Source organism: Phocoena phocoena, chromosome 2 (genome assembly GCF_963924675.1).
Source record: "Phocoena phocoena chromosome 2, mPhoPho1.1, whole genome shotgun sequence".
Classification (NCBI taxonomy): Eukaryota; Metazoa; Chordata; class Mammalia; order Artiodactyla; family Phocoenidae; genus Phocoena; species Phocoena phocoena.
This window is the reverse complement of record NC_089220.1, coordinates 126,271,430-126,415,608: the sequence shown is the minus strand read 5'-3', so window position 1 is coordinate 126,415,608 and position 144,179 is coordinate 126,271,430. Positions and strand designations below refer to the sequence as shown.

Sequence of the window (144,179 nt, the reverse complement as noted above, 5' to 3'; positions counted from 1 at the left end):
AATTTCAGTTATAATGTCTTTTTAGTCAGTAGATTGGATTATTTATCATGATTAATAATTTGTATCATTTAAAAATGTGTGTCTTTAAGGAAACACAATTAAAAAACAATCTTCAAACTCCCTGTACCATTAAATGAAAGGAATGATAGTGACCTTAAAAAGATTACTTCTAGTTTCCGTCAAATTTAGTTAATACATAATTTTTCACACTATATATGTTGTGTAAAATAAGTTGTATATTTCTCTATTAGGAATAGGTTCTTAACAATATACCCCTAAGCTCTCCTCTAATTTTTTAGCATTCAGCTTTAAAATTTCTCTAATCTGAATATATAACCAGTTATTAATCAGAGAAATCCAAATGAACTAGAAGGATACAATTTTAGAAGTTTAGATGATTTCTCCCCTCCCCGAACCTATTTATGTTTTGCTATATTAACGATTTTACCTAAAACATTCAAAATAAACTCACAGTGAGAAGTGATATTTTGGAGTTAATGATTTTAGGAAGGGTACCAATATTTAGTATTTCAATTGTCCTAATTTTTCTAAGAACTAGTTGTTTGGATGTGTTACAGCCAAGTCACAGCTAGCCCTTGCAAAGTTAGAAAAAGGCTCTTCTCCCAATTTTAGGTGGATGCTGCCCTCTGCTAGGGTTCAGGGTTTAGAGAGTGGAGAACAAACTGGATTCAGTCCCCACTTGCCTTCTCTTGGCCCTATGCCCATGTGCAGGGTACAACCTCCACCATTGTTCAAAGTGCCTTGAGTCGTAATGATTTCTTGCCTTTCTTTTGATAGACTTATATCATTTAAATTGTTTTTCAGGCCAGAATATCTATCATGATACCCATGAATTTGTTAAGCAGTCCCTTTTGTAGTTAGTATGGGATTATTTTCTCAGTGATATCTATGTTTCATACTTTTATTGATCATATGTTAATGTTTTTGAATTTTATCTAAAATTTATAACCAAATATAAGTCAGAGCTTTATAAAATTAAGTGTAATTGTTTGTAGGGCATGTTCTGCCTTTATGAAAGTTATATAATACAGAAAAACTTTTCAAGTAATAGCTATAAGTTCAAAGTAAAGTTTGTTTTCCTTATTGAATCATACCTTTAAATACTGAGTAGTAGCCATCATTAAGTTCATACAACATATTGTATTTTAAAAATGTGTAATTAGATATAGCATGTGCAATTCTGGCTGAAGTGGAATGCTTTGCTCATTTTCCATAAAACAATAGATAAATGATAGTCTTAAATTAATTTAGAATTTGAATTTCTGGCTGGATTTAATTGTTTGTAAACAGTAATAAAAATATCCTAAATGTTCTTGTATTAAAAGTAACTGAAAGATAAATCTGTAAGAGCAAAGAATCTCTAATCACATTGAAAATTACAGTAAGATAGTCTCCCTCAAGTTCGTGCGACTAAGAGAATAGCGGTTATTTTGTTTATATAGTTAATAAGGGAACGCAAGACATCATTTGTGACTGTGTGTATGTGTGTGCACATATGCTTGTGCATAAGGTAGTTGCATTGCCCAGTACTGAAATTGGGATTAAAATTGTTTGGCATTGCTTGATTCTGAGTTTTTAAGATCTTTTAGCAAAGTGGATGGCTATTAGGGTTTCTTGCTTATTTAGATCAATTTTTTCCCCCTTGTAGTAGATAAAAATTAGAGGACCCAAGGCAATTCGTGTTTAACTGCAATAAAAAAAATTAACAACATGTTACTAAAAAACCAATGGGTCAACAGTGAAATCAAAGAGGAAATCAGAAAATACCTTGAGACAAATGACAGTGAAAACAGAACATTACAAAATCCATGGGATGCAGCAAAAGTAGTTCAAGGAGGGAAGTTAACAGTGATATAGACCTTCCTCAAGAAACAAGAAAAATCTCAAACAACCCAACCTACCACCTAAAAGAATTAGAAAAAGAAGAAACAAAACCCAGAGTCAGTAGAAGGAAGGAAATATGAGAGAGGAAATAAATAAAATAGAGATCCAAAAGCAGTAGAAAAGATCAATAAAACCACGAGCTGGTGTTTTGAAAGGGTAAACAAAATTGACAAGCATCTAGCTAGGGTCACCAAGAAAAGAGAGAGAACCCAAAGAAACAAAATAAGAAATGAAAGAAGAGAAATAACAACCAATACTGCAGAAATACAAAAAACCGTAAGAGAATACTGTGAACAATTATATGCCAGCAAATTGGACAACCTGGAAGAAATGAACAATTTTCTGGAAACATACAGCCTACCAAAACTGAATCAAGAAGAAATAGATCATTTGAATGGACTGAATACTGGAAGTGAAATATAATATGTAATTTTAAAAAACTCCCGGCAAGCAGAAGTCCAGGACCAGATGGCTTCACTGGGAAGTTCTACCAAACATACAAAGAAGGACTTACACCAATCTTTCTTCCAAAAGATTGAATATGAGGGAACACTCCCAGAGTCATCCTATGAAGCCACCATCACCCTGATATCAAAACCAAAGAAACTACCAAAAAAGAAAATTACAGGCCAGGGTCTTTGATGAATGTAGATGCAAAAATTCTCAACAAGATATTAGCAACTTGAAACCAACAATACATAAAAAAGATCATATACCACAATGAAGTTGGATTCGTCCCAGGGTCACAAGGATGGTTCAGCATACACAAATCAATCAATGTGATACACCACATTAACAAAAGACAAAAACCACATGATTATCTCAATAGATGCAGAAAAATTATTTGATAAAACTCAGCATCCATTCACGATAAAAACTCTCACCAAAGTGAGTATAGAGGGAACATATCTCAACATAATAAAAGCTGTTTATGACAAACCCACAGCCAACATAATACTCAGTGGTGAAAAGCTGAAAGCCTTCTTCCTAAATTCTGGAGCAAGACAAGGATGCCCACCCTCACCACTTCTTTTCAGCATAGTATGGGGAGTCCTAGCCACAGCAATCAGACAAGAAAAGGCAATAAAAAGTATGCAAATTGGAAGGGAAGAGGTAAAATTGTCATTATATGCAGATAACATGATACTCTATATAGCAAACCCTAAAGACTCCACATAAAAACTAATATATGAAATCAGCAGGGTAACAGGATACAAGATTAATATACAGAAATCTGTTGCATTTCTTTACACTAACAATGCAATATCAGAAAGAAAGTTAAAAAAAATCCCATTTAAAATCACGTCAAAAATACCTAGGCACATATCTAACCAAGGAGGTGAAAGACCTATATGCTAAAAACTATAAAACATTGATAAAGAAAATTGAAGACAATTCACAGAGATGGAAAGATATCCCATGTTCTTGGATTGGAAGAATGAATATCGTTAAAATGGCCATACTACCCAAAGTAATCTACAGATTTAATACAATCCCCATCAAAATACCCATGACATTTTTTCACAGAACTAGAACAAATAATCCCCAAATTTGTATGGAACTATAAAAGACAAAGAATTGCCAAAGCAATCCTGAGGCAAAAGAACAAAGCTGGAGACATAACCCTCACAGACTTCAGAAAGTACTTCGTAGCTATGGTAATCAAAATAGCATGGTATTGGCACAAAAATAGACATATAGATCAATGGAACAGAATAGGGAGCCTAGAAATAAACCCACACACCTATAGTCAATCTTTGACAGAGAAGGCAAGAATATACAATGGAGAAAAAAGTCTCTTCAATCAGTGGTGTTGGGAAAGCTGGACAGCCGCCTGTAAGTCAATGAAGTTAGAACACACCCTTACACCATGCACAAAAATAAACTCAAAATGGGTTAGAGACGTAAATATAAGACATGTCACCATAAGACTCCTAGAAGAGAACATAGGCAAAACATTCTCTGACATAAATCATAGCAATATTTTCTTAGATCAGTCTCCCAAAGTAAAAGAAATAATAACAAAAATAAACAAATGAGACCTAATCAAACTTAAAAGCTTTTGTGCAGCAAAGGAAACCATCATCAAAACAAAAAAAAAACAACGTACAGAAGGGGAGAAAATATTTTTAAGTGATGTGACCGACGGGCTTAATTTCCAAAATATGCAAACAGCTTATAAAATACAGTATCCAAAAAGAAAACCAACTCAAATCAAAAATAGAAGACCTAAGTAGACATTTCACCAAAGGAGATATACAGATGTCCAACAGGCACATGAAAAGATGCTCAACTTTGCTAATTATTAGAGAAATGCAAATCAAAACCACAGTAAGGTATCACCTCACACTGGTTATAATGGCTATCATCAAAAAGTCTACAAATAATAAATGCTGGAGAGGGTATAGAGGAAAGGGAACCTTGCTACACTGTTGATGGGAATGTAATTGGTACAGCCACTATGGAGAACAGTATGGGTGTTCCTTAAAAAAACAAAAATAGAGCTACCATAGGATCTAGCAATCCCATTCCTGGGTGTATATCTGGAAAAGATAAAAACTCGTAATTCGAAAAGATACATGGACCCCAGTGTTCATAGTAGCACTATTCACAATAGCCAAGACATGGAAGCAACCTAAGTGTTGAATGGATAAAGAAGATGGGTGTGTGTGTGTGTGTATATACACACACACACACACACACACACAATGGAATATTTCTCACCCATAAAAAAGAATGAAGTATTGCCATTTGCAACAGCATGGATGGACCTAGAGAATATCATACTAAGTGAGGTATGTCAGACAGAGAAAGACAAATATTTATATATGCAATCTAAAAAATAGTACAAATGAATTTATTTACAAAACAGAAACAGATTCACAGACATAGAAAACAAACTTATGGTTACCAAAGGGGAAAGGGGTAGGGAGGGATAAATTAGGAGTCTGGGATTAACAGATGCACGCTACTGTATATAAAATAGGTAAACAGTAAGGATTTACTTTATAGTACAGGGGACGATATTCAGTGTCTTAAAATAACGTATAATGGAAAATAATATGAAAATCGTGTGTATATATATATGTATGTGTAGATATATAACTGAACCACTTTTCTGTACACCTGAAACTAATACAATATTGTAAATCAACTATACTTCAATAAAAAAACTTAAAAAATAAATATAATAAACTTCTGATTACTCTTTTTAAAATGTCATTCTACATTTTTGAAGTCAAGAATCATAGAGTGAAAGCAGTGATATCCATAAGTGAAATTAAGAAAACAGTTCTATTTATAATAGCATCAAAAGAATAAAGTACTTAGGAATAAATTTAACAAAAGAAGTGCAATACCTGTACTCTGAAATCTAGAAAACATTGTTGAAAGAATCTAAAGGCAACCTAAGTAAATGGAAGACATACAGTGTTTATGAATTAGAAGACTTACTACTATTAAGATTGCAGTACTCCCCAAACAAATTCAGGGCAATCCATATCAAAATGTTAGCTGGCTGTTTTTGCAGAAATTGACAAGCTGATCTTAAAATTCACGTGGAAATTCAAGATACCTTGAATAGCCAAAAACCAGTCTTTAAAAATAATAAAGTTGGAGGATTCCCATTTCCTGATCTCAGAACTTAACTACAAAGCTATGGTAATCAAGACATTTTGCTACTGGTGTAGGGATATACATAGAGATTAATGGAGTAGAATTGAGAGTCTAGAAATAATCCATACAATTTATGGTGAATTGGTTTTTTTGATGGGGGCGTCTGGAGATTTTTATTTCATAAGTTTTTTTAGTTACAAAATCAATTTCTTTAATAGATACAAAGTTACTCAAATAATCTCTTTGATCTGTTTTGAGTTTTGTTTTTGAAGAATGGATCACTTTGCTCCAAAGGTGTAGAATTTATGTGTGAAGCATTGTTTCTAGTAATCCCTTATTTTCCCTTTAATGTCTTAGGGGTCTGTAGTGATATTTTCTCCTTCATTTCTGATATTGTATTTTCTCCCTTAGTTTGTCAGTCTTATAAGAGATTTATCAATTTATTGGTCTTTTCAGAGAAACCATTTTTCATTTCATTGATTTTCTCTATTTTTTTCCCTTTTCAATTTCATTTACTTCTACTCTTATATCTTCTTTCTTTCTTTGCATTGGGTTTATTTTGCTCTTATTTTTCTAGTTTCTTAGATTGGCAGCTATGATTGTTAATTTGAGACATTTTTACTTTCTAGTATAAGCCTTTGAAGTTGTACATTTCCTTCTAAGCACTGCTTTAGCTGCATCCCACATATTTTGCTATGTTCTACTTCATTTTTGACTAGGTAAAAATGTTTTCTAATTTCCCTTCATTCATGAATTATTCTGACTTGTATGGTTTATTTCCCAAGTATTTGGAGATTTTTTTGTTACAGATTTTAGTTTTAGTGGGACACCTAGATATACACATGTAAATGAACAAAGTTGTTTCCTAGCTTTACGTCATATACAAAAATTGGCTCAAAGTGGATCAAAGACTTAAATGTAAGAGCTAAAACCATGTAAACTTAAGTTTTCAAGACCTTGAATGAGGCAGTGGTTTCTTAGATATGACACCCAAAACGCAAGCAACCAAAGAAGAAATAAGACATACTGAACTTTGTCAAAATTAAAAACTTTATCCTTCTGGGGACACTGTCAAGATAGTGAAAAAACAGCCTGCTGAATGGGAGAATATATTTGCAAATCATATTTCTGATAAGGGTCTAGTATCCAGAGTATATAAAGAACTCTTACAAGGTAACAGTGACAAGCCAAATAATCCAATTTACGAAAGGATTTGAAATATATGTTTCTCCAAAGAAGATATACAAATGGCCAATAGGCTCATGAAAAGATGCTTTATATCATTAGTCATTAGAGAAATGCAAATGAAAACTACATTGAGATACCACTTCACATCTACTAGGATAGTTGTAATAAAAAAGACAATAACAAGTGTTGATGAGGGTGTGTAGAAATTGGAACCGTTGTACATTACTGGTAGGATGGCAAAATGGTTCAGACCCCTTGGAGCACAGCCTGGTGGTTCCTCAAAAAGTTAAAGATAAAGTTACCACGTGACCCAGCAATTCTTCTCTTAGACATACACCCAAGAGAACTGAAAACATATCCACACAAAAATCTGCATACCACTGTTTATAGCAGTTAATAGTTAACGAATGGAAGCAACCACATATCTGTCAACTATTGAATGAATAAATAAAATGTGGTATATCCATAAAATACAACATTATTCAGCCAAAAAAAGAATGAGGTACTGATAATACTTAACATAGATGAGCCTTGAAAACATTATGCTAAGTGAAAGAAGCCAGACACAAAGGGCTGCATATTGTCTGATTTCGTTTTATGAGATGCCTCAAATAGGCAAATCTGTAGAGTCAGAAAGTAGATAAGTAATTTTCAGGAGTTGGGGAGAGGAAGGAATGGGGATTGATAGCTAATGGGCATTGGGCTTCTTTTTAGGATGATAAAAATGTTCTGGAATTATATTAGGGATGGTTGCAAAAAAAAAACCAACAATGAACTCTGAATTGTACACTTCTAAAAAGGTGATCTTAATGGCACACATGAATTATAACTCAATTAAAAATCACATAGAAATGAAAACAGTGGCCTACTTCTGATATAAGTTATCATCAAACCAGGATATCCTTGAGAGTGAGGAGTCTCGCTTAATAATTATACCCATACAATAAACATAAAGCTGGCTGTCCCAGGTACACCAGAGTGTATGTTCTCCTTGCTTCTTGGTGTGTTTAAGCTATTTTCTTTCTCACATAGAAGACATATGAGAGAGAGAAAATTTTTCTTGTCCTTCATTATTGGATGTGGAAAAAGAAAAAGACTAAGACAGCCATATTATTCAAGGAAATAGAGAAGGTATTTCTGTATGGAAATGAATGTAAATGTGTGTATGAAGTGCAATGTGTAGCTATAATACAATTAGATCTTTATTCATTTATATGATTTTGTCACTTAACTGTCACACATAACCAACCAGTGTTTGAATGAATAAGAAGTTTAGTGCTGTAACATAATAAAACAGTTGCTCTGAGCTAGGGATGTGCATCATAATAATATGTGGAGCTTTTAAAAATTACTCTTGCTTGGACATCAGTCTCAATTATGATTTGATAGTTTTGTTGTGGGGCCAGGGTAAGTTCATGCATGCAAAATATATGTTATAGCTGCTCAGTTGAATTTAGTATCCATTTAATTTGAGAGCCACTGCATTAAATCAGTTTTATTGATTCATTTATTGAAATATATAGTTATTACTGTTTGGTGGATAAATAGTAAACAGCTGTAGGACCTGAGAGAACCTTAGTCTAAACAATACCCACCTACCTTTTTCCCACCCAGGGCTACTAGCCCTGTTGGTAATCCAGAAATTGTGATTCCTCTACTCCTCCAAGAACAGAGATTGGGAGGGATCTTATTTATTTATTTATTTAGGTTACATTGAAGCAGGAGCAGTAGTGGGAAGTAGGTAGAGGCTCAAGTTCCTTTGCAAATGCTTGAAACTTATATCCTTGGCAGACAGGGAAGGGTATTTTCATCACTGTGTGGAATAGGAGGGATTGGAAGATGGAGACCTTGTAAGAGGTCAGAACTCTTTGATTTAGCTGATAACTGCCTACGGCCTTTGTTTTTTGACAGCCCATTTTAGTGCCAGATAAATTGCCCTCTGATGGTGGAATCGGGGGAGGACATAGTGCAATGTTGTGATTTCTCCTGTACAGCCACACATAGTTTAGAAGACATTATCTTAATGCTAGACTCATGAAATTGGAGTTGCGTTGCTCCTTGAAGATTTTGCAGTTTAGCTTATTTAGTGATGGATCATATATGTACAAAAATGTCCCCATGACATTTTTAATTGATAGCCTTTCTTCAGCCACTGCTTAAATTGTCCTACTGGTGATGCTATACTGTTATACTACACATGGCATTAGAGCCAAAATTTTAACTCTGCCTCCTTGTGCTGACTTTGGATGAGAGCTAACTATTTTGGCCTCAGTTGCTTCACCCTAGAAATGGAGCAAATGCTAACTACCTCACAGGATGATTGTGACTACTAAATGAGATACTGTACATTAATTTCTGACACAGCTGTTGGTACATGTAGACATTGGATAAATGTTAGTGACCTGTAAGTAGTTCAGTGAAGAACAGCTGACTGCCTTCAAAAGGTTGGCTTTTAGAGAGTTTTCACAGCCTGGGGCGTGAAATCTTTCTTACACTTTGATTTACTGCTTCCATTCGTTAACTAAGCAATTGTTTGTTAACCATCTGTTTTTGGGCTAGGCACTTCGATAGCTTCTGAGGTTTTAAGGGCAAATGCAGCAGACGTAATCCTCTCCCTCCCTGAGCTTGCAGTCTGGCAGGGGGAAAAAGAAATTAAACATACATTTGTACAAGTAATTTATTTGTGGTAAATGCAGAAGTAAACAAAACAGAAGTAAAGAGAGCTACGGAGGAGAGCGCAGCAACAGGGGTGCAGAGGGAAAAGCGGAGAGATTCCTGCACAGAGGATCGGTGCCGACCAGCACTCACCAGCCCAAGAGGCTTGTCTGCTCGCCCTCCGGGACAGGCCGGGGCTGGGAGCTGAGGCTCAGGCTTCGGTCCGATGCAGGGAGAGGACTGGGGTTGGCAGCGTGAAAACAGCCTGAAGGGGTTAGTGCACCATGGCTAGCCAGGAGGGAGTCCGGGGAAAAAGTATGGACCTGCCAAAGAGATAAGAGACTTTTCCTTGCCTCTTTGTTTCCTGGTGCGCGAGGAGAGGGGATTAAGAGCCCTGCTTAAAGCAGCTCCAGAGACAGGCAGAAACCGCAGCTATTGTGGCAGACCCCAGAGAGGGGCACAAGTTTCTAAGGCTGCTGCTGCCGCCACCAACAAGACTGTGTATGAGCACAGGTCACTATCCACACTTCCCTTCCCTATCCACACCTCCCCTCCCAGGAGCCTGTGCAGCCCGCCACTGCCAGGGTCCCGTGATCCAGGGACAACTTCCCCAGGAGAACGCATGGCGTGCCTCAGGCTGGTGCAATGTCCCGCTGGCCGCTGCCGCCGCAGGCTCGCCCCGCATCCGTAACCCTCCCTCCACCTGGGCTGAGTGAGCCAGAGCCCCAGAATCAGCTGCTTCTTTAACCCTGTCCTGTCTGAGCAAAGAACAGACGCCCTCAGATGACCTACACGCAGAGGCGGGTCCACTTCCAAAGCTGAGCCACAGGAGCTGTGGGAACAAAGAAGACAAAGGGAAATTTCTCCCAGCAGCCTCAGAAGCAGCGGATTAAAGCTCCACAATCAACTTGATGTACCCTGCATCTGTGGAATACCTGAATAGACAACGAATCATACCAAATTGAGGAGGTGGATTTTGGGAGCAAGATATATTATTTCTTCCCCTTTTCCTCTTTTTGTGAGTGTGTATGTGTATGCTTCTGTGTGAGATTTTGTCTGTATAGCTTTGCTTTCACCATTTGTCCTAGGGTGCTGTCCGTCTGTCTTTTTTTTTTTACCTTTAAAAATTCTTAATAATTATTTTTAATTTTAATAACTTTTATCATACTTTATTTTATCCTCTTTCTTTCTTTCTTTCTCCTTCCTTCCTTCCTCCCTTCCTTCCTTCCTTCCTTCCTTCCTTCCTTCCTTCCTTCCCTCCATCCCTCCCTCCCTCCCTCCCTCCCTCTCCCTTTTATTCTGAGCCGTGTGGAGGACAGTCTCTTGGTGCTCCAGCCAGGCGTCAGGGGTGTGCCACTGAGGTGGGAGAGCCAACTTCAGGACATTGGTCCACAAGAGACCTCCCAGCTCCACGTAATATCAAACAGTGAAAATCTCCCAGAGATCTCCATCTCAATGCCAAGACCCAGCTTCACTCAACAACCAGCAAGCTACAGGGCTGGACACCCTGTGCCACGCAACTAGCAAGACAGGAACACAGCCCCATCCATTAGCAGAGAGGCTGCCTAAAATCATAAGGCCACAGACACCCCAAAACACACCATCAGACGGAGACCGGCCCACCAGAAAGACAAGATCAGCCTTATCCACCAGAACACAGGCACTAGTCCCATCCACCAGGAAGCCTACACAACCCACTGAAACAACCTTAGCCACTGGGGATAGATACTAAAAACAATTGGAACTATGAACATGCAGCCTGCAAAATGGAGACACCAAACACAGTAAGATAAGCAAAATGAGAAGACAGGAAAACACACAGCAGATGAAGGAGCAAGGTAAAAACCCACCAGACCTAACAAATGAAGAGGAAATAGGCAGTCTACCTGAAAAAGAATTCAGAATAATGATAGGAAAGATGATCCAAAATCTTGGAAATAGAATACAGAAAATGCAAGAAACATTTAACAAGGACCTAGAAGAACTAAAGATAAAACAAGCAACAATGAACAACACAATAAATGCAATTAAAAATATTCTAGAAGGGATAAGTAGCAGAATAACTGAGGCAGAAGAAAAGGTAAGTGATGTGGAAGATAAAATAGTGGAAATAACTACTGCAGAGCAGAATAAAGAAAAAAGAATGAAAAGAACTGAGGACAGTCTCAGAGACCTCTGGGACAACATAAAACGCACCAACATTCGAATTATAGGGGTCCCAGGAGAAGAAGAGAAAAAGAAAGGGAGTGAGAAAATATTTGAAGAGATTTTAGTTGAAAACTTTCCTACTATGGGAAAGGAAATAGTTAATCAAGTCCAGGAAGCACAGAGAGTCCAATACAGGATAAATCCAAGGAGAAACACGCCTAGACACATATTAATCAAACTATCAAAAATTAAATACAAAGCAAATATATTAAAAGCAGCAAGGGAGGGCTTCCCTGGTGGCGCAGTGGTTGAGAGTCCGCCTGCTGATGCAGGGGATTTGGGTTTCTGCCCCGGTCCAGGAAGATCCCACATGCCGTGCAGTGGCTGGGCCCATGAGCCATGGCCGCTGAGCCTGCGCGTCCGGAGCCTGTGCTCCACAACGGGAGAGGCCACAACAGTGAGAGGCCCGTGTACCACAAAAAAAAAAAGAAAAAAAGCAGCAAGGGAAATACAACAAATAACACACAAGGGAATCCCCATAAGGTTAACAGCTGATCTTTCAGCAGAAACTCTGCAAGCCAGAAGGGAGTGGCAGAACATATTGAAAGTGATGAAGGAGAAAAACCTGCAACCAAGATTACTCTACCCAGCAAGGATCTCATTCAGATTTGATGGAGAAATTAAGACCTTTACAGACAAACAAAAGCTGAGAGAGTTCAGCACAACCAAGCCTGCTTTACAACAAATGCTAAAGGAACTTCTCTAGGCAAGAAATACAAGAGAAGGAAAAGACCTACAATAACAAACCCAAAACAATTAAGAAAATGGGAATAGGAACATACATATCAATAATCACCTTAAATGTAAATGGGTTAAATGTTCCCACCAAAAGACACAGACTGGCTGAATGGATACAAAAACAAGACCCATATATATGCTGTCCACAAGAGAGCCACTTCAGACCTAGGGACACATACAGACTGAAAGTGAGGGGATAGGAAAAGATAATCCATGCAAATGGAAACCAAAAGAAAGCTAGAGTAGCAATTCTCATATCAGACATAATAGACTTTAAAATAAAGACTGTTACAAGAGACAAAGAAAGACACTACATGATGATCAAGGGATTGATCCAAGAAGAAGATATAACAGTTTTAAATATTTATGCACCCAACATAGGAGCACCTCAATGCATAAGGCAAATACTAACAGCCATAAAAGGGGAAATCAACAGTAACACAATCATAGTAGGGTACATTAACACCCCACTTTCACCAATGGACAGATCATCCAAAATGAAAATAAATAAGGAAACACAAGCTTTAAATGATACATTAAACAAGATGGACTTAATTGATATTTATAGGACATTCCATCCAAAAACAACAGAATACACATTTTTCTCAAGTGCTCATGGAACATTCTTCAGGACAGATCATATCTTGGGTCACAAATCTAGCCTTGGTAAATTTAAGAAAATTGAAATCGTATCAGGTATCTTTTCCGACCACAACACTATGAGACTGGATATGAATTACAGGAAAAGATCTGTAAAAAATACAAACACATGGAGGCTAAACAATACACTACTTAATAACGAAGTGATCACTGAAGAAATCAAAGAGGAGGTAAAAGAATACCTAGAAACAAATGACAATGGAGACACGACGACCCACAACCCATGGGATGCAGCAAGGGCAGTTCTACGAGGGAAGTTTATAGCAATACATTCCTACCTTAAGAAACAGGAAATATCTCAAATAAACCACCAAACCTTACACTTAAAGCAATTAGAGAAAGGGGAACAAAAACACCCCGAAGTTAGCAGAAGGAAAGAAATTATAAAGATCATATCAGAAATAAATGAAAAAGAAATGAAGGAAACGTTAGCAAAGATGAATAAAACTAAAAGCTGGTTCTTTGAAAAGATAAACAAAATTGATAAGCCATTAGGCAGACTCATCAAGAAAAAAAAGAAGACTCAAATCAGTAGAATTAGAAATGGAAAAGTCGAAGTAACAACTGACACTGCAGAAATAAAAGGATCATGATGGATTACTACAAGCGACTACATGCCAATAAAATGGACAACCTAGAAGAAATGGACAAATTCTTAGAAACGCACAACGTGCTGAGACTGAACTAGGAAGAAATAGAAAATATGAACAGACCAGTCACAAGCACTGAAATGGAAACTGTGATTAAAAATCTTCCAACAGGGGCTTCCCTGGTGGCGCAGTGGTTGAGAGTCCGCCTGTCGATGCAGGGGACACGGGTTCGTGCCCTGGTCTGGGAAGATCCCACATGCCGCGGAGCGGCTTGGCCCATGAACCATGGCCGCTGAGCCTGCGCGTCGAGAGTCCGTGCTCCCCAACGGGAGAGGCCACAACAGTGAGAGGACCGGGTACCGAAAAAAAAAAAAAAATCTTCCAACACACAAAAGCCCAGGACCAGATGGCTTCACAGGCGAATTCTATCAAACATTTAGAGAAGAGCTAACAGCTATCCTTCTCAAACTCTTCAAAAATATAGCAGAGGGAGGAACACTCCCAAACTTATTCTACAAGGCCACCATCACTCTGATACCAAAACCAGACAAAGATGTCAAAAAGAAAGAAAACCCCAGGCCAGTATCACTGATGAACATAGGTGCAAAAATCCTCAACAAAATACTAGCAAACAGAATCCAATGGCACATTTAAAGAATCATACAGTATGATCAAGTGGGGTTTATCCCAGGAATGCAAGGATTCTTCAATATATGCAAATCAGTCAACATGATACACCATATTAACAAACTGAAGGAGAAAAACCATATGATCATCTCAGTAGATGCAGAGAAAGCTTTCGACAAATTCACGCATTTATGATAAAAACCCTGCAGAAAGTAGGCTTAGGGGGAACTTTCCTCAACATAATAAAGGCCATATATGACAAACCCACAGCCAACATCGTCCTCAATGGTGAAAAACTGAAAGCATTTCCACTAAGATCAGGAACAAGACAAGGTTGCCTACTCTCACCACTATTATTCAACATAGTTTTGGAAGTTTTAGCCACAGCAGTCAGAGAAGAAAAAGAAATAAAAGGAATCCAAATCGGAAAGAAGTAAAGCTGTCAGTGTTTGCAGATGCCATGATACTATACATAGAGAATCCTAAAGATACTACCAGAAAACTACTAGAGCTAATCAATGAATTTGGTAAAGTAGCAGGATACGAAATTAATGCACAGAAATCTCTGCCATTCTTATACACTAATGTTGAAAAATCTGAAAGTGAAACTAAGAAGACACTCCCATTTACCATTTCAATAAAAAGAATAAAATATCTAGGAATAAACCGACCTAAGGAAACAAAAGACCTGTATACAGAAAATTATAAGACGCTGATGAAAGAAATTAAAGATGATACAAATAGTTGGAGAGATATACCATGTTCTTGGATTGGAAGAATCAACATTGTGAAAATTACTACCCAAAGTAATTTACAGATTCAGTCCAATCCCTATCAAACTACCACTGGCATTTTTCACAGAAGTAGAAGAGAAAGTTTCACAATTTGTATGGAAACACAGAAGACCCCGAATAGCCAAAGCAGTCTTGAGAATGAAAAACGGAACTGGAGGAATCAGGTTCCCTAATTTCAGACTATACTACAAAGCTACAGTAATCAAGATAGTATGGTACTGGTACAAAAGCAGAAATATAGATCAATGGAACAGGGTAGAAAGCCCAGAGTTAAACCCACGCACATATGATCACTTTATCTTTGATAAAGGAGGCAAGAGTATACAGTGGAGAAAAGACAGCCTCTTCAATAAGTGGTGCTGGGAAAACTGGACAGGTACATGTAAAAGTATGAGATTAGAACACTCCCTAACACCATACACAAAAGTAAGCTCAAAATGGATTAAAGACCTAAATGTAAGGCCAGACACTATCAAACTCTTAGAGGAAAACATAGGCAGAACACTCTATGACATATATCATAGCAAGATCCTTTTTGACCCACCTCCTAGAGAAATGGAAGTAAAAACAAAAATAAACGGGACCTAATGAAACTTCAAACCTTTTGCACAGCAAAAGAAACCATAAACAAGACCAAAAGACAACCCTCAGAATGGGAGAAAATATTTGCAAATGAAGCAAGTGACAAAGGATTAATCTCCAGAATTTACGAGCATCTCATGCAGCTCAATAACAAAAAAAAAACAACCCAATCCAAAAATGGGCAGAAGAGCTAAATAGACATTTCTCCAAAGAACATATACAGATTGCCAACAAGCACATGAAAGAATGCTCAACATCATTAATCATTAGAGAAATGCAAATCAAAACTACAATGAGATATCATCTCACACCAGTCAGAGTGGCCATCATCAAAAAATCTAGAAACAGTAAATGCTGGAGAGGGTGTGGAGAAAAGGGACCACTCTTGCACTGTTGGTGGGAATTTAAATTGATACAGCCAGTATAGAGAACAGTATGGAGGTTCCTTAAAAATCTACGAATACAAGTACCATACAACCCAGCAGTCCCACTACTGGGCATATACCTTGAGAAATCCGTAATTCAAAAAGAGTCATGTACCAAAATGTTCATTGCAGCTGTATTTACAACAGCCGGGACATGGAAGCAACCTAAGTTTCCATCAACAGATGAATGGATAAAGAAGATGTGTCACATATATACAATGGAATATTACTCAGCCTTAAAAAGAAATGAAATTGCGTTATTTGTAGTGAGGTGGATGGACCTAGAGTCTGTCATACAGAGTAAAGTAAGTCAGAAAGAGAAAAACAAATACAGTATGCTAACACATATGTATGGAATCTAAGACCAAAAAAAATTCATGAAGAACCTAGGTGTAAAACGGCAATAAAGACACAGACCTACTAGAGAATGGGCTTGAGGATATGGGGAGTGGGAAGGGTAAGCTGTGACAAAGTGAGAGAGTGGCATGGACATATATACACTACCAAGTGTAAAATAGATAGCTAGTGGGAAGTAGCCGCATAGCACAGGGAGATCAGCTAGGTGGTTTGTGACCACCTAGAGGGGTGGGATGGGGAGGGTGGGAGGGAAGGAGACGCAAGAGGGAAGAGATAGGGGAACATATGTGTATGTATAACTGATTGACTTTGTTATAAAACAGAAAGTGACACACCATTGTAAAGCAATTATACTCCAATAAAGATGTTAAAAAAATTTTGTTTTTAAAACCAAAAATACAAGTGAATGTTGTATAAGTAAATGATTCAAGCTCTATGTTCCCAGAATTCTGTGGGAATGGGACTTTGAATAGGATAACTGAGCAGTCCCTGTTACTATTTAATTTTCAAAAATTCCTTAGTGTTGGAAGTCATTTACATGTTCGTTTCATCTTTTTGTGCTTAGTAAAGAGCTGTTTAGTTTTCATGTTGTACTTTTAGAACTAATAAAAAAAAAAAAAGAGAGAAGTACAGTGTGCTTTGAAAGTGTGTTCCAACATAGTTTGGAACATTTCTTGGAGGAAATAATGGTAATACTGAGACATAAATGATGTGTAGGACTCTTAGTAAGAGGAGTTGTTTGGGATGAGACCTAGCAAGAGAGAGCAAGCTGGTAGTATGTATAAAGGCCCTGTAGCAGAAAGGAGTCAGTTAGCTTTCTAAGCATGGATAGGCCTGTGCTCAGAAGTTTACTGGGCAAGAGAAAGAGTGGGAGGGGAAGAGGGTGGTGGGTAGAGACAGGGCGAAGATTAGCTAGGGCTTTCTAGGCCATGTTACAGGCTTAGACTTTAAGAACAGTGGCAAATGACATTACTGCATTTTAAAATCGATCTAATGAAAATGGGGAAGTTGGACTGGAGAGAAATAAGAATGCCTGCTGAGACCAGGTAGTGGGCTATTGCACGGCCTAGGCTAGAGTGGTTAGTGGCTGTTCCTGGAAATGGAGTACTGTGCTGTGACTGGAGACATGAGTTGGAACCAGATGGCTTTAATCTTGTAGGCAGTGTGGAGTCAGTGGAGATTTTATAAATGGGAATGATTTGGCTAGATAAGATTTTTAAAAAACATTACAGGTAGCAGTGTAACCATTGGATTGGAGCACAGCAGGAATGATGTGAATACAGAAAAGAAATAGACTTGATGTGTTTGGTTTTAAAAAACGTTGGATTTCAAGATACCTGTAGGACATCCAGGTTGAGTAGTTGAGAATGTGGTTGGGAATAGAGGGCCCTTAGGACAGCCACGTGGTTCTGGTGTTCAGGTGGTGGCTGAGGCCTTTGTAGTAGGTTGATAACCTGAGTTCCTGGTATTTGTCTTCTATGCATATTTCACAACAGTTTAAATGCATTTGTTATGATTTTCTTAACATTTGTAAACTTGTTTGTACTGCATGCTAAGGTAGGTACTTTATATATGTTATCTCTTAATTCTTACACGTGTATGAGCATTATTATTATTATAATATTTTAAAGATGTGGCTGTTGAAGCTTAGAGAAGTTGAATAACTTCCTCGAGGTTACACACGTAGTAAGTGGTGGAGCTGAGGTTTGAATCCAGGCGGGCTCACTGCAGAACCTGTCCTCTTAACCACTACCATAAGCTACTCTGTGATTGTTGAACCAAACGAATAAACAAAACTGAGAATGACTGAATGAGAAAGCATTTATTGAACTTTTATGGAAGACCTGTGTATACTATACATTGATTGTGCTATAGATGCTTTAATATACTTCCTCATTTACGTTAACATTCACATGCTCTGTGAAGTATTTGGTATCTGTTCCATTTTAAAAATGAACAAACTGTGGCCCAGAGAGATTAAGTGACTTGCTCAAGATCATTGGTTAATGGCAGGGCCGGGGTTTAAAATTGGCTCTTTTGACTCCAAGGCTAGTATATTTGCTATTTTACTATTTAAAAATAAGAACTGTGTTGACTTAAAAATGAGAATTTTTCCCTTGGGGAACATGATTGAATTTAATGGTTATGTATCAAACTACAGTCTTGTTCTTACAAATAAATTATAGATCTTCTATGTTTAAAATTATGCGTTGAACTTAGAGGATAAACAGCTGAGAAAATTAAAATACTTAAAAATAATAACTTTTACTTGAAAGTGAAGTAAAGCCTTTTACTTCATTAAAATTATTTTAGAAGAGATAGAATGGGAAAATACTATCTAGCAAATTCATGTCCATTTTATAATATCTCTGAAGAAATCAGACAAAATTACAATACTGATATCTTGACTAGCTTTTCATAGTCAGTAGATAATTGTTAGCATTTGTAAAGGCCTACATCTTGATCTTAATTCAGTCATTTAATTTCATTCTTTTTGTTTTTCCCTTAGTTTTGAGAGGACAAATGAACATTGAGGTAATGAGGTGACACAGTATAAATGCATCTTAAATATTGGCTTCTCTTAACACCAGAGTTCAAGACTTTTATTTTACTAGTACTTGTTACTGTCTACTAAAAATCAGTGAAAGGCAATTAAAATAAGTATTAACTGTTTCACTGCTGCTTCAGGATCTCGGTTTGGAATAAATATTCTTTTTCAGTAAGCCCTTTTCAGAAAAGCTTAGTCTGAGGCACATTCTAAAAAAAAAAAAAAAAAAAAAATCACCTGTCAGCTGCCTCCCTTTTATGCTGTCAGTTGATGTAGAATGTCTTTTGGGTACTGAAGGCCAGTAAAATAATGCTATATTCATGTTTCTTTTGGTTCATGGATACTCTAATGAGAGCTGTAGCCATGGGGTTTCTTACTACAGTGAAGAACAAACCTATCTCACTATGCTGGCAGAACCGTTCTGAAACAGATACTGAATTTTGATTGGTTGGCTGGATGTGAGAGAATTTTGAAGCAGTCTTTTAAGGTACTTTGGAATTTTAGAAAGCAACGAGTAGCTAAATCAACAAGCTTACTGTTCCACTATCTCTATCTTTGTTACAGTCATTTATTAATTTGCCTTTAAATTTGCATATGATTATGATCTATGTATACTACAAGAGTTGGTTGCTCATCTTGTTTTTTAATAAATTTATTTTTTTAATTTATTTTTGGTTGCATTGGGTCTTCATTGCTGTGCACAGGCTTTCCCTAGTTGCGGCCAGTGGGAGCTACTCTTCCTTGCAGTGTGCGGCCTTCTCATTATGGTGGCTTCTCTTGTTGCAGAGCGTGGCTCTAGGTGCCTGGGCCTCAGTAGTTGTGGCTCGTGGGCTCTAGAGCGCAGGCTCAGTAGTTGTGGTGCACGGGCTTAGTTGCTCCGCGGCATGTGGGATCCTCCCGGACCAGGGCTCGAACCTGTGTCCCCTGCATTGTCAGGCGTATTCTTAACCACTGCGCCACCAGGGAAGTCCCTGATTGCTCATCTTTGAATGCTGCCTTCTGTCACCCAATACTATTGTTGTTTAGCAGTCTTTAATTGTGTGCTCAACTCACATCATTTCTTGTAAAGACTGCTATACTGGGTGCTTGTAGATACCAGAAACGGTGAGCTTTCTTTAGACTGCATAGGAAAATCTTTCATTTTTTTAAGCTATATATGTGTTTTGTTGCATGGTCTATATTTATTTACAAGGTATTTTTGTTTTCTATTTTTAGCTTTCTGTATTATCTGGTATTTTGACTTAGAAGGTTTTGGCCTTATGAGCATTTGCACATCTTTTTTATGTCTAGAATAAAAATTACAAAATGAAGCGATGGATCAAAAGAATATTTATGATTTGATGTGAAAATAACCTAACTGAAATATTTTTAAGTGATCTATAATTTACTTGTCTTTTTGGGAGCAGATTATAATCAGCTCTTAAATTGTCAGCATTTATGCATCAGGTAGGATGCTTTCTGTTCCAAGTAACAGAGAGGCTAATCAAAACAGTAAGGATTTTATCATCTCATCTAACAAGAAGTTCAGAGTTAGGGTGGTTCCAGGATTGGTTAACCTAGATCCCTCTTCTGTCTTTTCTGTGCAGTTTTCATGTTCTACTGTTTCATTCTGAATTTCTTGATTTAGTTGTCCTTCCCTACTAGTATAGTCCCTAGGCAGTGTGTGGTTGACCTAGACTGTGTTTATGCCCATGAGGAGAAAAAAATGCTCTGGATTGCTTCTAAATATCCTAGTTTATTTTTGCTTTCATCTTTTATTTTCATCATTGAAACTAAAAGAATATGAATTTTCTTCTAAATACCTAATGGTGTTTATTTTTCAATTACATATATAATTAAGGAAAATGAACATTTAAAAAAACATAGAGAATAACAAGTGTTTCTCTGTAGTCAGAAGCCCCTCAGACAATAAAGAATCCTGTCAGTAAATCCAGTTCACTCATTGTGATGTCTGTGGTATAAAATTAAAATGCGTTAAAGAGAGTAAATGCTCATGATGAAAATACAGTGTATGTAAATCATGAACTTTCAATCCAGGTAAATTAAAAGATAATTCTTCCTTTCATAAAAGAGAATCACCATTTTCTTCCAGATAACTACCTTTTCCTCTCATTGTAAGTTTTTTATAGGTTTACAATATCTGACGTATTTCTCTAAATAGTAAGTTAGCAGAATTTAAAATTGATCTTTTGTTTGTTTATGTACTTCTGTTTTGGGGCTTCGCTGTTTAGATGTTCCCTAGGTGGCAGCCAAGCCTAAGCTGCCCTCATTAATTTTATGATCAACAAATGGGTACTTGGAGTTGGAATATTGAATAATGACTATAAATTTTTAAGCACCTGATATTTGCCAAGTGCTAAACAGGTACTTTATCTCGATGAATCCTCACAAAACCCTATGTGAAATATATTATTCCCATTTTACAAATTTGAAAACGAAGGGTAAGAGAAATTTACTTGACTTTAGTCCAGAGTCATGTATCTAGTAGACAACTATGATATCTGGTAAGTAGACAGGAATTTGTATTTGGGTGTCACCAGGGGGGCCTCGCTCACATGTTTTCTACTGTCCCCCAATCTTTCTTGTGGGCACATAGAAAAGAATACTAACACCCCTTTGTTTGGGGTTTCCAGAGATTCTAAACTGTCACACTAGCCCACTTAGCCTTTAAGGAAACATTAAAATGTCAGCAGAATTCTTTTTTATTGGCATATAGTTGCTTGTAGTAATCTCTCATGATCCTTTGTATTTCTGCAGTGTCAGCTGATTTCTCCTTTTGTTTTTCAGCTCAGCACCTGATTCATCAAGTAGTTTATTTAATTAATATTTAATAAATAGGTGCCAAGTCCCTAGGGTGTGTCAGACTCTGTTCTGGGAATACAGTGATGACTAAAATCAGACATGGCCTCTGCCCTCCTGAAGATCACATTATAGTGGGGTAGGGGGGAGAGGGGATCTATATATATATATATATATATATATATATATATATATATATATATATATATATATATTTTTTTTTTTTGATCATTTAAAAAAATTTATTGGCATATATTTGATATACAATATTGTATTAGTTTCAGATATACAGCAAAGTGAATCAGTTACACATACACACACATCCACTCCGTTTTTTTTTTTTTAGATTCTTTTCCCATATAGGTCATCACAGAGTATTGGGTAGTGTTCCCTGTGCTATACAACAGGTTCTTATTAATTATTTATTTTATATATAAAGTAGATATATATTTTATATTTGTAATGGCCTATATGGGAAAAGAATATACAAAAAGAGTGGATGTATGTGTATGCACAACCGACCCACGAACCCCTATAGCTCTTCTTTGCTTTTTTTTAACATCTTTATTGGAGTATAATTGCTTTACAGTGGTGTGTTACTTTCTGCTTTATAACAAAGTGAATCAGTTATACATATACATATGTTCCCATATCTCTTCCCTCTTGCGTCTCCCTCCCTGCCACCTTCCCTATCCCACCCCGATAGGTGGTCACAAAGCACCGAGCTGAGTGCTCTGTGGCTGCTTCCCACTAGCTCTCTACTTTATGTTTGGTAGTGTATGCCATTACCAAAGAGAGTCCATGCCACTCTCTCACTTTGTCACAGCTTACCCTTCCCACTCCCCATATCCTCAAGTCCGTTCTCTAGTAGGTCTGTGTCTTTATTTCCGTCTTACCCCTAGGTTCTTCATGACATTTTTTTTTTCTTAGATTCCATATATATGTGTTAGCATACGGTATTTGTTTTCTCTTTCTGACTTACTTCACTCTGTATGACAGACTCTAGGTCCATCTACCTCACTACAAATAACGTAATTTCGTTTCTTTTTATGGCTGGGTAATATTCCATTGTATATATGTGCTACATCTTCATCCATTCATCCGATGATGGACACTTAGGTTGCTTCCATGTCCTGGCTATTGTAAATAGAGCTGCAATGAACAATTTGGTACATGACTCTTTTTGAATTATGGTTTCCTCAGGGTATATGCCCAGTAGTGGGATTGCTGGGTCATATGGTAGTTCTATTTTTAGTTTTTTAAGGAACCTCCATACTGTTCTCCATAGTGGCTAAACCAATTCACATTTCCACCAGCAGTGCAAGAGTGTTCCCTTTTCTCCACACCCTCTCCAGCATTTATTGTTTCTAGAGTTTTTGATGATGGCCATTCTGACCGGTGTGAGATGATATCTCATTGTAGTTTTAATTTGCATTTCTCTGATGATAAATGATGTTGAGCATTCTTTCATGTGTTTGTTGGCAGTTTGTATATCTTCTTTGGAGAAATGTCTATTTAGCTCTTCTGCCCATTTTTGGATTAGGTTGTTTGTTGTTTTGTTATTGAGCTGCATGAGCTGCTTGTAAATTTTGGAGATTAATCCTTTGTCACTTGCTTCATTTGCAAATATTTTGTCCCATTCTGAGGGTTGTCTTTTGGTCTTGTTTATGGTTTCTTTTGCTGTGCAAAAGGTTTGAAGTTTCATTAGGTCCCATTTGTTTATTTTTGGTTTTATTTCCATTACTCTGGGAGGTGGGTCAAAAAGGATCTTGCTGTGATTTATGTCATAGAGTGTTCGGCCTATGTTTTCCTCTAAGAGTATGATAGTTTCTAGCCTTACATTTAGGTCTTTAATCCATTTTGAGTTTATTGTTCTGTATGGCGTCAGGGAGTGATCTAATCTCACACTTTTACCTGTAGCTGTCCAGTTTTCCCAGCACCACTTATTGAAGAGGCTGTCCTGTCTCCACTGTACATTCCTGCCTCTTTTATCAAAGATAAGGTGACACTATGTGCGTGGGTTTATCTCTGGGCCTTCTATCCTGTTCCATTGATCTATCTTTCTGTTTTTGTGCCAGTACCATACTGTCTTGATTACTGTAGCTTTGTAGTATAGTCTGAAGTCAGGGAGCCTGATTCCTCCAGCTCCATTTTTCGTTCTGAAGATTGCTTTGGCTATTCGGGATCTTTTGTGTTTCCATACAAATTGTGAAATTTTTTGTTCTAGTTCTGTGAAAAATGCCAGTGGTAGTTTGATAGGGATTGCATTGAATCTGTAGATTGCTTTGGGTAGTAGAGTCATTTTCACAATGTTGATTCTTCCAATCCAAGAACATGGTATATCTCTCCACCTATTTGTATCATCTTTAATTTCTTTCATCAGTGTCTTATGATTTTCTGCATACTGGTCTTTTGTCTCCTTAGGTAGGTTTATTCCTAAATATTTTATTCTCTTTGTTGCAGTGGTAAATGGGAGTGTTTTCTTAATTTCACTTTAAGATTTTTCATCATTAGTGTATAGGAATGCAAGAGATTTCTGTGCATTAATTTTGTATCCTGCTACTTTACCAAATTCACTGATTAGCTCTAGTAGTTTTCTGGTAGTATCTTTGGAATTCTCTGTGTATAGTATCATGTCATCTGCAAACAGTGACAGCTTTACTTCTTTTCCAATATGGATTCCTTTAATTTCTTTTTCTTCTCTGATTGCTGTGGCTAAAAATTCCAAAAGTATGTTGAATAATAGTGGTGAGCGTGGGCAACCTTGTATTGTTCCTGATTGTAGTGGAAATGCTTCCAGTTTTTCACCATTGAGGACGATGTTGGCTGTGGGTTTGTTACATATATGGCCTTTATTATGTTGAGGAAAGTTCCCTCTGTACCTACTTTCTGCAGGGTTTTTTTTTTTTTTATCATAAATGGGTGTTGAATTTTGTCGAAAGCTTTCTCTGCATCTATTGAGATGATCATATGGTTTTTCTTCAATTTATTAATATGGGGTATCATGTTGATTGATTTGCATATATTCAAGAATCCTTGCATTCCTGGAATAAACCCCACTTGATCATGGTGTATGATCCTTTTAATGTGCTGTTGGATTCTGTTTCCTAGTATTTTGTTGAGGATTTTTGCATCCATGTTCATCAGTGATACTGGCCTGGGGTTTTCTTTCTTTGTGACATCCTTGTCTGGTTTTGGTATCAAGGTGATGGTGGCGTTGTAGAATGAGTTTGGGAGTGTTCCTCTCTCTGCTATATTTTTGAAGAGTTTGAGAAGGATAGGTGTTAGCTCTTCTCTGAATGTTTGATAGAATTTGCCTGTGAAGCCATCTGGTCCTGGGCTTTTGTGTGTTGGAAGATTTTTAATCACAGTTTCAATTTCAGTGCTTGTGATTGGTCTTTTCATATTTTCTATTTCTTCCTGATTCAGTCTTGGCAGGTTGTGCTTTTGTAAAAATTTGTCCATTTCTTCCAGGTTGTCCATTTTATTGGCATGTAGTTGCTTGTAGTAATCTCTCATGATCTTTTGTATTTCTGCAGTGTCAGTTGTTACTTCTCCTTTTTCATTTGTAATACTATTGATTTGAGTCTTCTCTCTTATTTTTCTTGATGAGTCTGGCTAATGGTTTATCAATTTTGTTTATCTTTTCAAAGAACCAGCTTTTAATTTTATTCATCTTTGCTATCGTTTCCTTCATTTCTTTATATCTGATCTGATTTTTATGATTTCTTTCCTTCTGCTAACTTTGGGGTTCTTTTGCTCTTCTTTCTCTAATTGCTTAAGGTGCACAGTTAGGTTGTTTATTTGAGATGTTTCCTGTTTCTTAAGGTAGGATTGTATTGCTATAAACTTCCCTCTTAGAACTGCTTTTGCTGCATCCCATAGATTTTGGGTCGTTGTGTCTCCATTGTCATTTGTTTCTAGGTATTTTTTTATTTCCTCTTTGATTTCTTCAGTGATCGCTTCGTTGTTAAGTAGTGTATTGTTTAGCCTCCATGTGTTTGTATTTTTTACAGATCTTTTCCTGTGATTGATATCTAGTCTCATAGCGTTGTGGTCGGAAAAGGTACTTGATACAATTTCAGTTTTCTTAAATTTACGGAGGCTTCATTTGTGACCCAAGATATGATCTGTCCTGAAGAATGTTCCATGAGCACTTGAGAAAAATGTGTATTCTATTGTTTTTGGATGGAATGTCCTATAAATATCAATTAAGTCCATCTTGTTTAATGTATCATTTAAAGCTTGTGTTTCCTTATTTATTTTCATTTTGGATGATCTGTCCATTGGTGAAAGTGGGGTGTTAAAGTCCCTTAGTATGAATGTGTTACTGTCGATTTCCCCATTTATGGCTGTTAGTATTTGCCTTATGCATTGAGGTGCTCCTATGTTGGGTGCATAAATATTTGCAATTGTTATATCTTCTTCTTGGATTGATCCCTTGATCATTATGTAGTGTCCTTCCTTGTCTGTTCTAATAGTCTTTATTTTAAGGTCTGTTTTGTCTGATATGAGAATTGCTACTCCAGCTTTCTTTTGGTTTCCATTTGCATGTGATATCTTTTTCCATCCCCTTACTTTCAGTCTGTATGTGTCTCTAGGTCTGAAGTGGGTCTCTTGTAGACAACATATATATGGGTCTTGCTTTTGTATCCATTCAGCCAGTCTGTGTCTTTTAGTGGGAGCATTTAATCCACTTACATTTAAGGTAATTATCGATATGTATGTTCCTCTTCCCATTTTCTTAATTGTTTTGGGTTTGTGATTGTAGGTCTTTTCTTTCTCTTGTGTTTCTTGCCTAGAGAAGTTCCTTTAGCGTTTGTTGTAAAGCCCATTTTGTGGTGCTGAACTCTCTCAGCTTTGCTCGTTTGTAAAGGTTTTAATTTCTCCATCATATCTGAATGAGATCCTTGCTGGGTAGAGTAATCTTGGTTGCAGGTTTTTCCTTTTCATCACTTTAACTGTGTCCTGCCACTTCCTTCTGGCTTGCAGAGTTTCTGCTGAAAGATCAGCTGTTAACCTTATGGGGATTCCCTTGTTTGTTATTTGTTGTTTTTTCCCTTGCTGCTTTCAATATGTTTTCTGTGTATTTAATTTTTGACAGTTTAATTAGTATGTGTCTTGGCGTGTTTCTCCTTGGATTTATCCTGTATGGGACTCTCTGTGCTTCCTGGACTTGATTAACTATTTCCTTTCCCATAGTAGGGAAGTTTTCAACTATAATCTCTTCAAATATTTTCTCACTCCCTTTCTTTTTCTCTTCTTTTTCTGGAACCCCTATAATTCGAATGTTGGTGCGTTTGATGTTGTCCTAGAGGTCTCTGAGACTGTCCTCAGTTCTTTTCGTTCTTTTTTCTTTATTCTGCTCTGCAGTAATTTCCATTTTTTTATCTTCCACGTCACTTATCCGTTCGTCTGCCTCAGTTATTCTGCTACTTATCCCTTCTAGAATATTTTTAATTGCATTTATTGTGTTGTTCATTGTTGCTTGTTTTATCTTTAGTTCTTCTAGGTCCTTGTTAAATGTTTCTTGCATTTTCTGTATTCTATTTCCAAGATTTTGGATCATCTTTCCTATCATTATTCTCAATTCTTTTTCAGGTAGACTACCTATTTCCTCTTCATTTGTTAGGCCTGGTGGGTTTTTACCTTGCTTCTTCATCTGCTGTGTGTTTTTCTGTCTCCTCCTTTTGTATATCTTACTGTGTTTGGGGTCTCCTTTTTCAGGCTGCAGGTTTGTAGTTCCCCTTGTTTTTGGTGTCTGTCCCCAGTGGCTAAGGTTGTTTCAGTGGGTTGTGTAGGCTTCCTGGTGGATGGGACTAATGCCTGTGTTCTGGTGGATGAGGCTATATCTTGTCTTTCTGGTGGGCAGGTTCACATCTGGTGGTGTGTTTTGGGGTGTCTGTGGCCTTATTATGATTATAGGCAGCCTCTCTGCTAACGGATGGGGACGTGTTCCTGTTTTGCTGGTCATTTGGCACAGGGTGTCCAGCACTGTATCTTGCTGGTCGTTGAGTGAAGCTGGGTCTTGGTGTTGAGATGGAGATCTCTGGTAGATTTTCACCGTTTGATATTACGTGGAGCTGGGAGGTCTCTTGTGGACTAGTGTCCTGAATTTGGCTCTCCCACCTCAGAGGCACAGCACTGACTCCTGGCTGGAGCACCAAGAGCCTTTCATCCACATGTTTGAGAACAAAAGGGAGAAAAAGTAGAAAGAAAAAAAGGAAGGAAGGAAGGAAGGAAGGGAATAAAATAATGTAAAAACTATAGTTATTAAAATGCAAAATAATTATTAAGAAAAAAAATTTTTTTCAAAAGTGGACGGAAAAAAAAAAAAAAAAAAAAAAGTGGACGGACAGAACCCTAGGACAAATGGTGAAAGCAAAGCTATGCAGACAAAACCTCACACAGAAGCATACACATACACACTCAGAAAAAGAGGAAAAGGGGAAAAAATAATATATCTTGCTCTCGAAGTCCAGCTCCTCAATTTGGGATGATTTGTTGTCTATTCAGGTATTACGCAGATGCAGGGTCCATCAAGTTGATTGTGGAGATTTAATCCGCTGCCTCTGAGGCTGCTGGGAGAAATTTCCCTTTCTCTTCTTTGTTCCCACAGCTCCCTGGGTTCAGCTTTGGATTTGGCCCCGCCCCTCCATGTAGGTCGCCTTTGGGCGTCTGTTCTTTGCTCAGACAGGACGAGGTTAAACGAGCAGCTGCTTCTGGGACTCTGGGTCACTCAGGCCGGGGTGAGGGAGGGGTGCGGAAGCGGGGCGAGCCTGCGGCGTCAGAGGCCGGCATGACGTTTCACCAGCCTGAGGCGCACCGTGCGTTCTGCTGGGGAAGTTGTCTATGGGTCACGGGACTCTGGCAGCGGCGGGCTGCACATGCTCCCGAGAGGGGAGGTGTGGATAGTGACCTGTGCTCGCACACAGGCTTGATGTTGGCGGCAGCCGCTGCCTTAGCGTCTTATGCCCGTCTCTGGACGCGCCAGTCACTGGAGCTCCTTTAAGCATTGCTTTTAATCCCCTCTCCTTGCGCACCAGGAAACAAATAGAGAAGAAAAAGTTTCTTGCCTCTTCGGCAGGTCCATACTTTTTCCCGGACTCCCTCCTGGCTAGCCGTGGTGCACTAACCCCTTAAGGCTGTGTGTTCATGCTGCCAGTCCTCTCCCTGCTCTCCGACTGAAGCCTGAGCCTCAGCTCTCAGCCCTCACCCGCCCCGGAGGGTGAGCAGACAAGCCTCTCGGTCTGGTGAGTGCCCGTCGGCACCGATCCTCTGTGCGGGAATCTCTTCGCTTTGCCCTCCGCACCCCTGTTGCTGCGCTCTCCTCCGTGGCTCGGAAGCTTCCCCCGCTCTGCCACCTGCAGTCTCTGCCTGCCAAGGGGCTTCCTATTGTGTGGAAATCTTTCCTCCTTCTCAGCTCCCTCCCATGGGTGCAGGTCCCATCCCTATTCTTTTGTCTCAGTTTTTTCTTTTGCCCTACCCAGGTACATGGGGAGTTTTTTGCCTTTTGGGAGGTCTGAGGTCTTCTGCCAGCGTTCCCACATCTTCTTTATCCATTCGTGTGTCGATGGGCATTTAGGTTGCTTCCATGACCTGGCTATTGTAAATAGTGCTGCAATGAACATTGGGGTGCATGTGTCTTTTTTTTTTTTTTTTTAACATCTTTATTGGAGTATATTTGCTTTGCAATGGTTTGTTAGTTTCTGCTTTATAACAAAATGAACCAGTCATACATATATATATATCCCCATATCTCTTCCCTCTTGCATCTCCCTCCCTCCAACTGTCCCTATCCCACCCCTCTAGGTGGTCACAAAGCACTGAGCTGATGCATGTGTCTTTTTGAATTATCATTTTCTCTGGGTATATGCCCAGTAGTGGGATTGCTGGGTCATATGGTAATTCTATTTTTAGTTCTTTAAGGAACCTCCATACTGTTCTCCATAGTGGCTGCATCAATTTACATTCCCACCAGCAGTGCAAGAGGGTTCCCTTTTCTCCACACCCTCTCCAGCATTTGTTGTTTGTAGATTTTCTGATGATGCCCATTCTAACCGGTGTGAGGTGATACCTCATTGTAGTTTTGATTTGGCATTTCTCTAATAATTAGTGATGCTGTGCAGCTTTTCATGTGCCTCTTGGCCATCTGTATGTCTTCTTCGGAGAAATATCTATTTAGGTCTTTCCCCCATTTTTGGATTGGGTTGTTTGTTTTTTTAATATTGAGCTGCATGAGCTGTTTATATATTTTGGAGATTAATCCTTTGTCCAATGATTCATCTGCAAATAATTTCTCCCATTCTGATGGTTGTCTTTTCATCTTGTTTATGGTTTCCTTTGCTGTGCAAAAGCTTTGAAGTTTCATTAGGTCCTGTTTGTTTATTTTTTTTACCATTACTCTAGGAGGTGGATCAAAAAAGATCGTGCTGTGATTTATGTCCTCTGAGAGTTTTATAGTGTCTGGTTTTACATAGGTCTCTAATCCATTTTTAGTTTATTTTAGTGTATGGTGTTAGGGAGTGTTCTAATTTCATTTTTACATGTAGCTGTCCAGTTTTCCCTTATTGAAGAGACTGTCATTTCTCCATTGTATATCCTTGCCTCCTTTGTCATAGATCAGTTGACCATACGTGCATTGGTTTATTTCTGGGCTTTCTGTTCCATAGATCTGTATTTCTGTTTTTGTGCCAGTACCATATTTTCTTGATTACTGTAGCTTTTTTGTATAGTCTGAAGTCAGGGAGTCTGATTCCTCCAGCTCCATTTTTTTCCATCAAGACTGCTTCAGCTATTTGGGATCTTTTGTGTCTCCATACAAATTGTAAGAGGTTTTGTTCTAGTTCTGTAAACAATGCTATTGGTAATTTGATAGGGGTTACATTGAATCTATAGATTGCTTTGGGTAGTATTGTCATTTTCACAATATTGATTCTTCCAGTCTAAGAACATTGTATATCTCTCCATCTGTTAGTATCATCTTTAATTTCTTTCATCAGTGTCTTATAGTTTTCTGCATACAGGTCTTTTGTCTCCCTAGGTAGGTTAATTCCTAGGTATTTTATTCTTTTTGTTGCAGCGGTAAGTGGGAGTTTTTCCTTAATTTCTCTTTCAGGTTTTTCATCATTAGTGTATAGGAATGCCAGAGATTTCTGTGCATTAATTTTGTATCCTGCAACTTTACCAAATTCATTGATTAGCTCTAGTAGCTTTTTGGTGACATCTTTAGGATTCTCTCTGTATAGTATCAGGTTATCTGGAAACAGTGACAGTTTTACTTCTTCTTTTCCAATTTGTATTCCTTTTGTTTCTTTTTCTTCTCTGATTGCCGTGCCTAGGACTTCCAAAAGTATGTTGAATAAAAGTGGTGAGAGTGAACATCCTTGTCTTGTTCCTGATCTTAGAGGAAATGCTTTCAGTTTTTCACCATTTAGAATGATGTTTGCTGTGGGTGTGTCATATATGGCCTTTATTATGTTGAAGTAGGTTCCCTCTGTGCCCATTTCTGGAGAGTTTTTATCATAAATGGGTGTTGAATTTTGTCTGTAGCTTGTTCTGCATCTATTGAGATGATCATATGGTTTTTATTGTTCAATTTGTTCATATGGTGTATCACATTGATTCATTTGTGTATATTGAAGAATCTTTGCATCCCTGGGATAAATCCTACTTGATCAGGGTGTATGATCCTTTTAATATGTTGTTGGATTCTGTTTGCTAGTATTTTGTTGAGGATTTTTGCATCTATGTTCATCAGTGATATTGGTTTGTAATTTTCCTTTTTTGTAGTATCTTTGTCTGGTTTTGGTATCAGGGTGATGGTGACCTCATAGAATGAGTTTGGGAGTGTTCCTTCCTCTGCAATTTTTTGGAATACTGACAAGGATGGGTGTTAGCTTTTCTCTAAATGTTTGATAAAATTCACCTGTGAAGCCATCTGGTCCTAGACTTTTGTTTGTTGGAAGATTTTTAATCACAGGTTCAATTTCATTACTTGTGATTGGTGTGTTCATATTTTCTGTTGCTTCCTGGTTCAGTCTTGGAAGGTTATACCTACCTTGCTAAGAATTTGTCCATTTCTTCCAGGTTTTCCATTGTATTGGCGTAGAATTGCTTGTCGTAGTGTCTTAGGATGCTTTGTATTTCTGCGATGTGTGTTGTAACTTCTTCTTTTTCATTTCTAATGTTATTGATTTGGGTCCTCTCCTTCTTTTTCTTGATGAATCTGGCTAATCAGTTTTGTTTATCTTCTCAAAGAACCAGCCTTTACTTTTATTCATCTTTGCTGTTGCTTTCTTTGTTTCTATTTCATTTGTTTGTGCTCTGATCTTTATGATTTCTTTCCTTCTCCTAACTTTGGGTTTTATTGGTTCTTCTTTCTCTAGTCCCTTTAGGTGTAAGGTTAGATTGTTTATTTGAGATTTTTCTTATTTTTTGAGATACGCTTCTATTGCTATAAGCTTCCCTCTTAGAACTGCTTTTGCTGCATCCCATACGTTTTGGATCATCATATTTTCATTGTCATTTGTCTCTATGTATTTTTTATTTCCTCTTTGATTTCTTCTGTGATCTCTTGGTTATTTAGTAATGTATTGTTTAGCCTCCATGTGTTTGTGTTTTTTATGTATTTTTTTCCTGTAATTGATTTCTAATCTCATAGCATTCTGGTGAGAAAAGATGCTTGATATGATTTCAGTTACCTTAAGTTTACAGAGGCTTCATTTGTGACCCAAGATGTGATCTATCCTGGAGAATGTTCCGTGCGCATTTGCGAGGAAAGTTTAATCTGCTGTTTTTGGATGGAATGTCCTATAAATATCAATTAAATTTGTCTGGTCTGTTTTGTCATTTAAAGCTTCTTTTTCCTTATTTATTTTTATTTTTGATGATCTGTCCATTTGTGTAAGTGAGGTGTTAAAGTCCCGCACTATTATTGTGTTACTGTCGATTGCCTCTTTTATAGCTGTTAGCAGTTGTCCTATGTATTGAGGTGCTCTTGTGTTGGGTGCATATATGTTTATAATTGTTGTATCTTATTCTTGGATTGATCCTTTGATCATTATGTAGTGTCCTTCCTTGTCTCTTGTAATTTTCTTTATTTTAAAGTCTATTTTATCTGATATTAGTATTGCTACTCCAAGCTTTCTTTTGATTTCCATTTGCATAGAATATCTTTTTCCATCTCCTTGCTTTCAGTCTGTATGTGTCCCTAGGTCTGAAGTGGGTCTGTTGTAGACAGCATATATATGGGTCTTGTTTTTGTATCCATTCAGCAAGCCTGTGTCTTTTGGTTGGAGCATTTAATCCATTCACGTTTAAGGTAATTATTGATATGTATGTTCTATGACCTTTTTCTTAATTGTTTTGGGTTTGTTTTTGTAGGTTCCTTTCTTCTCTTGTGTTTCCCACTTAGAGAAGTTCCTAATTTAGCATGTGTTGTAGAGGTGGTTTGATGGTGCTGAATTCTCTTAGCTTTTGCTTGTCTGTAAAGCTTTTGATTTCTCCATCGAATGTAAATGAGATCCTTGCTGGGTAATCTTGGTTGTAGTTTCTTCCCTTTCATCACTTTAAATATGTCATGCCACTCCCTTCTGGCTTTTAGAGTTTCTGCTGAGAAATCAGCTGTTAACCTTGTGGGAGTTCCCTTGTATGTTATTTGTCTTTTTTCCCTTGCTGCTTTCAGTAAGTTTTCTTTGTACTTAATATCTGCCAATTTGATTACTATGTGTCTCAGCTTGTTTCTTCTTGGGTTTATTCTATATGGGATTCTCTGTGCTTCCTGGACTTGGGTGGCTATTTCCTTTCCCATTTTAGGGAAGTTTTCCACTATTATCTCTTCAAATATTATCTCTGGTCCTTTCTCTCTCTCTTGTCCTTCTAAGACTCCTATAATGAGAATGTTGTTGTGTTTAATGTTGTCCCAGAGTTCTCTTAGGCTGTCTTCATTTCTTTTCATTCGTTTTTCTTTATTCTGTTCCACAGCAGTGAACTCCACCATTGTGTCATCCTGGTCACTTATCCATTCTTTTGCCTCAGTTATTCAGCTGTTGAGTCCTTCTAGTATAGTTTTCATTTCAGTTACTGTGTTGTTCATCTCTGTTTGTTCTTTAATTCTTCTACGTCTTTGTTAAACATTTCTTGCGTCGTTTTGATCTTTGCCTCCATTCTTTTTCCGAGGCCCTGGATCATCTTCACTGTCATTATTCTGCATTCTTTTTCTGGAAGGTTGCCAGTCTCCACTTAATTTAGTTGTTTTTCTGTGGCTTTTTCTTGTTCCTTCATCTGGTACATAGCTCTCTGCCTTTTCATTTTGTCTATCTTTCTGTGAATGTGCTTTTTGTTCCACAGGCTGCAGGATTGTAGTTCTTGTTTTTGCTGTCTGCCCTCTGTTGGATGAGGCTATCTGAGAGACTTGTGCAAGTTTCCTGATGGACTTGTGGTGGGTAGAGCTGGCTGTTGTTCTCGTGGGCAGAGCTCAGTAAAACTTTAATCCACTTGTCTGCTGATGGGTGTGGCTGGGTTCCCTTCCTGTTGGTTGTTTGGCCTGAGGTGACCCAACACTGGAGCCTACCTGGGCTCTTTGGTGGGGCTAATGGCGGACTCTGGGAGGGCTCACGCCAAGGAGTATTTCCCAGAACTTCTGCTGCCAGTGTCCTTGTCCTCACGGTGAGAAACAGCCACACCCTGCCTCTGCAGGGGACCCTCCAACACTAGCAGGTAGGTCTGGTTCTGTCTCCTGTGGGGTCACTGCTTCTTTCTCTGGGTCCCAGTGCACACGCAACTTTGTGTGTGCCCTCCAATAGTGGAGTCTCTGTTTCCCCCAGTCCTTTCGAAGTCCTGCAATTAAATCCTGCTAGCCTTAAAAGTCTGATTCTCTAGGAATTCCTCCTCTGTTGCCAGGCCCCCAGATTGGGAAGCCTGACATGGGGCTTAGAACCTTCACTCCAGTGGGTGGACTCCTGTGGTATAAGTGTTCTCCAGTTTGTGAGTCACCCACCCAGCAGTTATGGAATTTGATTGTATTGTGATTGCTCCCCTCCTACCATCTCACTATGGCTTCTCCTTTGTCTTTGAATGTGGGGTATCTTTTTGGGTGAGTTCCAGTGTCTTCCTGTTGATGATTATTCAGCAGTTAGTTGTGATTCCGGTGCTCTCACAAGAGGGAGTGAAAGTACGTCCTTCTACTCCGCCATCTTGAACCAATCTCGGGAGCGTGGTTAATCTGGTCCAGCAGACCACCAGAGAAGTCCCTTAATTTGCTTTTTTATAAGGTGTAATCTTAGATACCAATTTGATATTCAGTTATTGAAAATTAGCTACAAGATAATGTTTTTCATTTAATTTTCTTCTCTTGATTTCTATTGTATATGCAAAAAAGGTATAAATACATTTTAAGGGAATAAATATGTGAAATAGTGGACAGTAAATAAGGTACTCATTTTCTAATCATAAATATTAATGTAACACATTATATCATGCTTAAAAATACATTTGTTAGTAGTAATAATCACTTTTCCTCAAATATTTGTATATATACAGTATTCTAGCCTTGTGTAGTACTTATAGCATGTATAATTTCAATTTTCCTGTTATAAAAAGTCACTTTTCCTTAGAAACTGTCGTGTACCAAAGGTTGTGCCACTACTTTAGTGACATTGGAGCTAGGACCCATATTTTCTCATTTCACTTGTTATAGACCTTCTCAGTCATATAGTGCTTTGAAATTGCAAGCAAGTTATGAAGAAAAAGTAATTGGAAATTGCACAAAATGCTAAAGTAGAAGGAACGTTTCAGTAAGGTTTAAAGTTCATGCCTTCCTTCTTTCAGGATTTTAATTTTCTGACTAATTTTAAAAGTAGCCATTAGTTTTTTGTTGTGTGTAATAACTTTTTTCCTTATCACAATGATGTTTATTTTGGAAAAAATAAAATGAAAATAATTTTTAAAAACTGGCCACAGTTTATTAATTTCGGTAACATGAATATACAGTGCCATCTTGTATCTGTGCATACCATACCTACAAAATTTTAAAAGTAATACTAGAATTATATATTTTCTGCCCACAACATTATATTGTGAACATTGTTATAAAATGTTCGTTTTTAATGGCTGTGGTATTTCATTATATAGACAGGTCATGCCTATATGCTTATAGTCTTTTCCCTGTTCGTTTTCACTGTTTTGGGTGCACTGGGATGAACATCCATAAATGTATATATATCTTTATCATTGTCTTATTATTTCCTTAGAGTAAATTCTTGAAAGTAGAATGGTTTTTTCAAGGGAGGCTGAAAGATTTCTGTTTGAAAATTTTTTTTAATGTTGGCCAAGTTGTTTAAAGCCTTATGTCTTAAGGATAATTTGGGGCTATTCATTTGCAACAATAATAATAAATGTTCCTTGGGGCTTTCACTCTCCCTCTTCATTTTACATTTTATCCATAGGTGAGCACATTGTTTTTCACAAGATGCCCCAAAGTGTATTTTTTTGCTCTAAGGTCTGAGTGTTATATCTAGCTTCCTTTTTGACATTTCCAGCATATGATCCCTGACTATCTCAAGTTTATTATATCCAAAATTGAATTCTTAAGTTCTCCTTTTATTTATTTATAAGTATTTTATTATTTACTTATTTAATTTTTGGCTGTGTTGGGTCTTAGTTGCAGCACGTGGGATCTTTGTTGTGGCATGTGGGCTTCTCTCTAGTTGTGGTATGTGGGCTTCTCTTTACTTGTGGTGTCCGGGTTTTCTCTGTCTAGTTGTGGTACACGGGTTTTCTCTCTCTAGTTGTGGCATGTGGGCTCCAGAGCATATGGGCTCTGTAGTTGCGGCACACGGGCTCAGTAGTTGTGGTGCGTGGGCTCAGTAGTTGTGGTGCGCGGGCTTAGTTGCCCTGTGGTGTGTGGGATCTTAGTTCCCCAACCAGGGATTGAACCTGAGTCCCCTGCAATGGAAGGCAGATTCTTTACCACTGGACCACCGGGGAAGTCGTGTTCCCCCCCCCACCCCCCTCCCGCCTTTTAAAGAGGTAATGAATCATTAAAGATTTTCTCTTAATAGATACCTGTTTATCTGTTAAAAAGGTTCAGTTGTTGATTATACATAGTTACTTTTATTACAAAGTTTATTTTAGTAACTTTTGAAAAAAATTAATAAATAATTGATTTACCAGCATCACCAAAATGGGGTGTTCTGATAAACTCAAAGATTGGTGTTAATAAAGGCCAAGTTTAAAAAGTAAAGATTCACCTTCTGTTTAAAGTCCATGCTCTTAAAATATTTATTTACTTAAGCAACAGAGTTCTTTAAAACAGTAAATATAATTGATTTTAAAAGACTGAACATCTGCAATCAGTGTTAGTGTGGTCTGAGTCTGAGTGCCAGATTCTGTGATATCTCTTAAATTAAGACAGTAGATCCCAAACTGGGAATTTTTCAGAATTTCTTTAAAAAATTTGTTATTGAGGTATAGTTGTTTTACAATATTATATAATTTTCAGGTGTGCAACATAGTGATTCACAGTTTTTAAAGGTTATATTCCATTTATAGTTATTATAGGAAATCTTTTTGAAAATCTAGTTCCTGCTTTTAATAAAATGACATACTAAAATTTTTTTTCAGTTAACTGAAAGTTCAGTTTAAATTAATTTTTTTTACTGTATTAACATTACCTGAATACATTTAATTAGAGATTCCTTTTTCCCCCTCTAGGATATATATTACTTTCTCTGTGGAAAAAATACCCATCTGTGTTTGCTAAAGATAGGTTTTAGTTCTAAAGGTAGGTTTTAAATGTTGCCATTTCTGGCAAAACTCATTGTGCAGAAAAATCAGTACTCATTTGACCTAAAGAGTTAGTGGTTATGTTGAATTAATAAAATCTGAATACTGTAATCATTTTAAAGGTGTGTACATACTTTTCGGGGGAGTATTTGTATTCTTATAAATTGTGGTAAAATATACATAGCATAGTACTTACCATTTTAACCATTTTTAAGTATTCAGTCAAGTGGCATTAAAATAAATTCACATTGCTGATCAGTGATCACCACAGGCCATCTCCAGAACTTTTTCATCATTCCATACTGAAACTCTGTACCCGGTAAACACTAACTCCCCATTCGTTCTTCTTCTCCCTATCCCTCCCCATCTCTGGCAATTCACATTTTACTTTCTGTCTCTGAATTTGACTATTCTAGGAATCTCATATAAGTGGAATTACATAGTATTTGTGTTTCTGCAACTGGCTTATTTCGCTTAGCATGATATTTTCAAAGTTCGTTCTTGTTGTGGTTTGTGATAGGATTTCCTTTTTTAAGGCTGAAAAATATTCCATTGTGTATATATATATATATATATATATATATATATATATATATATATATATACCACATTTTGCTTCTTTGTTCATTTGCCAGTGGACATTTGGGTTGTTTCTATCTTTTGACTATTGTGAATAATGCTTCTATGAACATTGGTGTACAAATATGTTATTCGAGTCCTTGCTTTCAGTTCTTTTGTGTGTATACTTAGAAGTAGAATTGCTGGTTCATGTAGTAATTCTATATTTAATTTTTTAAGTAACCACCATACTTTTTTCCACAGCAGGTGTACCATTTTATATTCCCCAAAACAATGCATAGGGGTTCCAGTTTTTCCACATGTACCTTAACACTAATTTTCTGTTTATTTTTCTTTTTTATTTGTTTCATAAAATAGCTATCCAAATGGGTGTGAAGTGGTATCTCGTGGTTTTGATATGCATTTGCCAAATGATCAGTCATGTTGAGCATCTTTTCATGTGCTTATTGGCCATTTGTATATCTTTAGAGAAGTGTCTATTCAAGTCCTTTGCCTGTTTTTAAAATTGGCTTGTTTATTTTTTGTTGTGGAGTTTTAAGGGCGCTTTATATATTCTGGCTATTAATCTCTTATCAGATATGTAATTTATAATTATTTTCACCCATTCTGTGGGTTGCTGTTTTACTCTTTTGATAGTGTCCATTGACACTTTTTGACATTTGACCATGTATACATGGATTTATTTCTGGGCTCTCTGTTCTGTTCCATTGGTCTGTTATGTCTGTCTTTATGCCAGTACTGTACCATTTTGATTACTGTAGCTTTGTAGAAAAATTTGAGATTAGGGAGTCTGAGTTTTCCAATTTCTTCCTTTTCAGTATTGTTTTGGCTGTTGTTTCTTGATATACTCCATATGAATTTTTGGATGGCTTTTCCTATTTCTGCAAAAAAAAAATTGGAATTTTGATAGGGATTGCTTTGAATTTGTATTGTCAGGTTAACAAAATTGTCTTTCAGTCTATCAACGTGAGATGTCTATTTATTGTGTCTACTTTAATTTCTTTATCCATCTTTTTTAGTTTTCAATGTGCACGTCTTTCACTTCCTTGACTAAAGTTTACTCCTGAGTATTTTATTCTTTTTGATGCTATTGTAAATGGAATTATTTTACTATTTCAGACTATTAGTGAATAGAAATGCAGCTGATTTTTGTGTGTTGATTTGTATCCTAGTATTTTGATGAATTTACTTATTCTAACAATGTTTTTTTGTGGAATCTTTAGGGGATTCTACATATATGATCATGTCATCTTCAGACAGATAATTATACTTCTTCCATTCCAGTTTGGATGCTTTTTGTTTGTTTTAGAAGTAATGAAATCAGTCATCCTTGTTCCTGCTCTTAGAGGAAAAGCTTTCAGTCTTACACCATTGAGTATGGTGTAAGCTGTGGGGTTTTTCTATTATATATTTTCATTAAGTTGAGGTAGTTTCTTTTCCTAGTTGGATGTTTTTATCATAAAAGGGTAGTGTGTTTTGTCAAATCCTTTTTCTGCATCAATTGAGATGGTTATGTGGTTTTTCTCCTTCATTCTCTTAAGGTGGCATATCACATTGATTAACTTTAGTATGTTGAACTGTTCTTGCACTCCAGCAATAAATCCTACTTGGTCATGGTGTACAGTCCTTTTGCTATGCCACTGAATTTAGTTTGCTGGTATTTTGTTCAGGATTTTTGCATCATTGTTCATAGGGATATTGATCTGTACTTTTCTTGTACTGTCTTTGGTTTGTTATCTGGACAAAGCTGACCTTAGGAAGCGTTTCTTCCTCTTCAGGTTTTGGGAAGAGTTTGAGAAGGATTGGTGTTAGTTCTTCTTTAAATCTTTGGTAGAACCCACCAGTGAAGCCATCAGGTTGAGTATTTTTCTTTTTCAGGAGATTTTTGATTACTTATTCAATCTTCTTACTAATTGTAGATCTATTCAGCTTCTCTTCCCTCCCTCCCTCCCAGTATTGGTAGGTTTTGTGTTTCTAGGAATTTGTCCATTTTATCTAGGTTATTCCATTTGTTGGCATACTATTGTTACAGTACTCTGCTACTATCATATTTATTTCTGGTAAGTAATGTCCCCACTTTCAATTCTGATGTAAGTTATTTCAGTCTTCTCTCTTTCTTAATCCATCTAGCTAAAGGTTTGTCAATTTTTTTAACCTTTTTCAAAACCAACTCTGGTTTTATTGATTTTTTTACTCTGTTTTTCTATTTTCTCTCTCTGTTCTGCTGTTTATTATTTCTTTCCTTCTGTTAGCTTTGAGTTTTCTCTTGGGGCACACCATCTTAATTTCTATATAGCTTTATAAGTCGTCTGGTAAATGATGGTATGTGAGTCTTTAAGCTTTACCCTTCAAGGTAGCCTTCACTATTCTTACACCTTTGTATTTCCAAATGGATTTTAGAGTAATACTGTCAGTTTCTGCATATAGTAAAAGAAAACCTGCTGGTATTTTGATTAGGATTGTATTGAATCTCTAGATTAATTTGGGGAGAATTGACATCTTTACAAAATTGAAACTCTGAGAATCTGCAAATGTGAATTTGTTATTTAGTATGTTTTAAATTTCTCTCAGGATCAAGATTTTTTGTTTGTTTTCTGTGTTTTGTTTTAGGTAAGTGAAATAATAGCATTTTTTTTTCTTTTTTGGTGCCACTGGGAACTCTTCAGTATGGAAGAAAAAATTGACATTGAAGGAAAGAAAAGAAGAATTGTTGGAGTCAAGATCTTAAAAGGAAGGAAGGCAGAGTATATGAGACAGATGCTGGTGGGTTGATAGTTGTGATGGCAGGAATTTGAGGAGCTTCTCTTCTGATTGCTTTTTTTTCCTGTCAGTAGAATAGGTAGCAAAGTTATCAGCTGAAAGTGAGGATTAAGGATGGGTATTGCAGATGTGAAGAGATAGAATATGGTATTAAATAATCAACTAGGAAATTGGGAAATGGAAGATTACTGGGCAGTATGAAGGGAATATTTAAGATTTGAGGTTCATGACCTTCATGAATTTTGTCAGATTAATTAGCCTAGTTAGCATGGTTGTTTATTTTTCAGCCATATTCAGCTACATAGGAGCAGGCCCTCCTCAGGGGTGAATTTTCTCCCAGGAAATGTGGCGGAAGGAGGGAGAGTGGGAGCCAAGGGACTAAGGATATATGAAAATTAAACTGGATAAGGAGGCATGTAAGAAACATAGAGTGGGTGAGGGACAGTGAAAACATGGTAGGCTTAATAAATTGTGGAACCTAGTGGGATCAAAAGATTGTTGGAATTAGGTTATTAGAGACTGTAAGCTGGAAATACAGGAGGTGGTGGTTAGAGTCCTACATGCCAATTTAATTTCATGCCAGTAAATAATTTACGGTACTGTCAGATTTTTGTTGGTTATTGTTTTGATATTAATCTTTGTTTGATAAATATATGTATAGGACAGTCCAGATTCCTTTATCTAAGACCTTTTGGGCCAGATATGTTTTGGATTGCTTCTTTTTTTCCTCCGTACTCTTTTCAGGAGTTATCAATTTTTATTTTTCAAAAAACTAACTTTTGGCTTTGTTAATCTCTGTTGTATGTTTGTTTTCTATTTCATTACTTTTTGCTCTTACCTTTATTTCATCATTTGTACTGTTCTGGGGTTTAGTTTGTTCTTTTTGTTACTCTTTCAGATGGTTGCTTAGAACATTGGTTTTTGGCCTTTCAAGTGTATATGTATTTTAAAGCTAAAATTTTTCCTCTTAAGAATAGTTTCAGCTGCATTCTATGTATTTTAATAGGAAGTGTTTTAATGGCATTCCATTAAAATTTTTTTCTAATTTTCACTGTGATTTCTTCTTTGACCCATGGGCTATTTAGAAGTTTATTGCTTAATTTTCACATATATAAGGATTTTCTAGTTATATTGTTGTTATTAATTCATAGCTCAATTTGAGCTCAGAGAAACATGTCTGTCCTTTGAAATTTGTTAACACTTAGTTTTGGTCCAGCGTATGGTCGTTTTTGGTAAATGTTTTTTATGTACTTACAAAGAATGTATTTTCTGCATTTGTTACGTATAATGTTTTGTATGTCAGTTAGGTTGTTAATTGTAAAGTTCAAATCTGTTCCTGTTTCTTCTAGTCCGCTTGTTCCTTGTTTTGGTGTGCTTGTTCCTTTCTCCTTTACTGAGAAAGCTGTGTTAAAATCAACTTGCTAGAATTGTGGACTTCACGTAGTTCCTTTCATGTTGGCTTTATATACCATACTCTAGTTTCTTAGTTTAAGTTTATTTAGAAAAAGTATTTTTTAATCTGTAAAATTCAGTACAATATTTTAGCAAACTGGTCTATGGGGGAAAGTCACAAATTACCTTCCAAATGTAATTTGTTGAATATTAGAAGCACGTGTAGACAGTTTGAAACATCTGCTTAGTGTCAACAAAGGGAATATGCATCTCTGATGTTTCTGTCAATAAGAAAGATATTACAGTATTGTAAGCTTTTGAGCTATTATCTGTCATGAGTGTTTGTTTTGAATAAATTTCTAATTGCCTTTCATATTTGGTCCTTGATTTTGCTTAAATTTGTAGAATGCCCCAAACATGATGAAAAAATGTTAAATCGTGGAGAAGGAAAACAAAGCCAGGGAGAAAGTTATTGCATATGAAGTCATATAGTGTGCATTTTACATCCTAACCATGATAATTTACTATGATAAATGGACATTTTCTATGTTTAGTTAAATTTTAAAAGAGAAGTGATTGGGGGTTATCAGTTGATATGTAACATAATTTTTCCTATTTAAAATATTGGAAAACAAGTTCCTGGTTAGGGTTTTGCACAGAATATCTGCTTTTCAGGAAAAGATACCTGACTTAGGTGTTACCAGGTGCATTCAAGTTTAGAATTGCTGTGCCTTCCTGGTGAATTGAACTTTATTGTAATGAAATATCCCACTATATTCTTATCCATATCTATCTATCTATCTGTTTCATGCATCAAAGTTTTCTATGGTAAAGTATAGCCACACAAGCTTTCTTTTGGTTTGTGTTTTATAAAAGATATCTTTCTCCATGCTTTTATGCTTATTCTTTCTGTATCCCCATGTCAGATATATCCTCTATAATCATCTTATAATTAGGTTTTATTTTTTTTAAATCTTATTTGGATTATTTATTAGTCCATTTTCCCCCTCTGTTAGCTTGTTAGCTGTACAGGTGGCTCTTCATGTCTGCGGGTTTTGTACCCGTGGGTTCATCCAACTGTAGATTGAAAATATCCAGGAAAAAAAATTACAGAAAATCCCAAAAGCAAAGCTTGAATTTACTGCATGCCAACAACTATTTACATAGCATTTATATTTTATTATGTATTATAAGTAATCTAAGGATGATTAAAAGTATATGAGAGGATTTGTGTGGGTTATATGCAAATGCTATGCCATTTTATATAAGGAACTTGCGCATCCTCAGATTTTGGTATCCTCTCAGGGTCCTGGAACCAATCCTCTACAGATACCAAGGAACGACTATATATACTCTTACTGTCTTTCTAGTGGTTATCTCAGAGATTGCCACATGCATCTTTCATGTTTTGAAGTCTAAAGTAAATGAGAACTTTTTCCATTTCCTAATCAATGAAAGTGTTTTAGAACACTTTAACTTCATTTACTACCCTTCCCAATTATGTATTGTTGTGCATTGTAATATTTTAAATTCCACAAAATACTGTCATTATTTTATTTAGTCAGTATTCATTTAGAGTTACATATTTAGCCCATTCATTATATTTCCTTTTTTTGGTGCATATCCAAGCTGTATCTGCAATCCCTCTTTTCCTTCTTGAAGAAGTCTCTTCAGTGTTCCCTGGTGACAAATTTTCTGATTCTGTTTGGCTAAAAATGTCTCTATTTTGCCTTTATTTCTGAAGGGTTTTTTTTTTTTTGCCAGATACAGAGTTCTATCTTGGCATTTCCCCTGTTCCGAGCGCTCTGAGGATATCATTTTGTTGTCTTTTGGCTTCCATTATTTATTCAAAGAAGCCAGCTATATCTTACTGTTACTCTTAAAGTTAATTTTTCTGGCTACTTTTAAGTTCTGTTTGTGGCTGTTTCTGTCTCTTTGTTTCTGTCCCTCCAACCTCCCCCTTTACTTTGATTTGCCTAAGTGTGGTTTTCTTTGTATTTGTTTTGCTTGGGAGTTTGTAGATATTCTTGGATCTGTGGCTTGATGTCATTGATCAGTTTTTTAAAGTTTTAAACTATTAGGTCTTTAAATATCTTTTCTTTCTCATATGTTCTTGCCTTCCTTTCTGGGACTCCAGTTACATGAATTTTGGATCTTTTCTTCATGTTTCATAATATTTTCACACTCTTCTGTATTTCCCATTCTTGTGTCTTTTTGGGCTTCAGTGTATTTTCTTCTTTCCTATCTTCTGGGTCATTGGTTCTTTCGTCAGCTGTATCTAACCTATTGTTAAACTCATCCATCAATTTCTCAATTTCTGTTTTTAAAATTGTATTTTTCAATTCTCTGTTTTCCATGTTTTTAGTGTTGTTTGCTAAAATTCTTCATTTTAAAAAATCCTTTTAACACATTAGATTATTTTAAAACTGTTTTCTGGGATTTCCTGGTTTTGCAGTGGTTAAGAATCTGCCTGCCAATGCAGGGGGACACAGGTTCGAGCCCTGGTCTGGAAAGATCCCACGTGCTGCGGAGCAACCAAGGCCCGTGCACCACAACTACTGAGCCTGAGCTCTAGAGCCTGTGAGCCACAACTACTGAGCCCGCGTGCCTAGAGCCTGTGCTCTACAACAAGAGAAGCCACCACAGTTAGAAGCTCACGCACCACAAAGAGTAGGCCCCGCTTGCCACAACTAGAGAAAGCCCACGTGCAGCAACAAAGACCCAGCACAGCCAATAAATAAATAAATAAATAAAGTTATTAAATCTGGTCAAAAGTATGGATCATTAAAAAAAATAAAAAACTTTTCTGCTAACACCATTATCTGAATCTATTATGGGTCTATTTCTGGTGCCATTTTAAAGTCTTAGTTTTCAGTCAGATCTTGATGGGTTGTTTTATTTTAGACATTTCATATGAAAAATGATAGGATAATTTGAATTTTGGAGTCTTCTTGCTGATAAGATTTACTTTTGCTAAAACCTTTTGGGAAGATTTTACTGGCATGCAGCTAGGCTAATGATACTAGGTAGCCCAGATTACCTCAGTATAGTCAGATTGAGAAGATTTGAAGCTATACTTTCTTTCCTTTTGTGGCCTGGTCTATTTCTGGTTTATCTTTTACCTAGGGTATAGTCCTTTAGATTCCCTCCAGCTTCCCAGTGTGTTTACTGGAGCTATTCCTCCTAGCCAGGCTCTGAATTGAATTTTCGTGTCCCCACCCAAAAAAGTGTGGAAAGCTCTGCTTAGCTTCTCAGCCTCTCAACTAGTGTTTTAAGAATTTATGAATGATTCTAGGGGAAAACGAGTCTAAAGTCTGGCCCCACCTGTTTCTTCTAGGTCCCAGTCCTGCAAATTCTCACTGTCCTGAAAGTTCTTCAGTTGTTTTAAACAGGTTACTTTTTTTTTTTTTTGGCGGTACGCGGACCTCTCACTGCTGTGGCGTCTTCCGTTGTGGAGCACAGGCTCCGGACGCGCAGGCTCAGCGGTCATGGCTCACGGGCCCCGCCGCTCCGCGGCATGTGGGATCTTCCTGGACCGGGGCACGAACCTGCGTCCCTTGCATCGGCAGGTGGACTCTTAACCACTGCGCCACCAGGGAAGCCCAAACAGATTACTTTTTGTTTTGCTTTTCTAGTGGTTCTCAGGGAAAGACAGGTTTGAAGCAACCTACTCCACCATTGTCAAAAGCAAAATGCTCAGATATGTTCAGAATTTTTCAGATTATACAAGTGCATATACCTTATAGGAGTTAACATATTATCTCTGTGGTGAAATGTGTGAATATTTATGTTGCCTGCTACAGTGCAAGTTTTCATAATGGGAATTGGATGTGCTGTGATCTATTATAGAACATGATTTGGAGTAAGCCAACTTCTATTGTTTATATTGCAGTCTGTTGAGAAAACAGAAACACTCCACAGCACAGCTGCTTGTTTAATTGATTCCTACCAGTGACTAGCCATCTTTCAGTTCCTCTCATGTTTCCTGCTCATTCTTGTCATAGGGTTTTTGCACATGCTATTCTGTCTGCCTAGTAAGTATATGTGCATTCTCAGGTTTGAGTATGAAGCAGTTCTCAGTGAAGCCTGCCCTGACCATGAATTTAGGTCAGATAAAAGAACTTTTGTACAAACTCAATTATATGATGGTTTGCCTAATGTCTGTTTTCCCCTACTAGACTCTGGACTGTGAGATCAGAAATTATGCCTTTTTTCCTTGACCATTTTATCATATGTACCTAGTTCAGTGTTTGGAAGTACCTGTTTTGCAAGTAGGTGATCACTGAATAGGTTATCAGTTGTTAATAGTTGAGCAATTAATATTTGTATAAATAAAGAAATAACAGAATGATAAGGGAAGATATGTAAGAAATGCTGTGCTGATGATAATGATGGTTGTGATAAGAATGGGAAACTCACTGCTTTTGAGCAAAAGCCAGATTTATTTAAACACTGGATTTGCATAGTTCAGTTGAAGTTTTATAGAGTTACATGTACAATATTAAAAATACTTCAAAAAATTCCCTTGAGAAATTGTTATTATGTTATAACATTTGTCTCCCATCCCCCATCCCTCTGTAAATATTTTATTATGTAAATTTTGAAAGTACTGGGTTTTTGACACAACTGTCATTCAGAGCATGACAAGTTATATCATTGCCAGTCATTCTACTGTAGAGATAAATGGAATAAAAAATCATTGTTTTTGAAAGATTCACAGTCTCAAAGGGAAATAATCTTGGAATTTATACAGATGTACCCACAAAATAAGGTGGTATGATTTATTCTACCAAGGGGAATTGGTCTTGGCTTCATCAGGGTGGTAACATTCAAAGTGAATCTTGGCTGATAAGGAGGAGATAATTAAATGGCCAAAGGAATAGTGTTTCATTTAGGTGCATATTATTATGAAAGTATATAATGTCTTTGTGGATTGACAAATAGTAATTTTGCTAGTGGCTAGGGCAGTTTGCAAAAAGAATTTGTAAAGGCAGATTGGGGCTACCCAGATTATTAGTTTATCCTTTGACATGGAGGCTATCAAAAGCTTTTAAGGATATTCTGTAATGTTTGAGAGTAGAAATTCTAGAGACTCCCTGAGTTCATATTACAAGCTCTGCCTCTTACTAGCTGAGTGACCTTGGGCACATTACTTAACAGCTCTCTGCCTTAATATCCCTATTTATAAAATGGAGATGATAATTATAACTCAGAAGATTAAAGTTATGATTGAATGAGTTAAGGCATATTAGGTACTTAGAAAAGTGCCTGGCACATAGAAAAATCTCAGTAAGTGTTGCTCTTGTTTTGCTGTTATTATATTCATTGAGGAAAAACTCAAAGGTTATATATAATTGCACTCTTTTAGCCAGAACTAGAGGCATGAAAAGTTTCAGGAGATATTTTAAGGGTAAAATTAACAAGGCTTCAACTTGTTTACTAATTTTATGTAATGAAAAATTTCAATTAATAATGGAGTCTGTATGCACTATAAAGGCAGGTTTGAAATTTGTATAATAACATTTTCATGAGTTGCAAACTTATAGAACTTAAATTTTCTAATTTGTGTTTTCTTTTATATCTTATAGAAAATTTCAGCTGTAGCCCTTGAACTAGAAGCTGAAATAATAGAAGCTGTGTACCATGCATTAGGGTATTGAAGAAAATTAATTTTTGAATTAAATATTTGGAATATAAGGAAGGAAAGGTGACTGAAAATGGGGCGGAAGAAAATACAAATCACACGCATAATGGATGAAAGGAACCGACAGGTAAATGAAATTTTTAATTATCTATTTAATTGGTGTAAATTTTTTTAAAAAGGAGTGTAGGATAGAATGGTTGATTTTTTTTAAAAAAATTGAAGTCTAAATATTTTTATTTTCAGGCTACATTAAAACATTTAGCAATCAAAAGCTTTTGACTTTTCATCATGTGCTTTAAAGAAACTTTTTTTTTTATTATAGAAATCAGTTTTGTTCATTATAGAAAACATAAATAAGCAGAATAGGAAAAGTAAAATCACTGCAATTCCACTACTACCATCCATTGTGTAGGTTTATCATAATATATTTAGTCTTCTGTACACTTGATTATGTTTGTTAGTTTTCCATATATTGATGATTATTTTAAATTACCACCTCTGTTGTCATAATTAGGTAATACCTAAGTTAACTGTGGTTATCAGTGAATGTGTTCTGGTCAGTTAGATTTTCTGATTCACCAACAAATAATGAGAATTTTTTTTACAGCTATTATAAATATTTCTAAATCATTTATGTATATATCTCAGCTTTAATTGATAAAATATTATTGAACTTAATTTTCACTACAATGTCAGTAAACCCTTACAAATTCAGGATAGTTATAATGATACTGGTATATGAAGCCCAGAATTGTAAGAGTTTGAAGCAGGGGGTGGCAAACTATGTTCCATGGGCTGGCTGCCTATTTTTTATTTTTATATATAAATAAAGCATTATTAGGACATTGCCACGCCCATTTGTTTACATATTGTCTTTGGCTGCTTTCACACTAAAACCACAGAGTTGAGTAGTTGCCCCAGAGACTGTATGGCCCATAGACCTGAAATCTTTACTCCCTGGCCCTTTAAGAAAAAGTTTGCCAATCCCGTTATTTAAAGGAAGGAAGGAAAAATAATATCATAGACTATTGTAAAGGAACTACTATTGAAAGCGTATGCAGAAGGGAGGGATACTATCTCCAGAAAGGTTGCATATCAGAAGTTTCAAGAATAGCTGGTTTTTGGAAGCTTACCAGGAATAGAACAGTACTAAAGATGTGTACTGTAAAGTCTGAGTAGTAGTTCATCCAGTAATACAGATGCAATTGGAGACAAAACTCAACTGAGCAGCTGGTAAAGAAGTTAGTGGAAGTGGTTAGGGTTGCTGATAGACCAAACTGAAGAGGTCCCCTTGTTTCAGCTCATGAAGATTCCTTAGCTAAAGTGTTAAGGCTCACACAGTATGATTCGTTATGAAGGTTGATAAAATAGTGAAGACTGATAAAATAATCATACCATCATTCCAAAGGAATGATTCTAGCAAGATTGCAAGTAAATTTCCCTCCACAAGTCTGAGGATTGTGACATGTAGAGGGGGCATGGGGACCTGTTTCATGATCATGTGCAGCATAAATGTAAAATAGGATTTATTGGGGAATAACGTACAAGCAGAGGAGCACCTAAGATCCCTTCAGCTCTCGGTATCCCATACAGAGTCATGTTTAAATTGAGCATAGATAGACTAGAACTACTAGTGGAAAGGACTCCACATGTTTAGAGGGAAAGGACAACTAGGAATATGTAAGTGACTGTGTAATGGGAACTTTTTAAGTTAAGGAAATGACCTGGTTAAAAAAATGGGGCCTGCCACTATATCTCAGCAACTAGAAATAGCCTATTCCTGTGTTGAATTTACCTGCTAAGTCAGCTTCTTGCCAAGCTGCCAAATGGGACAAGGGTATCTGAATTTCTCCTCAGATGATTTTGGCAAAAAAAAGTGCAGAAAACATAAAAAAGAGGTAGTTAGGTAGTTTATTTTTAAGGTTAGATTAGGAACAATTTGTCATAAACTAAAAGGGTATCTTAATTTTACTGATTTTGGAATTTGTGGATTCTGAGTTAAAAGTTTCATTATTCTTGAATTAAAGAGAAAATATCATTCCCATGCAGAAGAGATGTCATTTATTTCATCCACATTTGAATACCTACTTTATCTGAGATACTGCTAGGCACTGGGAACTCATTAAATACATTTAAGTGTATTGCAAATAGAAGTAAGCTTAGGTAATAGAAGTGTTTATGGAAGAAACCACCAACCTCTGATGGTGGGGTAGTTCAGGGAGCAGTTACTGAAGGAGGTAATAGCAAATAGAGTTTTGAATTACTAGAGTTTTTGAGCTAGTAAGTTAAATAACACACTTAAAGTCATTGGAACATGACGTGTTCTTTTGTGCAACATTATGTTTGTGAAATTCATCATTGTTGTTGCATGGAGATGTATTCTATACATTTTCATTGATGTATAATATTCCATTGTGTGACTAGAACACAGTGTATATATTTATTCTCTTGTAAATAGGCTTTTGGATTTTAGATCTACTATTCATTTGGAATTTGTTTTTGTGTGTGGTTTGAGGTGTAGGGGTCAAAATTTGATATTTTTCAGATGGATTTTCAGTTGACCCAGTGCAATTTATTGCAAAAACCATACCAAGAAAGCAGAACAGAACACATGCTCTTCATAAAAAACTCAACAACAGGCATAATTAATCTATGATGCTAGAAGTTAGGTTAATGATCTTCCTTGGGACAAGGTGATAATGACTTGGAGACAGGACAAAAGAGTGTTTCTGGGGTGGTGTATACTAGATTTAAGGCCATATTCTTTTCTTTGAAAATTCACTGAGCCACACACTCAGGATTTGTGAGCTTTCCTTTATGTTATGCTTTAGTACAAAGTTTACATTTTAAAAAGAACTAGACCAAGAAGGACAAACACACAGTTTCATCAAAAGCTTCTAAGTGGAAGTGAAGTCTTTCATCCCTCTAAAGTTTTGGCATCTTCAGTCCTTTTTGCTTCAGCAGCTTTCTCATGTCTTAGAACAGGTATTTGGTGTGTTTCACTCTTTTTGTAGTTGATCTCAGTGGGTTCTTTGGTCTTCCATCAGTCACTCCATTTTACTTAGAGACAGACATCCTCTTATACTTTAAATAAAAAATGAAATAGAGTTTAAAAAATTATTTTAAGGCAGAATACAGAGAACAAGCAATACCTCAAACACTGTTACTTTCATTATCCAGAAGTAGTGTATGTCAATTCTGACATATTTGCTGCAGATATCTTCCCTTGTAGAAGAAAAAAATTTTAAATTTACTGTCCTCTATAATTTTTCCTAGTCTCATTCCTCTTTGCTTCCCCAAAGTAACCCCCATCATGGATTTAATTTGTATTTTCTTTATTACTTAAGCACATATTACTGAATATTGTTTCAACATGGTTTAAAAATTTTACATAATAGCATTATTATCTGCACATGCTTTTTTACTAAATGTAGTGTTTTGGAGAGTTGTCTGTGTAATTCATTTAGTACAACTAGTTCGTAGGAAAGAATATGCCTCAATTCATTTATCAGTACTTCTATCAAAGAACATTTAGGTTGTTTCCAGTTTTTTAGAAATTTTGCTGCGTATGTTATGTTAGAAATGATGCTAAAGCTACATCTGTGGACATGTCTCGGTGATAAATATCTAGAGGAGTTGCTGGGTTGAGTATGTCTGTCATAGCTTTACTGTGTGGTATTCAAGTTGCTCTCCAAAGTGGTTGTACCAGATACACTACAGTAATTTATGAAAATTTCTTTTACCTATACACTTTGCCTTTCTCCTTCCTTTCTCTCTCACTTTATTTTTTCATTTTTTAAAATATATTTTTTGGTCTAATGAAGGTGAAATGTTACCTGTTTTTGTGATTTGCCCACTTTTTGCTGGATTGTTGATTTTTTTCTTAAAAGTTCTTTATATATTTTAGATATTCTATATGTACTTAATCTGTTTCAGATACTATCTTTCAGTCTTTACCAAAACACTTTATAAACACTTTAATGATAGAACTTATTACAGTGTTTTATAGTAGTTTATATTGCCTTTACCAATAGATTGTGAACACTTTAAAATGTGTTAAGGCTTGTTTAATTTCCTAAATCATGATCAAGTTTTGGTAAATGTTCCAAGTGGACTTGAGATAAATGTGTATTCTTTTAATTGTTGGATGCAGGATTCTACATATGTCTATTCAGTCTTATTCTGTGTTCACATTATCTGTATTCTTTGTGTTTTTTTTTATGTATTTGGTTTTGGCTCATTGAGACCTGTCAGTAATTGCACTTACCACAATGATGGATTTGTCAATTTCTCTCTATATTTTATTAGCTTAATACATATTGTTTTATATATTTGGGGAATATTTCATTAGGCTCATACATATTTAGAATTGTTATATCTTCTTGGTGAATTTTTTAATACATATTGACTTTTTCTGTCCTCAGGAAGGCATGTCTGTCTTAAATCTACTTAAATCTACCGTCTCACATTAATATAGCTACATCTTTCTTTTGGCCAGTATTTTCTTGATAGGTCTAGTTCTCTACATTTACATTCAACCTATGTCTTTATGCTTTAGGTATATCTTTTGTAAATAGTGTATGGCTGGATTTTGTTTTTTATCTAGTCTGATAATATATTTTGACTCTCCATTTTACGTGGATCTTATTCTTTGTCATCCTTTGTATATATATTTGGACTGGTTTATACCATCTTAGTTGATTATTTCAATTTACTGTGAGAACCTGTTAAATAGAGGTCCTGGAGGTAAAACTCACAAAGTGTAGGTGTGCCCTCCCAAGACTGGGTCCCCCTAGAGTTCTTAAGTTTTATACTTGTCCACAGTGATCCTCCAGCAACTTATCAATTACAGTTAAGATTTTCCTACCCCTGTACTGGTTCCTCTGGAGCTCATGGCTCTGGTAATTTATGATTTGTAGTATCTGCCTGTCTGTCTCTAGTTTGGGAGGTAGAAGTTGCCCTGGGACCTCAACTCTCTGAGGGATCTAAGAAGAGTTGTTGATTTTTCAGTTTGTTCAGCTTTTTACTTGTTGTTAGGACAAAGTGGTGACTTCCATGAGTGTTAAGTGCTGGAGCAGAAACTCAAAGTCTCTCCTGGACTTTTAAATTCAACAATGAAATAAAGTATGTCTAAATATATATGATGTGAAAATCTTTACAGGTACTTGGGATTTAAAACATAGAAGGTCTTTTAGAGATGGTACAGTTCAACCTTCTTGAATTCAGAGAATTATATTAGTCCCAGATTTTACCCCAAATCAGGAAAGCTGGTTAGGTTAAAACCAAATGTGTCTCAGTTTACAGAGGCACTGAATTTTGTAGTCTAGCCCTTTAGTCCTATTCTTTTTCTTTATAGTTATTACAGTACTGGAGTAAAACAACAATTTAAAAATAAAATTTATGGGACTTCCCTGGTGGTCCAGTGGTTAAGAATCTGCCTTCTAATGCAGGGCACGTGGGTTTGATCCCTGGTCGGGGAACTAAGATCCCACCTGCTGCGGGGCAACTAAGCCTGCACGCTCTAGAGCATGCATGCTACAACTAGAGAGCCTGCGTGCCACAACTAAGACCCGATGCAGCCAAATAAATAAACATTTAAAAAATTTTTTTAATAAAAATAAAATTTATGTTTATTTTGCCTGATACTGAAATAGCTTTATTAATACTGATATTTTTAAAATTTCATAATATTTAAAATAAAATGAAATTAAATGTTTAATTTGTTTCAAGTAAAAAAATTTTTAAGCCTGTTGCAAAACAAAGATTCAAATTTATAGGAGGAATTCTTAGTAATGAAAGGAATGGTGGCTGCATTAATCCTGACTCTTCCAACATAATTTCTTCAAAAATAGATACAGAAAAACAAGAACAAATAAAACCTACAATCTTGGCACAACTAGAAGACAAAGCATATCTAAATTTTACATTACCTTCAAGTAGAAAATTATTACCAAGTCACAGTGTACTGTTTCTTGAACTTCTACTGTAAGTCTTTGAGGTGAGCAAGCATACATCAGGAAAAAGTATGTGGGAAAGGAGAAGAGGAAACCTTGTAGCTATCTTAAGATTGATTTGAAATCACTACCAAAAAGAGGAATTCTACCCTAAGTCCAAAAATTCTGAAAAATACTATTTGTAGGTCAGAAGAGACCACAGGTAAAGAAAGAACTTAAATGTATGTAGTGCTCAAGGAAGTATTATATATAGTCTTGAAAAGGTAACTATTTGAGGGAGAAGAGGGTAAAAAGGAAGGCAGAGGTACTCTTTGGAGAATGCTAGTTGAATGGAAATGAATATATGGATATATACAAATGGATAGATGTATATATCCTTCAAGACAAAAGAATATGCAAATATATATAAATATACATATATATTTATTTATCAAAGGGCACAAAGCTCTTCTCCCCACTGCCAGTACCCCCCCCCAAAGCCTTTCATTAAAGGGACCATACTTAACTCCTTTAGAAGGAGAGGTGATCTTGAACTAAGAATATTTAAAACCACTCCCCACTGTTTGTTCTTTCCATAGAAATACAGTGATGCAAGCAGTATTCTCCTATATATACTATTATAAAGAAGAAAACAAAATGATATTTACTACTATTTGGGTGATAAGATTGTTCTCCCAACAATGAAAAAGTGGGAAAAAACTGCTATATGACTTTCCAACCTGCAATAAATTTCCTTAAACAAGTATTTAGGAATGTTACAGACAAAAAAATCATGATTCAGAATTTTGAAATACTCAGAATGGAAGTGGATTTTTTTTATAAGCATGGATGAAACAGAAAGTGATTGAACTCCAGAAAAAAAAAAGATAAAGTCATATCAAAACAAAGACTAAATTACAAAGTGGCCAAGGAATAATAGATTCAAATGAAACCTTAATAGTGATTGAAGGAAGGCAGGGAAACAACTAAATGAATGAAAATGAGATAAGTAATTTCAAAGGGTTTGAGAGAAGTGGTTGAAAAGGGAGATAGATAAAGAAGATCGAACTTATGTATAATTGCAGTCCCTGAAGAAGAAAAATGAAACCATAGGACTAATATTTAAACTATAATTAAAGTTTTCATAAATAAGCGAGAAAGTAAGATGCCAAGGATTAGGTGGACCTGCAGAGATCAACTCTGATACATATCCTACTGAAACTATTGGATTTTAAGATAAAAAAAAAAATCAGGGCTTCTAGGTATAAAACAACAACAAATTTATAAGTGCAGAGAATTAGACTGGCATCGAATTTTGCAAAATCGAGATAATAAAGCACAAGGCAACAGTAGAGCAGCATTTTCAAAAAATGCAGGGAAAAAAGTCTGAAGCAAAGATTTCATTTGCAGTCAAGCTGTATTCAAATACAAAGATTATAAAAGCAAGTTTTAAACATACTAGAGCTCAGGGAATTCTGTACTTATGAGCTGTTAGTGTACAATCTAGTAGAGGATAAGCTTCATACAACTGAGAGATGTCTGAGGAAATAAACAAAAAAATACATGATCAACATTTAATATACTTAATTATAGATTTTAGCCTAAAGCAACAGTGGGGGCAGGGGTAGAAGAATAATGTGTTATATATTATTTATTATATGTTACTTTACTGTGATAAAATAGAAATAAGGCAACTGAGACATGGTAAGAAAGGAGAGGGAAAGAGGAAAGTAGAATAAGCACACTGGTTATCGTTTAGGCAATAGGTGGGAGTTAAAGAATATCATTAAGATTTGACACATCACATAGTGAAAGATTAAACATGAAAACAGGAGACCAAGGGCATTTTTAAAAGCTGTAACTACAAAGGTAACCACTAGAACAAAAATACTAATCTTTGTTAAATTTTTTTAAAATAAAGGAGCAAAGAAAACACCTCATTTAGAGAGAGGGAAAAAAATAGGAAATATACATAATATGTATAAGCATTAAATATTTATTAAAGTATTAAAATGACAGTGAAATCTCTAAGCATTATCAGTCATAATCAATAAATGTGAATAGGACTGTTTATTAAAAGAAAAAACATTTCCAGTTTAGTTCACAAGCTCCAAATATAGGCAAAAAGAGACACACCTAAAATGGAATAATCAGAAAGACTAAAAGTAAAAGTATGGGAAAAGGTATACCAGACAAATGAAAACAATGAGAAAACAGGTTATAATCCTGATATTAGATGATGTAGGATTGTAGACAGAAAAGCATTAAATGGGGCAAAGAAAGATACTTTTCAGTGCTGAAAGCTGTAATTCACCTTGAAGATGTAAGAATTAGGAATAATGGTATACTAAATACTACCTTTATCAAGCAGAAACTGAAAGAGATACAAAGAAACATAAATGGAGACAAACTAGTAATAAGATACTTAAACATAGTAGTCTTAGTATGAAATAGATCAAATGGACAAAAAATAATTGATGGTAAACCAGATCTAAACAGCATAATCAATAAAATTGACTTTAAGTGATATGTTGAACACTACACTTAGAAAATAGAGTATATGAGGGTACAAAGAGCATTCACCAAAATTGATCATATATTACCTAACCAAAGAAACACCAGTAAATTCAATAAAGGAGAATATTACAAACATACGCCGATTACCATGTAGTAAAACCAGAAATTAATTTTGTTTAATGGTTTTTTTGAAAGCTAATTCTACATAAGAATTTCTTTTTTGAAAAGTTTGATGCCAGTCTAACAACTTCTGGGTAAAAAGGGAAATATATAACTAAAATAACATAAGTGTTATGTGTTAGTTGAGATTTATGGTCATCAGTTTAGAAACACAAGGGGGATGTGGGTGTGAGTGTGCACACACATTTAACATTTCCAGTAATTGTCAGCCACTTGCATAAAGATAAAAGGATAATTGGGTAAATGTATGGGGGGTCAATACTTGGTTGGGGCTGTGCTAAGCAAGTATCTTAATGAGAGAAGAGTAGAAGTGAAAAATAGTGATGGACCATGGAATCTAAAGAGAGAAGAAAGGGCATGAGAATATGTAGATAGTAACAAAGTGGTGAGGTAAATGGATTGGAGGACTTGATGAAGGTTAAAGAATTTCTGGAGAGATAATACAAAATAGGAGAGTTGCATAGAAGGCAAAGTGGAATGCATGAAATTGAGATTTTGGAGGTGATGTGATTATTGTTTATGGCAGAGTTAAGGTATGGCAGTAGGAGTGCTTGACATGTGGTGGTGGTTGATCATTTTGGAGGTTGGGAGATAAAGGAACTGAGAGGCTAAGGTATTTGCACTAATTTTTTACACAGATGCTGAAGTCACCAGAGATAAGAGCAGGATTAGAATGAGAAGTAGTTATGTGATACTTATCAGTGCATGAGGGAGAGGGAGAGTGACCAAGGGTCACCACAAAGATTTTTGGGGTGGTATAAATTTCATGGCTTGAGCTTCAGGATATCTGGGGTTTTTAGAGAAGAAGAAAGGAAAATTGAGGAGAGAATGGGGAGCAAAAAGGACATATCTTCCAGACCCTTGAGTACAGGAGATGTAGTATTTAAAAACAAACTAATTAGTCTCTATTTGAGAGGGCTTCAGGTGACATGTTTCAGTTAGAGAAAGAAATATTCAAAGAAGAATTTGAGGACATTGGGGAATTTGCTGATCTAGACTGAATTTCAGTGGGTGCAGTAGAAGAGCTTGGGAAGGAGGAGAAGTATAAATTAGATTAGTGGATGTACTTTGTTGTTTAGGGATTAAAGTCTGAGTAATGAATGGATTACTTGAGGTGGGACTTGGTTTTCTAATGCCATTTTAAGCTGGATGATAAGGGGCCACTGATCAACTGTTTCCTTCTCTGGTTCTTTGCCCACTGCAGCAGAGTGGCAACCAAGGATAAAGGAAGCCTCCTCAGGAGACTGCTCTATTAGAGCCCTTGGAGGTACAGAATATATGTAGGATTGTAGGCCTTTGGCAAATTGGGGAAGAAGACTCATGTGGAGTATGAAGCTAGGAACCTTTTTCAGCTTTGAAATCAGACTCAGTGTTAAAAGAGAACTCATCTTCAGGTAGCCTGTATTCAAGTACTACTAATAACTTGTAATAAAAATATACTTTTTTTTTTGGATTGTCTAGGTCACTTTTACAAAGAGAAAGTTTGGATTAATGAAGAAAGCCTATGAACTTAGTGTGCTCTGTGACTGTGAAATAGCACTCATCATTTTCAACAGCTCTAACAAACTGTTTCAGTATGCCAGCACTGATATGGACAAAGTTCTTCTCAAGTATACAGAATATAATGAACCTCATGAAAGCAGAACCAACTCGGATATTGTTGAGGTAACATATATCTAGTAATGCCTGAATTGTAGATAATAATTAAATCTTGATTTAATAACTTTAACTGTCAGGTTGCTTTTTATATTCAAAATATAAATCGGTTATAGATATAGCTTTTCTCTGAATTGTTTCTTAGAAGGGTCTAATTATTACTATATGATGACCCATTTATGTTATAAGCATATCCTAATCATTGAGAAAAAAATAAACTAGACTGTTGTACTATATACATCAGTATAATCTAACATTTCATCTATGATTACTTATTTTGTATGACTTTTTAAATTAATATTATAAGAAGCTATCACTTTAGACAGTATGAAGTTATAGTTTTAACATGTCTTAATTATTTCGTCACCTCAGTGACTACCCACAACTTTAAACACTAATGAAATGGAAGGGAATGATGTAAATATTATTTCTATTTTGTTAACAGTGCTTTGGTTGTGGGGGGAGGATTGCCTCATTATTTTTTTTAATCTGTTACCCTTTGGTATCTCTCATAGTTCTACCAACCTAATTAAGTGAAAATAAGAAAAGGAGTTTTATAGAATGATTTCAGTCTATTCAGAAAGTGTTTTAAGACAAAACCTTCAAAAAGAAGAACCAATATACTTTCCCATTCAACTATTTTCTGTTGCAAAAATCTTATAAAAGATAACTTTCTATGTATATTTCTAATAACATTTTAAATTAGCATTCTTATTTACTTTTATCTTTTTTGTTTATACTTCGAGGTTTTATTTTATTTTTGTTCGAAATGGATTTTTTTTTTCGCTGCTTGAAAAGACATAATGTTTACTTAGTTTTGTAATATTAGAAAACTGTTTCAATAAATTAGAGATTTCCTTGCTTAAAGTACTGAAATCATGGGAAATGATTCAGAACTAGCCATAAAAGAAGTCCAAATTTAGATTTTATTTGAGAAATTGAAATTAAGATAGAGAAATATACTTTATTGTATAGGAATCTGATTTATTTGCCTCCACAGATTATGTTATAGTTCTGAAAATGCATTTTAAATTTCCCCTATATTTTTCTACCTTAACCATTCCTTTTTGGGCAGTAATTGATTGATTGTTACTGCAAAAAAAAATTCTGCTACTTTTATTAGAAAAATACTTAATTTTTAGCAATTAATTGTTTGAAATGGGAAGTAAAAGTGTAGTATAATTAGAGCTACAATTCCTCTGTTGCTTGATTTTCCCACCATTTTATTTGAGTGGCTCACTCCAGTGTTTATGAAGCTTTTGATCTTGCTTTTGTTGATCACTTCAGTTAAACTACATGGTTACATCTTTGGCCAAACTCCTTAGCACAGTTGTGTTTTAATCAATTGTAAGTTATTTTATATCATTTAGCTTTTATGGTATATCTTATCACTTATGTGCCATATAAACTGCTTAGTAGACTCTCCCCCGGTTATGTATCATAATGCATTTTGAATCGTAATTTTGTAAATTAGGGGATCTTGGTTTGGGTGAGCTTCATAAAGAGACTTTGTAACGGGCTTTCCTTGAAATAGAAGGTATCCCTGGTGTTTAGTTTAAAATGACATTTTAAAAACCTCTGTGTCTTATCAAAAGCTCCACTGCCTTAAGTCAAACAAAAAAATAGAGTTGACTTTAATAGTGTCAACAAATAGATGTTGAAGCTAGTTTCATTATAGAAGGCAATCACCTCCTTAACCCTAACTACTCTGCTCTTTCATTGCAGCAGTTGTTGTTCTTGGCCCCCGGAAGTTGAGGGTACTTCGCACAGCCTAAAGTTTACTTCCTTAGAGAATATGAAGAATATAGTGTGATTTAATCCTCACAGAATTTTCAGACTACCTCAGTCTTCATCTCTGTTGTGGTCAGCAGTCAAAGTGTAAGAGAGTAAATCCCAAACATTTTTTAGCACTCTCCTATATTATAGTTTGCTTTAGTGTGAAGCAAATTGCCATCAATTGCCATTTTGATGTTTTATTTTTTTAATTGAATTTCTTAGATATAAATGAACATGAACCTTACCAGTAGCTCTTTTTGAAGTTCTGAATTATATAAATATAAGACACATTATGTAAATACAAGACAGAAAACATTGGATTATAAGGGATTTAATTTGTTGTGGTAGGATAAAATTATAAGGCTTAATTCACCTTTCTTGTATGTTAATGTCTTACTGAGTTAATCTTCATTATAAGACAGTAGTGGTTACCCTTGTAAGATGGTCTTTATTCCACATGTAAAGGTGATGCAACTACATCCTCACTAGTAGTGCATACATACCTGAGTTCTTTTTATCAGTTGTGGTGATGACTTTATGCTAATGCAGCTACCAAGATTGTTGTGAACCAAACTAAATTAACAGGATAAGAGTAATGACAAATGCTTATATAAAGCTTCCTATGGGCCACTTCCTAAGTGCTTTACAAATATCTTATTTAAGGATATTTTTAGAATATCATTTTAAGTATTTTTTCCTTTTACATATAGTTTCCTTTCAAACTGTTGTAATAATTGGAAGCAAACTTGTTGACGTGCATTTGTTCATTTGACAAAAATATTTGAGGAACTTCTGCATGCTAGGGACTCTGCAAAGTGATATTATTTAGAGATTTCTAATTCAAGCCACGAGACTTTTTTTTTTCTCCTACCTACAGTTCTGTAAAACATTGAGATACACTTTTACCAGTGGAAGATTTTATATTAAACCTCTAACAAATTGGTTCTGGACTCTTGAGCCATCTCATGATGTACTCATTCGCTGAGTACATCAACAATAAATGGAGGCATGAACAACTATAAGTGATCTACTTTAGAGTGTTTCCTTATGCAATATGACCAACAGTGAAACTAACTGAAAATTTTGTGAACAACTTTCATAAGGCCTCTAACCTGAATTCACCCATTTCCTGTTGCATATATGTTAGTCTTTAAAATTAGCAGGGTTTTGCTTTCCCCCAGAACTAAAATATTCTTTGACATAATCTTACATATATTAAAATGGAGTCTTCTGTAGATGTACCAATTTTTCTATTCTGCTGGATCCTACACACAGGCCCTTTGGGGATGTACTGTGGAGAGAAGAGGGATGGGTGCCCTGTATTGTTAACCACATCTGCATAGTCCATGGCATAAGGATGCACATGTTTTTGCCTGTGGAATTAGATCTAATATGTTTTCTGGGAGCACTATAGAATAAATATAATATAGTAAAAGTAAAAGTAGTTGGTATTTGAATATTGTGACGATAAACAGAGGAATACATGATGCTCACATTGATCTACAGGTATTTTTAACCACAGGTATTAGAAACACATCTACAGAGTAGTGTTTTCTATCTTTGCTTTTCCTTGTTTCATATTATTTATATTTTAAAACTAGTCTCTTAAAATTTTAATCAGTTTTAACATTTTAATCATAGTTGATAAGAATTTTTTCTGTATAGCTTTGTTTTTTTTTTTAATCAACAGCATTTACATATTTTAAATTGCATTTAGGAATTTAAAATCAAGGTCTGCAATGTCTTGGATGTATATATCTCCTGCGTTGAGAAAGCTAAATACATGAAAATGGAAATTTACACATTGGTAAATTAGGAGATTGTCATTGGGGTAAACTTCGTAAGAGACTTCATAACTGGATTTCTTTGAAAGGGGAGTATCACTGTTGCAGTTAAAATGACATTTTATTTGAAAATGTTTGTGTGCTGCTTTTCAGGAATATATTCCTTTCAAAAAATGAGTTGTATTACTTCATTCCCTATAGTTCATTAGGAAACATCAAAGATATACATTATATCTTTTTATATTGGTAAGCATTGACACAAAGAAAGGTGGCTGATTTTTGTTTGGTCCTACAAAAGGTAGTAATTTAATTGAAATGTACAAAGAAAATGTTATAACCCCCAAATCTTCTTTTCAGTAAATTGATTTAAAAACTTGTAAACAGTATTATGCAATTTTATAAGAACATTAGATATGTCCTAGAGTATTAGAAACTAGAAATGAAAATCACCAATCTAATTAGTTGCCATTATTCATTCACTTTGAATTTATACTGAATAAAAGCCTAGAACCAATACAAGGGTTTTGCATCAAAATAAAAATTATGCTAAAGGCATGAAGTGAGGATGTTAGCAGCCGCTACACAATAAATACCTGAGATTACTTTTGTATCTACTTTTCTTTCACTTTGCAATAATATTTGAAATATTAAATATATCTGCTCATAATATATTTAAAATAGCATTATATATTTAAAATAGTGACTTGGTGGCATTGGACATTCAGTAAATAGCTTGTGTGGTGATTCAGATCATTGTGCTGTCATTTAAGGGTGTAAATACAGGGGCCATGGCCAGTTATATCTCTTATTAATATCTTGTGAACTGTTCCCAGATAGAGGTATTTTCTTCACCACAGGAGTACTACAGTACTTAAATTATTATTATTTTTTCACTTGCATTATCTCATTTGATCTTCATATCCAAGATAAGCTTTTTCAGAAGCAGAAATTGAGACTAGGGTTAGACTTGCCCAGAGTCATGTAGCAATTTAGTGGGAAAACTGGGATTAGAACCTAGGTCTTTAACATTACCTCCTCCCTTTGTTCCCCAGTTTACCGAATCCATTGGAGCTCTGGGACATTTCACCGTAAATAGATAAGATTTTATACATATACCAGTAATGTATAACATATAGTAAACATGAATAAGTTTTCCTCAATAATGAACAGAAAATTAGTGAAGTAATTGCAACAAGAATAATATACAACATTTATCAAGTACTTATTATGGCCTGGTACTCTTCCCAGGGCTTTTATTTATATTATCTTATTATATTATTGAATCCCTCTAATTATTCCCATTTCGTAGTTGAGGAAATTGAGGCACAGTGATAAATGAAGTAAGATGATGATAATTTGCGTTCTAAAGGAAGAGAAAATCTGCTTTTTTGAGTCTTAATAGTTCTTCCCTGCTTTCAGATTACAAAGGAATTTGGAAATAATATCTCTGAAGATAGGGAATCAATATAAGATGCATCTATCAATTACTAAATAAAAACAGCTGGTAGTAAAAGTGATCATGCCAGGAGTACATTATTTAAAATCAATAGTTCTCAAAGTGTGGTGCCTTTAGCAGCAGCATCAGGATCACCAGAGCACTTGTTAGAAATCTAAGTTCTTGGGCCCCATCTCAGACCTACTGAATCAGAAACTTTTGAGATGAGGCCTAAGCAATCTTGTATTAACTTGAAGTAACTTGTCCCAAGTGCAGTGAGACTAAAAGCTTCAAGTTAGCATGCAATGTCTTAGCAGTGGTTATCCAGCTTTTAAAATATTTTTATCCCTAAGACTATCCTCTGAAATAATTTCAAGCAGTGAGCAAGCACAAATTGTAACTTTTAAGACCTTCTAAAGAGCAATTCAAAGTAGTATGCTGATTTGGTGTGAATTGCAAACTAGGGAACACATTTTTAATGGGTGACCTTTCGATTCAATTCTTTATGGGTTATACGTGCTTCTTTGAGTGTATTTAGGGGGTCTGGTGGGGATGGGTGGGGAGATGGACTCCAGTTCCTCAGCTGAGCAAAAAAGAAAGAAATGACTTTTGTCTCCTGAGATCATCTAGTTACAGAATTTGGAGGCATGATTATGTTTAGGTTTTCTGACAGGATTATTATGTCCTCAGAGAGCCTTTTTGAGCCAATCAATTTTTTTCTCCCCATGTTACAGATGAGGAATGGAACAGACAGGGAGTGTTTAAGAGGCTTGCCTAATGTTTTACAGGGCTGCAGTGGAGCGGCAGGGAAAGGGAAAAAATAATGAAACATCTGAAGACAAGACAAAGCTTTCCTCCACCTCCAGCCCCCTGCCCTGCTCTTTTATTCCTAACAGAGCCTGAAGCAGCAGGATGGTGATTCACAGGGTGAGGCACGAAATCCTCATGGCCCTCCTCCTCTTCCCACATGTCCTGCACCATCACCTCACACAGCAATCACCATAGCTCTTACAATTTCAGTTTTACTCTTTTCATTTTGCTATGTATTTGAATATTATTATTTATCATACAATTATTGGTTTTCATTTATGTGCTTTTTATAAGGAACTATGCATCTCTGCGTGTGATTTTTATTTTCTTGAGGTCAGGTTTTTCTCCATCAGAGATTGATGTTGCTGATATATAAACAGGAGTTCATGGGTGAAAAGGGTGATATATATATATATATATATATATATATATATATATATATATATATATATCACTTCATAATATGGCTCACATTTCTGTAATGCATTTCTTGTGATTATTGATGAATACTTTTGTATCCTTTTTATGTCCCTATGTGTCATGGATTGAATGTTTTAGTACTTACGATGAGATAAATTGTTCTTTTTTTCTCAGGAAGTTCTTTGATACATTGACCAAATTTTTGACCAGTGAGAAAAGGAGGGTACAGAGGATTGGGAGAATGGTCAGAGAAAACTTCCTCTAGAGGTGACACCATCACCTGAGTCCTTTAAAGGATAGGGTTGGAGAGAGAAAAGGGGTTAGAAGAAAGGTGTTGTAGGTCAGGGGGGACAGCTTATGTGGAAAGTAGGAAATGAGGTATAGCATACTTATTTTATGGAATTAAAATCAGCTATGAATAGCTGTAGTGTAGTGTGAAGAGTGGAAATAGCTAAAACCTGAGAAGTAAACCAGATTCCGAAGAGACGTATAATACTTTTGACTTTCTCCTGAAGGTTTGGGTGCCTACTGAAAGAGCCTAATAGAATACCTGCCTGCGGTTTTACTGACTCTCTTGCACTTCCCAAGCTGTAAATTCTGTTAGGATTGCATTGTAACTTTTTTGAAAGGGGCTGAAAAGGGTAAAAGTATTGAATGTAATGCATTATTTCTTCATTTTTTAATTTATTGAACTGATATTTATCATATATATGAGACATTGTACGGGACACTGGGAATATGGTGGTAACTGGCCATATTTCTTCTGTTTTTCTAACAGGATTATGTGTGGCTATTTTATTATCTTACTTCAGAAGTCCCTTTGTTGGATACACTTCAGTATGGATTCAAGGCATTTAGAATCCGAAGATTTTGATGTTTACCACCAAATATTAACCATTCAGCATATAAATATTATATTAGTATTAGAGCTGGAAGCTCATTTAGAGCAAAAGCTGTAGAGTACTCACTGTATTTAACAATGTTATGGGTATGCCTGAAAAGGAGATATATCTATAGTCTAAGTTGTATTTCAGTTCTCTTTTATAAAGGTAGCTAAGGCAGACATGCAGTATACAGGCAGTATGGATATATGTGCAGTATACATATAGAAAAATATAAACCAATATTCATATCATACATATCATATATGATATGATATATCATATCATATAGTTGATGGAATGCCTTGAATACCAGGCTGTAACATTTGATATTTGTCCTATGGGCATTGGGCAGCTGTTAGAAGTGTTTAAAAGTTTAGGCAGTCAAACAGTTGTTGTAAGAATACTCATCTGGCAACAGATAATTAACATTTTAAAAGAAGTTTATAGTTTTAAAAATAGACTGTTACCTCACCTCTTAATTATGGTAGCTTTTTAGTAATGTTGAGATTTGTATGATGATGAATGCTATTCCAGTTGGTTTGAATGGGGAAGAGGGATTAAAGTGGGGATTTAGGCTGTGTTCTAAAGTGTGTAATGTATTCACACATGACACTTTTTCTTAATTGAGCTATAAAAATTTTGAGTACACCGTTTGTAGAAAAGGAAATGTTTAGAATTTGACCATAATGTGAATATGGTCAAATATTATTTTATAAATAATCTGTACAATGTGATCTCCTTTAATATAGCAATTTAAAGTATTTGTACTTAAAATCACTTCATTATTATTATGCAAAAATGACAGAATGACCAAAATTATTGTGAAAAGGAGTTTGTGTTATGAAAAGGTTTGGAAACCTTGATCTAGTTCTGTACTTTATTTATTTTTTTGCGGTACGGGGGCCTCTCACTGTAGTGGCCTCTCCCGTTGCGGGGCACAGGCTCCGGATGCGCAGGCTGAGCGGCCATGGCTCACGGGCCTAGCCGCTCCACGGCATGTGGGATCTCCCCAGACTGGGGCACGAACCCGTGTCCCCTGCATCGGCAGGCGGACTCTCAACCACTGCGCCACCAGGGAAGCCCAGTTCTGTACTTTATTTAATTGATAAGGAAACTGGGGTCCAAACAAAGTAAAGAACTTGTCCAGGATCATACCAGTACATAATGACAAAACCAAGACTTAAATAATGTTCTCTTGAAAGTCTTGGGTCTATCTCAGTGGTCCCCAACCTTTTTGGCACCAGGGACCAGTTTTGTGGAAGACAGTTTTTCCACGGGGGCGGGCGTGGGGAATGGTTCAGGCGGTAATGCGAGCAATAGGGAGCAGCAAATGAAGCTTCACTCCCTAGTCTGCCGCTTACCTCCTGCTGTGCAGCCTGGTTCCTAACAGGCCGTGGACTGGGTTGGGGAACGCTGGATCTCTTTGAAAGACTGTAGATCCTTTAACGCAAAGACTTTGAGAAACAGCATTAGTATTCTTCCTGGTGGATTCCCACAGATCCAGCACATGGCTTAATAGTGACCTATAAAACTGAACTAAAAGCAGTGTTGCTCACTTCAGTGTTAATTCATTTATGATACTCTTAAAAATCCATCAAACGTTACCCAAAGCTAGTAAGGACAAAACCATAAAGTATCTTTAAGTGGAAATAAAGCTCAAGAATGAACAGGATGTGATTTCCTTCGCTCTGTAACACTGGAAACGATACTTTTGTTTCAGTATCTCTCCATCTTCCACATCTCCTCCCAGTATATATATCTTCCAGCTTTCAGACAAGTAAACAGACTTTAAAAGAAAAAAGTACAAGTGCTTCCGGTGTAGTGCAGTTTATGCATTCCTGAAAATTTTTACAGACTGCAAAACCTATGCAACTTTGTGTTCTGAGCACCAACATAAACTAAAACTAATTACTAATTTAGAAGATAGTTTGAACTGTTCAGTGAGGCACCTTAGTGAAGCTAGTGATGACAAGAGTTGGTATGATAAATTCACCAGATTAATTACTTGAATAGAAATGCTGGCAGCACTTTAATTAGGATTGAGATAGTGAGTTTTAGGACAGTACAGATGGCAGTGTAGCAGTGAGCCATGGGGGGAAGGGGGGGTTAACGTTAAAGTGGGCATGGGAACCTGCAACAAGGCTGGGAGTACTCCTCTGAAGCCCTCATTTAAAATTTTCTTATAATACAGATAAATGTTCCTGCTGTCAGGAGGACATTCTCCTTTCCTCCTGAAGGTTGTGATGCTGTTCCCTCTTTCCTGGCTCCCCTTTCCTAGGAAAAATCACCAATGAACCAAAGTGACTTCTTTATTATACTGACATCATTCTCTGTTTATCAGTTTCATATGAGCTAATTTGCATTCCAAAACATGTTTTATAGTAGAGCAGATTACTGTTTAATCATAGAAGGGTTTTTTCTTCCCTCCCTCCCTCCCTTCCGAGATAGCGTTCATCAGCTTATGTTCATCTGAATAAACGGCTGCTATGTAAAAGAAAATTATTCAGAGATGGGAAGTTGTATTATCTTTCTAGTTTCCTTTGCAATATAAAGAAGGTTTTCATAGATTTTATTGGCTTTTGTTTCATATAGTTCGGTTCATTGTAATCATTTTTTTTAACATCTTTATTGGAGTATAATTGCTTTACAATGTTATGTTAGTTTCTGCTGTATAACAAGGTGAATCAGCTGTATGCATACGTATATCCCATCCCTCTTGCATCTCCCTTCCACCTTCCTTATCCCACCCCTCTAAGTGGTCCCAAAGCACCGAGCTGATCTCCCTGTGCTATGCAGCTGCTTCCTGCTAGCTATCTATTTTACATTTGGTAGTGTATATATATCAGTGTTACTCTCTCACTTTGTCCCAGCTTACCCTTCCCCCTCCACGTGTCCTCAGGTCCATTCTCTATGTCTGTGTCTTTATTCCTCTCCTGCCCCTAGATTCATCAGAAACATTTTTTTTTACATTCCATATATCTGTGTTAGCATACAGTATTTGTTTTTCTCTTTCTGACTTAACTCTGTATGACAGACTCTAGGTCCATCCACCTCACTACAAATAACTCAATTTCGTTTCTTTTTATGGCTTATATTCCATTGTATAGATGTGCCACATCTTCTTTATCCATTCATCTGTCGATGGACAGTTAGGTTGCTTCCATGTCCTGGCTGTTGTAAATAGTGCTGCAGTGAACATTGTGGTACATGACTCTTTTTGAATTACAGTTTTCTCAGGGTATATGCCCAGTTGATAATCTTAATATACCTGGATATAGGATTCAATAGGTATAAATTCCAATGTGATGATTATTCATAATGATAATAATAAACATTTCCAAAGTTTTTAGTAAGCTGCATGAAGTACTTTCACACTACTTGGTATTTTTATAAATCATTGCCTCAGGTATCTTTCATTATGTGAAATTGAATGCTCAGTGAGGCAACTTTGTGTTGCTAGTGGCTACCACAGTGGGTATTATAGACATACTTGAGATTAACATTAACATTTTTTGTTCTTTTTATTGAGATATTCACAGACCATAAAATTCACCATTTTAAATTATACAGTTAGTGATTTTTAGAACATTCACAAGTTTGTACAACCATGAATGCTAATTCCAGAATATTTTCATCAGTCCAAAAAGAAACTTGGTATCCATTCATTTCCCAGTTCCCCTTCCCCCCTGCCCCATGGTGGCAGCCACTAATCTACTTTTTGTATCTATGGATTTGCCTGTTCTGGATATTTCATATAAATGGAATTATTTAATATGTGGTCTTTTGTAACTGGTTTCTTTGATTTAGCATAATGTTTTCAAGGTTCATCCATATTGTGGCATGCATTAGTACTTCATTCCATGGTTAAATAATATTTCATTGTATAGATATACCACATTTTGCTTATCCATTCATCAGTTAGGAACATTGGGTTGTTTCACTTCTTGAGTGTTGTGAAAATGTTACTGTGAAACTTGTGTACAAGTTTTTGTATGGACATATTTTCATTTCTCTTGGGTATCTCACCATGAGTAGAATTTGCTGGTAGCTCTTTGTTTCTTTTGGGGGAAGTTGATGATGGAACTCTGGAAAATGTGGAATTCTTTTCAACATTTAACTTTAAAAAAAAACAAAAAAAATCAAAAAACAACTTTATGGGTGTCATTAAAAAATACTTGGCTCATCTTTTCCTAAAAATGTTGACTTTTTAAATTTCAGTAACATTAGGCCAGGTTATCTGGACCAGTTCTTCAACTGAAGACAACTAAAAACGCTTGATGAGTTGTACAAAAACTTTGTTTTAGCATCAAAGAACTGTTAAGGAATATGCCAGGCCAAAATCTAAGAAAATGTTAGAACCTAAAAGGTAAAGAAGTATTTAAAGCTCTGGCTACCCTGAATCATTTGCCCATTTGGATAAAACAGTTAAGAAACTAAGCTTCAGGTTTCGGTGGATTCAGAGGCAAGAGGACAGTTATTACTTCTAGGTTTCTGAGTCTAATTGATTGCTTCTAATTGATTGCTTGGACATCAAGCTGGGACCTCAGGAAGAGGGAAGCTCACTGCCTTTTCCCTACTTGCAAAGGACTGCCAGGAGAATTCTTTTGTGCTGACCAGATAGGGCAAAGAGGAGAAAAAGAAAAGAAAGAAGGAGAACCTATCTCTGAGAGGTTGTAAAATAAGTTACCAGCATTGTGCAGAATCACAAAGCAAAGGAATATAACACAAGAAGTCTGAGAAGAGTAGTGTCCCAGTTACCTCGATGAAGCAAATATATATCCTTTTTGAATAAACGCACCTTATTGTAGGCATCAAAAATCTTCAAGTAACCTTTCAAGGCCATTGAGCATCTGTCATACAGAGATGACCAAACGTAAAAGAAAACAAGGCACAATAAGCAAAATGCAGCAAGAAATAGCAGAAACTGATACCTAAATATTTCAGATATAGCTATTATTATACATAGATTATAAGCAATTTCACTTACTATGTTTTAATTTTTTAAAAGCTTGCAAATGTCTGTATGAAACAAGAAATTATAAAACAAGTGATATAGCAGACTTGAATGAAATACTTCTGGAAATGAAAAAAATATAATGGCCAAAATTAAAATCTTAGTAGACATATTGCAAGTATATTTGACATAGCTGAACAGGAAATTTGTGAACTGAAAGAATAAATTATCTATAATGCAACACAAAGAGATGAAAAGGTGGAAAATACCAAGAGGTTGAGAGAAAAGGAGGATTGTTTAGAAATTCTAGCCTAAATTTAACTGGCATTCCTGGAGGGAAGAGAATGGGGCAGAGGCAATATTTGAAAAGATAATGACAGAATTTTCCAGGATTAATGAGAGTCTATAGTTCTCAGATTTAAGAAGCCCAACAAATCCCAGGCAGAGTTAAAAACCTTTTAATCTCTACATAGACATATTACAATGAAACTGCAGAAAACAAATGACAGAGAAAAATTTAAACACATTATCTTCAAAGGAGTGCTGACTGATTCTAAACAACAGCAAATGAAATCTGTAGTCAGTGAAATGATATCCTAAATGTGCTGGGGAAAAAGGAGTTGGAATCCAAGTTAGAATTCTATATCCATAAAAAATATCTTCAGAAATGAGGGCAAAACACCAGTGTATCAGCTTTGCAACTAAACCACCTCAGAGTTTTGAAGAAAGGGTCAAAACCAAGTCAAGCCAGACTGCTGTGGTAAGAAAGCAGTCTTCATGCGAAGATCATATGACCTCTACAAGCTTCACGTGGACAGTGACCCATGTCTGTTTTTGTTTTTTTTTAACCTCTTTATTGGAATATAATTGCTTTACAATGCTGTGTTAGTTTTTGCTCTATAACAAAATGAATCAGCTATATGTATGCATATATCCCCATATCCCCTCTCTCTTGTGCCTCCCGCCTACTCTCCCTATCCCACCCCTCTAGGTGGTCACAAGCATGGAACTGACATCCCTGTGCCATGCAGCTGCTTCCCATAGCTATCTGTTTTACATTTGTTAGTGTATATATGTCAGTGCTACTCTCTCACTTCATCCCAGCTTACCCTTACCCCTCCACGTGTCCTCAGGTCCATTCACTACGTCTGCATCTTTATTCCTCTCCTGCCCCTAGATTCATCAGAGCCATTTTTTTTAGATTCCACATATCTATGTGTTAGCATATGGTATTTGTTTTTCTCTTTCTGACTTCACTCTGTATAAGAGACGCTGGGTCCACTCATTTCACTACAAATAACTCAATTTCGTTTCATTTTATGGGTGAGTAATATTCCGTTGTATAGATGTGCCACATCTTCTTTATCCGTTCATTTGTCATTGGACACTTAGCTTGGTTCCATGTCCTGACTGTTGTAAATAGTGCTACAGTGAACATTGTGGTACATGTCTCTTTTTGAATTATGGTTTTCTCAGGGTATATGCTCAGTAGTGGTATTGCTGGTTCATATAGTAGTTCTATTTTTAGTTTTCTAAGGAACCTCCATATTGTTGTCCATAGTGGCTGTATCAACTTACATTCACACCAACAGTGGGAGAGGGTTCCCTTTTCTCCACACCCTCTCCAGGCTTTATTGTTCATAGATGTTTTGATGATGGCCATTCTGACCTGTGTGAGGTGACACCTCATTGTGGTTTTTGATTTTCATTTCTCTAATGATTAGTGATGTTGACCATCCTTTTCATGTGTTTGGCAATCTGTATATCTTCTTTGGAGAAATGTCTATTTAGGTCTTCTGCCCATTTTTGGATTGGGTTGGGGTTTTTTTGATACTGAGCTTCATGAGCTGCTTGTATATTTTGGAGATGAATCCTTTGTCAGTTGCTTCATTTGCAATATTTGCTCCCATTCTGAGGTTGTCATTTCTTCTTTATGGTTTCCTTTGCTGTACAAAAGCTTTTAAGTTTCATTAGGTCCCATTTGTTTGTTTTTATTTCCATTTCTCTAGGAGGTGGGTCAAAAAGGATCTTGCTGTGATTTATGTCATAGAGTGTTCTGCCTATGTTTTCCTCTAAGAGTTTTATAGTGTCTGGCCTTACATTAGGTCTTTAATCCATTTTGAGTTTGTTTTTGTTTATGGTATTAGGAAGTGTTCTAATTTCATTCTTTTACATGTAGCTATCCAGTTTTCCCAGCACCACTTATTGAAGAGGCTGTCTTTTCTCCATTGTATATTCTTGCCTCCTTTATCAAAGATAAGATGACCATATGTGCGTGGGTTTATCTCTGGGCTTTCTATCCTGTTCCATTGATCTATATTTCTGTTTTTGTGCCAGTACCATATTGTCTTGATTACTGTAGCTTTGTAGTATAGTCTGAAGTCCGGGAGCCTGATTCCTCCAGCTCCATTTTTCTTTCTGAAGATTGCTTTGGCTATTCAGAGTCTTTTGTGTTTCCATACATATTGTGAAATTTTTTGTTCTAGTTCTGTGAAAAATGCCATTTGTGGTTTGATAGGGATTGCACTGATCTCTAGATTGCTTTGAGTAGTATAGTCATTTTCACACTGTTGATTCTTCCAATCCAAGTCATGGTATCTCTCTCCATCTGTTTGTATCATCATTAATTTCTTTCATCAGTGTCTTATAGTTTTCTGCATACAGGCCTTTTGTCTCCTTAGGTAGGTTTATTCCGAGGTATTTTATTCTTTTTGTTGCAGTAGTAAATGGGAGTGTTTCCTTAGTTTCTCTTTCAGATTTTTCATCATTTGTGTATAGGAATGCAAGAGATTTCTGTGCATTAATTTTGTATCCTGCTACTTTACCAAATTCACTGATTAGCTCTAGTAGTTTTCTGGTAGCATCTTTAGGGTTCTCTATGTATAGTATCGTGTCATCTGCAAACAGTGACAGTTCTACTTCTTTTCTGAGTTGGATTCCTTTTATTTCTTTTTCTTCTCTGATTGCTGTGGCGAAAACTTCCAAAACTATGTTGAATAATAGCGGTGAGAGTGGGCAACCTTGTCTTCTTCCTGATCTTAGAAGAAATGGTTTCAGTTTTTCACCATTGAGAACAATGTTTTCTGTGGGTTTGTCATATATGGCCTTTATTATGTTGAGGTAGGTTCCTTCTTTGCCTACTTTCTGGAGAGTTTTTTTCATAAATGGGTGTTGAATTTTGTGGAAAGCTTTTCCTGCATCTGTTGAGATTATCATGTGGTTTTTCCTTCAGTTTGTTAATGTGGTGTATCACACTGATTTGTGTATATCGAAGAATTCTTGCATTCCTGGGATCAACCCAACTTGATCATGGTGTATGGTCCTTTTAATGTGCTGTTGGATTCTGTTTGCTAGTATTTTGTTGCAGATTATTGCATCTATGTTCATCAGTGATGTTGGCCTGTAGTTTTCTTTTTTTGTGACATCTTTGTTTTTGGTATCAGGGTGATGGTGCCTTGTAGAATGAGTTCGGGAGCATTCCTCCCTCTGTCCTATATTGGAAGAGTTTGAGAAGGATAGGTGTTAGCTCTTCTCTAAATGTTTGATAGAATTCACCTGTGAAGCCATCTGGTACCTGGCCTTTTCTTTGTTGGAAGATTTTTAATCACTGTTTCAATTTTAGTGCTTGTGATCAGTCTGTTCATATTTTCTATTTCTTCCTGTTTCAGTCTTGGAAGGTTGTGCTTTTCTAAGAATTTGTCCATTTCTTCCAGATTCTCCATTTTATTGGCGTATAGTTGCTTGTAGTAATCTCTCATGATCCTTTGTATTTCTACAGTGTCAGTTGTTAGTTCTCCGTTTTCATTTCTATTTCTATTGATTTGAGTCTTCTCCCTTTTTTTCTTGATGAGTCTGGCTAATGGTTTATCAATTTTGTTTATCTTCCCAAATAACCAGCTTTTAGTTTTATTGATCTTTGCTATTGTTTCCTTTATTTCTTTTTCATTTATTTCTGATCTGATCTTTAGGATTTCTTTCCTTCTCTAACTTTGGGGAGTTTTTTGTTCTTCTTTCTCTAATTGCTTTAGGTGTAAGGTTAGGTTGTTTGAGATTTTTCTTGTTTCTTGAGGTAGCATTGTATTGCTGTAAACTTCCCTCTTAGAACCGCTTTCGCTGCATCCCATAGGTTCATCTTGTTTTCATCGTCATTTGTTTGTAGGTATTTTTTGATTTCCTCTTTGATTTCTTAAGTGACCTCTTTGTTATTTAGTAGCATATTATTTAGCCTCCATGTGTTTTTATTTTTTACATTTTTTTCCTGTAATTGATATCTAGTCTCATAGTGTTGTGGTCGGAAAAGATGCTTGATACGATTTCAATTTTCTTTAATTTACCGAGGCTTGATTTGTGACCCACGATATGATCTATGCTGGAGAATGTTCCATGAGCACTTGTGAAGAAATTGTATTTTGTTGTTTTTGGATGGAATGTCCTGTAAATATCAGTTAAGTCCATCCTGTCTAATGTGTTATTTAAAACTTGTGTTTCCTTATTTATTTTCTGTTTGGTTGATCTGTCCATTGGTGAAAGTCGGGTGTTAAAGTCCCCTAGTATTATTGTTTTAGTGTCGATTTTCCCTTTTCTGGCTGTTAGCATTTGCCTTCTGTATTGAGGTGCTCCTATGTTGGGTGCATAAATATTTACAATTGTTATATCTTCTTCTTGTATTGATCCCTTGATCTTTATGTAGTGTCCTTCTTTGTCTCTTGTAATAGTCTTTATTTTAAAGTCTGTTTTGTCTGATATGAGAATTGTTACTCCAGCTTTCTTTTGATTTCCATTTGCATGGAATTTCTTTTTCCATCCCCTCACTTTCAGTCTCTGTGTGTCCCTAGGTCTGAAGTGGGTCTCTTGTAGACAGCATTTATGTGGGTCTTGTTTTTGTATCCATTCAGCCAGTCTGTGTCTTTTGGTTGGAGCATTTAATACATTTACATTTAAGGTAATTATCGATATATATGTTCCTATTACCATTTTCTTAATTGTTTTGGGTTTGTTATTGTAGGGCTTTTCCTTCTCTTGCGTTTCCTGCCTGGAGAAATTCCTTTAATGTTTGTTGTAAAGGTGGTTTGATGGTGCTGAATTCTCTTAACTTTTTGCTCGTCTGTAAAGGTTTTAATTTCTCCATCGAATCTGAAAGAGATGCTTGCTAGGTAGAGTAATCTTGTTTTTAGGTTTTTCCCTTTCATCACTTTAAGTATATCATGCCACTGCCTTCTGGCTGCAGAGTTTCTGCTAAAGATCAGCTGTTTACCTTATGGGAATTCCCTTGTATGTTATTTGTTGCTTTTCCCTTGCTGGTTTTAATATATTTTCTTTGTATTTAATTTTTGATAGTTTGATTAATATACGTCTTGGCGTGTTTGTCCTTGGATTTATCCTGATGGGATTCTCTGCCCTTCCTGGACTTGATTTACTATTTCCTTTCCCATGTTAGGGAAGTGTTCAACTATAATCTCTTCAAATATTTTCTCAGACCCTTTCTTTTTCTCTTGTTCTTCTGGGATTCCTATAATTCGAATGTTGGTGCGTTTAATGTGGTCCCAGAGGTCTCAGACTGTCCTCAATTCTTTTCATTCTTTTTTCTTTATTCTGCTGTGCAGCAGTTACTTCCATTATTTTATCTTCCCGGTCACTTACCCGTTCTTCTGCCTCAGATATTCTGCTGTTGATTCCTTCTAGAGAATTTTTTAATTTCATTTTTTGTGTTGTTCATCATTGTTTGTGTGCTCTTTAGTTCTTCTAGGTCCTTGTTAAATGTTTCGTGTATTTCCTTCATTCTTTTGCCAAGAGATTGGATCATCTTTACTGTCATTATTCTGAATTCTTTTTCACGTAGACTCCCTGTTTGCTCTTCATTTGTTTGGTCTGGTGGGTTTTTACCTTGCTCCTTCATGTGCAGCATATTTCTCTGTCTTCTCTCTTTGTTTAACTTACTGTGTTTGGGGTCTCCTTTTCACAGGCTGCAGGTTCGTAGTTCCCATTGTTTTTGGTGTCTGCCTCTAGTGGTGAGGTTGGTTCAGTGGCTTGTGAAGGCTTCCTGGTGGAGGGGACTGGTGTCTGTGTTCTGGTAGGTGGGGCTGGATCTTGTCTTTCTGGTGGGCAGGGCTGCATCCGTGGTGTGTTTCAGGGTGTCTGTGAACTCAGTATGATTTTAGGCAGCTTCTCTGCTAATGGGTAGGGTTGTGTTCTTGTTTTGCTAGTTGTTTGGCATGGGGCGCCCAGTACTGGATCTTGCTTGCCATTCGGTGGAGTTGGGTCTTAGTGTTGAGACGGAGATCTCTGGGAGAGCTCTCAGCGATTGATGTTATGTGGGGCTGGGAGGTGTCTGGTGGTCCAGTGTCCTGGATTTGGCTCTCCCACCTTAGAGGTTCAGGGCTGACACTCAGCCAGAGCACTAGGACCCTGTTAGCTACATGGCTCAGAAGAAAAGGAAGAAGAAAAAGGAAGAAGGAAGTAAAATTTAAAAAATATATAGAAAAAATAATAAAATTTTAAAAAATAAATAAATTTTAAGACATTAAAAAAAGAGAGCAACTAAACCAATAAGCAAATCCACCAATGATAAGCGCTAAAAACTAAACTATGATAAACATAAAAATCAGAAACAAATCAGCCGCAGACCGCAAACCTCAAGTCTACAGTTGCTCCCACCGCCTCAAATTTGGGAACATTGATTGTCTATTCAGGTATTCCACAGATGTAGGCTTCATCAAGTTGATTGTGGGGATTTAATTCGCTGCTCCTGAGGCTGCTGGGAGAAATTTCCCTTTCTCTTCTTTGTTTGCACAGCTACTGGGGTTCAGCTTTGGTTTTGGCCCTGTGTCTGCATGTAGGTTGCCCTCAGGCATCTGTCCCCGCCCAGACAGGAGGGGTTAAAACAGCGGCTGATTAGGCTTCTCTTGCTCTTTCAGGCAGGGGAGAGGGAGGGGTACAGTAGTTGTAATTGGAATGCGGGGCAATCCTGCAGCAGTAGAAGCCGATGTGTCATTGCAACAGCCTGAGGCGTGCCATGTATTCTCCGAGGGAAGTTGTCCCTGGATCTCGGGACCCTGGCAGTGGCGGGCTGTGCAGGCTCTCAGGGGGTGGGGGTGGCAGTGGCAGTAGCGTTAGCGTTCCATGCCCGTCTCTGTGGTCCAAGCTGATAGCCGCAGCTCGTGTCAGTTTCTGGAGCTCACTTAGGTGGTCCTCTGCCTTTTCTGGGCACACGGGGAAGGAATCTTCTCTCCTCGCACATCCTGACACAATGGTCTCTTGCCTCTTCAGTAGGTCCAGACATTTTCCCTGACTCCCTCCTGGCTAGTTGTGGCTCAGTAGCCCCCTTCAGGCAGTCTTCACACAGCCAACCCCAGTCCACTCCCTGGGGTCTGACCTCTGAAGCCTGAGCCTCAGCTCCCAGCCCCCACCCGCCCCAGCAGGTGAGCAGACATGCATCTCAGGCTGGTGAGTGCTGGTCGGCACAGATCCTTTGTGCGGGAATCTCTCCACTTTGCCCTCTGTACCCCTGTTGCTGCGCTCTCCTCCGTGGCTCCTAAGCTTACCCCCTGCCCACCCCCTGTCTTCACCAGTGAAGGGGCTTCCTAGTGTGTGGAAACATTTCCTCCTTCACAGCTCCCTCCCAGAGGTGCAGGTCTTGTCCCTATTCTTTTGTCTCTGCTTTTTCTTTTTTCTTTTGCCCTACCCAGGTACGTGGGGATTTTTTTGCCCTTTGGGAAGTCTGAGGTCTTCTGCCAGCATTCTGGCAGTAGGTGTTCTGTAGGAGTTGTTCCACATGTAGATGTATTTTTAATATATTTGTGGGGAGGAAGGTATCTCTACATCTTACTGCTCTCTGTCTGTTGATTCTCATGACTGTTTTATCAGTGAATATCAGAACCTAGTAGAGTGCTGTCAGTAATATTTGTTGGATTAAAGGGGAAAAAAAGGATAAAAGTAAATGAAGTCATTTTTGCAGTTTAAGTACACACACATACACACTCACTCACACACACACACACACACACACACAGATAGTGAAGAACCAAGAGCCAGGGCTTTGAAGATATACTTTCCTGATTTCACAGTACTCCAAGAGCCAACTCTGTCAAAGTGTTCATTTATATGTGGAGTTCTGCAACAGAGTTACATTATCCCTGTGGGTAAAATGAGACTGTTGGGCTGTCTAGTATCTAGCTCCCGGAAGACAAGGGCCCCAAAACTGTTTGTTTTGGGTGGTGTTGGGGAGAAGTATCATTACCATTTGCTGACACCTTTGCCATCAAACTTGGGTATATACTGGGTAAGACCTTAAAATTCAAAGAAATCATAGCTTGAACATCACACACTTCTAACTGAGATAGATATGGATAAGGTCATAGAAGAACTGGGGAAGGAGTCTGAAAGCAGTGCCTACAACCATGTGCACAAGAAGTGTGCTCTCTTTCCAGTAGTTGAAGTGGTTCCTGATCACAGTCCTCTATGCAGTCTCCCTTTTGTTTGTTGACTGATTAATGCAGTCTCAACTAACACAGTGTATTGGAAAGACCACTAGACTGGACATCAGAAGACTTTTATTCTAGTCCCAGTACTGCCACTTAATAGCTGTGTGATGTGGTGGGGTTGGGGGGTGAGAACTTGGGTCTCTCCTAAATTTAATCTTCTCTATAAAGGTAGGAGGTGAACTAGATGATCACAAAGGTAACATTTAGTTTTCTATTCAACAGCTATTTTAATATAATTTTTTGAGCACATATAATCTCAAGATTCCATTGTGCCTCAAAATTTTGACTCAGTGGACAAATTTTGAGAAAAATATAGTTTAACAAGATGGAATCAGGAAAGATATAGAAAATCTGAGTAGTCTTATTGTCAAGTTTACCACAGAGAAACTCCAAATCCAGATGGCTTTGTTAAGAAGTACTAGCAGAATTTTAAAGAAGAAATAACGCCAATATTTCACAAACTCTTCCAGAGAATAGAAAAAGAGGGAGCTCTCTTTATATGAAGCTAGTCTAATCTTGATAGCAAAACAACAAGGAGAGTTCTAAAACGAAGAATCTCACTGAATGTAAGTGCAAGACTCCTAAACATAATATTAGTTGACTTTTTTTTGAGTTCACAAATTTTTTTATCAGAGACATTTTTTTCACATTAAGTCATTTTCTCCGTTGCTTGGGCACACATCTAGACTATCAGCCTGCCTTGCATTGGAGTGGTCTTGTGACTGAGTTGGCCAATGGAATGTTAATAGAAGTGATTCATGCTACTTCCAGGCCTGATCTGTAAAATACCTTCCACGTGATCATCATACTCTCTCTTCTCTGTTTGTCAGCCAGCTGCAGAGAATCCAGATGGGAACTCTTGAGATCTCATGTGGAACCAAAAGATAAATGACTGGGCTCTGAATAGTTTCACCTAAGGCTCTCTGAGATAAGAAACATCCTCATTAGCCTTTGTGTGAATAAGAAACTTTCATTGTGTTAGGCCACAGAGACATGTGTTTGTTAAAGCATCTGACATCACTTATGCTAACTAATACAGAAATTAAATCCAGCAATATATAAAAGTCATACACATTATGACTAAGTTGGATTTATCCCAGGAATGCAGGGTTGACTTAACAGAGTATCCTAATATCATGGACTGGAAGTCTCAATATTGTATATGTCAGTGCTACATGAATAATCCATATAGAGTCAAGTAATGCCTGTGAAAATTCCAAGGAATTATTTTTTTTTATAATTCAAAAACTGATTCTGAAATATATAGGGAAATTCAAGGGGAAAAGACACTCTGAAGAACAGTAAGATGAGAAGCTTTGCATTACAATATATTGCGACTAATTTTATAGCTACAGTAATGAAGATACTGTGGCATTGGCATGAATGCCAAACATATCAATGAAGTAATAGCTCAGAAACCATGCACATATATAGATAATTGTGGTATCACAAATCAGACGGGGAAAGAACAAACTCTTGAAGCAGTGTTGCTGGGACAGTTGGTTACAGATACATGGGAAAACGGTGAAAGTGAACCTACATCATATCTTACACAAAATCTACCTCCAGGAAGATTATACACCTAAATGTGAAAAGCAAAATTATAATACTTTTAGAATATAATATAGGAGAATATCTTCATGATTTTCAGGTAGGGAAGGATTTCTTATACGAGACATAAACATTACTACCGTAAAGGATAACTGTAAAGGGACAAAAGTATAAATTTGGTTTTATTAAAGTTAAGAACCTGTTTTCATCCAAAGACAAGTGTTAAACATGCCACACAATAGGGAAGGATTTTTACAATACATAAAATTAACAAAGAATTTATGTTGATTACAAATAAAAGAATGACTCTAAAGTAATAAGAAAAAGACAACTCAATAGAAAAATTGGCAAAGTACTTAGAACACTTGGCACTTCACAAAAGAGAAAATCTGAATGGCCAATAGTTATGAAATGTACTTCATTTGCTTGGTAATCAAGGGAATGCAAGTTAAATCCTCTTTGCAGGTAGAAATATACATTGATACAACTACTTTAAAAAAGAGTTTTGCATTATTTAGTTACAAACTTATGATTCTGCTCCTAAGAATGTACCCTAGAGAAATGTGTGCAGATACGCAGTAGACTATGCAGAAATGTGCATTTTGACATTTTCATGATAGCCAAAATATTGAAGCAACTCCAATGTCTATCTGTAATAGAATGGATAAAGTTTTTTTCCCATATAATACAATATTTAATAAAAATGTATAAACTGTAACTATATGCAATCCTATGGATGTAATAAACATAAAGTATAATGAAGGAGGCCAGACAAATAATATATTGCATATATTACATTCACATGATATTTAAAAATAAGCAAAGCTAAATTATAGTTTTAGGGATATGTATATGGTAAACCTATAGAGAAAGTACAGATAATTGACATCACAGATTTAAGATGGTATTACCTATAGAGGAGAGAGGGGAGGGTTATGTGATTGAGGGAGATATATAGGGTCTGGTTTATTTTTTGACCTGATTAGAATTACTATTGTTCACTTTATAATTGTTGAATTTTATATAAATTTTTATGCACCTTTCTTTATGTATGTCCAGTTTTAAAAATTAAATGTTTTTGTGTGTTTTTAAAGTGTCTAGGAAGAATAAGAAGTATCTTTCAAAATTGGAAATTTATTAAAAATGGGGAAAAGGAGAACTTTTCATTAAAAAAAGTTCTAAAGTCCAGTTTAAGTTGCTTGGAACTCAAGACATATTCCTTTATTTTACAAGCACTCATTTATTCCTTATAAGCTAGAGCTGACAGATTATCCATTCAGCTGGTGTTTATGGAGCTGCTTAGCTGCTTCACAGAAATGAGATAGGTGGGTGGTGATATTGTAGATTGGTTCAGTTGATGAGGTCATCGTGCATTTTAAAACTATGCGTATATACCTTTTGAGTACTTTTAATTCCCTAGTTTCACTTCTAAGTGCTATGATTATTATTAGTATGGAATGGAATTTGACAATTGTCTTTATAAAATTGAGCATATGTTAAAGTATATTTCAGTTCTTGATTGATGTTAAAAATGCAGTCTGACAGGGGCCCTGGTAAACACTCAGGCAGTATAGACTCCTGAATCCAAAATTCAGTATCATATCTCAAGATTCCAGAAAATGCCAGTCCTCTGGGATTTTTATCAGTTCTTATTTCAGATTCCACGTGATGTAAATATTTATTTAAACATATTTACAATGAAAAATATCCTGAATACTAGATTTCTTCACTCTGTAAACAAACACCAGAGTATAGTGTATGTATATGTATTAGTGCATATATATTTATTGATATATATATATATATACACACACACACACGTGTGTGTATATGTAATTTCCATGGGGAATAAATGTGTCTGAAATTTTAAATGTTATTTTTTGCTGATGACAGAATATAAGCTGAAAGAAATCTATTTAAAATTAGCTTCCTCTGCCTAATTTATAATCCATATTGAAATATGTTTTTTTAAGTTTATTGTGTAAAAAAAAAAAAAACCTGGCTATACTTAGAAAAAAAGTCTAAACAGCATTGTTCTTGCCTTCTCAAGTTTCTTTTCCCTATCTCCTTTCTACTTTTCCCTTACTCTTTCTATCTCCAGTTTCACCAACAGATTTAGTAATGTAGACTAGAAAATGAGAGGCAAATGTTCAGGGCCTGCCAAGCAGTGTTTTTATATATACCCAGAATTCCAGAATTCTAAAAGTGTTTCCTTGAACTTGAAAGATAAGGTTGCTAAAACTTTATAAGTAGAACAGTAGAACACATGACTTTAAAGATCGTTGTTTGAGTCAGTTTTCTCCAGGTTAGGGATCTTTTCTAGATGCTAGGTTGTGGAGGCATTAGCCAGACTTGTTTGGGGACTTAGATGATTTAGACAGATAAGGAGACTTAACTCATGACTCAAAGAATTGTGACAGTTTTTTTTTTTTAATCAAGGTTCTTTGGTTATAAGGAATAGAAATTCAGTTAAAGTAGCTCAAACCAAAGGGGGACTTATTGAAAGAATATAGGCAGATTGCACCCAAGGCAGGAAGCAGTACCTGCCTCCTTAAGGCTGGAAATCAGGAACTCCATCTCAAGATCTACATGGTCCCTCATCTCTGCCACCATGGCTAGTTTGCAAGAGACTCTCCTGAAGGCACAACTGATGGTCTTCATGTAAAAATTGATGTTCTGGGTTCTTATCCAATTACCCATTTTTGTAACCAGAACATAATTCCCAAATTTAAAAAAGCTTCAATTATGATACTGTCTTACTGATACTTTCTCAGTAGGAGAGGAGATTTGGTGAGCTGTGGACACTTATCTCAGTGCTAACATAATTTTTTTTTTTTTAAACTGGGTTGATCCTCTATAGATGACATGGAGTTTCCCTTAGTTAAGAAAAGTCAAGCTTTTGGTTTTTAGATTTCCAGGTTTATACTTCAGCCTTCTGTGTTCAAAATAAGATCCAGAATCAGAATCTTTGGCTCTTAGTTGATTATAGCTAACTGTACATTCAAAATAAGAAGTCTTCTTGCACTACCAATTCTAATCTTTCCTATCCAAAAACCCACTGGAGAATATCCCAGCAGCTTTCAGAGTATAGGCTATTGTAAGTTAAACTTATATATGAAATTATACATATGAAATGGTATTTTTGTAGTTCAGAAGCAGTCAACTATCAAGGATTTCTGTGGATCAACCTAGTTCAAACTAATGTTTCTGGATTGCCTTATTATTTAAGTATATTATAACAAATCCATAATTTTATGTTTTAGAAGACACCTGAAATAACATCAGAGATCATCCTGATCTCTCCTTTTATGTATTTTTATTGTGCAAGTATTAATAAATACGTATTTCATGTGTGTGTAGCACCTTGTTTGTCTAGACTCTGAAAATGTAAAGCAATCTAGACTTCAGTCTTTGATTTGAAAGTTCATAGATTAGTTGAAGAATACAGAAAACATACAGAAGATAAGTAAATACAATGTTGCCTGTATTACACGAATGCTCTATAGAGTAAGTGCTCTTAAAATTTCAGCCTAGGAAGCAGCAGGGGAAGAAAGTTTCATGGAAAGATGGAGTTCAAACTAGGCCATAGTGAGCTATAAAATAGTCATACAAATAAGAGAGAAGACAGGGTTTCAAACAAGTGGGGTGACATCAGTGAAGGGATTTTTGTGCCTGTTAGGACAATAATTTTGACCACTTTGTCTGGGTCAGGTTTCAGGAAGCATAAAAATGGGGAAGGAAAAAAAAAAGTAAGAGCTAGGCTGTTAGGTGACTTGCAGTTAGGCTAAGGAACTTTGATTTTGTACTCTACATCTGTTATTTCAGGAGGGATGTAAGATGTATAAAACTACTAGGGTTCAGGGAGAAAATAATGGAAATTATATTTCATCCTAAGATATGGCATGTTAATATTTGAAAAGATTGACTCATTCATGCATATAATTTTTTCATTGTATGCATATATTGGGGGCTGTGCGTGAAATATGTTTAGAGATAGGGTGGATAATCTAGAAAGTTTAGAGGCTACTGTTTTTAGATCACAGAGAGCCATCAGAGATCTAAAACAAAGGTGACAAGTACAAAGTATTGAGGAGAACTGAATCTGTAACAATTTAAGGGACAAATCAGAAGAGAGAGAAAAGAGAAGGAGGATATATAGTCAGTGGAAATGGAAATAATAATCTACAAAATTTGGAATTCCATGTTAATGTGGGGAGAGAACAAAGAGTGAACAGCAAGATTGCTTGCTGTGTTGACTAGAATAGCTAAGTCCAAAAAGGGAATCTATTTAATAAAAGATAATGAGTTCCATCTTGGTTAAACTGAAATAGAGATATTAGCCAAATATCCAAATGGAAATGTACAGTAGTCAGTTGGGACTGTAGGTCTTCAAAGTTTCAGATTAGATTTGGAAGAAGGTATAAAATCATTACTCTCATTCAACTATAAAATGAACATGTGTCAGATATTTTAATTAATTAACGAGTGAACCAGTAAGATGTCACAGCCAGTTCAAAGAAGAACTCAGAATACCACACATCAGTAAAGAATGCTGAAATGATTTTTTTGGCCAACCCAATACATGGGGAAGCAAAAATTGGTCAGTATCCACAATGTGATAATCAGTGACATTCCACAGAAAACAATTTCTATGAACAGGAATTATTTGCAGTTACTGTGAGTTTTCTGATACTTTTAAACTGATATCCATCTCTACAGAATTGTAAAATAACCTAGTCAAAGAATAAAGATGGATGTAACCTAAATGGAAGTTCTAGCCAGGATACCCACTAAATTTCAGTTTTTTAATGTTTTTCCTTAAGTTGGTATAGAAATCTTAAATTTAAGAGCCTTTCTACCTATGAGGTCTTTAATCAGTAGGTAGAAGTCTTTAAGTTACTCTTCATTTGGGTAAAACTGATTTAATTAATACCAAAACCAAAAAGAAAACATCCTCTTACTTGTAAGTTTAATTTGGGCGTATCCATCTCAGAAAGTTTAGATGTCATGTAGGGATCCCTTCTCCCTGGAAATGCTTACAGGCAAAACATTACCTACTCTTTTCCCCAACAGCTTGAATTTTACTTTGGAACTCGTTAGCTTCATATGGAGAGGAACCCTGTTTCAAGAGATTGTGGGGTTTGCAGTTTTAGATGGTTACACTCTTAATACTGTGATATGAATAATATTTCATTTATGAATTGTCACAAAAATTAAGGATTATTGTCCTTCTTGGAGAGAATTGAAAGGTCATAATCCTTCTCTGATCATATTTCCTTAATTTTTGATACCATAATAAATTAGTACAGATTATTAATCAGACAATTAAATATTTTCAAAAATTTTAAATAACAAACAGCACATTGCTTTTTTCTTTAAAAACCGATATACAATCCAATGCTAAGTTCTAACAAGAGCAGACTCTTTTCCCCTGAGTTTGGATCTGCTATGAATCACGAGTCAAGGGTGGTTTCACTCTTACAACTGTTAAACAGTTTTTTTTCAGAAAAGGTAAAATCATGATTCTTAGGCAGCTATAAAATGAACGAGTCAATACTTTTAACTCATTAATTACTCAGGGAACAAGAATAAAATGTTGCAACTGGTTAAAGGTAAATCCAAAGATTAGAGAAATGCATAAGCCCATCAAGAAGACAAAATGAATTTTCTTCATAGGTGCAAAATTGACATCTTCCACAGTGAGGAAAGAGGTCAGTTGAAACCTCCTTCAGACAGAATCTATTTGCGTGTCTATAGACACTAATTATTTGCATTACTATCAGCTTTCCACAAATAAACTTCTATCTACAGAGTTGTAAAATAGCTTGAAGACAGGCACAAACCACAAAGAATCAGATAACCTGGGAGGATGTGTCCTAACATATGCATTGTTTTAGATTAAAGACACTTAGCAATTATTTTTTGATCCATTTAAAATTTTTTCACAATTTGTCTCTATGTAACTAATGTTGAAGGTAAATGTTAGCTAAGGGCATTCATTATTTAAAATCTACGTAAAATTTCCCAAAATCACAAAAAGAAAGGCTATTAAAATCCTAATAGAGTTTAACTTTGTTGTGACAAGTAGAAATGTTTGTCTTTTTAAAGGTGTTTAACTGACCCTCCAAAAATAAAATTTCTGTTTTCTATAGAAATGGACTACTGAAAATTGTAGGTATACTAATTTTATGATTTCATGTAAGTAATCTTGCTAGTTAGAATCTTTAAACATGTTTAGAACACTGATTTGAAGGACACAGAACAGGTTGTATCAAGTCAGCTTAAACTGATTAATAATTTAATTGTTCATCACCACCGGTCCCTTTAGCAATTCATAATCTGTGTTTCAGAATACAGTTATTTAAGAAAAGCAACTGGGATACATCAACTTAAATGGTATACGCCCCTGAAATATGAAATTATTTTGGCACTATGGAGTTTCCCCCTTAAGTTTGCCATAATGGCACTGAAAAACACAATCAATCACATGTACAAGAATAAAGTACTTTTAAAGTCCTGTTTACTTAAGAGTGGAACATTATAATCATCAGTAATATCTATAGAGAGTGCACAGTGCTAATACTCTTGAATATTTTCCCACTTAAAAGCAGATTCCTCCTTAGTGGTGACCTTTCAGACTGTTTTCTTCATTGAGCAAGTGTTTTTATTGTGGCTAACTTGAAGCACGTAAGGAAACTGAAGCTAGCCTGTTTCTTATATGCCTCGCCTGGCCTTGTTAATAGATACAGCATTCCACTTGTTAGTACCAGTGACACAGGAGAAACTTTTATTATTATGCTATGTGGTAAGATAAAGAAGACAGAAAAAGTCTTTTTATGGTAGTTGGGTCCTCAAAACAACTCTTCATATTCTTGTGATAAGAAGACACAAGTTGGATATCCAACAGAGGTACATTAGCTTGTTATCTACAGAGCTGATACAGCCTCTTAAATTCTCTCACAATGACAGGAACCCCCTCTAAAGTGAAGACTTGCAGAGCTGGAGATAACCAGAGCACTATTCTTCCTCTTAGGTACAAGTAGAGTTAACCCTACTGTTGTAGGATAAAACTTCTGTGTAATTACTAAACAAAGGCCATATTCTTTTTCTTCTGTAATTTAAAAATGTTCAGAGACCATACCTGGTGATTGCTATTAGTGGAAGAGCAAGGCTGTGAATTACTTAGTCTTAAGATATATGAATATGAGGGGAAAATATCCAGAGATTTCAGGGTAGAATAAATCAACTTCATGATAAAATCTGTGTGTAGGCGACTACTATATTTGTTCTGTTTCTAGAGCTGTGTTGGTTATAAGAGTTCACTGTGTTCCAGTATTCTGAGTGTTAACATCTTCATTGCTGATAGCAAGTTGCAGAGCTTTGGCAAGCAGAACTTGCTACTACGAATGGGGGAGGATACGTGTCCACCTTTTAGTTCTAAACAACAGGACCTTTTATGGCTAAGTACACATAAAAGTTCATGTGATTACTTGGACCCATAGAACTTAGAGCCATGGGGCTGATATTGGGGAAATAGGTGTAGTGTTTGCTGTATGCTCATGTTTAGTGATTGTGTTGTGGTGGGAGTTTCAGGCATTGTGTATGGGATTCCTAGTGCATGCCAAGCAATTTGAGAAGCTAACACAGCTATACCACTGATTTCTTATGATCCTTTAAGCATGCAAAAAAAAAAAAATCGAGTAAAGTGAAATTTTAAAATAGACTTCAGAGAAATTAAGAAAAAATTCTCAAATCTTAATGTATTGTGTGTTTATGTTCTTTCAAGAAAAAAAAGAGTAAAATAGCGTTCATAATTATTGTAAATCATGTTTTAAAGGATACCAAGATCTATTATTATGAATTAATTTAAAATATACCTTAAATCTAATATAAATAATCATTTACAAATGCACTCATCTAGTACTAATCTATTGTTCAAATATTTCTTAACCTAAGTAGGTAGGCTTACTTGGAGAATTTTAGCTTCCTAAAACTCCTCTGTGGTTGGCTGGAAAATCAGCAAGTCTCAAAGCTATCTAAGTTGTTGAACCCCAAAATTCTACTTTAAAATAAGACCCATCAGGATTTTTAAAAACTTAGTCTGTAAGTGAATTAATATTCTATAGATTATCAAGCCCTTGGTTTTAAGTGTATTCTTTTAAATACTAAACAAGTCATTTTGTGACGATTTTAATTAAAAAAATTAAAACTCAGAAAACCAACCAATTTGTACCCCAAAGTAAGAAGAAAGGAAAAGAGTCAATATGGTCCAGGGGATACTTTGATAACACTCAAGAAAATTCTCCAGAATGTCAATTCAGTGGACTAAATCAGTCCATGAAGGCACTCTGTAGAAAGAGCTAGCAAAGTGTGGAAAAGATCATGCTGAATTAGTTTTTTTTACAAAATTTAAAGATATGTGAAGTCACTAACGATACGTACATTCTACGTAGGAAAGGGTCATTACTGTCATATGTAAATAAGTATTCGAGTTTTTATACTTCAGAGTTATGTAGTAAAATCACAGTATTTAAGAACAAATTAGGAATGAAATTATGGGGATATTGAGCCTATTCTTTCTGTTGAATGGGATAAACTCTCAGGCAGAAAGGAATGTCAGTAGATGAAGTTGCTGAAATGTTCATTTTATAAAGGTAACTTTATATATCATCTTGATATATTTGTATTTCGGGGTCTCACACTCATTGATCCTATCAGATATGTTGATCAGGCTGTAATCAGATTTGGATTGTAACTGTCAGAGCAGTGAGTAATTTAGTATTCTCTAGGAAGTTTGGAAAGGAAGAATCCAAATATATAAATATTCCTTTTCTCTTAATGTATAATGGGAACATAATTTTGCTTATATCTAAGGTTTACTTTATTTGAAGACTTAGAGTGCATTGTGATCATTTAAAACCATTTCAGTGGCTCTTGTATTACCCAGTTCATTCAGTCTGTGCTCTCATAATAGATTTTACAGAAAAAACTCATGGCAAGTTAGTATCATTTGTGTGTGAATTTTCCAATTGTATTTCAGACTTTAAGAAAGAAAGGCCTTAATGGTTGTGAGAGCCCTGATGCTGACGATTACTTTGAGCACAGTCCACTCTCGGAGGACAGATTCAGCAAACTAAATGAAGATAGTGATTTTATTTTCAAACGAGGCCCTGTAAGTACTTTTATTTTACCTCTACTTTTTATTTGTTGATCCTTTTTGTTAACTTCATTATTTAGGCTCTGAACAAGAAGGAACACAGAGGGTGCGACAGCCCAGACCCTGATACTTCCTATGTGCTAACTCCACATACAGAAGAAAAATATAAAAAAATTAATGAGGAATTTGATAATATGATGCGGAATCATAAAATCGCAGTGAGTACTAAAGTATGGTTTGTGATCTTATCTTGTGCATGAAGAGATAGACAACACATCTTGTTTATTTTCGTAGTGGGTGATGACAGCAGTAAGTAGAAGGGGGAAAAGTATTTTATTAATTTCTTTTGGTTTTATAGAACTTCAAAATAAAATTGCATAAATCTTACAATGGTACATCTTCGATCTTGAGTGTCTTAAACATAGAAGTGAAGAGAAAACATCCTAATACAAGCTCTGCTACTTACTGTCCCCATGTCTTTGGATAGGGCATCCTATCCTAAACATCCTGGATTCCAATTTCATCATTTGTAAAGTGAGTGAGTTGGCTCACATAGATCTTTAAGGTCCCTTCCAGGTTTAAATTTCCATGATTTTAAATACAGGGTGCATATGAGACTTCCCTCTCCCTCCGATAACTTTTAAAATATTGCATGTACTTAAGTAGATCTTGAGAATATAAAATGTAAAATGGCTGGATTTATTATAAAATGTGGTGTTTCAAAATTATCTTTAATTATTTTATACAGTTGCTGTAATAGTAGCTTACTATTTGGCTCTTTGTTAATGTCCCCAAACAATTTGGTGACAGTACCTCCAAATTCCTATTCTTTTCTTAACACTGTAGGTATTGAGGAAGAGAGCCTTGGCTCGATTTTAATTTAAGGAAGCAGTGTTCTTAAACTGGTTACAAAACAAATAGTTGGTTTAAAGTTTTTCCATGCTCACACATTTAACCGTAGTGAAACAGTACTTCTTTGAGTTCATACTCCTTTGATAGTTCTTCAGAGAGTTCTCATTGAAGCACCATTGGCAAGAGCTGCTTAAGACAGTTATTCTGGATACATATCCAGAATACTACATATGTGTTGTAGGCTTTGTGGAACAAATTGGTTCCAATGCTGATATTTCTTTCATTATCAGAGTTAATTCTTTTAAAACTGTGCCCTAAAGTATGCATCATGGATTATTTCTTCAAAGTAGCCCTATGCTATAAGAAGAAGCCCATGGAAAACAGATTTAAGGAGGTATTTTTTGTGCTAATACCATTCTTAAGAAACAAAACAACTGAAAAAAATCCCTTTTGAACATATGGATGTTGGTGACCTTGCAGTTAATGTTAAGCTGCAAAAACATTGTTTAAGTAAAATTGCTTTACCTTTGAAAACATTTTATCATGTATCCATTGTTTTATACTTTTTAATGAGTTATTTTCTACCAGAAATAAACTTGAATAAAGTACATAATTATTTACATTCTTTCAACTTTGAATTAGCAGTGTTACCTTACTTTGCAAATCACTGTTTTAAAATGTAGGGAGAGGAAAGTTTTCTATTTTCTCTCACTTTAAATTATAAAGAGGATTGTTATTTATCATGGTTAACAAGTGGTCTGTGGAGGAAATGCAAGAGGAAAATAGAAAATATTATTTTTAAGGAACTATGGAATATTTTGTAGGGAAATAAGATAACAATATTTGTAATTTAATCTTTATACAGTTTAAAGATAAGTTGCCAGTAGTTAATTTTGTTTAGTTTTTTTTTTACATTTTTATTATACTCATTGCATTGTGTTATATATATAAAACGTGATTTTTTTTTTTTTTTTTTTTTTTTTTTTAGTTTTGTCCATTAAGAATGTTAGTGAATTAAATCAGACCAGGGCAAACTTGATGTATGAAGTTTATAATATATGTACATACTTTTCCCCTTTTGTTATATTTGGAATCTCCCAATAGAAATGTAATGTTACTAAACTGATTTGCATTTAAGTGCTAATTTATGCTTTCTTGGTAGCAATGATGTATTTTATAATGTGTAAATGACAACACAACTTTAATATCAGGTTCTGATCTTTCATTTTCATCTCTGAATATTTGAAATACATAATATATACATTATACTAGTATATATGTATTAATATATAAAAAATGGAAATTGAAAATGTTCATGTTAAACATTCTCATGTCCAAATATAATTGTAAAGAAAATAGCTTAAACCTGCAAATTGATTTAGTAAGAACCTATCCCCATCCTCTGCTTTTAGTAACTAGTGTTACCTTATCAAATTAAAGTTCGTAAGTTATCAAATTTAATATAGATGAAAATGAAGCTAACAGTTTTCTCTTCCTTTTTCTTTATTTACAGCCCGGTTTGCCACCTCAAAACTTCTCAATGTCTGTCACAGTCCCTGTGACCAGCCCTAGTGCTTTGTCCTACACTAACCCAGGGAGTTCACTTGTGTCCCCATCCTTGGCAGCCAGCTCAACATTAGCAGATTCAAACATGCTCTCTCCACCTCAAGCCACATTACATAGAAATGTATCCCCTGGAGCCCCTCAGAGACCACCAAGTACTGGCAGTGCAGGTATGTCCTGATATTTATTCTTCCGATTCTTTAAAAGAAAGAAAAACCTAATTGCTAACATAAACAGTTTCTTATTCTGCTACTCTTAATTTTATTGCTTTGATGAGCAAAGAATCACTACTACATAGTTGCCTCCATTTTAAAGTATTATTTTGAAAATCTGTGGCTCTAGCCTTGTACTAGGCTTTGTGGAACAAATAAAGCTTTCCTTATCCTGGGAAAGCTTTCCTTATCATGGGAAAGCCATACTAGACAGGCAGAAAATTTATTTAGGATATCATGGGCAAAGATTTAAAATTGAGTGTGAGCCATTTGTGTTAAAAATGTGGAGAGATGACTCACCTGATTGGAGTTAGAGCGTTTTCTCCATCTCCCCCTGTCTGATTTGTTCATTAATTCAGCAGAAATTTTCGGTGCATTTACCGCGTCACTGTGTGAAATGCAGTGTCTCCTCTCCCATTATTCCTAGATTTTATAGCATTCCATTAGCACTCCCCCCATTCTTATCAATATGTACCATTTGGTATTGATACACAAGAAGGCAGACATGTCCAGAGCTTGATAGGCGAGTGACTGTATATTTAACTACATCATATTACTCGTTAACGCCAAATTCAAACTGGGCTAGTTTTTATTTTTGTGTTTTTTAGGAATAGAGTGAGAGTTACCTCTGTTCAATTCCTTGTTACTCAGATAAGGAGAGCCAATTCACATTCCCTCTCTCCTCTCTCTAATGTTGTTAGGTGGGATGTTGAGCACTTCAGACCTCACAGTGCCAAATGGAGCTGGAAGCAGCCCAGTGGGTGAGTGAATTCCTACTGTTTTACTTTGTAGGCATCTGTCCTATCTGAGATAAAAGGAATATTTTACCTCAAACAAGGCCTTCTACCAAATGAAGAGGAAAATATGGGGATATATGACTAGAGTAGACATGTCCCTTTGCGCTTTGTTTAATTAGTGCTTTCACTAATACTTAACATTTTTTCATATCCCTGTGTTATTCCTTATACCTTGGCCTTACGTTCAGTTACTCATTCATTCAAATATTTATTGAGTGCCTCTTTCATAGCAGACATTGTTCTTTTCTAAAGACTAAATTGCCTTAATACAATTTTTACATCAAGACAGTTTCTTATGGAGAAGCTTTCTGTGTTATCTATCCTTACCAGAGTTAGACTGTTAGCAGACTGCTGTATCTTATAATTGTGTGAAATGTTTTCAGAGAAATTGCAATAGGAAGAAATGGTGGGCCTACTTCTAGAGACACAAAGAGAATTGAGAAGTTTGTCTCTGAAGGATCTGTTTTGGTAGTCACATGTAGAACATTCACATTTTGTTGTGGTTGCTGCCAGATTGGCTCTTTTGCTTTGGGACCCCTGCCAAGATGACTAGCAGTTTAAACATGTCATAAATGTGTCTGTCTGCCTAGCCCTGAAGTGCTGGTAAAGATAGATTGTGATCTTGACATTACAAAAACATGGCATGTATGTCAAAGAGTCAAAAGAATAACTGTATCCCTTTGGATTATCATCACATTTAGTCGTCTTGGTCTCTTCATCTGTGATAATCACAGTTATCATTTTTATCTGAAAACAAGGGCAGTAATTCCCTCCCTGCTTCTAGATATTGTGTGTTCAAAGAGACATCTGAAAACAGATCACTTATAGGAAAAATTCCCTATTACATATATTCAACCCATTTATTCCAAAAATGTGAGGAACTTCTGCCTTAAGAAAATTTTGGAGATGATTGAATAATTTAAAATGATGAGAAAGAAATAAATGGACATTATTGAGTGAGACAAGTTACAAAACATGTAGTGACCTAAAGTAGGAATAAATACCTAATTGTATCTGCCATTGTATTAATTGCTGTTTTAATGGAATTAAACAGATAAGACCTGTTGTGGGATATTTTATTAACAGATAATTAAATGTGGAAAAATTCATTAAGGTCTTACCAGTTATACATTAGGACTGCTATCCTTGTATGTGTATTTCCTAATATTTATAGTTTATTTCTTTTTAGCTCTATTTTAGTTGTTTACGTGCCCGTATACTCTTTTTATATTGCATTTTCCCATATGCTTTTTTTTAAATATTTTTTTTTTGGCTGCATTGGGTCTTTGTTGCTGCATGTGGGCTTTCTCTAGTTGCAGCGAGTGGGGGCCACTCTTCGTTGTGGTGCGCAGGCTTCTTATTGCGGTGGCTTCTCTTGTTGCGGAGCATGGGCTCTAGGGGTGTGGGCTTCACTAGTTGCAGCACACGGGCTCGGTAGTTGCAGCACGCGGGCCCTAGAGTGCATGGGCTTCAGTAGTTGTGGCGTGTTGGCTCAGTAGTTGTGGTGTGTGGCTCTAGGGCACATGGGCTTCAGTAGTTGTGGCTTGTGGGCTCTAGAGCACAGGCTCAGTAGTTGTGGTGCACGGGCTTAGTTGCTCCGCAGCCTGTGGGATCTCCCCAGACCAAGGATCAAACCTGTGTCCCCTGCACTGGCAGGCAGATTCTTAACCACTGCGCCACCAGGAAAGTCCCTTCCCATATGCTTTTATTCTTCCAGCACTATGCATCTTGCTCTCCCTTCTACTTTGCAACCTGGTTATGGCTGGAATCAATAATTTCTGTTTTATTTAATGTTAATTTTGACTAGCTCTTGGTGTTATTTCCAAAATTATTTTTATTTAATGGGGTTTAACTATTTGAAGATTTCTAATGTGTTTTCCCTTTGCCTTTATTTTTTTTTCTCATACCTCTGGCTTGATAAACATGGCTCTTCCTCCTATCAAACAAGTGTTTCAGTTCTCTTTTTGTTCTTTTTTGGGTTTTGTACTCTCCACACTTCCCTAAAGCTTTTATACTATTCTTTCTTATCTGCCGTGCAACTATAAATCTAGACTTGGTCTTTGCTCAGTTTTCTGTGTTCCCTTTGGTAATTTCAGACTCAGACTTTGTCATCCTAATTTGACCTTCTACATATAATCTAATCCTGTTGCTTTTATTTCTTTTTTTAAATTCATCTTTCTTCTTTTGTAAGCTTCCTTCCCCCCTTTCTAGGCCATCAGGTTTGGAGGGTCACATTAGTCACACTCCTCAGATCATGGCACATATTCAATGGTTTGCACAAAGCATCTCTCAGAATGTTATTCACTTTTCCCTTTATACCTCTATTCCACTCCCATTCTCTTCCTCTCCCCACACCCTCCATTCCCCAGTCATAGGCAACTATTTTAATATGTTTAGTGCTAATAGTGTTAATAATTACATTAATGATCATGATTAGTGAACATGAATTTTTATAAAAATTTAAGATTCAAGTAAGTATTAAAATATTTAAGTGCTTAGTGAGTTACTTAAAAGTCTATTTCTATTACTACATCCACACAGAGATAAATCTATTTTTTTTAACATCTTTATTGGAGTATAATTGCTTTACAATGGTGCTTTAGTTTCTGCTTTATAACAAAGTGAATCAGTTACACATATACATATGTTCCTATATCTCTTCCCTCTTGCGTCTCCCTCCCTATCCCACCCCTCTAGGTGGTCACAAACCACCTAGCTGATCTCCCTGTGCTATGCGGCTGCTTTCCACTAGCCATCTATTTTACTTTTGGTAGTGTATATATGTCCATGCCACTCTCTCACTTTGTCACAGCTTACCCTTCCCCCTCCACATATCCTCAAGTCCATTCTCTAGTAGGTCTGTGCCTTTATTCCCGTCTTACCCCTAGGTTCTTCATGACCTTTTTTTTTTCTCTTAGCTTCCATATATATGTGTTAGCATACGGTATTTGTTTTTCTCTTTCTGACTTACTTCACTCTGTATGACAGACTCTAGGTCCATCCACCTCACTACAAATAACTCAATTTCGTTTCTTTTTATGGCTGAGTAATATTCCATTGTATATATGTGCCACATCTTCTTTATCCATTCATCTGTTGATGGACACTTAGGTTGCTTCCATGTCCTGGCTATTGTAAATAGAGCTGCAGTGAACATTTTGGTACATGACTCTTTGAATTATGGTTTTCTCAGGGTATATGCCCAGTAGTGGGATTGCTGGGTCGTATGGTAGTTCTATGATAAATCTATTTCTTATAACAATCTTATAACAGTATAACCTCAGACTTATATCAAGATTGAATGTCTTGATTCTTCACTGATTCATACTCTTATATACCTATTTAACCTGTGCTAGATGTAATTCTGCTTGTTTGGATTTTATCCTAGGTGACATTTTTTTTATAACTGCTTTTTAACATGTGCCACCTCAGAATTCAGATTCAACTAACTAGACATCGTGTATCACTTAATTCAGGTACCAAATGGAAGTAATTATTTTTGTGCAGTACTTATAGCATACATGGGTTTAAAGTGTTTCTTGCTGTAAATTTCCCTCCCCGCCCAAAATAAATGGCCTGTCATAGGTATTTTAGAAGTGTTTTTTTGTTTTTTTTTTAATTAATTAATTAATTTTTATTTTTGGCTGCGTTGGGGCTTCATTGCTGCGCACGGGCTTTCTCCAGTTGCGGCGAGCGGGGGCCACTCTTCGATGCGGTGCGCGGGCCTCTCATGGCAGTGGCCTTTGCAGAGCACGGGCTCCAGGCATGCCAGCCTCAGTAGTTGTGGCACACGCCCTAGTTGCTCCGTGGCATATGGAATCCTCCCGGACCAGTGTTATTTTTTTGCGAAGAAGAGTCAAATAATGTATTTTAGCCCATTTTCAACAATGGTGCCATTTTGGTTTAGTAGTTTGGAAAAATAATTTAAACTCAGTTTTATGCCTAAAGTCTTTATGAATGAAAAGATTAAACATTTTTAAATTCCCAGAGAAATTTAGAAGAAAATATATTAAGAACTGTGGATATGATTTCTTATCTACATTTTTCAAAGTATGTTTCCTGGAACCATATGAAAAGAAGGACTTACCTATGTGTTTGGCAAACCTTGTGCTAAATAAAACTAAACCAGTTTCTTTACTGTAGGACTTACCAGAGCCTTTAAAATGCTAACCTGTTTTGTGAATCTTTAAACATGGTTACTCAAAGTGATTTCACAGTAGAACCCTTCCTTTTTATTTTCCTCATGAAAAAGCATCTTTCAGAATTAGTGTCATATAAAACATATTTTGGGAAAGACAGGTCATTTGGGCAGACTTGGTCATTTGGACCAACTCTTTTGTTGAGGACAACTAGAAATGCTAGGCAGAGTATTTTTTAAAATCTGCTTGAAAGCATTTCAGAGCTAATAAGGTAATGAGGAATTATTGGCTCAAGATCCAGGGAATGACAAAGACAGAGACTCAGAGAGGTGAGCCCAGGGCCCACAAAGAATTGGGAGGGCCTAGTATATTATTCTCACTTTGGATTGAGTCCCTAAAAGGCTGGACCCTAGAAGTAGCATGAATCAGAGGTTATCAGTCCCTCATAGTAGATACATCTCCTATTTGCATCATCCCACTTCTTGAAGTTAGATTATAGTGATATATTGTTAGGGTCCCCAGGATGCCTGGGAAGGCAAATACTCTTTAGAAAAATAATATAAGGGTAAAACACCATCCCAGGCCTTATTATTTGTACTTGACATACAAGCAGATTACTAACTAGGCACAGTCAGGAGCAGTACAACATAAATGAAAGCCTGCAGAAAAAAATGGACAGTAGAACCTGCCTCCTGGGAACTCCAGAACTTGGAGTTATTAGGCACAGACTTTGACTTTAACATAACAATATTTACTGTATCAAGAAGATAAAAAATAGATTAAGAATTTTGGCGGAGAACTGGAAACTTTAAAAATGGACATTTTAGAACTAAAAAAAAAGTATTAAGAACTGACTGGATGGGTTTAATAACAAATTAGACAAAGCAAAAGTGAGAATTGGTGAACTAAAAGACAGGAACAATATTCAGAATTTTTGAGACATAAAAGGATGGATAATTCAAAAGAAGAGTAAGACCTAGAGGATACAGTGAGAAGGTCTAACATACTTAAAATTGGAGTCCCAGAGGCAAAAAGAGAGAAAATTGGCCAGAAGTGGTATTTGAAGAGATAATCACAGAATTTTCCAAACCTAACAAAACACATTAAGCCATAGATTCAAGAAGCCCTTTAGAACCCATGTGGGATACAGTTAAAGCTGTGCTTTAAGAGGAATTTAAGTCTTTATGTGTATGAGAACACGGACATTTCACAAAAGAAGCTATCCAGGTGTCTAATAAATGTGTGAAAAGATGCTTGATTCAGTAATCAAGGAAATGCAAAATTAAAACTACAGACAGCATTAGATACCCACCAGAACGGCTAAAGCAAAATAGATAATACCAGGTGTTAACAAGGGTATGGAAAAGCCCAAACTCTCATACACTGGTGATGGCAGTACAGATTGGTGCAGTCATTTTGACATTATCTACTAAAGTTGTAAATATGTGTATTCTATGACCCAGCATTTTCTCTCATAGTTATATACTAGAGAAATGCATATATGCACCATGAGCACCAAGAGATATGTAAAAGAATGTGCATGGCATTATTTGTTACAGCCAGCATCTAGAAATAATTCAGATTTCTGTCAGTAGTAGAGTGGATGAATATGTGATAGTACCTTTACATGAAGTAATACTGTACTGCAATGAAAATGAAGGAACTATGGCAGTAATCAACATGTATCAATTTCACCAAACTAATACAAATGAAAGAAGATAGATGCAAATACTAAATGATTCTATCTACATAAAGTTTGAAAAGCAGATGAGCAAAGCTATAGTTTTAAGGATGTCTGTGTAGGTAGATGGTAAAACTATAAAAAACACGAAGTTACTGTAAAAGTCATGATATATGCCACTTTGTAGGTGGAACAATAGGAGTATTTTGGGGGCCCAATTATAGAAACTAGCAATATTCTTTGGGGTTCTGTGGTTACATGGTTCATATGATAAATCCTTAATCTTTTAAGTTTTTGTTTTGTACATCTTTCTGTATATGTATTATATTAAAAGTTTTTAAAATAAATATAATACTTTGATATAAAATAATTATAATCACAAATGTGGAGGCACTTTTAAAACTATGAGAATGTAATGTACATTGTAGTTATACTCTTAATTCTGAAATCTAGAGAGAAGAAAGTTCACACACACATACATTCACACTCACAAAGATTTGGCAGCGTTTTGAATCTTTGAACATTATTGTCTGCATTGGCAGCTAGATATGCAGCTTCATCTTGAGATCATGAAGCAAGTCAGTATAAAAGGACAGGCCAACAAGCTGAGGATGGCAAAGTGGAAAGCTGGAAAGACTGGGTCCTCTGTGTTGAGCTGTTGAAGGCACTGAGCCTGCAACCACTTTTCCCCAAGTCTTACGTGAGATAATAGATTTTTCTCATTCTTAAGAGAAAAAGTGAAATAAAATACAGGCCACATCTAGGGGAATATTTGATAAATGAATAGGCATTTAATGTACTTTAATGTACAATTCAAAAAAGAAACCCAACTAGTATTTTAAAAATTGAAAAGCATGTTCATCGTTGATAGTAATCATGAGATTCAAATAAAAATGCAAAAAAACCACAACAGCCTCACCTAGTAATTGCCAACTATTACCACTTCTATTGTGACATGGAAAGCTGATGAAGGTGGGTGAAACTGATGATCTGGTTATGTGTTTGTGGCATTGGAAATTAGTAACAGTCGTTCTGGAAAGTTTTTGACAAGATGTTTCAGTAGTCATAAAAACCTGTTTTCCTCTAAGCCTAGTAATCCCATTTCTAGGAATCTCTCCTAAAGAAATCAATCAGACTATGCAAAGGTTCATTGCAACTTTATTTATAGTAGGGAATAATAGGAAAATATCAACATATTCAACAGTAAAAAAATTAAGTAAATTAAAAATTTCAACTGAATTCCAATTTTTAGTTGTGATTTAAAACTATGCAAAAAATATACACATGGAAGATAAAAGAAGAAATCCAAAATCATTGTAATAGTTTTGTTAGAATAGTGGAAGTATGCGTTTTCCCTCCTGTTTTCTAGTTTCTGAACTTTCTGTGATGCTATATTGATATGGTACATCTATAGTCATAAAATTATTATAGTAAATTGAGCATTCTTTTGTTTTTTTCCTTGTAAAGTGATTTTTTTGTATTTTATCTATGTTGTCATCCAAATAAAACCTGCTAGTTTTGTATGTATTGTAGATTGTATATATCTTTCATGGAGGCAATCTGCTTATTGCTTATGGTTTACTAGGTAAATTTCTCTACTGAGAATTTACATTTAATACTCAGATAATACTGTAATTCAGATGACTTTGGGAACTCTTTTTAACTTTGGGCCTCTTTTCAAAGATCAAGCATAATGTAAAATTGCCCAAATCCAGCAGTTTCACTTTTTTAAAAACATGTTGAGAAAGAGAAAAAAATACACTGGACTAGAAAGAGCTCAGCAAGCTCTTGGAGTTGATATGGGTTGAGTGAAGGTAATAAGGATTTGCATTATAGCAGAGGCAGTGGCAGTTAAAAAGAAGAGATGGGTAAGGAGAAAGGTATTATAAAGAAAGAATAGCAAAGCTTGATAGCTCTGTGAAAGTAGGGATGGAAGTGATGGAGGATGACAGTAGTACAGGTGTTTAAAACAGGTTGAGTTTGAAATAACAGCAGCATATCTAGGGAACAGTGCCCACCAGATAGTTGCATGTGGATTGGAAATTAGGAGACACAAAGCAGAACTACAGATTTAAGAGTCATATTGAGGCAGTGGTTGAAGCCATGGGGGATACATGAAGTCTCTGAAAGAGAAGGAGACATGTAGCCTCTTTGGGGCTGTGTACATAGGAAAGATTGAGAGGGAATACAGAAGAACCAGAATCTCATGATTGTTTTAGATCATAAGTTTCTAATGGACAGAATCCATGTTGTTCATCATATAGGAATTTCCACTGAGTCAAGTAAATATGTCATCAGTGATTTTAAAACCCATGGTCTTTTTAAATTTTAGAAAACTCATTCACTTCTTTGTACAAATGACATAATTTTATAGACTTTTAAAGTATATTATTTATTTACCTATTTATTGAATAATCAGCTGAAAGTTTGTCAGATTTTATGAAAAATTTGTCAAATATGATAAAATTAATTCTTGAACCTTGCTTTGGATGAATTTTTCAGAATCTTTTGAGATTTTCAAAATCCTTTGCATGTCAGTTCAACTTCTCAAATAGATTCATAGTAATAGCCCTAAAAGAGTAGTATTAAGAACGTGGGAGTGCTTTCCAGCCACTTCAGTGCAGTATTTCAGATGATACAATATTCTGAAATAGAAGCCAGATTGATATAATTGAATGACTTGCCTTAGAGCTGTAGGACCATAATTAAGATCAGCTTTGTCAAGTTTCTGGAAGCATTAGTATGCAGTTTGCTCGAAAGCATTTTTGTCACATTTGTGTCGGGGCATAAGTTATCATAAAGCTTGAAAACACATTTTAACAAAAGTCACATTAAATTGGGTTTATTCATTTAGAATCAGTACTTTATTCCTAAATTTGTAGGCTGTGACAAGATGAGTTATATCCTTAAAGTATATACCTCAAAAGTCTATCCCAACAATACTTCATTTTTGTCATAAAAAACGAACAGGAGGTAAGAAGGCACACGTTAGGAAGTATATCACTACACTCCACAAAATAACAAATGGTGCATATAAGATTATCTTGTTTCAATCTGGCAAGTTACCAAACTCTTACATCATCCTGTAATCATCTGCTGCAGACTCTGACTTTATACTCAGAAATATCGTGCTTTTAGGTCCCCTTTCACTCTTGTAATTTGATTCTCATGGGTTACTATGGTACCACGTCTAGCTGAAAAGCATCATAGATTCCACATGGGAAAAGCACATTAGTGCTTCTTAATAATGCGTTCTTCTAAATTACACCTTTGCATCATCTTATAATGTATTTGAGAGGAAATACTGCTTTATCCTTCAGATTTGAGTGCAAATCAAGTAAATAAGAATCTTCTATATATTATCAGAGAAATTAAGAACACACATTCATGCCATTATTTAAGAGAAGCATTTTAAATTTGTACTTACTTTCTACTGGTTTCTGTTAAACCTTCAGGTTTTTGTATAAAATTATTTGATGAGCATTTTATATCCAGATGACTTGCTTAGCAGTTAACCTCTGCCCAATTCATGGATGAGCTCTGCTCCACAGGGGATGGCCTAGTGCAGAGCTTGTTTTTTTAACAGCACTGCTTTCTGAAGCTTAACAGAGTGCAGGAAATTGCTTTCTGAGGTGTGGAAAGGAGATTCAGCCCAGATTTAATACATACCCCTTCAAGATAATGGAAGCAGAATGCAGGAAATAACCTCATAAGGTTAACTGAAGTATCAGTCCCGACAACAAAATTAAATCACATAATGAATTAAAAATGGTAGGTCACTTGGTAAAAGTTTTGGAGAAAGCAAGAGGAATTGGGTGAGAGTAAGTTGGAGGGGGAAGGAAGCACTGATCATCTGGAATCCCAACATTTTGAATGACAAGTGCTGAAGAGATACAGGCCAGTTCCTAAATGCTGCACCTCACTTCTCTGTTTTCTTTGTCCCTTGAAAATGTTCTGGTTAGGATCCAACAAAGTTGATTATATCACATTAGCAATACATTAATTTTTAGTTTCTCCTATAAATAATTCACCTAAATAACATATCTTTTCAAACTCTTATATAAGCAAATATACTGAAGCATTCATTTCCTTCAGCAGAACTTCAAGAACTTAATCTCTTTCTAGTTATATTTTTTAATTTTAGAATTTACGTATCTATTCATCAATTGACCCTATTCGTTATATATTCTGTTACTGAGAATGTTTTATAAACTGCCAAACACTATGTGGATTTTAGTGGGTTTAATTATTTCTCTTCCATTCAAGAAACTTTCATAGAATTAAAATGATCTGATAACCCAATACAAAAGCTCTTAAACTGAAAAATATGTGCAGTACATAATTGGTTTTTGTCATTAACTCATTGCAGTACTCATTGTACTACATTTCACTTCTTAGAATAGTCTTCTCAGGGTGAGATTTTAGGGAGGTTTTAGGCCGGTGTTAAGCACACAGCAGATACTTAGTTTTGGTTAGTCCCTGCATGTATTTAACACAGACATGTGTTATATATATGCGATATATATATATATATATATATAATATCGCATATATATATGTGATGTATTTGTAATATCTGGTGTCTGTTTATTTTTGGAGGATTCTTTTTTTTTTAATTTATTTATTTTTGGCTGCATTGGGTCTTCGTTGCTGCACGTGGGCTCTCTCTAGTTGCGGTGAGCGGGGACTACTCTTCGTTGCAGTGCATGGGCTTCTTGCAGTGGCTTCTCTTGTTGCAGAGCACGGGCTCTAGGCACACGGGCTTCAGTAGTTGTGGTGCATGGGCTTAGTTGCTCCGCAGCATGTGGGATCTTCCTGGACCAGGGCTCGAACCCATATCCCCTGCATTGGCAGGCAGATTCCTAACTGCTTCGCCACCAGGGAAGTCCTTTTTGGAGGATTCTAAAGTTGTCTTTTTTGCTTTATACTGGAAGGAAAAGAACAGAATAAATACAACTGCCCTTTCCTTGTGACAGTCGCTGAAGCCATGGACTCTGTGCTTATCTGCCCCACCATTCCTTGGTCACACTTTGTTCATTCATGCTTTAGTGTATTTTTCTCACATTTATTCATAATGACTGCCTTCTGTCATCTTTTGCCCTTTCAGACTGCTTAAATAGTTGATCCCACAAAGCCTTCCCTAATTAAAAGCCCACATGCCTGTATCAGTGCTTTGCTTTCTATTTCCTTGTAAATTTTGTGTGGTTACATTTCATTGTGTTGCCCATATCTTAAGTATAATTTTGACATCTTCATGTCTCTGTGGTGTATGCCTGTTATTGCTAACTAGGTGAAAAGCTGCTTGAAGACCATGTAGGGTTTTTTTTTTTTTAATCCCTTCCTATAACCTCCTCACTGCATAGTGCTCTACACCTAATAGACATTTAAAAGTTTATTTCTAAGTTGTAACGGTAGTTCTGTGTTGTCTGATTTTAGATGGTTGCTACTATTGATGTGTGAATGCTGAGTCCCACCCAGAAAATTCAGGAGGCCTCTTCAGCCCTCCAGGAACTTCTAGTTCACTATTCTGAATATTTTGTTTTTGGTCAGCTTGTAATAAACCCTAGGAGTGGAATTCTTAAGCCAACAAAGTTTTCTTTTATTCGGTGCCCTTAAATTAACATCTATATACTGTAATATCTGTGGCAAGGGGGATTGAAGTGGAGTCAGCCCTACCCAAGCCACATGGCTACACATGAGGAGGACTAGAATGACTGCAATATCCATGAAAATAGGGATGATCCCTTACATTAATTTTCTATCTCAACTGGTGCCCAAAAGTACTGTGTATATACAATAGAACCTATACCACACTGTATCTTTTTCCTTATTTCCTATCTAAGAAAGATAGACAATTCTTTAGGGAAAGTTAAAAAGTAGGAATTAGTTGATTGAAGTCAGATAAATAACAAATACTTAAAGAAGACCTTAATGGTAGTTAAAGAACAGAACAGGTACAGGTAGAGCTATAAGGAAGAAGTACTTGGTGAAAATAAGGCATTAGAGCTGAGTGCTAAATAAGCTTCAGTTAAGGAGATGCCCTGATACCTAGTTCTGTGCCCAGAACTTAGTAGGAGTGCCTTTGTTGTTGTGAGAATGAATGAATAGGCTGGTCTCAGGCATCTTCTTATATATCCCCATTATCTTGGTCCCCAATAGGAGATGCCCCATTAGAAACATATTTTGTGTTTTAAGTTTCTGTCAGCAGGTCCAAGCAGTAAGACTGGAAACAAGTGGCATTAGTCTTAAACTTCATATGTATTTCAGACTTGCTTCACTCTCTTTGCTTATTTTTAAAATATTCAAAGATGACATGGTTAGATATTCATGAGTTTTATTATAAAATTCACTTGAAACTGGGACTGGGGAAAACTTGTATCATATTTGTACCACAGTATTTTAATGACTCGTTTCATGTTAATGAATGGTATTTCTTTTTTCCAGGGAATGGATTTGTAAACTCAAGAGCTTCTCCAAATTTGATTGGAACTACTGGTGCAAATAGTTTAGGCAAAGTTATGCCTACAAAGTCTCCCCCTCCTCCAGGTGGTGGCAGTCTTGGGATGAACAGTCGAAAACCAGATCTTCGAGTTGTCATCCCCCCTTCAAGCAAGGGCATGATGCCTCCACTGGTACGTTAAACCTTTCTTCAATTTCATTCTTTAAAACATGTATTGTATACATAGTGTATGTTCTCCTTTGCAATTTACTGTACTTCCATAGACTCTAGACCTTTTCCTAATGAGTATTTCTATTTGAAATTAGCATTTGAAGAGACAAGTCTATTTTAAATACACAGGAATCAGATTATGAAAAAACAGGAAATAAATCTACCTAATGGTTATTTAAAATTAAAGCTAAATATGGAGAAGTTATTATGTTAATTTTAATTTACCAAACTGGAATCTTTGCATAGAGATCTCATCCTCAATTTGATAAATTAAACCTGACTTAAGTACTTCTTCTCTGTGCTCTGCATACTTTAATTTTTTCACATACTTTTCTGTAAGAGAAATACTAAATTATTTGTTAGAAAATTCTACATACCAAAGAGAACTATTGTAGAATAGGAAAGAATGCATAAAAACTTGGATGAGTTGTTCTCATAATTTTTGTTTATTCCTTCTCAAATAACCTTCCCATTTAACTCTTATAAGAATACAGGTCTGCCCACCCCAGCCCTTAACAATGTTCCAGCCTCATTTGCTTTTGAATCCTGTGTTTATAAGAAGAGGACAATATGTCTACCCCCCTTAGCTTTCTATAGAAAAAAGTTAGAATATATATGCAAGTTTTAAAACCATTCTGATTTTAGCAGCTGTTTGACTACTAACAATCAATGTGATGTGTCAGGTGGTCTTTCTACTATGCAGCTGCTAAACTGGCCATTTGATTGTTTGCTAAGTGAAAGTAATGCTATCAGGCTTTAGATAATAATTCTACATTGTATAATGATTTATAGATTCCCAAACATCTTTATATGCATTGTATCATTTGATTCTCAAACAGTGATCTTGGCAGGTAAGATAAGGAAACCGAGGGAAGGTTAGTACTGGTCCAGGGTAGCACAAAAGAGAGCCAGAACCAAAACCCTTTAAGTCAAAAAACAAAGTGCTTTTTCATTCGGAGATACAGAAAATTGGAAACTTGCTCCCAGCCTTACACTGAAAAAATGTTGGACAAACAATTTCATAGTTTTCCTTGAACACATTGTAGTGCTGAGATTTCAGGGCAAACAACTGGCCTAGACTCTAGGGAGAGACAGATACTGCAGGGAGAGGACATTGGAGCACTGACTTTATCTGGGCAAGACACAGATAATAAGAGTTAAGCTAGGGTGATTGGTGAATTGCTGGAGGCCAAGTGTTCACTGGCAGGACTCTGTAAAACCCCTGGGACTGCTATGTAGAGAGTCTTAAGCCCTCTTGCAGGCTTTTTCTCCATGAACCCCACTGGGTGCTCACAGAAAAAATTGGGAATATCCTGAAAAAGTCTCCTCTGTGGTGTACAACGGGAAGAGAGGGGAAGAGCAGCCACTGCACTAGGGGCAAAAAGTTTTGCCTGGATCCTTCTCCCCTTTCACTCCTATGGAACAGAAGTCATAATCTGTGAGGAGATGAATGACATAAATGGTCATCCTTAGGCATTGGTGAATTCCCATTGTATCTGGGGAAATGGAAAAGGAAAACTCTCTCAGCCCATGGTGGAGGAGCAGGAACAATGTCATGAACATGGCAGAATTTCTGAGAAGGCTGCAGCCTGAGGCACAGCACAAAGGGGAAGGCTTAAAACTGAGAATGAGCAGTCTTTGGGGAAAAAACAAATAAACAAAAAACCTCTAGCCAACCAATCTTCCATTCCCACCAGAGGGATTTGAGGCCTGTGGTGGATACACTGAGGGTAACCATAGCAACAGTGAAGCTCAAACCCAGCCCAGTTCTTAATTAAATTAACTCAAACTCTGTACTAAAAGGCCTAGCAGGAGGAAAGACCTGTTACAGGTCTTCAGGTCAGTAGGAATTACCCAAACTGAAATATAAAGAGAAGAATCAAAATAAAAAAGAAACAGAACAAAGCCTCTAGTATTTGTGGGGCTTTTTCAGATGATTTAACATGTTTATAATTAGAATTCCAAAAAGAGAAGAGAGAGAGAACAGAGCAGAAGAAATGTGTTTGAAGAAATAATAACCAACACCAAACACACACACACTCAGACTACTAAAACAGAAGACAAAGAGGAAAATCTTAAAGGCAACCAGGGAAAAGAGACACATAAATATACAGAGGAATGAAGATAAGAATTTATACCGTACTTCTTTTCAGAAACTATGCAAGCTACAAAACAGTGGAGTAATCTAAAGTGCTGAAATTAAAACAAAAACCAAAAAACTTTCAACCTAGAATTCTGTACCCAGCAAAAATACCTTTCAAGAAATGAAAGAGAAATAAAAACATTCTCAAAAAAAAATTGTGGGAATTTATTGCCAGCAGACATACTCTACAAGAAATGTTAAAGGATTTCCTTTGGAAGAAGGAATATGCTACCAGCAAACTCTTGGGTCTATACAGAGAAATAAAGAACAATGGAAATGGAATAAATGAAGATAAAATAAAATTCATTTTGTCCTTCATTTGATAAACTTTAATTTTAGAACAGTTTTAAATTTGTACAAAGATTGCAAAGGTGGTACAGAAAGTCCCCATATGCTGCACACCCAATTTTTCCTGTGACTTAACATCTTACATTAGTATGGTACATTTGTTACAACTAATGAATCCATATTGATACGTTATTATTAACTAAAGTCTACACTTTATTAGGATACCCTTAGTTGTTAACCCCATGTCTTTTTCTGTTCTGGAATCCAATCCAGGAATACAACATTGCATTTAGTAGTCATGTCTCTTTAGGCTCTTCTTGGCTGTGATAGTTTTTCTAAGACTTTAATGACCTTGACAGTTCTGAGTATTGGTCAGATATGTTGTAGAATGTTCCTGAATTGTGGTTTTTCTGATGTATTTCTCATGATTAGACTGGTGTTATATGTGTTTGGGGGAGGAAGGCTGTGGAACTAAAGTGCCATTTTCATCACATTATATCAAGGGTACATACTATCAACATGACTGTTGATCACTTTGGTCATCTTGCTGGTGTAGTATTTCACTGGCTACTCTTTTCCCCCTTCCCATACTGTCTTCTGTAGAAGGAAGTTACTGTACAAGGCCCACACCTAAGGAGTAGTGGGGGTTATTCTCCTACCTCCTTGAGGGCAGACTACATACATTATTTGTAGTTCTTCTGCACAGGTGACTTATCTGTTCTCTCTCATTTATTTGATCATTTATTTATAGCGAATATTAATATGGACTCATGGACATTTATTTTATACTTTGGGTTATAATACTAAATTCTGTTAATATATGATTCTATCAATACCAATATTAGTTTATTCTGTTGCTCAAACTGTTCCAGCTTTAGCTGTTGAGGACTGTTCAAATGGTTCCTGTTCCTCTTTTATGTACCCTCATCTTTGTGGGGTTTTTTTGGCAGGGAGGAAAGTGGGGGTTACTATTTTATTTTCTAGTTACTACAGAATGCTCCAGGCTCATCTTGTGTATTTCCTGCCCCAGTCCTGGAATCGGGCATTTCTCTGAGGAACCTTGGTTCCTTTTATTGGAGAATGATAGAAACCAAGATCTGGGTGTTTTTCCTCTTCTTACTTGCCCCAAAAGATAATTGGCTTTCTAAAGCAAAAATAGTGGCAATGACTTTTGTGTTTATAGCATATGTAAAAATAAAATGACGACAGAGGGATTAGAAATATACTGTTGTAGGTCTTTACACATGATGAGGTGTATATTTGAAGGTGAACTCCAATTAACTGAAGATGTATATTGTAAACCCTAGTACAGCTATAGGAAATAAAAAGAGGTATAAATAAGTCAATAGAGGAGATAAAATAGAAACATAAAATATGCTCCAGTAGCCCAAGAAATGGGAGAAAAAGAGAATAATAAAGAACAGATGGAACAAATGAAATATAGCTAGCAAGATTGTAGATTTTAATCCAACTATACAAGTAAACGTGGTCATAAACATCAGTTAAAAGACAAAATGTCAGATTGGTTAAAAAAGGAAGATCATACTGTCTATAAGAATCCACTTTAAATATAAAGACATAGGTAAAAGGATGGAAAAATATATACCATGCAAACATTAACCAAAAGAAAGCTAGTGTAGTCATATTAATTTCAGGCAATGTAGACTTCACAATAAGGAATATTATCAAGGATAAAGAAGGATATTAAATAGTCCATATTCCAAGAAATAAGTATCTTTAATGTGTATGCACCTAACAGCACAACTTCAAAATACATAAAGCAAAAACTGATACAACTAAAAGGTGGAAGAGAAAAATCCACAATTGTAGTTGGAACCTTCAACACTTCTTCTCTCAGTAATTGATAGAACAAGTAGGCAGAAATATCAGTTAGGCGTTTAGGTGACCTGAGCAATATTAACCAGCCTGATGTAAGAGACAGTTATAGAACACTTCACTTCACATAGCAGAATACACATTCTTCTTAAGGGCACTTGGTACATTCAGCAATTTAGACCATATCCTCTGCCATAAAACAAACCTTAGCAAATTTCAATCATACAAATTACAGTCTCTGAGCATAATAAAATCAATAACAGGAAGACAACAGGAAAGTCTCCACATATAGAAATTAAATAACATACTTTTAAATAACTCATGGGTGTAAGAGGAAACCTCAGGGGAAAATTTGAAATACATATAGCATATCAGAATTTTAGGGACCACCTAGGGTAGCATTGAGAGGGGAAATTCATAGCACTAAACGTTTATATAATAAAAGACGAAGTTCCCAAATCAGTAAGCTTTTACTGTAAGAAACTACGGAAAGAAGAGCAAACTTAACCCAAAAGGAGCCAGAAGAAAAGAAAAAAATGAGGAGCAGAAATTAACGAAACTTAAAACAGAAAGACTGTAGAGAAAAGGAATCAAACCAAAGGCTGTTTTTTTTAAAAGATCAATAAAACTGCTAAATTTCTAGTCAAGGTTACCGAAGAAAAGGAGAACACAAGTTATCAATATTAAGAATGAAAGAGGTTACATAACCCAAAGATACTGAAAGATACTGCAAACGATTATTGTACAGAAGATAAGCTACAGAATAATACTACAAACAATTATTGTATAACAGTTAATCTAAAAACAAAACAACACTACAACTTAAAAAGGGGGCAAGGGGAATACTACAAACAACTCTATTCTAATAGATTTGATAGTTTAGATGATATGGGTAAATTATTTTAAAAATACAAATTACCAAAGAATTATTAGACTCACTGAAGAAGAAATAGTTAACCTAAATAGTAAATATCTATTAAAGAAATTGAATTCCTAGTTTTAAAACCTTCCCAAAAAATCTCTAGATGCAGAGAGTTTTACTGCCAAATTTTACCAAACATTTAAGAAGAAATGATATCAATTCTACATAATTTATTTCAGAATAGAGGCAAGGAAGGAACACCTTTTCTTTTTTTTAAGATTTAATTTTATTTATTTTTTTGGCTGCGTTGGGTTGCTGCACATAGGCTTTCTCTAGTTTTGGCAAGGGGGGGCTACTCTTCGTTGCGGTGCACGGGCTTCTCCTTGCAGTGGCTTCTCTTGTTGAGGAGCATGGTCTCTAGGCCCGCAGGCTCAGTAGTTGTGGCTCGCAGGCTCTAGAGTGCAGGCTCAGTAGTTGTGGCGCACAGGCTTAGTTGTTTCATGGCATGTGGGATCTTCCCAGACCAGGGATCGAACCCGTGTCCCCTGAATTGGCAGGCGGATTCTTATCCACTGCGCCATGAGGGAAGTCCCAGGAGGGAACACCTTTCAATTCATTTTATTAGACCAGCATTACTCTAATACAAATCAGAATAAGACATTACAAAAAAAGTATAAGCCAGTATCCCTCATGAACTCTAGACATAAAATCCTCAACAAATATTAGTTTATTAGTAAATAAATTCATCAGTATCCTAAAAAGGATAATATATTAAAACCAAGTGGGTTTCATTTCAGGAATACAAGGCTGATTCTAAATTTGAAAATTCATCAATATAATTTACCATGTTAACAGAATTCAACTTTTATTCATAATAAAAATAACTTTCATCAAACTAGGAGAAGAAAGGAAGTTTTTTAACCTAATAAAGAGTATTTTCAGAAATTCTACAACTAATATACTTAATAAGGGGGAAACAGTCTTTTGGTAAAATAATATTAGGAACTAGACAGTGTTGTTTATTCTCCCACTCATATCCAACACTGTACTGGAAGTCCTAGATGAAACAGTAAGGCAATAAAAATAAATAAAATGTATACACACTGGGAAGAAAGAAGTTAAACTCTGTTCACAGAAGATAATATTTATGTAGAAAAGCATAAAAGAACCTACAAAAAAACTTCCAGTGAACAATTGGAATATGCAATTTTAAAATACCATTTAAATATTACTCAAAAAAATGCCTACAAATCTCACCAAATATTTGCATGATTTTCATGATAAAACTACAAAACATTGTTGAAAGAAATCAAAGAGCCAGATGAGAGAGATATCATATCAATATTGTCAAGATGTCACTTCTTCCTAAATTGGTCAACAGATTAAAACACAATCCCAGTTTAAATCACAGCAAGGTTTTTTGTAGATATCAACAAGCCAATTCTAAAATATGTATGGAAAGGCAAAGGAACTACATTGGCCAAAACAATTTTGAAAGAGAACAAAATAGGAAGACTAAGACTAACTGGTTTCAAGACCTACAATAAAGCTACAATAATAATGTGTGATACTGGCAGAAAGATGAGCACATAAGGTCAAAGAACAAAACAGAGAGCCCAGAAACTAGACCCACAGAAATATATTCAGTTGGTTTTTTACAAAGGTAGTAAAGCAAATTCAGTGGAGTAAGGATAGTCAGTACAACTAATGGGGCTGCAGCAATTTAGCATCCATATGCAAAAACAGAACCTCGATGTATAATTCATAGCTTAGACAAAAATTAACTTAAAATGTATTATAGATCCAAATGTAAAACACAAAACTCTGAAACTTCTAGAAGAAAACATTGGAGAATTACAACATAAAGAAAAAATTGATATATTGGTATTTAACAAAATTTAAGTTTCACTCCATGAAAAGGCCCTGTTCAGAGAATAAAAAGACAATCTACAGATAAGGAGAGAATATTTGCAAAATCACCTATCTAGTAAAAGATTTTTATCCAGAATGATACAACTACACGCCTGTTAGAATGACTAAAATTACAAAAACAAAACCAAAAAACTAAAAATGCCAAGTTCTGGTGAGGATGCAGAGCAGCAAGAATTCTCATGTATTCCTGCTTGGAATTCAAAATGGTACAGCTACTTTGGAAAACAGTTTGGCAACTTCTTATAAAGTTAAATATGTACTTATCATACAACCCAACGATCCTGCTCCTAGAGTATTTACTCAAGTGAATTGAAAACCATGCTTATATAAAAAACTTATATTTTTCATAATCTCCCAAAAGTGAGAACAACCCAGATATCCTTCCAACAGATAAATGGGTATACACACTCTGGTACATCCATACAAAAGAATATTGCTCAGCAATACAAAAGGGATGAAGTATTTATTCACAACAATATAAATGAATCGTAAATGAATTTTGCTAATTGAAAGAAGCCAGATCCCAAAGACTACATAGTATATATATGATTACATTTATATTTCATAATGGAAAATGCAAAACAGATAAGTGGTTGCCAGGGGTGGGGAGAGGAGTTGAATACAAAAGGGGTAGTATAAGGGAATTTTTGAGGGGATGGAACTATCTGTGATACTGTATTGTTCGATACATGAATCTATGCTTTTGTTAAAACCTACAAAACTGTACAATACAAAGAGTGATTTTTTTACTATATGCCATTAAAAAAAGTCAACCAGGATTCCAGGGGAACCCAAGATGAAGTACAGACCATGATACATGAATATAACGTTATTACAAATGAGTGATATGATGATACTGAAGGGGATACTGAAGAGCTGCTCTAAATAACTTTGGAAACTGTTCTGACTGGATACCATAAGTATGGAGACCAAAAAAAATTGCATGAAATCACAGTGCTCAAGATGGTAAATTTGTTACACACATACACACCCTTAAGCAAGCAACTACTATACATTGTAGATAAAGAAAGCCAGGTTTCTCGAGAAAAAACTTACAATAAAGCAATGTGGGTGGGGAACGCTGTAAAGAACCCTGTTTTTCAGGGTTGTATTTGGAGGTTTCAGTATGAACTTTTTTTTTAACATATATACAGATAGATAGATACAGAAATAGATGTTGTGTACACATGAATTCATATACATCATATATTTCCTAGCTGTAACTGCTGAGAGGGTCTTAAAACAATGACACCTGGTAACTGAGCACACCTCGCACTCAGATCTTAGTTTCTAAACACTATTCTCCAATAAAAAGAATCAAGACTCCTTGGAGAAGTGACTGATTTTAGAGCTAGGGTCAGGAAAATACACAATGAACCAGAGGTGCCAGAGTATAAGGAAATGTATGTCAAAAGTCAGAGGAGCCCAACCTTTCAGAGGAGCTCCCAGTGGCCAGAGCTAGAACAATTTAAGCAACAAAATAAATAACAATATTATTGGGTTGTAACACAAGAGGAATAAAAGAATTAAAAATACTGAGACTGTTACTAAGTAATTGATTGAATAAATAAAGGGAGAAGGGACAACTCTTCCTCAGAGAAGAATTCTAATTAAATACAGGTAGAAAGAATGAGAGAAATGGCAAATCACCATTGTAACACCACAGTGCAGACCTTGAAGGCAAAGTCAATGGATGAATGCTAAAATTAGCAAAAATTTAAGGAGAAATGGGGTATTTAATAAATCTCAGAATGTCTCTCCCCAAATAATCGTTGATTACAAAAAGAAAAATAGTGATTTTATAGTGGAGAATCCTGGAAGACACTACCTTAACCAGAAGATCAAGGTTAACATCACTGGAAATGGGATGACATGTGCCTTCTGATATCATGTGCTAAGAGGATCACGTCATCCCTGTGGTCTTCTTCCAAAAGTCCATGCTATCTGTCTAACTATGAGAAAATATCAGACAGACCCAAACTGAAGGATGATCTCCAAGATACCTGACCAAGTACGCTTCCAAAGTTGTCAAGGTCAGTCATGAAAAACAAGGAAAGACTGAGGGAACTGTGGAGACCAGTGGAGACTAAGGATACATGACAGCTAAAGGCATGTGAGATGCAGGATCTGATCCAGGACCAGAAAAAAGACATTCATGAAAAGACTGAAAGCCAAGGAAAGTCTATAGCTTTGGTTACTACTACATGCAGTTTTGACAACTGCATCCTGTTTCTTCAGGGTGTTAACTTTGGAGGAAATTGAATGAGGTGTGTGGTGGTGTGTTCTCTTTGCAGCTGCTCTCTAAGCCTAAAACTGTTTCAGAATACAAACTTAAAAATACATACATAGAGGCACAGTTGATTATGGAAGATTCTCACAAGAATAACACTTCAGAGACAGCACCTAAATCTGGTTCAACAGTTCAGGGAGCTCATATTTCTCATATTCATCAACAGCCGTGTGGCTGATGGGGTCTTGGTGCAATGGCCCGGTGTCAGGCCTGAACCTCTGAGGTGGGAGAGCCGAGTTCAGGTCATTGGACCATCAGAGACCTCCTGGCCCCACGTAATATCAATCAGTGAGAGCTCTCCCAGAGATTTCCGTCTCAACACTAAGACCCAGCTCCACCCAACAGCCAGCAAGCTCCAGTGCTGGATGCCTCATGCCAAACAACTAGCAAGACAGAAACACAACCCCACCCATTAGCAGAGAGGCTGCCTAAATTCATACTAAGTTCACAGACACCCCAAAACACACCACTGGACGCAGCCCTGCCCACCAGAAAGACAAGATCCAGCCCTACCCACCAGAACACAGGCACTAGTCCCCTCCACCAGGAAGCCTACACAAGCCACTGAAGCAACCTCACCCACTGGGGACAGACACCAAAAACAACGGAAAGTACAAACCTGCAGCCTGCAAAAAGGAGACCCCAAACACAGTATGTTAAACAAAAAGAGAAGACAGAGAAATATGCAGCATATGAAGGAGCAAGATAAAACCCACCAGACCAAACAAATGAAGAGGAAATAGGCAGTATACTGGTAAAAGAATTCAGAATGATGATAGTAAAGATGATCCAAACTCCAATAGAATGAAGAAAATACAAGAAATGTTTAACAAGGACCTAGAGGAACTAAAGAGCCCACAAACAACGATGAACAACACAATAAATGAAATTAAAAATTCTCTAGAAGGAATCAATAGCAGAATAACTGAGGCAGAAGAATGTATAAGTGACCTGAAAGATAAAATAGTGGAAATAACTACCACAGAGCAGAATAAAGAAAAAAGAATGAAAAGAATTGAGGACAGTCTCAGAGACCTCTGGGACCATATTAAATGCACCAACATTCGAATTATAGGGGTCTCAGAAGTAGAAGAGAAAAAGAAAGGGTCTGAGAAAATATTTGAAGAGATTATAGTTGAAAACTTCCCTAACATGGGAAAGGCAATAGTCAATCAAGTCCAGGAAGCGCAGAGAGTCCCATACAGGATAAATCCAAGGAGAAACACGCCAAGACACATATTAATCAAAGTATCAAAATTTAAATACAAAGAAAAATATTAAAAGCAGCAAGGGAAAAGCAACAAATAACATACAAAGGAATCCCCATAAGGTTAACAGCTGATCTTTCAACAGAAACTCTGCAAGCCAGAAAGGAGTGGCAGCATGTAATTAAAGTGATAAAAGGAAAAAATCTACAACCAGGATTACTCTATCCAGCAAAGATCTCATTCAGATTTGACAGAGAAATTAAAACCTTTACAGACAAGTAAATGTTAAGAGAATTCAGCACCACCAAACCAGCTTTACAACAAATGCCAAAGGAACTTCTCAAGGCAGGAAACACGAATGAAGGAAAAAACCTCCAAAAACAAACCCAAAGCCATTAAGAAAATGGTAATAGGAACATATATATCGATAATTACCTTAAATGTAAATGGATTAAATGCTCCAACCAAAAGACATAGACTGGCTGAATGGATACAAAAACAAGACCCATATATATGCTGTCCACAAGAGACCCACTTCAGACCAAGGGACACATACAGACTGAAAGTGAGGGGATGGAAAATGAAATTCCATGCAAATGGAAATCAAAAGAAAGCTGGAGTAGCAATTCTCACATCAGGAAAAATAGCCTTTAAAATAAAGACTATTACAAGAGACAGAGAAGGACACTACATAATGATCAAGGGATCAATCCAAGAAGATATAACAATTGTAAATATTTATGCGTCCAACATAGGAGCACCTCAATACAGAAGGCAAATGCTAACAGCCATAAAAGGGGAAATCGACAGTAACATAATCATAGTAGGGGACTTTACACCCCACTTTCACCAATGAACAGATGATGATCCAAACAGAAAATAAATAAGGAAACACAAGCTTTAAATGACACATTAGAGAAGATAGCCTTAAGTGATATTTATAGGACATTCCATCCAAAAACAACAGAATACACTGTCTTCTCAAGTGCTCATGGAACATTCTCCAGGCTAGATCATATCTTGGGACACAAATCAAAGCCTTGGTAAATTTAAGAAAATTGAAATCATAACAAGTATCTTTACTGACCACAATGCTATGAGACTAGATATCAATTACGGGAAAAAAACTAAAAAATACAAACACATGGAGGCTAAACTGTACTCTACTAAATAACCAAGAGATCACTGAAGAAAACAGAGAAATCAAAAAGTACCTAGAAACAAATGATGATGAAAACACAACCCAAAACCTATGGGATGCAGCAAAAGCAAAAGCAGTTCTAAGAGGGAAGTTTATAGCAATACAATCCTACCTCAAGAAACAAGAAAAATCTCAAACAACCTAACCTTACACCTAAAGCAATTAGAGAAAGAAGAACAAAAAACCCCAAAGTTAGCGGAAGGAAAGAAATCATAAAGATCAGATCAGAAATAAATGAAAAAGAAATGAAGGAAACAATGCTGAAGATCAACAAAACTAAAAGCTGGTTATTTGAGAAGATAAACAATATTGATAAACCATTAGCCAGACCTATCAAGACAAAAAGGGAGAAGACTTAACAGAATTAGAAATGAAAAAGAAGTAACAACTGACACTGTAGAAATACAAAGGATCATGAGAGATTACTACAAGCAACTATATGCCAATAAAATGGACAACCTGAAGAAATGCACAAATTCTTACAAAAGCACAACCTTCCGAGGCTGAACCAGGAAGAAATAGAAAATATAAACAGACCAATCACAAGCACTGAAATTGAAACTGTGATTAAAAGTCTGCCAACAAACCAAAGCACAGGACCAGATGGGTTCACAGGTGAATTCTATCAAACATTCAGAGAAGAGCAAACACCTATCCTTCTCAAACTCTTGGAAAATATAGCAGAGGGAGGAACACTCCCAAACTCATTCTATGAGGCCACTATCACCCTGATACTAAAAGCAGACAAAGATATCACAATAAAAGAAAACTACAGGCCAATATCACTGATGAACATAGATGCAAAACTCCTCAACAAAACACTAGCAAACAGAACCCAACAGCACATTAAAAGGATCATACACCATGATCAAGTTGGGTCTATCTCAGGAATGCAGGGATTCTTCAATATATGTAAATCAATCAATGTGATACACCCTGTTAACAAATTAAAGGCTAAAAACCATATGATCATTTCAGTAGATGCAGAAAAAGCTTTTGACAAAATTCAACACCCATTTATGATAAAAACTCTCTAGAAAGTAGGCATAGAGGGAACCTACCTCAACATAATAAAGGCCGTATATGACAAACCCACAGCCAACATCATTCTCAATGTTGAAAAACTGAAACCATTTCCTCTAAGACCAGGAACAAGACAAGGTTGAGCCCTCTCAGCACTGTTATTCAACATAGTTTTGGAAGTTTTAGCCACAGCAGTCTGAGGAGAAAAAGAAATAAAAGGAATCCAAATCAGAAAAGAAGAAGTAAAACTGTCAGTGTTTGCAGATGACGTGATACTATACATAGAGAATCCTAACATGTTACCAGAAAACTACTAGAGCTAATCAATGAATTTGGTAAAGTAGCGGGATACAAAATTAATGCACAGAAATCTCTTGCATTCCTATACACTCATGATGAAAAATCTGAAAGAGAAATTAAGGAAACACTCCCATTTACCACTTCAACAAAAAGAATAAATCACCTAGGAATAAACCTACCTAAGGAGACAAAAGACTTGTATGCGGAAAACTATAAGACACTGATGAAAAATTAAAGACGGTACAAACAGATGGAGAGATATACCATGTTCTTGGATTGGAAGAATCAACATTGTGAAAATGACTATAGTACCCAAAGCAATCTACACATTCAGTGCAATCCCTATTAAACTACCAATGGCATTTTTCACAGAACTAGAACAAAAAATTTCACAATTTGTATGGAAACACAAAAGACCCTGAATAGCCAAAGCAATCTTGAGAAAGAAAAACGGAGCTGGAGGAATCAGGCTCCCGGACTACAGACTATACTACAAACCTACAGTAATCAGGACAGATGGTACTGGCACAAAAATAGAAATACAGATCAATGGAACAGCATAGAAAGCCCAGAGATTAAACCCACACACATATGGTCACCTTATTTTGATAAAGGAGGCAAGAATATACAATGGAGAAAAGACAGCCTCTTCAGTAAGTGGTGCTGGGAAAACTGGACAGCTACATGTAAAAGAGTGAAATTAGAACACTCCCTAACACGGTATACAAAAATAAACTCAAAATAGATTAAAGACCTAAATGTAAGGATAGACACTATAAAACTCTTAGAGGAAAACAAAGGCAGAAAACTCTGTGACATAAATCACAGCAAGATCCTTTTTGACCCACCTCCTAGAGAAATGGAAATAAAAACAAACAAATGGGACCTAATGAAACTTAAAAGCTTTTGCACAGCAAAGGAAACCATAAACAAGATGAAAAGACCACCCTCAGAATGGGAGCAATATTTGCATATGAAGCAACACAGGATTAATCTCCAAAATGTACAAGCAACTCATGCAGCTCAATATCAAAAAAACAACCCAATCCAAAAATGGGCAGAAGACCTAAAATAGACATCCAAAGAAGATATACAGATTGTCAACAAACACATGAAAGGATGCTCAGCATCACTCATCATCAGAGAAATGCAATTCAAAACCACAATGAGGTATCACCTCACACCAGTCAGAATGGCCATCATCAAAAAATCTACAAACAACAAATGCTGGAGAGGGTGTGGAGAAAAGGGAACCCTCTTGTGCTGTTGGTGGGAATGTAATTGATACAGCCACTATGGAGAACAGTATGGAGGTTCCTTAAAAAAAGAAAAATAGAACTACCATATGACCCAGCAATCCCACTACTGGGCATATACCCTGAGAAGAGCATAATTCAAAAAGACACATGCACCCCAATGTTCATTGCAGCACTATTTATAATAGCCAGGACATGGAAGCAACCTAAGTGTCCATCGACAGATGAATGGATATAGAAGATGTGGCACATATATACAATCGAATATTAGCCATAAAAAGAAACGAAATTGAGTTATTTGTCGTGAGGTGGATGGACCTAGAGTCTGTCATACAGATTGAAGTAAGTCAGAAAGAGAAAAACAAATACCGTATGCTAACACATATGGAATCTAAAAAAAAAAAAACTTGGTTCTGACGAACCTAGGGGCAGGACAGGAATAAATACACAGATGTAGAGAATGGACTTGAGGACACCGGGAGGGGTAAGTGTAAGCTGGGACGAAGTTAGAGATTAGCACTGACATATATACACTACCAGCTGTGAAATAGTTAGTGGGAAGCAGCTTCATCGCACGCAGAGAGATCAGCTCAGTGTTTTGTGACCACCTAGAGGGGTGGGATGGGGAAGGTGGGAGGGAAATGCAAGAGGGAGGGGATATGGGGGTGATACATATATACATATAGCTGACTCACTTTGTTATACAGCAGAAACTAACACAACATTGTAAAGCAATTATACTCCAATAAAGATGTTTAAAAAAAATACATACCTATATATAACAGAGAAGTATATCCCCAAGAAAAGGAGTTGAGAAAAAATGACATTTAGGATAGTCATTTGGCTCACCTTTCATGAACTGGATGTGGAATACCTGCCACTATCCTTCAGAAATAAAAACTATACGAAGTTTCATTTAAGGTGTAGAAATATGTTTATAAGAATTACTAATAAACTGCAAAATTTAAGGACAAACTACAAATTTGACATTTAGCAACTTATCAGTTATCTTGATCTTTTTTTTAAGAGATCATGAAGCATCTCTGTGGAATTCTTAAAATTTGCCACAGAAACTATTTACACCCTTATCCCTGTAAGTTATAGTGAAAACTGTACACACACCCATATTATTTTGATGTGTCTTACAGTTGGAGATGTGTGAAGACATCTATAACAAAACAGTTGAAGAGCATTTTGCGCACATTTGAAATAGAAGTTTATAGGCCAGGTAGTTGTTTTTCACAGTAAATAATGAGGCTTCTTCCTATTTTACACCATTGTCTGCTTTCAGATTGGGGCTTCATGTATCAGTGATGCTTATAAAGACACCTTTCGCAGATTGACAAAGAAGCTTGACTTACTCAAGTAAAATAATAAAAAACCTAGATAGTAGATTATTTCTAGCATATTAATACTTTCTAGATGTGTAGGGGAAAAAGGAGCAGTATGTTTCATTCATCTTTTCTGTATGTGATTTATCAGTTCATTTCTCCTCCAGTCTCATTTTCTTCATATATGTGGTTTTTCTCCATTGAAATTATTATATTCATTTGAAAACTGTATTTGCAAATGATAAACATATAAATTTGTATTATTTAAAACTATACTTACTAAATGTTTGAGTTCTTGTTGTTTCATAACAGTGTGCTTAGTTACTGTGGGAAATAAGAAAATAAGATAATTTCTGCCCACCAAGGAGCACAGAATCTAGTATAAGATAAATGGACATGTGTGACCAGGTAGGGTAGGGATGAGAGGATTTAGATGTAAGTATAGAGTTAATATTCTTCAGATTCCAAATAGAAACTAGTTTCATGATTAGGAAATACTTTTATATATTGTCACAGTAGCATGGCCATGTGTAGGCGAGGCCAGCATAAGAGCAGACCAAGTTGGGGTAGGAATGTCTAAATCCTGGCCCTAGAGGATTTAAAAGAATCTTTCTAGTCTTTTGAAGTCAACTACAGGTACAGAAACAATAAATAATTTATGTTTGTACTTACTGCATATATAATCATCTCTTTAGACTTCCAGACAACTGCTAGTGTTCAGATAACATGTTTTTCTAAAGAAATATTTAATATTCGAGTACCAACAGTCTTAGTAACTCTCTTATCCCTCTTATGTGCTGAGTGCAGTCGGAGGAAGAGGAATTGGAGTTGGTGAGTGTGGGTTTCTGATTAAAGGGAGTTGAAAAAGATGTAGAAAGTACTAATTCTCTTCAGTGTTTTTATCTAATATCCCCTTTGTTACACAGATTTTTTTTCTTGCTATTAAATACTGTCCAAACATTTTGAATAACTAAACCAACCTACGGGTACTGCAGAGTCTGGTTTTCCTACTTATAATTGTATATCTTGACCCATTTTATTTGTTATAACTTTTTAGGGAACTTTGGGATAGAGCTTTTATAAACAATAGCTGTCCATGATGAGAAGACACATTAAAGAACTTTTTTAAGGAAAGATACAGAATACCTTTTATAGTTCCCCAAATTATTAATATATTTTTAGAAAATGACTTCACCCTCACAGTTCCTCAGATTGTAACACACTGTCTTGTGTTTCTCTTTCTTTCAAAAAGATTACATCATTTTTGGTGAGGTCACCTTTTTTCAGAGTTAGAATTATTTCATCCTGCATGAGACGATCTGAACCACAAGGGGGTTCCCTGTTTATTAAAATGAATGTCTTTAATTTAACATACACAAACTTATTTTTTTTCTATCAGAAGATATTCTGTTCTTAAAAGTAGCTATTACCTTTTTTCCAAAACAAATGATTTCTATTGGCTTTTTTTCTAGAAATTAAATTTGACTAAAAATAACTTTCAGTTAATATATTTCTTTGGGAGCTAAAACTCAAACCTCACAGAAATGATCTTCTGATTTCACAGTCAGCTGCTAATTAGGTGACCTTAAGGGGAATAAAAACTTGAAAATGTTTAGTTTTTAGCATGGACAGAGGTTTAGATTGCATGAAAGCATGGGGGAAAGGCATCTGTTCATTTTGTTTACATTTTATTATTATATATATATATATGCATGCTGGTATGTTTTGCACAGTTGCTTTCTTTTCAAATAAGGTTGTCTGTGCTCTGTCCTTAAAACGAGAGATTGTTCTTTAACTTTGTGTTTACTCTCACAGTTTTGGATGTGGTTTCATATTGGTTAACTAAAATATACTAGCCAGCTTTTGTTGTGGTGTTGGATTATATCATGTGCAGATTTTAACTATCTTTTGGGGAAATACTGTACTTAATGATACAGTAATGATTAGCAAATGGATGTTTATAGTTCAAGATAAAATAATTCATCTTAGATTAAACCTCACTATTTATACCCTTAAGAAGTTATCGTAAGTGCTTCCTTGTGAACTTATGGATTATCTAGCAATATGTTGCCCTCTAGTGGTTGTGGAAATCAGTGCCATTGAGCTTTAATGGGTAGAACCGATATATTGGAGTGTTACTGTTTTACAAACACACACACACCCCATCCCACCCCCCCCCCCCCATCTTGAGGTCACATCAGTAGATTTCCATGGAGGTGAAGCTATGGCATGAATAAAGCTAGACCAAACCATGTTGTACTGTATTTTTCACCTAGTATTTGACTCTTGAAGTTTCAGTGACCAAATCTGTGAGAACAAATTAAATCCAAAGTAGATCTGTCTCAAAAATTCATTAAAATTTTTAACTTGATGCTGAGACAAAAATGTATTCCTTTCCGCATTCCTTAAAGTATACCCTCAATTACAGAATCTCAAAGGTAAATTTCTAAGTATTTGAAGACTATAAAATCTAGCAATCATAAAAATAAATACTTGTAATTAAGAAACAAATATATAACCAAAAATTGTATAGTCATTCGCATTTCTAAAACTTAAGCTAATTCAGACTCTAAAACTTAATCAATTTAAAATGCAGAGCTTTATGTGTCAGACCAAAATATAATCAGAAACACAATCTATTAGAATTCGGAAAGTTGTATAAATTGGCTTGAGCTCTAAAATATAATCATGAATGGCTCTGACCCCAAGTGAAATAAAGACAAGTGCCCGGAGCCTACACTAAAGACTCCTTTAGAACCAGGCTACAGAGATTCCTTTAGAAGCCTTGCAATTCTAGAACAACTCTACTTTATGACAGCTCCAGGGGAATAGCTATGGATCAGAAGGAATAAATATATTTACCTTTTTTTTTATACAAGTTATGTAGAAATCTTGGGCCAGAGGGTTTCTTAGAGTAATAATTTAAGGGTACTATCTTACCTTCCTGTAGTACTTCAGTTGTCTCAAAGCATTTCCCATCTATTACCTTACTAGATTCTCACAGTAGTACTACAAGGCAGGCAACACAATGATCACTATCTTCCCCACTTTACAACTGAAGAGGTTTGGAGAGGTTAAATGATTTTCCCAGTGCTTAGGAATTAGTGAATCTGGGACAAGATCCAGGGCAGTATACCTGAATGGTCTTTCCGACATCCTCTAATTTAAGACTGGATAGAAAATACAAACTAAAAAGAAATAAAATGAGATCTGGATCCTTATCAAATGATCAAAAGTTCAAATATCTAGATCTAACCAAAGGCCTTTATCTGATTACCCTTTGAAATGGTGATAGAGAAAACTGAATCACATCCTGACTCTCTATAACCTCAAGGGCACTGAATTATACTTTTATTCATATGGCTTAGTACCCCAAATGTCAGTTATCAGGCTGTAATTTCTTCAGTTAGAAAAAAATAACCCTGGAGTTATGCTTTAGCCTTCTTGTGTTCTAACCATGTGGAACTTGGAGTCTGTCCTGTTCCTCTGATCCTCAGTTTTAGAAAGTGTTCGCTTAAGGCAGTGTCATGAGAAACTGCCCTGTCATACCCCTACACATAGAGAATGGTGACTATCTTAAACTGACTTGATTATTCAATAGTTGATTTCTTTTTTCATTCCCATTGTAGATAGGATACTATGTAGATGCTGTCAGTTGGCAAGCATTTACCATTTTTCATGCAGCCCTGTCAAAAGTACTTTATTCAAGAGCTCTCTACCCAAAGCTTCTCCTCTCATAAGAGTCAGGAGACTGTGTGTGAATCTGCCGTTAAAAAACAGTCAGTGTTGGATGATGTGGATGATGGGAGAGGCTCTGCATGTATGGGGGCAGGGAGTATATGGTAGATCTCTGTACCTTTCCTTCAATTTTGCCGTGAACCTAAAACTGCTCTTTTAAAAGTCTTAAAAAATCTATATCTAAATATATACATACATATACATGTACATATATATATATGTGTGTGTGTGTGTGTGTGTGTGTGTGTATGTGTGTCAACTGCAGGATCACAGGGAAGGAAATATGAATACAAGCTGCACTTTAGTAAGCCATGGCTTAAAACCTTGTTAAATTAGTAAATGCTGCAAAAAGTAGTTTTGATCCCTATATGCTCATGGACTTATAATCTCTATATATACAAATGACCTTGCTATCCTCTGGTATTTAAAATCTACACATATTTTATTTAGGGTAGTTTGGCTATCTTTATAGTGGCATCAAGTCGTCATTTATGCTAACACATAAGTGTTATCAGTCCTAATGCAGTTTTCTATTTTAAGGGTATATCTCTGACATCAGTAAACTCTATGAAAAAGACTCTAGGGGAAACTGAATAATTAATGTAAAATACGTCCTTTAAAATGAAATATTTAGTTATTCTTATTAGTATTTTTAAGGTTTTCACATGATCACTGCTTCAGGGAATAATGACATTCACATCATAAAACTGTGAAAAATGTCACTTTTAAATTGAATGTTATTTTTAAAATATTAAGTTTGAATATAAATACTCACAGAATAACACTTTTACTTTTTTATTCTCTCTCACAGAATACCCAGAGGATAAGCAGTTCTCAAGCCACTCAGCCCCTAGCTACCCCCGTGGTGTCTGTGACAACCCCTAGCCTGCCTCCACAGGGCCTGGTGTACTCAGCAATGCCGACCGCCTACAACACTGGTAAGCCTACTCTGTTGCCTTTTGTGGGTTTTATTTCTTTGTTTTGTGCTCAACATGTGCTTTTATAATTTTTAAATAGTATATTTATTGAAATAAGTTATTTCCAGTTTCTTAGATTCACATTTGGATATGTTAAAGAAACACATGCTAGTCTTGAAAAAAATTAGAAAATACACATTGATCGTAGAAAGATTTCCCAGCATGAACTTTTACTTACCCCTGACGAAGAAACAACTAGCTGTTATCAAAATTATGGTATGCAGCAAGCGGAGCAAAAGGCTCGGCATTTTCTATATAGTTCTTGTTAAACAGCATCTCACTATTCCAGGCTTTTAAAATGAGGTGTTTTTCTGTATGCTGTGTCAACCTACCTTGGGAAAGACTGAGTCCCTTTGGACCTCAGGGCTCGGGGAGGTGGAGCTGGGTGGCTGTGCCAGCAGGTCATGTTTTCCTCCGTGTGACACCCCTTTTGGTTTCTGCTGTTTGTGCCTGAGGGGCAAGACCAGGAGCTTTCTTGTTTCTCCTCAGAGTCTGTCACTCGTCACCTCTGAGGGGAGCTTTTCACTCATTCATGCTTATTTAGACATTTCACTCCCAAATACCCTATTTGGAGGGTATATCAGGTAAATTTAAGAATGCTGCAGTGACTGAAGGGGTGCTTTCAGCCACGCAGGCTGTGTGGAGAACCCGACGTGCACAGGTTTCTCTAGATGTGCCATCATAGGGAGCGGCAGAGGACACATGGGGCTTCACTTTCTCACCAGCTGAACCAAACACCTGATGCTTCAAAAGAAGGAAAAGAGGGAAACAGTTAAAAATACCTTGCCAGTTTTTCAGAGACTACAGTGCAGAGAATTTATTCTTTTGTGATTCTAATAAGGAGACTAATAAAAATCATCTAATTTTAGACTTCAGGATAAATGCTGTAGCACGGTGCTTTCACCCTGCTCTCTGGAGCTCCCAGAGGGGTGCAGAGCCATCAATACATTTGATTGCTGCTTTAATTCCAAGTAGTTCTTTTAAAACAGAAATAACTTTAAAAGGTTTTGTTGAAAAAGAAAGCCTCTTAGAAAAGGTCTACTACCTTTTCCAACAATCAATATGAAAAAAATGTCCAAATCCATCAGCTAAATCTAGAGTAAAGCCAGGGATTATGCATTCATATAAATTCTGTTTCATTGTCCTGATCACCAGCTATATGAGCAACACTATTCTAGGGACATACATTTTCTCCCAAGTTTATTCTGGAAAAGGAGACAGGACATACCTAAGTTGGTAACTATGGCAGGGAAGTCCTGAGTTGTTGAGGTTACCAGCTCATGCTCTGATCTCGAGAAGGTGAGGAAAGAAGGAAATCTGTGAGCTAGAATGTTCAGAGGAGTGTTGGCTGAGGAGATGGGGCTTGAGCAGGGTGTCAACATTAGATTACAGTTTACTGAGCATTTCATGACAGGTTTTTCCAATATTCAACTTGATATCCCCCTGTATTTGTTTTTAGAAATGCCATGGGATTTAAAGAATCTTTTTTTTTTAAGTCCAGAAGGAATTACCAAAACATAAAAAAATGGAGTCAGGTTCTGTCGAAACTGTCCATCACTTAGCATCAATCTCACTCCTTCTTTAACTACATAGTCTTTGCTCTCTCTCAGAGCACCTATTCTATTTAATGTTACCACATTATCTTTAACGTATTTATCTATTTGCCTTTTTAAAACATGCGTCCATGTTTTGTCTTTTGTTAGTATATCAGCTGCGTTGTATGTGTGGCATGTGTCAAACACGTGCCAGTCAGTACAGGGATGAATGAGCAACATTTCAAAGAGTACAATAGTTCTGTGTGCAGGAATCATATAGACGCTTCCTCATGCCCATCCATAACACTCCCAGCTTCTCCACTTATTCATGGATCCATTCAGCACATATTTATTGAACACGTACTGTGTAACAAGCACTGTGCCAGGCACTGGAAATACAAGAGTGCGTGGTTAACAGTGGAATGTAGGGTCTATCAGAGGAAAAGACACAGGACAAACAGCTCTAGGAATAATTTATTACTGTCGTGTTAAGGGCTTCACTGAAGCTTCAACCTGAAGGAGCACGCGTGACTCAGCCAGGCAGAGTAGGGAGAGTGTTCCGGGAAGAGGGAGTACTGTGTACAAAGGCTAGGAGGTAGCAGGAGCGTGGCTGGAGGGATGGGACGGCTGTAGAGTTGAAACTACAGAGGTAAGTAGGGATGCATAGGCCTTGTTGAGGACTTTGGACATGAGAAGCATTGGGAAGCAATAGAAAGGTTTTAAGCAGAGAGGTATCATGACCATATTTTTTTTTGAGATCACCTGGCTACAGTGTGCATGGGGCAAAAGTGAATTCAAGGACACCACACAAGAGGCTACTGTGATGGTCCAAGTAATGGATACTGATGGCGTGAACTAGGGTGGTGGCAGTAGAGACGGTGAAACTTGGGCAGACTTGAGGGACAGTAGCTAGAGTCAACCAGACATGATGGTTGGTGGTGGAAGTAAGTACCAAGGATAACACCCACAGATTTCTGGCACGAACAGTCATGTGAAAGTTGGTTCCATTTACTAAAGAGAAGCAGGTTTGGAGGAAATGATGAGTCCAGTTGGGGTCATGTCAGATTTGAGGTGTGTCTGGAGAGACATCCAAGTAGACATGTCAAGTAAGTAGTTGGAAGGACTTGGAGGCACTGTGGAAGGCACAGTGTGATGGACCCCCACCCCAGCTTCTGTGGGGAGGGACAAGGCAATCTTAGAGAACACTAAATGAGAAAATATCCTAAGCAGAGCTCTGCTGTTTCAACTCAGTTTCTTTTTTTAAAATGCTAATTCACTAGGAAGACCAATTTCTTTAAACACCTCTCTTGAGACATGAAAAAGAAGTTAGAAGAGTTTTTGCCTCCTCTCTTTAGAACTGGAAAAGACAAGTGTTAATGATGAACTGAAATAACTGTACGTGTGAATGATAACTAACATCCCACGACTTGGTCACAACGATTATGACTGAAGCATTCATGTATATTATGTCTTGTAACAGTTTTTTGATGAACTTTCATTTTGCATGCAGTCAGGGATCTTTGACAATTCCTGTACTTCAAACAAACGCATTCATTTAATTGCGTGATAATGTAAATACTGTCTATGTCACTAAGCTTGGCACCCCATGAGAAGGGGTCCTGAGTCTTTCCTGCTCCCCCTGTACTTAAAGAATATGAGATGTGCTGATTTAGATGGAGTCAGGGTGAGCTGGAGTGTTTCTCTTTGTTCAGGAGGGTAGCAGTGGGCATATTTATTTAAAATAACAATTGTATAGGAACATCCTTTAGTGATGGCATTTTTATTATTTCTATTTACAAGTCCGGAAGAAGTATCTCAACTTCTTGTAAAATAATAAACTATAAATTATTCAGTACAAAATTTAAACCTTTTTTATTGAAATAATCCCAGACAATTGAATACAGCTAGGTCCTATAAACCTCCCCAAAGAAAAAGTTTTTGTGGGTTTTAGACCCATAAGTGCGTTATTTGATGTTATGAAGTACCTGGCTTCTCTCAACATAAAACTTTTGAAGCAACTAATTGAAAAACAGATTTTGCATGGTCCTTTTATTACACACACAAGCAACATTTCCTTCTTTTTTAGATTACTCACTGACTAGTGCAGACCTGTCGGCCCTGCAGGGCTTCAACTCCCCAGGAATGCTGTCTCTGGGACAGGTGTCAGCCTGGCAGCAGCACCATTTAGGACAAGCAGCCCTCAGCTCTCTCGTGTGAGTAACTAGAAATTTTCCCCAAATCTGTACCCCTATTTCCCAACCCCTGTCTCATTCCACTGCCTTTGAAGAAAGGCAGCCTGAAGGTATTCCGGCCTACCTACCACCCTTCTCTTTTTTTGCCTTGGTTAACATCAACAGACAAAGAGAATAAGAAAATGAGCTGTGCCCTTTGCTTTCTCCCCGGATCGTAGGGGTGGAGTGGTATCGTAGGGGTGGAGTGGTAGGGCTTGGGTATCTTATGTATGAATCAAGCTACATGGGATTCATGTGGTTGATCCCAGCCCACTGCATACACTGTATACCTCACCAAGAAGGGTTCACAAAAGAGAATGTTCCTTATGGACAGTGTGTGGGGATATAAGTGAAAAGGGTTTACAGTGGTGCCCAGGTAGGACCAGGCATCACCAGCAGAAGGAATGGTGCTTCAGTAGAACCAGAATAGTCAGCCCACAGAGCAGCTAGAGGAGAACATCCTAGATGAGGGGACAGCATAGCAGGCCCACGTGGCCTCCACGAGGGTTGGCTGCCTCACCCCTGCTCAGGACACTCGGGACACCCAGCCTACTAGCCTCCTGCCCTGAAAATCCCCAGAGAGCTTCCCTGCATCCTGAAATAGCTCCACAATGCATACTGTTATCAGTCGTCTTGGGAATTATGTCATGGAGAAAGGCACAGAGTATCTGAGGGAAATTTCTTTGCCTACACAGGTGTTTGGCCCTCGGGCCTTTGCAGAGCATCCTAACTGAACACACTAAAAATAGCCATGCAAAGGCAAGTGGAAAAGGCTTGGTGCTCAGACTGGGGGGAAAGCCTGTATACACTCTACTGTGTCCTACTCTGAGCAAGTGACTTAGCCTTTCTGAGACACTTTCCTCATCTGGAAAATAGGGTGACATGACTGACTTCTGAGAGCTGCTGTGAGAATAGGTGACATGTTGTGCCTGTCACAGAAGCAGCAGAAAGGAAGAGAGGAAGCAGAATTCAAGTTGCCATATTGTTCCTCTGCCATTTTGGTCCATGTACAGCATTAGTCACTGACACTGTTTTGGATCCTTCAGCTACAGAAGTACCAAGACTGTGGGTAACAGGACCAGTCACTAAAAATCTCAACTGTACTTGTTTTTTGTCTACCAGGGATATATAATTTTTTTCTGTGCCAAGCACTGCAGGAAACACCAAAGCTGGTCTTGGGGAATTCTGACAGTTTTCAGAGCCTGGACTCTTTTCAGTCGGGTGGTGTCTGTAATATTCCATTTATGCAGATGCACTCACAAACCATCTACCATATCTTTTTTTTTTCCTTCAGTGCTGGAGGGCAGTTATCTCAGGGTTCGAATTTATCCATTAATACCAACCAAAACATCAACATTAAGTCAGAACCAATTTCACCTCCCCGGGATCGAATGACCCCATCAGGCTTCCAGCAGCAGCCGCAGCCACCGCCGCAGTCACAACCCCCCCAGCCGCAGCCGCAGCCGCGGCAGGAAATGGGCCGCTCCCCTGTAGACAGTCTGAGCAGCTCGAGCAGCTCCTATGATGGCAGTGACCGGGAGGACCCACGGAGCGACTTCCATTCTCCAATTGTGCTTGGCCGACCCCCAAACACTGAGGACAGAGAGAGCCCTTCCGTAAAGCGAATGAGGATGGACACGTGGGTGACCTAAAGCTTCCAGGCTGGTGTTTGTACTTTCTGTTACTGCAGTGAACTGCTCTACATATCTAAGTTGGTAAATAAGGACATGAGTTAAATATATTTATATGTACATACATACATATATATCCCTTTACATATATATGTATGTGGGTGTGAGTGTGTTTATGTGTGGGTGTGTGTTGCATACACGGAATCAGGCACTTACCTGCAAACTCTTGTAGATCTGCAGGTGTGCATCCCATGGCAAACAGAGCACCCTGTAGGCAGAGTCTAGTCTGGCACTTCCTTGGACTACTTGTTTCATAAGATAACCAGTTTTTGCAGAGAAACGTGTACCCATATATATAATTCTCCCACACTAGCTTGCAGAAACCTAGAGGGCCCCTACTTGTTTTATTTAACTGTGCGGTGACTGTAGTTACTTAAGAAAAATGCTTTGTAGAACAGAGCAGTAGAAAAGCAGGAACCAAGAAAGCAATACTGTACATAAAATGACATTTATATTAATTACCCACCTGGCATGGGTCTCTGTTGCAAAGAGGTGCATGGGAAAGGGCTGTTGATATTAAAAACAAAAAACAAAACAAAAAAGCCCCACACATAACTGTTTTGCACGTGCAAAAATGTATTGGGTCAAAGAAGTGATCTTTAGCTAATAAAAAAGAGAGAGAATAGAAAACACGCATGAAATATTCAGAAAATATTAGCCTAGAAATATAGAGCATTAACAGTAAATTAATATATTAAGTTATAATTGGAATATGTCAGAAGTTTCTTTTTACATTCATATCATAAAAATTAAAGAAACTGATTTTAGCTCATGTATATTTTATATGAAAGAAAACACCCTTATGAATTGATGACTATATATAAAATTATATTCACTACTTTTGAACACATTCTGCTATGAATTATTTATATAAGCCAAAGCTGTATGTTGTAACTTTTTTTTTAGAGAATAGCTTTATCTTGTTTTAACTTTCTAGTTTTATTTTAAGAGGGGGAAAAAAAACAAACAAAAATATCTTGCAAGCAGAACCTTGGAAAAAAAAAGCCATGAACACTTATTACTCTATATGTAAATTAAAAGTTGAGCCAAACTCTTTGTGTATATAGAATCTTAAATATATTATCACCTTTGATGTAAGTACCTATGTATTGTATGGTCACCAGATTAAAAAGTATATTTTTGTGGATTGCCGCCAATTTAGGGGGAAAAGGCGAGATCCTTATTAAGTAGAGTATTCACTGTTTAATATTTACTATTTTGTTAAATATACTGTACTTTGGATTTTAATTATTGGCCCAGTCTTTTCAGAGGATTGTATAAAGGGGTTTCTCCCCTCACTGGTGGTGAATGTGTGATGTTACATTGTAATCTTTGTGCTGTATGGGTTGAGCATCATTATATATTTTATATGTGTATATAAATAGCAAAGTGGCAAAAAAAATTGGTGTTAAGTTCATCCTGCATAAATGTAAAATGTGTTGTGACAGATTTTATAAGGCATTATTTAAAACTTGCCTTTTGTGAGGAAAAAATATAGTAGAAAAGCTGACCTAATTTAATTAATATTAGAGAAAATGGCAAAATAGTTGATGAGCACAAAGGTTTTATAAGTGGTAAATGATTAGGAAAAAATATTCATGGGGAAAGGGGTCTTTTTTCCTTGACCCTCTAAAATAGCATGATGCAGCTGGTTACAGAATACTACCATGCCGGACACTCTGTGCATCGAATGACACTGCAGTGTGGGGAGCAGTCCTCTCATGGTGCCGATTCTTGGCACAATTCTTGCCATCCTGATGCCCTCAGCTGAGATGCTGACCAAGGCCTTACTCTCACAGGAAGACAGCTAAGTGGTAACAGCAAGCTTGGCAGGTCCCTGGGCTTGTGCCATGAACAAAATTCAAAGTCCTGTATGTCTTTCATCATCGATTTTTAAATACTCCCTTTCCTGAGAAACTCAAAATAAGGGTTTAAAATTACTGCTATTTTCTATTTTAAACTTAATATTAAGCAGCTACCTACAATTTTTACTTATGTTTTGGTTTTTCCCCCTAAATTGCATTCCTTGTGATGTTTTCCTCCTATGCTCTTTGTGACAAATCATCAGCCAGACTTCCTGGCTGACACATAGGTAGTAGGTACAGGATAAACGTGTGGCATTCCCAGCTGCAAAATGGAATTCTGCTTTTAATGACATTTTCGGTAGTAAATTTTGATAGAGGCCAAAAAAGGGAGGGCAATGTGCTTTGTCCTCTTGTCAGTTTAGACATTTGGCTCTTATTCAGAAAGGACTGGTTTTTCTTTAAAATATACTTATTTTACTGAACTACTTACAGGCACATTTCTTCATGAGGTCACACCTAATTGAAAGAAGACAGTTTCCCAACACTGAATTTCCAGGATAATCCTTACCACTTTGTAAACCATTTATAGCTTTGGAAGTGTTCAGTGCTTCTTTGGTTGTTATTTATGCATGTTCATGAACTTCTGCTGTACATGGGATAGGAGTTAACACATTCACATTTACTGTCTATTTTCTTGTGTGCCTTATGAGATGGCTTTTCTGACTGTATCTCAATAGTCTTTCTTTCTATGCAGGTTTATAATCAGTACAACTACTGTTTTCTAAAATAATATTACGCAAGGCTCGGAGTTTGTATTTCAATTACACTGACCAAGTAACAATGTATTCTGTTTTCAGGAACTGAGTATTTGACTGTTAACCCTTTTCCCATATACCCAGTGTGACTTAGAGCATATGGACTTGACAAGAGACGCCCTCACCCAGACCCCATGTACGAGCACATAAACATACATGTCTCCTGTTGGAAACCAGCTCAGAGTGGGGAAGACACTAACTGTGTCACTTTAGAACCTACTTTTCTACCCTTTTAGACTCATGTGTTTTGTATGACACCATCATAAGAAATTTTATCCCTGCAGATGAAGTATTTTATTACTAAAAGACAAAAACAAAAAAAGCTTAAATTGCACTGGTTAAAGTATGGTTTCCAGCAGCTGTACTTCCTTCAGCAGTCTACCTGGTACTACATTGAGAGTGAAAGTCACCACTGTACATTTACAGATGGTCCCAATCAAAAATCAACCTTTTGAGCCCTAATTATGTCCATTGTGTTAGAGACTAAATCAGGGGTTTGTTCTAAAAGAACAATATATGTTTTACCATTTCCTTTTACTGTAAGGACAACTAATAAAGCATTAACATATTTTCTGTATTAACCATCATGCGCACAAGAAATACATAGTAAATAAGGAACCAGAAAACTCCTGGCATTGGATCATAAGAAGCTAGATGATTAGAATGTGAAAAAGATTTTACAAATGTAAAACTTTTATTTCTCTGTAGAAACTTCACTTTGCTGTGCAAGAAGACACTGCTTTGCTATATTTAAAATGGCTTTTTTAAAAGAGATTTATGTATTTGGTAAATGTTTGTAGTCAACAGTTCACACAAGAAGCTGTACACGGTTTGATCATGTAAAACCGTTTGGCGGCACAAGCTGGACTTTGTTGCCATCCTTGAGATGAACCTTTTAAGAAAAATAAGTTAATCTCAATTTTTCCCTGAATGTGTTTTTTTTCTTCATTATACAATAAATATTATAGTGAACTTTTTATCAAATGGTTAAGACAATGTTAGAGGTTGTTGTAAACTCTTTGTATCCTGCACTCACTACAGTAAAGATGGACTGGCTTTTCCTGTGTACTCCAGACTCTGTCATGTTTGCCACCAGTCGTCCTCTTTTCCCTTCCCCTTCCTCTCTCCCTCCCCTCCCTTTCCCTTTCCCTCCTCCTTCCCCTCCCCTCCCCTTTTCTGCTTGCAGGTCCCTTTCACATGCTTTGAGATGTCAGGGAAACTGTTGGCGGCACCCCGCCAGCCTCCCTGTATTGGCTCCCGAGGCCTCTCCTCCTGGGGCGGCCCTGGACGCTTTAGGAAGCAGCCAGGGATCCAGTCCCAGCATCAGCCAGCCTGGCCGTTCTGTGCATGCTGGTGTGGATACATTAAACCCATTCAGTCTCTGATCACGGCTTCCTGCAGGATATGCTACTAAAGTGTGGGGGTGGGGCATTGCCGGCACTTACTATCGTCCGAGTCTATTTCTCCCTCAAGTTTAGGTGGTGAAATAATTTGTTTTACTCAACATGCATACATAATACTGAGCTGGGGTGGCAGAAGGCAGATTTACTAAAAAAAATTTTTATTTTCAAAAGTGATGTGAAAAATTAAACTTGCAGCAGAAAGAGTTCTTTTCCTCTGATTCGCTTTCTAAGCCATCTCCCAGCTGAGCAGATTCTTGCTGTCAAAAGCTAAATTTCTGTGCTGGCTTTACTTGCTGGCTACTGTGAGACTCTTACTAGCAGGTTTTGAAAGCTGGTTGAGGCCTGTGGCTAAAAATAATCACATCGGCAGCTACTTAAAATCAATTCATTGCGATTTCCTAGTTGGCTCCCATGGGTGCTGCCTCCCTGTAGGCTCTGTCTTGTTTTTCAGTTGATTCTGTGACTGACACCAGCCAAGAAAATGACTTTTCAGTGATGTCTTCTGCCAGTGGGATGGCTCCTCCTACCTGCTCCCATCTGCCTGTCCAGTCTCTCACAAGGGGGTCAAAGTACCACTTGGCTGTAGAACTGAGGAAGCAGCGGTCTTCCTTTCAGCTGACACAAGAGTTGGGAGGTTCCAAACAGGCACCTGGAACACTACGGGGAGGGGCTCGTGGGTGCTGAGTGGACACGTGCCGCCAGGCAGAGCGTGCTTAGCCCAGCGAGTGAGAGGTGGGCCCCAGCCCATGACTGCACGTAGCTGGGGTCAATTCCCACCTCCACTGCAGTGTCTGCTTCCTAGAGGACCCAAACTAACAGGGCGGCTTACCCCGCTTTGAGAACATGCCCTAGACTCCAGTCACTGTCTTACACAGTCTGCCTGCTCTGTGTATACCAAAGCGGCTGAATGCAGCTGGGGAAGAAAAAAATCAGTTATACTAACTGGTTTCACCATATTATCCTCCACCACGCTTTTTTTAAACTTTATTTTGAACTAATTTTTTAACTTACAGAAAAGTTGGAAAAATAGTAGGTTCCATATGTCCCTCACTTAGCTTTCCCTAATGTTAACATTTACATAACCATAGTACCACTATCAGAACCAAGAAATTAACATTGATACAGTGCTATTAACTAAATGCCTTATTTGAATTTCACCACTTTATCCACTATCTCTGTTCTAGGATCCAATCCAGGATCCCACATTGCATTTAGTTATGTCTCTGTAATAGTTCCTCAGTCTTGTCTTGGCTTCAAAAAGACAAGACACTTTTGAAGAATACTGATCAGTTACTCTGAATAGTATCCCTTGATGTGTGGATTTGTGTTTTCTCATGATTGGAATGAGTGTGCATTTTGGCAAGAATGCCACAGAAATAATGTATCCTTAAGGCATCATGCAGTTCATGTCATATTTTGTACAGGTGATGTTGACCGTGACCACTTGGTTAAGTGGTTTCTATTGGGTTTCTCCACTGTAAAGTTACTATCTTTCCCTTTGTAGTTGGTAAGTATCTTGGGGAGATACTTTGAAACTATACATAGGTTTTTCAAACTTTCACCTACTAATTTTAGCATCTTGTTTAGAACAACTATTTCTGTAGTATTATTTGCCTGTTTTCTTCTACATTAATTGGACTTCTGAAGGAAGAGCTGTCTCTTCTCCCCACTAATTTATTTGATCATATTAATTATAGAATCATGGATATTTATTTTATTCTATGGGTTATAATCTAGTACTATCATTATTTTGTTCCTTAAATTATTCCAGTTTTGGCCATTAAAAGCTCCTTTAGGTAGACTCCTGTATTCTTTGGAAAAGCTCCTCCCCACTTTTTAAGTATTTCCTTACCTACCTTACTTTCTGGCAAGATGTTAAACACTCTCATATTCATTCCCTGTCCAGGTACTGGAACAGCCACCTCTCCAAGGATTCCTAGTTCCATTTATCGGAGAATGGCATTGAGAAGCCAAGATTTTGGCACTACGTGTGCTCACTGCTACTAGAGTCACTGCTTTTTGGCCCTCTCTGCCAACAAAGCTAGGAAATAATGTAGGTATGCTCACTCACAGACACACATCCATATTCTGCAGCTAGTTATTGAAACGTGTATGTGAAAAAACATGAGCTTACAGTAACACTTCCAATTTCAATTCAACATCACAGGGTTCATTTTAACCTTTCCTTATTTGTTAATTCTTTCTCCTAAGGTAAGAACCTGGCTCTCATTATCTGCAGTCTTTTCACTTGTTCCGTTCTATCGTACACATAAGGTAGTTTCAGAATTGCCAGTCCAAGGACTTCCCTGGTGGTCTAGTGGTTAAAACTCTGCGCTTCCACTGCAGGGGACACGGGTTTGATCCGTGGTCGGGGAACTAGGATCCTTCATGACGTATGGCATGGGAAAAAAAAAAAATTGCCAGTCCACACCTGCGTGACAAACACATTTATTGACCAGATTAGAGCATTTGTGTAGTTCTTTTTCCCTCTGGCTTTACATTATCCAGTGAGGACAGTGTTTTCCATGGTTACTTTATGTTCCCAACCACTTTCAGTGTTACCATTATTCAATATAATATAGTTAGGATCTCTTGTTGGCTTTTATTTCATTTCAGGTACTCCCCCTCATACTTGTTGGTTTTAATTTATTTGATAAGTGAATGGTAACTGAAACATTATTATGTTCTAAGAGAGCTATACAAAAGATACAGTAATGTCACTCTTTTCTCACCCCTGCTACTACATCCCCCTCCCTGACTTTTCCCACCAGCCCTCTACGGATAACCAGTCTCTAGCTTCTGGTTTAATCCTTCCTGTATTATTTCTTTTGCATAAATTAGCATTTTGGTGGGTTTCTTTTTGTTTCTTTTGCTTTCTTCACTTAACGGTATGTCTGGTATAAACAAGATATAAACTACACACTCCTGAACAACTAATGGGTCAAAAACGAAATCAGTCAAAAGGGAAATCAAGAAATATCTTGAAACAAATGCAACTGGAAACAAAACATACCAAAACCAATGGGATGTTGCAAAAGCAGTTCATTAAGGGAAGTTTATAGTGATAAGTGCATTTATAAACAAAGAAAGATCCCAAATAAACAACCTAACTTTACACCTCAAGGCACTAGAAAAAGAAGAACAAACTAAGCCAAGGTAAGCAGAAGGAAGGAAATAACAGATCAGAGGGGAAATAAAGGAAATAGAGATCAGAGCAAAAATAAGAGATTCAAAACCAAGAGCTGTTTTCTTTAAAAACAAAATTGACAGAACTTTAGCTAGACTAATTAAGAATAAGAGAATACAATCAGAAATGAAAGACGCAATATCACAACTGATAACAGAAATACACAGCATCATAAGACATTATAAGGAACACTTGTATACCAACAAATTGAACAACAGAGAAGAAATGGATAAATTCCTAGAAACATACAACCAACCAAGACTGAATCAGGAAGAAACAGAAAATCTGACTAGACCAATAACAAGAAGATTCAATCAGTAATCAAAAACCTCCCAACACAAAAAGCCCAGGACCAGATGGTTTTGCTGGTGAATTCTACCAGTTAAAAAATCCTCCTCAAACTATTCCAAACAACTGAATTGGAGGTAACACTCCCAAACTCTTTATGAGGCCAGGACTACCCTGATAACCAAAGCCAGATAAGGACAATACAAGAAAAATTACAGGCCAGTATCCCCAATGAACAGAGATGCAAAAATTCTCAACAAAATATTAGCAGAACAAATTCAATGGCACATTAAAAGGATAATACACCATGATCAAGTTAGATTTATCCCCGGGATACAAGGGTGGTTCAACATGCAGATCAATCAATGTGATGTATCACATTAATAGAATGAAAGGTAAAATTCATATGATCATTTCAATAGATACAGGAAAAGCATTTGACAAAACATCCTTTCATGATAAAAATGCTCAGTAAAGTGGGTATAGAAGGAGCAAACCTCAATATAATTAAGGCTTTATATGACAAACCCACACCCAACCAACCCACAATCATATGCAACAGTGAAAGGTTGAAAGCTCTTCCTCTAACATTAGGAACAAGACAAGGGTGCCACTCTCACCACTCTTGGTCAACATACTGGCAATCCTAGCCAGAGCAATCAAACAATAAAACAGAAGAAGATTCTGGAAAAAATGCCTATGTAAAAGATCCTGGCTTCCCTGTCCCTGAGCAAAGATCAATGATTAGGCAGCTATCCACAAACAAAAACAGCTCCAGGAAATCTCTAGAATCCACTTACGAAATTTTAGCAACATGGTGGGGGAAAAAAAACAAAAAAAAACCTGAGAATATCTGCACAAGAAGAGAAGGAAGACAACTACATTTTGCGTGTATCATCCCATCCTCCAAGACAGTATTCAGCACCAAGAAGGCCAGCTACTAAGAGTGCCTCTGAGTGGGAGACCTGCCCTGCAGACAAGCTCAGCAGCTTCCACCACTGATGAAGTCACCAGCCAGCTGCTCAGATTTGCCAGCCATACCACAGGTATTTACATTCCCTAATGCCAGCCAGTCGAGCTTCAGTTCAATCCCTCCCTGCTTCCTAACCCCCTCCCCCCAACCCACTGCCTCCTGCAAGAGGCTGGACCTGCACCAGTAGCCATCCAAGGTCTCTGTGGCTGCACATGGATAAGAAGTCAGACACCTGAGTCCCTCCCCACCCCCACCAGAGCCTGGGAGCTACACTTAGAGCAAACTGGCTTCAACAGCTACATGAATGCAAGACACAAATGCCGTCAGCTGACGCCCACCACTGGCTCTGTGCTAGGGACTAGACCCTCCAGCTGCCCACCGGTATGCCACCAGCCTGATGCTGGTCACTGGTCTCCACTGTAGCACATATGCAGGGAGAGGAAACAGTACAGCCACAGGTAAATACACTGACAGCCAGGCCCCCTGATGCTGCTTTTGGGCAAGGATCAGGCCCTGCCTTCCCTCACAGGGAAGCAACAAGATGCCCACCTATAGACAGCCCCTCCAGCTTTGCTCCAGCATGCCAATGCCCAACCCCCATCACCAGCCCTCACTACAGTGTGCACAACCCATGGGGAGACTGTAGCACACTGACATCCAGGGACCCTGCAGCTGCCTGCAGGCCTGGATCAGGCCTGGATCATGCCCTGCCTTCTGTCTCTGGCCAGCACCACCACACCTACCTGTAACTAGCCCCTCCAGCAGTACACATGCATGCCCCCAGCCTGACTCCCACCCCTGGCCTTCACTGCAGTGTACATGCCCGGGGGAGAGAATACAGCCACAGAAGAGAACACCAAGGACCAGGGCCCCTAGCAGCTGTTTCTGAGTCCAGATGAGGCCCTGTCTTCTGTTGCTGGCCAGCACCACCATGCCCACATGTAGCTAGTTCATCCAGCTGAGGACCTGCATGCCCCACAGCCTGACCCCTGTCACTGTCCTCCACTGTAGTAAACATACCCGGGGGTAGAGTGTGAAGCCATAGGAGAACATGCTGACACCCAGGTCCTCCACAGATGACAGTGAGCCCATAGCTGGCCCTGGCCCTTGCTACCTGCCCTGACCCCCATCACTTCAAGTGTGCCTGCAAATAACCTCTGCCACTACAAAGGCATCTGCAGCAGCCCCTGAAGCAGAGTATGTGCACACCATTGGCTCCAGCCATCACTGCTGCCTGCCCTGCTCCCTAGCAGGGGAGGCATGGCTTAGAAGCCCAACATCCCTTGCAGCCATTTCAGATTCCCTGCAGTGCTCACCCAGGAATACATAGTTGTCAATACTGTAGATCCTAGTGGCTTGAGACAGACATCACACCCGCATTGGATCCAGTGCTGCCATGTGCCCTGTAGAGCTAGATCTGGGGTCACCACACAATCTGGTGTTCCCCTATCCACAGGTAAGAGGCTTCTCTTACCAAAATCAGTCCATAAAGTCTGGAAGAGGTGACTACCTCTTCAAATGCTCGGACACCTACACAAGGCTACAGGGATCCCAAAGAATCAGGAAAACTTGTTGCTACCAAAGGAATACAGTAAACCTCCACTATCCAGACCAAAGAAATGGAGATTCATGAATTGCCCAACAAATACTTAAAAATAATTGCAAAAAAAAAAAAATTGCCTACAGATGCTCAGAGAGCTAGAAGAGAACACAGATAAACAATTTGATAATATGAGAAAAATAAAACAAGAACGAAATGAGAAGCTCAATAAAGAGACAGAAAACATAAGACAGAACCAAACAAATTTTGAAGCTAAAGAATACAATGACTGAACTGAAGCCTTCAACAAAGAGCTTCAACAGCATATTTGAACAAATAGAGGGGAGAATCAGTGGACAAGAAGACAAGTCAACTGAAACTGTACAATTAGAAAAGCAAAAAGAAAAAATAATGTAGAGGAACAAAGAAAGCCTACAGAAGTTATGGGACATAATCAAAGGAAATAATGTACACATTACTGGAGTCCCAGAAGGAGGAGAGAAGGAAAAGGAGTAGAACACACATGAGAAGAAAATTGGACATTCAAGTTCACGAAGCTAACAGGTCATCAATCCAAAACATTCTTCTCCAAAACACATAGTGATAAAATTTTCTAAAACCAAAGACAAAGAGAGAATTTTAAAAGATAAAGAGAGAATTCTAAAAGCATCAAGAGAAAAAAAATTCTCTTATACAAGGGAGCCCCTATAAGACTATTAGCAGATTTCTCACCAGACACTAGGCCAGGAGAAAATGAGATAATATATTCAAAGTGCTAAGAGAAAGAAACTGCCAACTAAGAATACTTTACCAAGCAAAGTGGTCCTATAGAAATAAAGGTGAAATAAAATCTTTCCCTAATAAACAAAAGCTGAGGGGACTCATCATCACTGAATGTATAGTACAAGAAATGCTGAAAGGAGTTCTTCAAGATGAAAAAAAGGCCACTAATTAGTAGCTTGAAAACATGAAAATATACAACACACTGGTAAAGGATAGAGTAAGATTTTGAATACCTTAATACTGTAATATAATATGCTAACTACTTAACTCTAGATAAAGGCTAAAAGGCAAAAGTATTAAACATAGCATTAGCTTCAACAATTTGTTAATGGATACACAATAAAAAATGTAAATGGTATCATCAAAAACCTAAAAGGGGAGGGGAAGGGGGAATAAATGGATACAGCTTTTATATGCAATCAAACTAAATTGCTATTAGCATAAAATACACTGTTATATTTATAAGATTTTTTTTTAAACTTCATGGGAACCCCAAAGCAAAATTCTACAACATATACATAAAAGAGAGGAGGGAATTAAAACATAACACTGTGGAATATCATCAATTTACAAAGGAAAGCAACAAGAAAGGAAGACAAGAAAAAAATGGAACTATAATAACTGTCAGAAAACAATAAGATGGCATTAGTAAGTCCTTACCTATCAATAACTACTGTAAATGTTAATGGATTAAATTCTCCAATCAAAAGACACAGACTGGATGGATAGATTAAAAAAAAAAAAAAAGACCCAACTGTACGCTAACAAGAGATCTCAGCTCTAAGGACATGCATAGGTTCAAAGTGAAGGGATGGCAAAAAATATTCCATGTAAGTGGAAGCCAAAAGAGCACGGGTAGCTATACTATATCAAACAAAATTGACCTTAAGCCAAAAATAGTAACAAGAAACAAAGATGGTCATTACGTAATGATAAAGGGTTCAACTCATCAAGAAGATATAACAATCATAAATGTATATGCGCCCAACATCAGAGCACCTAAATATATTAATACTAACAGATCAAAGGGAGAAATAGGCAACAATACAGTAATAGAAGAGGATTTCAATACCCCACTTTCAGCAATATATACATCATCCAGACAGAAAATCAATGAGGAAACATTGGACTTGAACTATACTTTAGACCAAATGGACCTAACAGAAATATGCGAACATTCCAGAATATACATTCTTCTCAAGGGCACATGCAACATTACCCAGGATAGATCACACGACAGGTCACAAAAAAGTCTTACCATATTTAAGAAGAATGAAATCATACTAAGTATCTTTTCTAACTGCAATGGTATGAAACCAAAAATCAATAACAGGAGGAAAGCTGGAAAAATCCCACATATATAAGACTAAGCAACATGTTCCTGAATAAACAATGGGTTAAAGAAGAAATAGAAAAGGGAATTAAGAAATAATCTTGAAACAAATGAACATGGAAGCACAACATATCAAAACCTATGAGATGTTGCAAAAGCAGTCCTAAGAGGGAAGTTTATAGTGATAAATGTCTGCCTACATTAAGAAACAAGAAAGAGCTCAAGTAAACAACCTCACATTACACATTAAGGGAATAGAAAAAGAACAAACAAAGCCTAAATTTAGTAAAAAGAAGGAAATAAAAAGATCAGAGCAGAAATAAATGAAATAGAAACCAGAAAATTACTAGAAAAGATCAATGAAACCAAGGGCTGGGTTTTGGGTTTTTTTTTTTAAATAAACAGGATTGACAAAGCTTTTGCTAGACTGAATCAGAAAATGAAATAAAAGATATTACAAATGATAGCACAGAAATACAAAGGAACATGAGCAACTACTATGAGTAATTATACACCAACAAACTGGATAACCTAGAAGAAATGGAAATTCCTAGAAACACAGAACCTACCAAGACTGAAGATATAGAAAATCTGAGCAGACCAATATTAAGCAGATTGAGCCAGTAATCACAAACCTCCCAACACAGAAAAACCCAGGACCAGATGATGGCTTCACTGATGAATTCCACCAAACATTTAAAGAAGAATTAATGGCAATCCTTCTCAAACCATTCCCCAAAAAAAACTGAAGAAGAGGGAACATACCCAAACTCATTTACAAGGCTACCATTACCCTGATACCAGAGTCAGAAAAGGATACTACAAGAAAAGAGAACTACAGGCCAGTATCCCTGATGAATAGAGATGCAAAGAATTTCAATAAAATACTAGGAAACTAAATTCATCA

The 144,179-nt window shown here is 36.5% G+C and overlaps 1 protein-coding gene across 4 annotated transcripts; it reads left to right on the top strand.

Moving 5' to 3' along the window:
- Window positions 1-47,841: 47,841 nt before the first annotated feature.
- Window positions 47,842-134,832, top strand: MEF2A (myocyte enhancer factor 2A). Of its 4 annotated transcripts, none has more exons than XM_065871311.1 (10): window positions 47,842-47,979; window positions 57,944-58,147; window positions 89,273-89,404; window positions 91,755-91,974; window positions 92,718-92,777; window positions 105,078-105,265; window positions 121,781-121,804; window positions 125,523-125,649; window positions 129,310-129,436; window positions 130,749-131,152. In XM_065871311.1, the coding sequence occupies exons 1-10, from the start codon at window positions 47,926-47,928 to the stop codon at window positions 131,104-131,106; spliced, it is 1,494 nt and encodes a 497-aa protein (XP_065727383.1). In that variant the 5' UTR covers window positions 47,842-47,925; the 3' UTR covers window positions 131,107-131,152. The 4 variants fall into 4 exon arrangements, with proteins under 4 accessions (XP_065727383.1, XP_065727382.1, XP_065727384.1 ...); XM_065871310.1 differs by lacking the exon at window positions 89,273-89,404 and adding an exon at window positions 89,470-89,607 and having other exon boundaries at window positions 47,904-47,979; window positions 130,749-131,106; XM_065871313.1 differs by having other exon boundaries at window positions 47,926-47,979; window positions 105,180-105,265; window positions 130,749-134,832.
- Window positions 134,833-144,179: the final 9,347 nt, after the last annotated feature.

Coding starts and splice junctions, on each gene's coding strand:
- MEF2A (XM_065871310.1), top strand. CDS start 47,926: ATGGGGCGGAAGAAAATACAAATCACACGCATAATGGATGAAAGGAAC. Junction 47,980..57,943: donor TGGATGAAAGGAACCGACAG/GTAAATGAAATT, acceptor TGGATTGTCTAG/GTCACTTTTACAAAGAGAAA. Junction 91,975..92,717: donor ACCAAGTACTGGCAGTGCAG/GTATGTCCTGAT, acceptor TAATGTTGTTAG/GTGGGATGTTGAGCACTTCA.